The 104229-nt window shown below is 39.0% G+C and overlaps 7 protein-coding genes across 8 annotated transcripts; 5 read left to right on the top strand and 2 right to left on the bottom strand.

Annotated features, from left to right (window-relative positions):
• The first annotated feature begins 23791 nt into the window (after positions 1–23791).
• On the top strand, positions 23792–31263 carry spaca6 (sperm acrosome associated 6). The gene is made up of 9 exons (XM_065958189.1): positions 23792–24796; positions 24947–25033; positions 25240–25311; positions 25557–25580; positions 25671–25748; positions 26262–26365; positions 27494–27650; positions 28254–28437; positions 28571–31263. Exons 1-9 carry the CDS (start codon positions 24583–24585, stop codon positions 28662–28664), a joined length of 1014 nt encoding a protein of 337 aa, XP_065814261.1. The 5' UTR covers positions 23792–24582; the 3' UTR covers positions 28665–31263.
• An 8701-nt stretch (positions 31264–39964) lies between these two features.
• has1 (hyaluronan synthase 1) lies at positions 39965–44165 on the bottom strand. The gene is made up of 5 exons (XM_020637331.3): positions 44019–44165; positions 42505–43215; positions 42170–42395; positions 41919–42051; positions 39965–41545 (listed from the first exon to the last, which is right to left on the bottom strand). Exons 2-5 carry the CDS (start codon positions 43198–43200, stop codon positions 40870–40872), a joined length of 1731 nt encoding a protein of 576 aa, XP_020492987.1. The 5' UTR covers positions 43201–43215; positions 44019–44165; the 3' UTR covers positions 39965–40869.
• Positions 44166–48689: 4524 nt separating this feature from the next.
• LOC109986662 (trypsin-3) lies at positions 48690–50053 on the bottom strand. The gene is made up of 5 exons (XM_020637401.3): positions 49897–50053; positions 49614–49767; positions 49221–49483; positions 48992–49128; positions 48690–48904 (listed from the first exon to the last, which is right to left on the bottom strand). Exons 1-5 carry the CDS (start codon positions 49934–49936, stop codon positions 48755–48757), a joined length of 744 nt encoding a protein of 247 aa, XP_020493057.1. The 5' UTR covers positions 49937–50053; the 3' UTR covers positions 48690–48754.
• A 6750-nt stretch (positions 50054–56803) lies between these two features.
• fpr1 (formyl peptide receptor 1) lies at positions 56804–60257 on the top strand. Its single transcript, XM_020637400.3, has 2 exons — positions 56804–56922; positions 57555–60257. The coding sequence occupies exon 2, from the start codon at positions 57566–57568 to the stop codon at positions 58706–58708; it is 1143 nt and encodes a 380-aa protein (XP_020493056.1). The 5' UTR covers positions 56804–56922; positions 57555–57565; the 3' UTR covers positions 58709–60257.
• A 1622-nt stretch (positions 60258–61879) lies between these two features.
• On the top strand, positions 61880–65942 carry LOC109986664 (chemerin-like receptor 1). Of its 2 annotated transcripts, XM_020637405.3 has the most exons (3): positions 61880–61937; positions 63256–63328; positions 63668–65942. In XM_020637405.3, the coding sequence occupies exon 3, from the start codon at positions 63682–63684 to the stop codon at positions 64765–64767; it is 1086 nt and encodes a 361-aa protein (XP_020493061.2). In that variant the 5' UTR covers positions 61880–61937; positions 63256–63328; positions 63668–63681; the 3' UTR covers positions 64768–65942. The 2 variants fall into 2 exon arrangements, with proteins under 2 accessions (XP_020493061.2, XP_065814295.1); XM_065958223.1 differs by lacking the exon at positions 61880–61937 and having other exon boundaries at positions 61949–63328.
• A 1906-nt stretch (positions 65943–67848) lies between these two features.
• On the top strand, positions 67849–78297 carry si:dkeyp-84f3.5 (uncharacterized protein LOC334144 homolog). Its single transcript, XM_020637367.3, has 2 exons — positions 67849–67970; positions 75822–78297. The coding sequence occupies exon 2, from the start codon at positions 75944–75946 to the stop codon at positions 77852–77854; it is 1911 nt and encodes a 636-aa protein (XP_020493023.2). The 5' UTR covers positions 67849–67970; positions 75822–75943; the 3' UTR covers positions 77855–78297.
• A 4315-nt stretch (positions 78298–82612) lies between these two features.
• On the top strand, positions 82613–102927 carry znf1035 (zinc finger protein 1035). Its single transcript, XM_065957511.1, has 4 exons — positions 82613–82868; positions 87617–87672; positions 93795–93849; positions 93941–102927. Exon 4 carries the CDS (start codon positions 93976–93978, stop codon positions 102211–102213), a length of 8238 nt encoding a protein of 2745 aa, XP_065813583.1. The 5' UTR covers positions 82613–82868; positions 87617–87672; positions 93795–93849; positions 93941–93975; the 3' UTR covers positions 102214–102927.
• Positions 102928–104229: the final 1302 nt, after the last annotated feature.

The following is a 104229-nucleotide window of genomic DNA, read 5'->3' as shown; positions in this document are numbered from 1 at the left end:
ATCTGGCTAGTGCCCCTTGCGTCTGTTGCCCACAGGACAGGTTATCGTCCTCAGAGGAAAAGACCGTTACAACATCAACCGCCTCCACCGTCTCTATATCATTTATGCCGACCACCGGATAGGGTGAGGAAATGGGACAAAAATAAGGCTGAAGCACTGCGAGCCTCACAAAAGGGCAACCTGCTTTGCTCTTGTGGTGTCAGCCAATCCCGTCTTCTCCCCCTACAATAACACAGAAGAAGGGAATCTGCTTTATTAATTGCAATGGCGCAATAACGGGCTCCTCCAGTATGTGCTACTATTGAGAAACAATCCATACTTTACTGAGGGCCCTCCCTAGATAACATCAAAAATAGTGCATGTTGATTTTCCAAACACAGCACACCTTTATCACACATATCCTCCAAAGGTATGGAAACTCCACAAGCTACAACAAAATATCCCATTGGCTTGCTATACTTATCTTTTGGAGGGGACTGCCAACGTCCCATCTAACTGGCAACCTCCGGTGTTGAAAAATGAAGCCGATGTGGAAGTGCAAAATCCTGCAGTTTGTGCAGAAGCAACGAAAGTCACATCCATACCCATTCAAAAAAGGCTTTTTTTTTGGCAGAAATAAACACGTTTACTGGTTAAGAAAATGAAATTGGCCTGATGCACTCATGCCTCGATTGGCACACTTTGTACAGGGGGTGCATTTCTTGAGAACTCATGCGTTTGATTTTGTGAAGGATAAGCACGATTCAAAAGTCTGTCACGAAGCTTAAAACCCGCCTCAGCTCCAACACTTGGCCTGTCATGTTATGTAAACGGGTGGAGAGATAGTCTCGATATATGTGAATCCTGATTACTGATATTGTCCACATGAGGGCAGAAGAAACAGGCTGTAAATACTGACAATACCGTTTACTTTGGTTCGACTTAAAAGTAACTAAAAATAATAAACAACGTGAAAAGGATACGTCAATACTGGAACCCCTCATAGACATTTTCAACATGCTGATTAAAATAAAATTTAAAAAATCTTAATTAGACAACCACCAACTATTAATTTCTCAATAACTCTTAAAGAAGTCTTCCATCCTTTTAAAGACTGTTAGGGTTCAAGTGCTATATGTGCACTTCATTTTGACATTTTCCCCCAAACATTGTTTTCTCTGTAGACAGGACAGCCTTACATCAACCCTTATATCTTTTTGATCTAAGTCAGGACAGGATTTGGTCAGCAAGAAAGTAATTTCTCACTAGATTTAATTTGGAGGGTGACTTTTTAATTGCCTATATTTCAACCCTTTCTTTGGTTCTCAGGGTTACAGTCTAAACAAACATAGTGTAAATTAAATACATTAAAGCTCTAACTATCCTTTAAGTGCATTAGGAATAAACATTACTATACAGAAGGGACTAAAGAATAGTATAAGTAAACAATAAATCAATAATTGTCGTATAAACATTACATTAAACAAACATCAGGTACAATAGTCAAATGTGCCCATGAAATAGGCCTGCTGTTGAGTTTCAAAAGAAGCGGACTGAGTTGGGAATTGACGGCACTATCTTATGTAAAACATATCTAATGTAACTAATGTAAACTTAAAGATACATTTATTTTTCATTCTTACAATACATTATGTTGCAATACAATTCAATGTGATACAATAAAATATATTACACTTTACACATAAAGACTCTCCTGCTGATCTCAGTAACCATTGCTTTAAAAAATGTATCAAAGGAAAAATTAATCAAGTCTGTTAAATGATGCTTTCCTGAACAAAACATTCAATACAAAAAACAGCAATACAATACAATATGATGTGATACCATATACAGTAACATACCATACCATACATACCATTCAAAATCATACAAAAACATTTAAAGACTGTCTTGCTGACCTAAAAGCCTAAAGCTTAAAAAAGTAAGTTTAGTCCAAATATGATAAATGATGTGGTTCTCTATAAAACACAATATGATTCAACAAAATACAGCCTGATGCAATAAAATGTGATAACATTGCATTTCATACAGTACGATGTGATACGATACATAATCATACAATATGATGACGACACCAAGATATATTTCGATTTGATTCCATTCCATCTGTTAGGATAGACGTTCGGCCCAGACCCGACCGGACAGTACTGTATGGTACGATACAAGATGGTATGATATGATACTAAACACTTACATTTAAAAACTATCCAGTTAACCTCCTTCATCACCTTTGTACATGGAGAGCACAGTTTATCAAAGTCAAATCCCTTGAATGTGTAAGCATACCTGGCAAATAAAGCTGATTTACTGTAGCTTACATGGATTCATCAAAACGTGTGTCAGTCTTTTGCCATGATCAATCAAATATTGAATCAGAATCAGAATCAGAAATACTTTATTAATCCCAGGGGGAAATTCGGTTTGTCAAAGAATATTGTTAACCATAACAGCTTTGAGTGCTTACTTGTTGAGTTTACTATGTTTCGTGGGCTACTTAACTTTTTTTCTCTCCCTCTTTTTTCCCCCAAACTCTATTCTAAGTTAAAACATCTAACATCAAAGTGGCCTTCAGGTACTTTGATGGTGGATGTCTTAATGAACTTAAAGTCAACTGTGCGAACTCTGTAAATGCTTGGGGACTACTTGTACGTAGAACAACTTAACATATTCAAAGCTGTGCTGTGAGAGGCGTCGGGTGGTTCAGTTTACCACATGCCCCCGCTGGCCTGCAATCGAATCCTGCCGTAGCTGCTGCCTCCCCTCTGTCTCCCCCTCTGTCTCCCCCTCTGTCTCCCCCTCTGCTGTCTCAACAATTAAATCAGTCAAGGTGAGCGGACTGCCCACTCGCTTTCCTTTTGTATGAAAAATAGAGCAACAGTTAAAAGCACGAGCTCATATAATAGTCCACTTTATGACCCTCGATGCAAAAGACTTGTCTTATTATGAAACATTTCACCTGTATGTCAGCGGTTGCCATGGAGATTTTGTGCAGATATTTGCAGTTCTTCTTAATGGTCTGACCTTAACCTTGCACTTTCTCGGCTGTACGCTTTCATGATGTTTCAGGCACACAGGCATAATTTATATCGCAAATCAATATTTCAGCAGCAGTCTATTCTCTCACCTTCCCTACAAACACATTTTGTAATGAAGGTGAGAGCATTTCTTTAATAATGATTTAGTCTTCAGTAATAATGTGGAAACTTGTGCTCCGAATTCAATATTTAGCCTAACCACCATTATACATCTTATGTACTGCTTGAACTGATTTCCAAGTCTTTAAAAGCCTTGAAGCACCATTTACAAACATCTCCCCTCCCCCATCTGCATTTCTCTCTCTGCCCCTTTTTGCCCCTCTGTCCTGCTCTCTCTCTCTCTCTCTCTCTTTCTCTCTCTCTCTCTCTCCTACAAGCTGTGTCTCTTTCCTGTGTGCTGAGGGGCCAGCAGAGGGGAAGTACACAGAGAAGGAAAGCACTCTCTGAGTTCAAGTGCACTGGCTTAAAGACACAGCTGGCTTTAACAAAGGGGAATTTGACAAGGGGAAAACAGTCGTGGAAAAGCAGAATAATGACCTATTGACAAGGCAGATGTGTACACGGAGACAGTATGGGGATCATTTCACAAAAAGAGTGGGGGATTGAAAAAGATTTGAACAGGAAAACTGAGAAAAAATGTCTCCTCCCCTTTGCCTCTCTCCACGTATACTCCTCCTTTTCCCTCCCACCTTCCTTTTTTTCAATCTCTGTCCCTCCCTCTCCTCTCCTTCATTCCTACCCTGCTGCATGCATGCACACTAACACACACACACACACACACACATACGGTGACTGATGCCTCCACTTGCATTCTCCGTGTTCTCAGCTCTTCGTGTAGCGTAAGGTGGAACCGGTTCAGCACAGCTCCAGCACAACACTGAGAGGAAAAAAGTACTTATCCTGTACTATCACCCCATGCTGCTGATATCCTTTCGTCCATAAGGCATGTTTCCCTTCAAAGTCCTGAGCCTAGGGGGGTGAAGAAAAGAGAAATGGTGTCTGAGGAAGAGTAGAATGAGGCAACAGCGGATAAAGTGTGACGAGGCTGGAGTGAAATAGAGATGCAAGGCTTCAAGTCCAGAGGGGAGGCACTAACTTGAGAGTGAGGAAGAGGGGACACAGAGGAGGAATCAAGTTGGAAACGAGGAAGAAACGCGGGAAAAGGTAAAAAAAAAAAAAAAAAAAAGAGAGAGAGGCTGACCTCTGAAACATCCGCTTTATTGCTTTTGAATTATCTTACACTTTACTTAAACTGTTATTAAGGTAGAAAAGAAATGATGTATATACATGATTTTAGTGTTTTACACTTTTGTTGCCTGTGTGTTCTTGGTTTTACTGTTTGGCTCTGCTATGCTCTCTGTTGGTTTGTGTACCTAAAGTCATTTTCCTTCCTCCCACTCCCTCTGGAACATTTTCCCATGTATATCCGTTCTTCTCCTTTCATCTAGCTGTGTCTTTTATGTAGCCTACTGTATTTGCTTGACGGGGAATGTAATGTTTGCTGAACGAGCTGAGAGTTAGTCAAAAAAATCGGTGCTGCTATTTAGGCCCAGTTGTTGGGACGAAGGGGAAGGGAGAACAGGGCCGGGTCTCTCACTTTTGTGCCAATTGTAAGTGTGTATCACAGGTTTTTATTTTTTTACATTTTTACGATTACTGAATATTCAGTCAGGGAGTGAATGTTGGGGTTTTAGCTTTGGTTGCCACGAAAGTGTTAAAAAGATGACACAAAGTATTTGAAATATTTGACCATCATCCTCCCTGCTCTGGAATTGACACGTCCCACCCTCTTCTTCCCCTCACTATTTGTTAGTGCTTTCAGTATGTGTCCCTTGTACACTGTACATGACCAAACCTCATACGTGTATGTATGCATGCACTTACACTTAACCTATACAGCTTTGAATACCTTTCTGCTTTGTTCTTCATCATTGCTGTCCTGTTTGCTCTCAGCCTCGTCTCCATTGTTTAAAATCGACAAGTCACTGTTGTACCTCACATGTGCACTGGAGGACCTGTGAACCATCCTCATACTGTCCATGTTCTCAACAAGCCGCTCCAGATAGCTTCTTCCTGTCTCTGTAGCCCCAACATACAAACAAACCAACAGAGATACCCCAGTTTCCATAATACATCATTCGGCAGGGGATGTTGTTCACTATAGGTTTAACTCCAGGTTTGATACTGGAACCAAAGTCCAAGACAGGCGACCTTGATGATGGTTGGGTGATGGAGTTGAGGGTGTTGGGTCAAGCAGAGGCCTGCTGACAGAGAAGGTTGATTTGAAACTCATAATTTTTGTTAATTATTTGAGATCGAAGTTTTTGGTAACACAAATTTAAATGCAAGTGTTGTGATGATAGCAATTGTCAAATACGAAGATGTTGGGTTGCGTTTTGGTCCTCATTTTTTGGCACTAATTTTATCACAATTTGAGAATGGGGTCTTGAAGCTTAAAGATGAAATTGGATGATGAAGTCACCTTGAGCAGTTAAATCCAATACAACGAACTCATTAGACTCAGCTGTTTAAGATACATCCTCTCATCACAATGAAGAGATATGTATCAAACAGTAAATACACAAAATAATGATTATGCAAAATGTACTAAATTTTTACATGCACTGACCTTTTACATGACGAGTTAATCAGCAAATAGTTTTGGTGATAAAAATCGATTATTGTGTCAGAGCGTAGTGGAAACAATGCTCCAGTAACCCAAGGTGAAGTTGCTAAATATCTGAATTTTCTCCAAACACTATTTTAAAAGCCAAAATATTCAAATTACTACCATAGCACATGGGCAAACGTGCAAAATTGGATAAAGGACATGTTATGTTTTTGTCACTTGCGCTAAAGATCACTAATAACTAAACAATAGGCCTATATTAACCTTGATTGCTGAATCAATGATGTTATCCTGCTGGGGACATGTGCCATTCTTTAGCTTGAACAACAACACGTTTGCATCTACAGTGCTCATCAAATTTAGCTGAAGAATCTGTATTTATGTCTCGTGTGGCTCAAATTCCCCTGACAGATGACAGACTTTGTTCTGGTATCAAACCACTTCTTTCATTTTCAACTGATGTTCATTTTTGTGACGTTTAACTCAATATTGAACATGAAGTTTAACATGCAACAATTTGAATGTGTGGTTTATGCACATACAATATTGAGCTTCTTTCACGTTTTATTGAATTTTCCCAAACAAATGAAAATAGAGATTAAGAAACATTGAATGAATGAAGGCCACATACTGCAGTTGAAGCATGTGAGGCATTCAGCACATCTCAGAAGTGCTGCTTTGTATCTAAAGTAAGAAATGTTGGCTTACCATGGCTTATTGTAGTGACTAAGAATGTATCTGTTATTTAAATCCTTTTCAACCTGTCACCTGCTGATCTAAACTTTAAAGTGAAGAGAAAGCCAGTCATGTTTTTCACTTTGTCAAACCTACTTTGGCCTTGGCTATCAATTATTTAGCCCCGGTGTGAAAACAAAACGACAAAAAGGGCCACACATAACAGGCGGCGTCGCCCAGCGTGGGGAGAAATGGCTGCACCATGTGACCGCTTTGGATGTACTGGCGCTCTCTCACGGTCTGAGAGAGAGCGATTCCCATCGGACTCTCTGTTCCAGTTGCATCAGTGTTAGTCTGTCTTCACGAGGACAGGGAGCTGAAACTGGGTTGGAGCTGAGAGAGCGCTATCTGGATAATGCTGCACTGCATTACAGGCAAAGTGCTAAGAAGGTTTCGCCCTGTCACACAAAGTTTTGCCTATTTAGAAGCTTTTGTATTGTGCTCCACGTGCAGGAACGGGTCTTAAGACTATTCTCTGGGTGAAGGTGTTGCTGAATGTAAGATAGTTGATTAGTGCAGATGCTTTGTCTCTACCAAGTGTATAATGTTGAAAGAATGGATTTGATAAGGTTGAATGTTGTACCACATTTATATGAAGGTTTCTTTTTCCTTATTACTAACCAAACATAAATCACCTGTCAATTGCTTTGAAGTAATGGTTTTAAGGAAATACTTAAAATGTGCCACTCACAAAATGTCCATAACTGTTGTTTTTTCTTATCTGGGATGTTTTTGTTTTTTTATCTTAAACCTTTATATGGGTATCATTTTAAAACGAAACATTTTTTCAAGTGGATGCTGCAACTTCAAAATACTTCTTCCATCACTGGTGAAATATTTTTGTTCCAACTTGATATTACTCAGTATATAAAACACAGCCAATGGAAAACAGATAAGAGAAAGTAAAGATGCACAGATAAATCCACCAGACAGACAGATTAGCCTTTAGAACATCACACATATATTTGTATCAGCGTTCATTTCAGCCAGTAAATACAGAAACACTGAATAAGACATGTTAGTGATACACTGAAGGCATTCAAGTAATACTCAGCAAATAATGTTTCTGATAAAACAATACAAGAAAACCAACTCCAAGTACAATACTGATGAACCTTAAGTCCCTCTGCACACTCAACTGATGAGCGGGATTTAGAGGCAGAAGAAAAAGCTCCCTAACATTAGCTAACAAATTAGCCTTTTTAATTATTATATCTTTAGTCTAATGAAACGGTCAAACATGACGGGGCATTTTTCCTACATTTGTTACAGGATAGCTGTGAACAAATGACCACAGGTTCGCTTTTGGTGAAAACCTGGTGTAGATTTTAACTGTACCAGTATGAATTTATTAGTGTGTTTTTTTTTGTAGTTTTCCCTCTTCCACTGCAGATTTCCAATCTCTCCCAGTCACTGAGCTGATATCAATGAATGGTTTCCTCATGCAGGGGCCAGGTGGCTGCCTGGTGCATTCAGATGGAGGTCGAGGTGGTGAGGTGGGGGTTAATATTTGCAGGCTGCAGGAATGTGTTAGGAGTCAGCAGTGAGAATTCCTCAGTTCTGCATTAGTAGGTCTCAGCATTGCTTCTTACCTCGACAAACTATCTCAATTCCATGTTGTCTGTCTCGCTCTTGATGCACGTCTTTATCTTCTATGTGTTTCAAGTTTTGATCCTTGCTGTCTGCCTTCTCCTCTCTTTTCGTTAGATGTCTCGCAGACAGCTAAAGAGCTGCAGGAGTTGGGGGTTGGGTAGAAAGAGTTTGATAGTGAAACTGTGAGTGTGATGATTCTCGCACAGTGCTCTGCTGGCCCTGTGTCCTCGTCTGTATGTCGGTCATGTATGATTTATGAAGCAGGTTTCCGAAGAATGGGCTTTGTTGCTGTCTTCAGGCATTATCCATTTATATCCTCTCATGAGTTAGATCAAGTATGGACCAGGACACAGTCACCAGCTGCCCACACAATGACTGTTTTCAGTAACATATCAGAAATCAGGATTAGCATTCTTGTTGAGGTAAAACAAGGGCAGGAATCAGAGACATAGAAGACATCCTTTCGTAGACTAAATAATCAAAATTTGAATTTGATTTTTTCTTAATGTGAAGTCAAAGTTTAACATTGTATTTATTTCACACAGCTAGTCTTATAGGACCGGTTAAATGGAGTCTATGTGCATTAACAGAACATCATTTTTCACATTAGTGTTTCTTAAGTAATCGCCTGAAACTTCAGAATATTTGTGTTTTCTTCATATAAAAAATATGCCGGCGGAGACAGTTATGGTGGCAGTTTTAAAATAATTGCAATCTCTGACCTCATTGATGTGACTTAGTCCCATTAATATTCTCAGTAAAAATAAATCTGATTATTGGAAGATTCACTCATATGCGTTCTTTCTAGTGTTGAATAAAAATACCTAAAAGCTAATCCTATACATGTCCATTGAACATAACATAAAAGCCAGTATCCAGTGAGCGTAGTTTATCAAACAAACTAGAAACATATGGAAACTGCTAGCCTAGCCATATGTGCCGCAAGGTAAATGTAGTTCAATTTGAAATCATACTCCTTTTTTGCAGATTAAGTGCCAAGTTAGAGTTAGCTTGATATCTGGAGACATGAGAGTGTTATTGATCTATGTCACGGTACCTCATAGGGATTCAGGTGACATCAAAGACCAGCGACGTGTTCATTTTTAATGATTTAATCTATAACATCAATGATTGAATAAAGTTCAGATTATAATAGATTGAAACCTTGAAAACATCTTTGAGTTTCTGGACTAAGTGTTTTTAAGTGTCATTAGGTCTCTTCTGGCAATATATTGATGTCATTCACAAGTCTCATCAAGCTTTTTTGAGACAGTACACACGCTATGCAGAGGTGATGAAGGTGTACAGTGGAGTGTGCCAGCTCTCTGATGCCAGACAGAGGAGGAGAGTACAGGAGATGCAGGTAGGGAGTTAAGATGGAGGGGGAAAGAAAGGTGACAGCGTAGAAAAGAGAGAAGAGTGAATCATTAGGAAAAGAACCTTGTGGTTCAAGGCTCACACAGCTCCAGCTTGTAAAAACAAATTGTTCAGTCTAACGGCAGAGAATCAACTGGTTGATGGTCTATAAACATAAAGCACATCAGTGTTTAAAATATCAGAGCACGCAAACTTTTCAGTTCAAGATTCAGAAGACGATGGTGAAAGTAAAGTCTGTGGTTACCGGCTGTTCTCTGGTCAGTGCAAGTCGTCAGGGTCACATCTGTAAGATGAAAGGAGAGGCTGCGGTTGGTTGCTTCCACGGAGGGATAGAACGGTCAGGAAGTGGCCCCCAGCACAAACACCAGACTCATTGTTCAAGTTCAAGGTAACCCTGAATGGAGGTTTCATTCAGTTAGCTCAGCCGCCCGTCCTCTGACAAGTTGCTGTTTTTAAAAGGCTCGTAATTGGAGGAAAACACTGTCAACTGTTACGTCTGACATTAGTGTAAAATTATTTCATCGTTTTTCTTTATTGGATTAGATTTTGTGAGGATTGGTTTGTGAATTGCTTGCTTTTTGATTTATTGTAAAAGCTTCAGAGTCTCCTTTGAAATGTGTGTGTGTGTGTGTGTGCGTGTGTTTGTGCACGTGGCCAATGCTCAGATGTGTCCATCCCTTGCCCTCGCTGACAATGAACGAGGTCACAGTCGGAGGGTCAGATGTCAGGGCAGCATTTCCCCTCCTACATCACCAGCAGCCTCACTCCCCCTTCCTATTTCTCCCTCCCTCTCTGTTGTGTCTGTTCGGTCGTGAGTTCCTCATTAACTCCTCACTGGGGATTTCCTGTCTGCCTTCTATGCTCCCCTGTTCCTGTTCCAAAATGGAGCAGGGTATTAGCTCTTTAATGAAACACTGATAATTAATTTTTTGGTTTTGAATATGTAGATCAACACACCTGAAAGTTGTACTTACACGCAGAAACACTGAGAAATGAGAAAAGAAGTCAGAGCACGATTAATCCTGCTACTGTGCCAAACCTTTGGGAAGTGTAGGACTGTAATTGATGACTTTGTGCACCATACAATAAATACACCCACACGCACACACACGCACACCAACACACACACACACACACACACACACACGCACACACACAAATAGCACAAACACAAATAGCACAAACACATAATTCAGAGTCTGACTCACCCCCTGTAACAGAAAGTCAATAACAATACAGGAATGATTAATCAGACCCTCTGTGGCCCCTCCCTCTCCACTCACCACCTTCCACTCTACCCCCTCCACCCTGCTCACCCCGCTCTCAGCTTAATATTGATCTGAATGCATTTGCTTCCCATTTATCCTCCCCCCCACCCCCTCCATCACGTAAACGCTGCCACTGCATCGAGCGGTCACAAAGAACCTTTTGCACAAGAGTGTGTCCCGTGCACACCAACAACACACACTCACAAGCACTTGCACATGCCCAACATAGGCAGCGTGAATTCTGATTCTAATAGGTACGACACTTAACCGCAGTACATGCAGGGATTTGGCTTAATTACTCAGGAGTATAAATAAGGGGTGTGCCTTTCATAGTACAAGTGCATTATGTGTGTGTTTCTGTTTCTATGTTGCACACGCACTAGTCTAAACACAATCCAGCGTTCTTAGAGGTTTAGCTGACAGCTCATTCAACCCCCCTCCTTTCATTCTTACCCATTCTGGTTGGTGGCACACAGGTTGCCATGACACCAGACTGTTTTGTCTGCCCTTTGACCTCTTTAAGGGGTGCTGTGGTCAATCAGGCATTACATTTGAGGGGCAAATAGGAGGGAGGACAGGGAGGGGGGATGCATTTCCTCTGTAAAAATGGGGTCCAAAAGGTTTCCCTCATACATCCGCTCTGTACGCAGCAGAAGGTGGGGAGCCTCCAAGAGGCTAGCTGTGAAACAAAGACACATGTGCACATGCAGACATTGCAGTGCTTTGCAGGGGTAAATGAACTAGGCTTGAGCTCCCAGGGGGCGGGGAGTTATTATGCTCATTGTGCAGTCGGCCAGCTAAAGCTGTTTGGCTGCTTCTTTTGAAGTTATATTTATCAACCCAGAGCAGGAGGCTTAGCACTCCAAGCTGGTGCACTGCTTTGTCCATACTGCAGAACGCATGTGTGCATTGAGATCTCTTTCAGATATAAAGGTTTGAACAGCAACTCCAATGATTGTCTAAACAGAAGAAAATAGACATGAATAACATTTTGTATGTTGCTGGGTAACACCAGTAATATCTTCCCCTGATACCTACAGAAACACGTAAAAACATGCAAGCAGCAAGTGTTTACAGGGCTGAGTTCCATGCTGATCAATCTTCATGAATACGGTAAATAGTCGAACATGTAATATGGCAGAACTCAAGTAGCAAAGTAAAACATTTTAAACGAGTCAATTGTAATGCTGGCTATTTTCCTTATATGCTTTAAAATAGTTTTAACAAAATGCAGACATTAAAAAAATCATACAGAAAGAGCAGAAATACAAAAGCCCTCCTGTGTGTGAATAACTAATTATTATGTGCATTGTGCATAAGTTGCTGCCTCTGTGGCCTTGAGCTTCTACAAATAACATATAGTGATAAGAAATTCCATTTTTTTCCCAGTTATTTCAAAAGTATCACAAAGCCACCATGCGTGTTTCACTTTGTAGTTGATGCTGTTGTGCTGAGCAGCTCAGGACTAAGTCAGTAGCTTTCATGGACCCTTCCACTGACACTTCAGCTGTTACAGAGGATGAACCTGTGACCTCCAGGTTAAACAGTCTTTCTTTTCATGAGGTCTCCTTTTACCCACTGTGTGTGTTTATATGTGTGCTGCCTCTGCTGTATGTCTAAGAATTACCAGCTGCACTTTAATAAAGGACTAATCCAAAGGGAACAGCATTATTGGGTTTTAAATTTCACTCATCCATATATCTTCAATAATAAACGTACTCTCACAGACACACCTGTAAGTTAATACACATAAAAATAAAGTTTTGATAGGCACAGACACACGATCACAGGATCAATGACCTGTTTTATTAAAGTGTTTCAAACTCATTTTAAAAGCTTTACAATATCTAGATGGCCTTCACACAGTAATTAATGTTGCATTTCTATTGTTTGGAAAGTCCTTGTGTGTATATCCTAATTAGACAAATTACATTTAAGCAGATGATAAGATTAAAAGAAAATGTCAACCACTTCAGAGCTGTCAGCAAGTTGTGGAATCTTTGTCATTTTTATGGCTTCGGTTCATAAATGACATCAGAATGAACCACTGAGATTCACATTTTGTTTTTGGCTTCATTTCATACATGGCTTCATACATGAAAATACTAAAACAAAACCTCCACAGAAAAAAAATCAACACTTTTACTTTTTAATTTGATTTATTTTTATACCAGTCAATGGGCTCTCTTGGTTTGTTACATTTTGACAGCCAGAGTAGCTCTGTTTAGGTGTCCTTACTAACAAAATTAATTCATTACTTCCATCTCAAATGACTCAATGAAAAGATTGTAATGAGTAGCCATCGAAAAATACAGACACACACGCTCACACTCGTTGACTTATTTAGACCTTTGGGAGAAAGAGAACTATAGGGAGCTTTACTCATTTATCTGAAATGCATTAGTTACCATTGAATTATTTGATACAATGTCATCTAAGCAGGTAATTAAAAATGATCAAATCATGTTTATATTAAAAAAAAAAAACTGTTCTATAATGCTTGCACAAAGCTAAGCTGAAATATTACAAAGCCACTCTGTGTGTGTAGAAAAGATAACATCCAAAAATCAGCATGACTTTTCTAAAATTATTTTTTACGCCAAAATACAAAACACATTGGTGATATATTTGAAGATTGGGCTTCTTTTCAATAGGACTGTTTCTGTGTTTCTGTGTTGTTCTACAAAATATTACGTAGATTTTTTTTTCTCATCAGACATGGCCAACAACATCACAAACACACACATTTGCACACCTCATCTGCTTTAAAAACCCATGATAAAATTTCCATCGTGCATTTGATTGGAAATCAAAAAAGGGAGGCGCTACAAGAGGCCAGACACGACCAATCCCAGCATACGCAGATTGACAGCTGTGCCATAGCAACAGTTTGGCTAGTTGCCAGTCTGTTGGGGTTGCCAGGCAAAAGGTTCCCATGGCAACATTCATTTTGCCATCGTGGTATATGAGGCTGGCGTCGACCAAAGCAGATTAGTGTAGGATAGAGGAGTGCTCTCACCTGGGGAAAAACACATGCATATTTCAGCAGAGCAGTGTTGGTGTAAGACGACAAACATTATAAGGACGTTACCCTCATTCACAGAGTTTGAAGCATTACTCTTGAATAGAAAATGGACAGCTTTGTTGAAAATCCACTGTCTTTACAATCAGCCTTTAGGAGTGTTTTCCATTTCTATGTTTCAGTCGAGCTCCAAGGAGATATTGTCTTAAATTGCTGCCACTGAGTCTTCGTATTTCTTGCATGCCTTTAACCCAATATCTTCTTAATTTAGTACATAAAATAATATTATCAGATTTACCCTGAATCAAAGGACATGTTATTGAAATGTAAGCTGTTTTGAATCTAATGATACCAAGCATTTGATTTAACTCCTTTTAGTTTCTGAAAATTGTCCATTTCCTAACATACTGTTAAACTAAAGGGGTAGCTCATTTTATCAGTTTTCTTAATAAAACTTTTAGAAATATAGTTATCTGTGAGCACATATCCAAAAATTCTTCTCCACTTATAAGACCAGATTTATTTGAGAAATAATTGATTACAAATATTTTCAAATAGTTTTAAGGAAGGAATTTAGGGCTGCAATTACATGAAGTGTCACTGTATGCAGATGATGATTTAGTATTTAGAGGAACTTTGAAGCTGAATTGAGATGCAGCTTTCATGAATCACTCCAGACGTTCTTTATTGGTGAGTAGACTTGCAAAGCCTAGACACCCAGACAGTCCTGTTAAGGGTGGAGAGAGTTGGAGAGAGACAGAGAGAGAGAGAAGGATAGCTGACATTGGCACAATTACACTGCATTTCTGCGTGCTATGACTGCGAAAATAATGCAGACGCCGGGCATAACGTGGAGAGGAGGTTGTGGGTAAGGGAATAAAAGGACAGGCCGGCTTGTGAGGATAGAAAAAGGCAGAAGGGGGAAAGAAGACGGAGGATGGGTAAAAGGGTAAGAGATGGGAAATAGGGACCCATGAGGGCAGCAGTGGAGAAAAGGTTGAGTGTGGGGAAGGAGGGGCGGGGGGGGGGGGGGGCGCACTTCAGGACAGGAGAGTGAAAGGGACTGGAAGCAGCAGACAGCAGTGGGTTAGGACGCTTAACACAAACAGAAAAGGAAAGGAGGAGGAGAAAAGAGGAAAGAATTTCACCTGGCAAAATGTTCTGTTGCTTGATTGGCTGAAGGTTATTCACTCATTCAAGAAGGTTTTAGTATGTGATCTTAGTGTGATACATTTCAGTCTTGCAGTGCAATGGGAAAGGAGCTTCATTTGTCTCCACTGTACAGCAGAAGTCACCCAGATTTAGATGTCAGAGCTGACAGCAGACTTAATGCTGTTGACAGTGTTATGGCAGTTGGTATTAAACTCCCATGAAAACCTGTCAGCTTTTAAGTAGAATCAGACATCTGATTTGGATGAAATACTGCAGGATATGTGAGTGTGTTAAGTGCCAAACCAAACAAAAAAAGATTAGTAATGTGAAGAAGAGAATAATAAGTGGTGACAGTTACATATTTAAGAGAGAAGAAGATATTAGTTGTGATCTTTTCTTTCGATGAATATGAGGATATTAGTAGTAGTTGAGGTTGCGTACCTGGAACATCTTTTTTGAGACAATGCAGCCAAGCTTTGATAAGCATTGAGCATGTTTCATTGTTGCTCCGTTACAGAATCTATAGACATTGACTGCATGAAGAACAATTAGACATGAAATAGAATAAGGACAGAGGGAGTTCACACAGTCACCAGTAGAGGGCAACAACTCCTCAGAGATAGAGGGAAATATGAATGAGAGTAAATCCTTTGTAGTACTCACACCTGCATAAGAGGCTCCGATGTGTGGAAATGGATTTTCATACTTCTGTAACAATATTGCCATTTTTGTCAAAGGGACGGGCATTGGTGTCAGATTATGTTCCATTCAAGCTTACAACTTCTCACAGAATGTTTGATTAATTGAGCTGCCTCTTTTTTGTCCTCCATGAGGATTTGCATATTTGCAATCAAGAGTCTGTGTGCATGTATTCCTGCTCTAGATAACTTACTGGTAGGCTTTGTGCACACCTTAAACTGAAGTATCCCCCCCTGCATCTATTCCACTGGCAGTATTGTCATTGCAGTCAACATTAAAGGCTATAGTTTTCCCTGGAACCAGATATAGCAGTTCACACTGATTTTTACACTGCAGTCATTGTTATAGATTGGCTACCTGTTTTATACTGTAGAACTGTAATGTGCATCACTCAGGTAAAATTGTAAAAATCTTACCTAAATGAAATATGGTGATAATTTATAATCCATCCATACGGAGAATCTTTTTTTTTTTCATGCATGCAAGCCAAGGTGATATCAAAGAAAACACACAAAGTAAATTAAAAAGGGGGGGAAAAAATCCTCTTTCAATCTAAGACTAAAGTATTAAGTGAGGATCACTTTATACTTTATATATTGCTCACACAGAGAACAGGATAGTCTTGTTATAATAGCATTGTAGTAGGCTGACTTGTATTCAGAAAGCAGACAGGTGTACATGTAGAGTTCGAACATCTCCGTCCTGCTGGTGAAGACTTTGTTTGGAGAGTGGCTCTACAGTCTGTGCTCTGCAGTATGAGGTAGTTGGTTGTATGGTTTCGCATAATAAACAGCACGGAGATAACTGTACAACCTTCTAGCTTTCACTGCGGAGTCACTTCTCGCTACGACTAATGTGACCTCCAGCAGAGAGGTAAGTATGTAGTTACTCCTCCAGACATTGTTCCAGGGCTTAATGACACAACTCCTCCTTTACAACCACAATGCTTTTTAGACTCTCTCCCGTTGCGTCGAAAGTCATAACTGTCCTACAATCCTTTGTGTCATTTTCTGTGCAATATTTGTAACAACCAGACATGTTTGTAAGGAGGACCACCTGCTGTGTGACAGGTTGTTGGTTGTTCTTTGGCAATCAGAGGTTTTTACTGCAGCAGAAAAACTTCTAAAAGAGGACGCTGAACCTCTGCGTTTTATTGGAGAACTCAAAATGGTAAGATAAAAGACTGTAAGTTTGTACAGAACAGGGTTTGGTTTTATCCCAGTTTTATTTAAAATTTTATCCTCTTCCTTCCTTTAAATAGAAAATAATTTTTCAAAAATGGTCTCTTAAATCCAAAGAAATTATAAAAATGTTAATGATTGTTGAGAAATGGCTGATAAATCAAGTGATATTTGCAGTATTAACAAAAATCAGTGCTGAATGCAAAAGAAAATGCTTTTTTTTCATTAAATCTCCCAAGAATTTAATCATAAATACATTTAGGAAAAAGTTGAAAGACCCACCCCTGTTGTTCCAAAAGTTTATGATTTGTCTCTTTTCAATGAAATTTGACTACGCTCATTAATTTACTTACTCATCCTAATTATTATGTTACACAACACAACATAAAACATGTATCTAAAATGACTCACAAACATTGAATGCAGCCTGGCTTTTGAAATCTGGGACTCCCTGCCTGTCTTTAGTTCTAGCTTTTAAAATGCATGTAGGTCTATGTCGTAGTACCTCAAGCATCTTATACTTACTTTTTAGCACTTTATGCATCTCCCTGCATCCAGGCCAACACACACTATCACAATCATTTCTCCACTTTCATTACCTCTCAACCTCCTCCCTCCCCTGCACTGTGTGAGACTGCTGGTTGAGACAGCAGCCATCTGCAGTGCGTTGCAGCCGACTCTCCTCCCCTCCTAGTTTGGAGGGAAACAGGGGGCATATATCAGAATTGTGCTGATTCGGCATTGTCAGTAGTAGCGTTCTTTATCATCCAATACACGATCCTGCTCTCCTGCCAGAAGAAACAAGCCAGCGCCTGACAGTTTGCAAGATGCGTGGGGGGGGGGGGGGATAATGTACAATGAGCTATTTGCCCTCCTCTCTCTCAATCTAACTCAAATACACACAGTAAAGATTGTCCAAACCAAGGATGAGTTTTACTCGGCTCATTTTCCAACCTGACTGATGATGGATGCATGTGGGAGAATTTTTTTTCATTCGCAAAAGTTGACATCCACATATGATGCTCTTAAAAACCTATTTTAAGGTAGTTGGACAAGGCCATAGTATCTCCCAGTACAAAGGATCAAGGGTTACTAGAAGGGCAATAAAAACAACATTTGTCCTGTATAGCCTGTTGTGCCAATTTTTGCCTATGCACATAAACACATACACGTGTGTTGAGTAGGTGTGTACTGCAAAAAAAGGAGAAAACCATATCTCCAATCCCCTAAAACAGAGAACAGGAGCATCCCAAACCTGAGACAGACAAGGCAGACACCATCCCAGACTGATGATGTCATCCCTGTGCACTCCCTGTGCTTTGTCTCTCTGTGGCACTGCAGAGCCAGACTCTGGCACACACACACACACACACACACACACACACACACACACATACACGCAAACTTAAACATCAGGACACACACACTCACACTCATGCACACACCTGTCTAGCTGTGACATTCTGCGTTTGTCACTCAGGTATAGGCTCTGCTCAGGCTAGAGAGAGAGAGCTGCTCTCTCCTGATTTCTAAGCAAAATTGTGCTCCTGAAAGCCATTGTCTTAGATATCAGTGCTTTATTTTGTCTGCATAGAAGAGACTGACACAGGAGAACAGGGAGAGACTCCAGTACTCTAATCAATTCACAATCTATGTGCTGTAAATGTACAGGAATTTGTCTTGGTGACATTAATGCAGGATCAGATAGAATTTATGTGCAGCGCAAGCACAAACAGCACAGACACACACTCGGTGCAGCACCGATAGTGTAAACACATTCAGCATGTTGTTTCTATGCAAATGAAGGTGGCATGGCATTACAGTATTATGTTGGATACGGAGGAGTGTGTGGAGAGTTCTCTTGTGCTTTGGAGCTGTGAGTAAGACAGTTCAGAGAAAAAAAGGATCAGAGCAAGAAATAAATGCAGCTGTGTGTGCAGAGTGTGTGTCTGGAATACCTGCTGAAAGAGTGAGACAGGCTTGTCTATAGGCAGTGTGGGTATATAATGAATATTCATGAGGTTTTATGAATCTATAGTGTAGTGATTTTAGTCTAACCTACATTTCGAAGAGGTTGGATCCTCGTCTTGCATATTTATAAAACAGAAGCCTCATTGAAGAAGGTGAGGATGAGTTTGTGTCCAAAATATACCATCACATGTCTTTCCCAGTAAAAGCTTTCAAATTCTCACAAAACGACAGATCCATGACCTGTCCTTGTATTTTTTATTCATTTAATACATACATATTTGTAAGCCAGACTTTTAAGTAGCTGTACAATTTTTGGCAGCTATTTTTCTTCTCCCCATTTATTTTCTTACTTCCTCTATAGTCTGACAAATGTGTGATATTTTCCATAGTAAAACACAGTGGGAACACTTTGGGGCCATTAATGACGATCACACATCAAGTGTAGTGTTTATGCTCCATCCCGCTGAACAGGCAGCCAATCAGGAGCTTTAAATTAGATTTACTTTCATTTCTGAATTCCCCTCAGGGTGGTATGATTCTATTACCCAACAAACACAACATTGCCATCCTCTAATAGAGAACCACAAGTATAACAATCAACCTGCTTTTAGACATATGAACTGACTTAGCAACCCGACAGACATGAGAATTGAAATAATATTACAAAACATTGAATTTGCAAAAATGTTGCAACTTCTTTGTTTGTACATGCAACACAAAGCGTGGGTGTAGACGCAAGTTGTTTCTAAAGTCATTAGTTGTGTTTGAAGCTGCACTGGTTGAATTTGTTTTCACCGAACAGCAAACTGCACATCGTCCACCTCTGATGTGAAGCCATATAATCTAGACACGTTCTTGTAATTGGCAAAGTGTTCCACGATGGGTTTATTTGGTGTGTTTGATGTCAGTCCAAGTGCAATTTACACATGTATTGGAGCAACAGCAGCTGTAAATCGTGCAATCAGTGTGATGATGGTGTGATTGCTGCATAGAGGAGGCAGTAATGTCAGCCTCTCAGGTTCATGAGACTCCTGGGCTTCATATTTTCTCTCTATTCTCATCCTATTAGAGATTCTGACCCTCCCCCTCCATCCCCACTCTCTCTGCTAGCCCCTCTGCCCCTCCTCCCCCCCCTCTGTCTCCCCCTCTCACACACATACAGTGTGCCTCTCTTTTCTAGACACACACACACATACACACATATAGATACGTATATATATACAAACACACACACACACACGGGTGAACTCGCTGCACTCGTACTCACTCTCTTTCCATCCCTCACATGTTCACACACATACTCGCTCACAAACTGGAGTATGTGTGTGTGTGTGTGTGTGTGTGTGTGTGTGTGTGTGTGTGTGGAGGGGGTTACTGAGCTGGTAGAGATGTGAGGCTGGAAAAAGGCGTACGAGGAAATAGAGGGAGATGGAAGGATGACGAGTTGAGAGAGTAAAAGAGGGAGAGAGAAAGCAAGTTAAAATGAAAGCAAAGAGAGATGACTAGAGTCTGTGAATGCAGCACGAACGGTGAATGAATGTGTGTTTTTGTGTCTGTATGTTGGATTGCATGTGCACCCAGAGGTTTGGTGTGTAAGCAAGCTCTTTCCCTCTCCTTCTTTATTTTTCTCTTGTTTTCAGCTTTTTGCAATTGCAGCCTGGCGGAGACAAAAGCTGAGGAGCTACATGGAAGCAATTGTTAAGGCAGGCAGGTAGGTAGGTAGGTACAAAGCAGAATAATGGAATCAATACTATTGTCTGTAACCTACCTGCCGCTGGGCTCGCTGTCTGGCCCCAGCACAGACTATCAGAGAGAGAGAGAGAGAGAGGAACCACGGACTGACTTTGACTGGGGGAGAAAAGAAAAGAGGCTGGCTGGAAGGTGATTGTCTTTTTTCTTTTATTTACATTTTTCACTCACATGGTTGATTGTTGAGTAAGGATAGTATTTTTATTCTGTATGCAGAGCTGACGTGTTTTCATCTGAAAGTTTTTCATTCAGCTTTGGTTGTGTTTGCACTCGTCTGTATTTGCTGGATAAATGTGTCATTCTGTGTTTGCACTATGAAAAGTCTTATTTAGTGTCTGCGCTTAATGTCTAAGTTGTAATTCCTTCTTTCCTTTCTGACCTTCCTCATTTGTGAATCTGAGGAGGGAAAAGCACGTCTTAAATTTACTCTACTGTATTCAATTTTTTATTTTTTTTTACACCAGGCTGGTAGATTAGCAGAAATTAGCAGATGTCGAGGAATTTAGATGCAATGATAGGCAGTGTTAGACAATATGTATTCACACCTGCTGCAGTTATCATCAATCTGTTCAACACGGACCTTTCCATTTCTGTTCTTCTATATAATTTGGCACAGCAAATGTTATGTTTAATTAATATCAACATAAATGACAGTATTGTAAGACAAACTAAGAGTAGCCTCCGCAGACAAATCCATAATTCATCTCTAGTTAAAACGAAGACAAATGTCTGCTGTTCCCTCTGGTCCGATCCAGCTGCCATGTCTGTCACATTCATCCTTAATGGAGACAATCTAAAATCACACCTTTGACTTCAAAAAAAATCTTGAGGCCTGCAGATCATGAAACCTGCAGGTAACACATGACATGCATTATTGCAATTTGATGCAGGACGTGACTCAGGCACTTTTTCATCGTTGTGCACATTCACGTTTAGGTGTTTACGAGATGAAAACTTACATCTCCTTACAGACAGAGTCATAAAAAGTCGAAATTTCTCTTACCACAATATATAAACGTAATCAGCCTTTTCTAGTTAGCATGTGTCATTCTGTCTGTCTACCAGTGGGTGGCGTTGGCTAATGACATTTCTTCGCAATAGAAAAATGTAAAGGACATTTGACATTAACCACTGTATGGAAGAAAAACCCAGTTTGATATTGTTTTATTTCCGATAACCATGACAATGTCATTCTGTCAGTGATTCTTTGCTTCACTTACAGGTCAATGAATGTCTCAAACGCCCTCCTTGGGCTGCTGCTTTTCTTTCTTCTCATCATAATCATCAAGTTTTATTTTTCCTGGTAAGTTAACAGACAGATTAGGTTTTTTTGCATGACAGCACTGATAAAAAGTACTGTATTATTTATTAAATACTCAATTTGGATTGTACAACCCTGCATATTCATCTAGACTCTAACTCCAAACAGAATAAAATGAACAGGAAGCACAGTGAGGATAAACTACTCTGATAACTATCCCTCTCTCACGCAAAAGATTGCCATGTTTCTGAGTGAAGAGTAAGGGTTAGGAAGAGTACAACGAAGTTTAATAAATGTCCTTTTCTTTGACATGTAAGTTATGTTCTCCATTTTAATTCTGCGTCTAATGTTGCTTACAGACTCATGAAGCTGAAAGCCCTTTCAGTTCGCTGAGCTCTGAAAAGCTATTAGACTCTGTAATTTCAGTCAGTGCTCAATAAATCATGTTCAAGATGCCCATGACATTTAACAACAATTCAAAATTAATCGTTTCCACTAAATAAATACCGTCTGCTCCATAATGTGCTCCACTGCTGCATTACTGACATTAATTCGAGCCTTGCTGTGAAAAACACTACTTTGCTTTTTATTCCTGCACTGTATAGTAAGAAATTGAACGTGTTTGAAATGTGGACAAATATGTCACGCTTATGTGTTGATTCTTTTTTAATTTAAATGAACAGTTTTGCTACTCTGCAGCAGACAAGGGGACCAGTCGGTGCCGCAGAATCCAAATGTCAGATGAGGTCATGTCTTTGTCTGGGTGCAGCCACTCTGCAGTTCTGCTTTTTAACAAATGTAATCTCTGTATTTATTTATTTTTCTGTATCAACCTGGGCTGAAACGTCTTTTTAATAGTGTTTTTTTTATCTTGATGAAATTGTAAAAATACCCTCCCTGTGATTTTTTTATTTCCCAGTATGCCCCTCTGTCCCTGAGACCCTTAACCTGTGAGGTCAAAGCAGGTCACAGGTGAGGTCCTCGGGAACAGGGCTGCATTCAGTTTCAACGTCTAAAAAAACAATACTTTTTTTGGCAATAATATGGGGTTGAAGTTCTTAAGTTTAAGTTTCTCCCTCATCTCTCAAAACCCTCTTGAGGTTTTCTTTTGGCTCTAATGTATCTCAGTGTGTTTTTCTTCAGTACGTTAACTGGTTATATGGTTACCTGTCGTGTCAAGATAAAGACTTGTCGGACTGGACAAGAAGGAGACCCCCTCTCCTGCAGCAACAGACACTTTTAGGGGGCTAACCCTATCGGCTGGCTTTGTGTCTTTAAAACCCTCACTGGGGGGCAAACAGGAAGACAGCCCAGGGTTCTGACCCCGTCGCTAACATCAGCAGGAAAAGTTTCTGTACCTTGTGGTTCAACGGTTGCATACTTTTTTATTTTACCTCTGTGTGTTAATAATGTATGAAAATTATATAATATCTTAATAATATGGCATTAAGATTGATGTCTGACTTTATAATATAATGTATTACTTTTACTCAAAGTTCTAAAGGGATCATTTTCAGTCTCTTTCTTTTGACCTCATGTAAACTGTATCTTTAGCCAGACAGAGCCAAAAAAGGTACCAGCTCTTGAATATAAAGCTAATTCATTGCATTTTGTAAAGAGTTCTGCCTTTTCTTTATCTGCGTGTAAGGAGAGTGTGATCGTTCCCTTTACAAAAGGTGTCTTTTTTTCCTTACAGATTTAATAAAGACATAAATGATCAAGTTGTAATGCTTATAAATCTGAGACGAGTTTTATGGAAGTCCCTTGCTACAGCATATGCAGTACACAAAGCAGGCTTACTTAAATGCACTTCAACACAAATACACACAAACACACAAACACACACAAGCACACGCATGCATATTTGGGAATTTCCATGTCCGACCACCCGACTAGCTATCTGACTTTGGCAGTCCTGGAGCAGACTCTTGCCTAATATTGATTGGCTTGTCTGTGTGGAGACAGATGAATGCATTAGTACCCAGCTCACCCTGCCACTGAAAATATATTAAGTTCATGTATTAGGCACCCTGTCTGGTTGCCATGGAGATGCACTGGGAGTGAGGGACAAGGGAGGGTGTGGGGGGGGGGGGGGGGGGGGGGGGGGGTGTGAAGGAAGAGGAGGAGGATGGGAGACGAGTTAGGGATACAGGATGTGATGAGGCAGTCAACTTGATTTGTGGTCCCGCTCTTTCTCTGCCTCTTGTGTCACTTGTGTCCTCTCTTCTTTCATCTCTTATATTTGCTTTGATTTGTTTTGTTTCCTTTTTTTTTTTATCTTTCACTGATACTTTTTGGATTTTTTTTAAAACTCCTCAAGCAAGCGAAAACACTTTCTCTTCCTCTTAATCGATTTTGTTGCCCCTTTTGTTCCTTTTTTTTCACTTTCATTTACGCTCGTCATCTCCGCTCCTCAGCTAAATTTGATTATTAATTTGTATATTTCTCTTGGGGAACCTTTTCCCAACACGTTTACCACTACATCTCCCTCTGTACACAATCATTTAATTCCCTCTTCGTCTACCCCTCCCCACCACCACCACCGCCACCCACCCTCCACCATCGCCGTTGCCACCTCCCTCCTTGGCTCTCTCCATCTCTGTGCTCTGCAGTAAAACTGGTGCATTGAGGCAGCAGGAAATGGGGACTAGAAACAATAGAAAGGAGGGAAGTATGGAGGGGAGTCTGTGATGCTCTCTTCTTTAAACCAAGCATATCGACAAAACCAGCAGGATACTTAAAAATTATGAATTAGATGCTGGATATTGACATATTCTTTATTTTCAAAAGCTGCCTTTGGAATATAAAACTATGGAATTTCCACATTTGTTGTCCCTAAGAGACCAGGGTTTGAATAAAAATAGTACATACTGAAACCTTTGTTTGACTTTTTACTGCTCATGCTTAAAAATGTGCATGACTGTTTTGTGGCTGATGAGTGTAAGCTTGTTGCTTAGCCCGTCTCTGAGCTGCTTTCAGTGCTTCGTTGATCTACTAGACAGTGGTCGTCTGTGTTCAGGTCTCATTTTAACTCGGCACAATGTTAGAAATGTAGACGCCTGCTTCAGGATGCTGGACCGTATCTTCAACAACAACGAGAGGGTAATTGAGGCTGGAAGAGTAGGTGTGAAAAATGATCTTTGTTTTATTTTTTCAAAATCATGTTAAGGCCTAGGCAAAGCAGATATACATGTCATTTAGTTTAAAGAACAACAATCAGCAGAGCAATGGAGGGAAGAAGATGCTTTTTAGCGTGTCATGTTTTCTTTTACAGGTAAGGGCTATGACAAACAGCTGAAAGAACTCTTGGATTTAGAGATCCTGCCCATAGTGGAGGAGTTTGACAAAAAGGAGAATAAAGGTACCTGAACACTTACTCTCACAGACACATTAGAGCACAAGTGAATGAGTCTTTTTACTGCTTCAGAATTGTAAAGAAAGGTCAGAAGTGGAGGGAAGTTAGAAATGAGAAATTTTAAAATGATGCCCTGAAGCACATAATTCAGCAGCAGGATGTGTTGAGCCAAATATTTCTGTCTACCTCCTCCTTCTCCTCCCATCCATCAGACACAGTGTACGAGCAAAGGTTGCAGACAGCAGCAGACAATTTCATCGCCGCTGCCTCCAAACTGCCCAGAGGTGAGACGTGGTCTCGTCTCTTTTCCCTTCATCTTTTCATCTACACTGAGGCCTATATCACATCATTATGGATCCCTCTGATCTCTCCACTCTCTCGTTAATAAGCTTATTACAGCCTTTCCAACACTGTGGAAAATAAAGGAAGCTGTCAGGTTAAACTGACTCATACTTGTGGATGTTAGCACTAAATTATGGATGAAAATAAAATTATGTGATCAAAGTTAACTATCTAACTTTGTTTTCAGTCTCTGGGTGTTTCCCCCCATGTGGTGAGTGGCTTTTTATTAAATATTGTTTTGTCTCTTCAGTATCAGAATTTCTGTTAATCAGAAAAGTTATTTATGACTTCCATGCATCAGGTTTCCAGAGTGCAGGCGCAGTATATAACTGTGTTACCTGCAAGTATGACTCCTGTGAATTCCCTCTGGACTGTCCAGGTGAGTATTAAACATCAGTCACACATATTGGATTACTGATGCTGTTACATCACAATCTTCAAATATGAAAAAAAAAAAAAGTGTGCTAATCCAGACTGGACACATCCTTACATAACTATATTTTCACCTTCATAAGCATCCACTCTGGATCCTTGAAATGCTCTTAGCAGAGAGTCAGGATTTGAAAAAAAGAAAAAGAGACAAGGTTTTATTTCCACACATTATATCTTCTGCACAGAGCCCCCAAGGTACTCTTTAAGTCCTTGGCTTCTTTATGCAAGGTGACAGTTGACTCCCACACACGATGGTATTTGTATCAACCCTGTACAGCGCAGCCGCTGTTTAGCATATCATCACTTTTACTCCACTCCTCAGAGAATGGGCTTAAGTATTATCATTAAGAAGGGCTCAAACTGCAAGAGCTCCCCCCCAGCCACCCACCCACCCCCTTGTGTGTATGCTATATGTGTGTATGCACCTGGTTGGCTGTACTGTATGTTGTTTTTCTCTCAGTTAAAGATATTCAAGTAATGGAGAACAGCAGAAGCCAGGTGCAATGTGATGTGCCATTTCGCCTACCAAATGATATTGAGGTGATCTGGAGGTTTGCAGAGGAGGTACGCTGGGGATATGGTGAACAATTGAGGGTCACTGAAACACCTCTTAAAGAATTAGAAGAGTAATATCACTCTCATTTCTGCCATTCAAATATGAAGATGCAGAGAGGACAGCGATCTCACACTATTCAATCTACAGTATGGTCGTATATCAGTCACAGAACATTAATGTCATCACCCCCAGCTCACAAGGAACTTTCCTAAATACATATTACTGCATTCTCAAATCGTCCCACCCTGTCTTCACCCTGAAAGTTTTTGACAGGGCTGGCACTGAAAAAAAAAAAAGGAGAAAATTCTGCTGTTTGTGTTCGCATATGCAGCTCACCCAGAAACATTTAGGAAGTTCTCAGGAGTTTTGTGCATGTGGTAAAGCCCCAAGTAAGAGATTGAGTTATTAAAATGAACAGGTTGAGATTTTTTGTTCAAAAACACTACTTACTGTACACATATACAAGACAACATCAGCAAAGAAATAAGGTTTACAGCGTTGTCCACAAGGGGGCAACAAAATCACACAAACTTAAAAGTTCTTCTTGAGCTTAAAATGACTTTTTCATGTTCTGAGTTTTTGATGGCTTTGACTTGTTCACCTGACCGGTACATTTAAGCTGATTTTACACAGAAAATAAATGCGTGCACATAAAAAGACAAAGGGGAGGGCCCCGCATCAATCATTTTGGAACCAACCAATACAACATGACACGACACAGCTCAACACAACACAATGTTGATGGCTTGCTTATAGTAAAAAGTTAAAACAGAACCTCTGAAGTTGAATAATGAAGTTGTGGTTTAATGGGCAGGTTTATGTCTTGTTATATTCCAGTACATATACGCAGACTTTCTATTTTATGCATTTTTTTGTATAAGTTCAAGCATTTGGGGTGTTTGTCAGGGAACTTTTGAGGAACTTTAAGCCAAATTTTCTTCAAAGCCATGTTAACTGTTTATGGCATTTTGCTAAGCTAAGTTAAATAGCTAATATAAGATAGGCCTACTACTTAACCCAAATTGTTGAACTTTTCTTTTTGCACTACTTTTTCTTTCTCAAATTATCTCCATGGATGTTGCCATACATGATTGCTTATTACAGTATTTGAAGGATTATACATTTTTTTTGGACAGCTGAAAACCCGGCAGGTGGATCAGTTTAAAGAAGTGACCGCAGGGATGGACAAGCTCTACTCAATCCGTTCAACCAGCCTGCACCATCAGGGCACATACCAGTGTGAGATCTACTCCGGAGCACGCTCCATTGTCAGACTATACTACTACCTCACAGGTAACCTGACTCATCTCTTTTAGGAGAGGAAACACTCAAAGAAACATTTTGGTACCTGATATGAATATACTAAAAAGGGATTTAGATGTATGAATGAATGTTGAAATATTGAATGGGATAAAAAGTTAGAATCATATTGAGTTTTTAAAATAAAACTTTATTGATGTTTACTTTTCTTTAAGTACCAAATTGAGTAATAATCAGAGAAATATTGACAGTTTATGAAACAAAATGAGCTAAAGGCTTTGCTTTACAAGTTGATATCATGGAGGCTTGCATTCAAATAATTCGGTATGTATAATGTAGAAAGATGTCAATGAGATGTGTATTTATGTAAAGAAATATGGGCATGCATATTCATGTATCTTTGACTACCTATGTATGTATACATTTAATTCCTATATTTAATGCACATCCTGACTGGCTAGTTTTTCTTACCTTTTACTTTTTTGTTCTTTTTGATTTTATTTGTTATTTCTATCTTATTAGACTTTGCCTGCATACTGTTGATGATGATTTCTAAACTCAATAAAGTTGAGTCACAATTAGTCAGTGTGAGTTCTAACTTTCCCTGTATCCGTCTCTTCCTGTCTTCTTTGTCAGTGACCCCCCAGGTTGTGGTCGGCCACACAGAGCTACAAGAAATATTTGACATGTCTCTGCTCCCAGGAGGACGTTTAGTCCCTGCGCCCGATGGATCTCTCCACTCCCCCCTACTCCTCCCCTCACCCCTGCTTCTCACCGCATGCTTAACATTTGTGCTTCTGCTGCTCTTCCTTTCCCTGGGGTAAACTTATATGATCAACACAATATGAGACATTTAAATCCAAGAACAACTTTGCATTGAATTCAAGGTACTTCTAGTCACATAGGCCCTATTGCTTGGTATTTAACTCCAACTTGTTCTTTTGCTCTTGCAGGGCTCTTTATTTATCATCAAAAATAACCAATGACGCTGAACAAGAAATTGGAGATGAAGATTTAGGCTTCTTTAGTGAAAGCAAAGAGCAATAAAGGCATGTCATCAATCCTCTGGTTTTCAAAAGGCTCTTATGTCATGGCTGAAAGAGAGCCTGTTTTCAACACTTTTCACCACTAGATGGCAGGATGTACATCAGTATCTGTTGACCCCTCTCTACACTGAGCTGCAACATTTACTTGGACACTACCGAAGAAATGTTCTTTTTGCTCTAGTCCAACATTCATCTAAAAGTGATTCTTTGCATTGTCAAATTTCAGAAGATATACTTTTTAATATTCATGCATTTTAAATTATTTTAAACTAGAAAATAAATTAATCCAAAGGAATATAGCCCTTTAAAAAGTAAGATAATGAATGATCAAAATTTTGAAATGTTGACTATTTTGTCAAACACTTACAACTTCAACTGGCGTGAAATTTTGAATGATGTTCCTGAACTCGTAAAAGATTATTTTAATGTTGCTGCTTTCACTTAAGAAAATAAACAATTTTACTTTTGGTTTCAACAGCCTATCACAAGGTAACATAGTACATTATTTATTTGTATCAACTCAAAATAAATTTGCTTTTGTTTGGCGTGAAGCTACGGAAAAATATATACAGGCAAAACTGAAAAAAGTTGGGTATAATCATAATGGTCTTGGTTGCACTTTCAATGGCTGAAAAAGTCCAAGATGTAAAGTAGCAGGTGTTTGACTCAGGGACATCCATAGAGGTGCTGATAGAGCTGTAAAATGGAAATGTATTTGTAAAGAAAGTTTAGGCTTCTTTTGAGCTGCTGTTTTTTCGCTCGCGGGCTGTTAGGACACTCCAATAGGAAACAATAGAATTAGAATATTTACAGTCTATGAAATAGATTTTGACGCTGTTAGGACACGGTGTTACAGTCTGCCTAAACAGACAGGCCTTCAGGTGACCACAAGGTGACAGCAACGCAATTTTGCATGAGAAATACAGAATGATAAAAAGAATTGAACTTGTTATACATTAACAGTGTGTCAGATAATATATGGTTGCTAAAACAAAACAAAACATTGAGTGAATACAATCTGAATAATGTGGTGGGATGGGGAAGTACTTCTTTTGCAACAGATATTTACACAAAGTGTGACACTCTAGTCATATTTGCCAACATGTCATTTTTTTAAAAAGATTCTAGGACCTTTCAAGGTTGAATGCCTCACCCAAACTTCTCTGATGTCAAAGTCTGCCTTTGTGGTCTGTTGATAAGTGAATGGCTGAACTCCTCAATCATGACATAGCATATACAGTATATCTTAATATACTGAGGTCAGAGCTGGCTCTTTGACGTAAACTTATCAAGAGTTAGTATAAAGGGATGTCGCTAAAAATTTATTAGATAAGTAAAAAGAAATAGGGGATTAGTTAAATAACTACTTTAAAAAATGTTAAATACTGTTTTTTATCCATCACCTGAAAAATAACAGTAATTGTTGTTACTTTAACAAATTATTATTATAGTTTTTCTTACAATCTCCAAATTTTCATTTCATGTTGCACATTATTTTTTGACACATTTTTTCACGACAGTTTCCACAAAAAGCTAAACTGCTTTGACTGAGGAGAGATATCAGCTCATACTTTTGTCCTGACAACCCTTCTTAATTCTCCACACAAGGTTTCTTTAACCTTCTCCAAATCTTTCGACATTGTGAATCACTGCATTGCCTCAGGATTGCACATAACAACGGTATACACTCTTGACCCTGTTTCTGTTTATAAATGTATTACCTTTAATGAACTTCCACTACCTACCAGCTACACGGTCCAAAGACTGTAAAGTCATTCATTATTTACACTCCACTTTCATGGTGGTGGCTGTGGCTTTTCTGGTCTATCCAATCCATCCCGCCTTTTGATACCAACACCAATCAATTATGCATATATAATGTAATGCTTTTATAAATAATCATGTGTCCCCCTCAGTCTTGCTATGTAGAGGTACTCAGGGGTCTATCCTCGGACCATTCCATCTTTCATCTCTGCATTAAATCTCAGAAAAAGCTACATATTTTCACTTTTTACATGAATGGAAATTGTTTAATTCAGTACTAGTTATGCAAACGCAGATATGGTTGCTTGTTATAAAGAATTCAACTCACCCTTTGATTTACAAGTGTCAGTGACTCTGGAAGATACAGTTTGTAATGGACTCTAAATATAACACATGTACTTCCCTTTATCTGCCCATACTTAAAATGTACTGATAAGATGAACTGATAAAAACAAAGCAGAGATATCTAATTTTCCATCAGGTCAAAATTATCGAATGATTTGTGTGCAGGATTTACAAATTATCGATACATTACAGAAGCTGCACCAAATTAAATCCATACTGTTCAACTTTTAATAGTTATAATATTGATTACAACAGGAAACATATCTGAAACATATCTATCCTACATTGCACCTTTTGTACATTTTGTTTTTATTTTTTATATTTTATATCTTACATTTAATTATATTTTATATATTGTAATAGCTTCTTTTACTGTATTATTTAAGTTGTTGCTAGTTCTGTGTTATTTCCTTGTTAATTGTTTAGCACCAATACACCAAGTCAAATTCCTTGTATGTGTAAATGTACTTGGAAATAAACCCTGATTCTGATTCTGATGACTGGTTTCTTCTCCTATCAGTGTTGTTGCACAACATTGCCGTACATTTGAAGCCGCCGAGTAAAATTTGGTTTCATGTGTCCATTAGAGTGAGATCATGTCCAACAGTCAGTAGGTCCTGAAGGGACAACAGAACAGCATATTTCAAGCCTGAACACTTCAATACACACGTTATTAAAGGAATGCTCTGCTACAAATTGTTTTTAACTTTCTCTCAATAGTTACATAGTCGCTGAGAACCTCCTGTTTTGTTCTGATAGCTGCAGCCACTGTAACCGTTGTGAGTGGTTCCAAGTACAAGAAGGAGATAGCAGACAAATTAGGCATAACTTGAATCAATGCCTGCTGCCTGCATCTTGCTGAGAAGCATAGCGCCCATTCATAAAGAAAGAATAACCACCACTTCTTTTGTTTTTATTGCTCTCACCTCTTCCATTGTTTTTACCTTTTTTTTGTTGCTGTTTAGCTACTGTGAGTGAGTGTTCTTGACTAAATCTGCAGTGTACATGAGTTTCTGCATCAACAAACAATCTCACCATGCTTCATTATACGTGTAAAACAAGTCAATCAACATGAGTTCTTTCCATGAAGACTGTAATAATTTAGGATAATTTTATTATGGGCTATTTTTCGTGTCTTTTCTTTTGATTACTCATAGTCCTTGCTCTGTGGCTGAAGATGAATTTCCAGGTGAGTGGGCAATAACGTATTTGTTTTATTCTTTATGTCTGTTGCTTCTTTGATTAAGTTTGAAAACTTCCTGTACAGATTAAAACTTTATTCCTTAAGTTATTGTTTCTTAACTGTGGCCCTTTAAGTATTGATAGTTTTAAATACTTACTGTCAATGTTGCACCTCTCTTCTTCTCTCCAATAAAAACATGTTTAAAACAAAAAAAATTACTTAAGTTAAAATAATAATTAAAGAACTTACAACAAAGCGATTTCAACACAAAATTCAAGACAGGAAATACAACACAGATGTTTTGTCTAATCAGAAGATTAGCCTTTTCCACTGTGTGTTTTTTTTATTTACACTAGAATAAGATACATCCAAACATTACAAACATGTAAAAAAAAGCTTCCATTTCAGATGACCATTTTAAAAACCTGTAGTTTTCTGCTCACATGAACGATTTCTTACTGTTGGAGAAACACAATGTGAGGACTGACTGAGATCTGCGAGACTTATAAAGCACATGCTGAGTATCTAAATATAGTCAGACGTGACTCAACACTATATGTGTCATTTAACGGGCAGATTGCTTGTACTTTTTCCGATGAACCGCTCAGTTGCTCAGACAACCAATGATGCATTGTGACAAAACTTAAAACAGGAAATGTAAACTCTGAGGATGAAAAATCTTGTCTGAACTATTTTCGCTTGACTTCTCACTTACTTGAGCCCCTTTTGCTCTGTACTGTATGATGTTTCTTGAAATGCAGAAGGTTTTTTTTTTCCCAACTCAGCCTGTCTATATAAATGGGTAATAGGCAACAAAGAGGAGTGCCCTTCAGGTTTAAAAGCATCATATATACGTCACATTTCCTCAAGAAGATTGTTGTTGACAGAGTCATAAACCTTGACTTTCTTCAGAATAGCATGTGGATATAAGGCGTAAATCTTTACACCTTTCATTGCTGCTTACTGTACACCTATTCTAAAGAAAGCAATCATGGTCTATTTATTTCTTAGTTCAGATCCAATTTATCATGACTTGAAAAACACTTTCAGCACTGTGAGCTGACATATGGAAAATGCCGTTATGATATCAGTTGAAAGTTAAGTTGACCTTTGGCAAATATGAGTGACAACTTTAACAACACCCTGCGTATTACTGCCACGATTGCATATCTTATAGAACTGACCTGATTGTGACTGCATCATTAATCTCCTTCATCTATAAAATATTTCAGACTCTTACACCAATTTGGCAAAACTTTAGGGGAATTATCCTTATTGTTGTTGTTGTTTTTTTTTTGTATGTTCCAGCACGAGAAAATGTCTGTGGGGAGCCCAGCAGGAGGGCTGCAGCTTCAGCTCAGACACATGTGACATTCTGTGACACTGATTGCTCCACACAGAGACTTCAAAAAGTTTGGGAAAAATTGTGGCCTCTGATTGGTGTCCCCTGGTATGTAACTTCAAACTATGTGTTTTAACGCAACTTCCAGTAAATGATGGCAGCCCCACCAGTATGAGTGTGCATGTTTCAGCCGAGGTCGTCACTTGAAAGCCGTCTCTGCAGACTGGGGGAACACCCTTCATTTAATCTGTACAAACACACTGTGCCAGAAATAACTAAATGATCTAACTGAGGTCTTTATTTTTATTCTGAATCTTGGCTTATTTTCTCATCTCTTACCCATTGAAATAAAAAAAAGTTATATGACAAAAACACAGTGAAAAATACCATAATGGTCCAGATGACCACAAGGGGAAATATGTCAAAACCGGCTAGTAGGAAGTTGTTTTATTGAGTTGATGTGTGGAAAAGACGCACATCATGATGATATATTATACGCAGGGGGTGTGATTTCCTCATATCTGCTGCAGTGAATCATGACGCATGAAGTCCTAATCGTAACCATTGTTGAGGTTTTTACATGATCTGGAGGAGCAGTTGAAGTATTTGCCAAAGTTTACCCAATACTTCGTAAATTACAGCTTTCTACAAGAACACATGGTCTGCTTGACATGAATCTGACACTACACTCTGTGGTCCACACGTCTTCTTCCCGTTTGTAACAATTTTAACGTGAGACCCAGCATGTGTGCCAGCTGAGGTTGTTACTCGTTCTGATGTCAGTGAAGGAGGCCCAGACAGGGTGGAGGAGGACAAGTTAATTGAAAACAGACACGCGGGGAAGTGATGTTTGTCTGCGTCAGACTTGTGAAGTTTTTTGTTTCCTTTCTCTCCTTTCCCTGACTCACTAAATCTTTGTTGAATTTCTGTAGTAAATCATCTCCGAGGTCTGAGATCCACGTTGGCTGTGGATCCATGACGGAAATGTAATTAGGCGATCAAAGACGCTGTATCCATGTGGCGTCTGATTAGTAAGCCCAGTGTCTACTTTAGACTCTTTCAGGTTCCTGGGATCCACAATCTCCCAGGACCTGAAGTGGACCTTCCACATAGACACTATAAGATATCCAGTCGGTTGTCTGCACCTCCATCACTGTCTGGTTTGGATCTGCAACCAAACTGGACAGACACAGACTGCAACGGACAATCAGGACTGCAGAAAAAAATCATTGGTGTCGACCTGCCCCCCATCCAGGACTTATACCGGTCCGGGGCCAGGAAACGGGCAGGTAGCATCATTGCAGACTCCTCACACCCTGGACACAAACTCTCCGTTACAGATCACTGTACACCAAAAGAACCCGTCATAAGAACAGTTTCTTCCCCCAGGCTGTCACTCTGATGAACTCTTAACAGTCACAGCGTGTCAGACCCGTCACTATGAAATAAACCTGGACCCAAACTTGTCACTGTGAATGTAAATATAGGTATATTATTTAATTTAAATAATCAACCTATGCTCGCCTTGAATGTAAATACTGTAAAACTCTGTCACTCATGTCAATTAACACATCTGCCACATAATTACATGTTTACTTCAGCATCTTTTGCACTACTAACCACTGCTCTATTATCTCATTAATTCTAGTACATATTAGTCTTTGCTTATTTTGTGTTATTTTGTATTTATTGTTGATATTTAATCTTGTACTTTTGTGGCGAGCACAGTTCACATAAGTAAAATTCATTGAGTGTGTAAGCAGATCTGGCCAATAAAGCTGATTCTGATTCTAATGTTGATAATGGTCTGAGGAAATACAGTCACTTCGACTCATTTGGGAAAATGTTCATGTTTGCGAAACTACAGTTGTTTTAACAGCCACCAGAAGCCCTGACTCACAATGGCAGATCTTCACGCTGATAGCGTCTGCTCAATCACAAGTGTTTCTTGATGATGCCAGAGTGTGATCTTGTGATGATCACGTCAAAGTCTGCTGTCATATAACATCATTGGAAGACAAATGAGCTATGCTTGACAATGTGGCTATCCTCAGCTGCACTCAACAAAAAAACAAATCAAAGCCACAACTGATGTCTCCATTAACTATGATGTAGGAGCATGTTCTGCACGGTTGGATGAAATATTTAGGTTTTACCTAAGTTAAAGCACCAGTACTACAATGTAAAAAATACTCCATAATAGTTAGGTTTTCCAAATGTTACCCATACCAGGGAGTCCTAACCAGGGTTTTAAAGTTGAGTTAAATGGGGTGATCAATGGTCCTTACGTCTAAGACCTCTTTTCAACCATTGTTTAATCAGTTAAAATGTCATCAACATGTGACAAATCAAAAATCTGTTTGAACATTTGTTCATACTAGGGTACAAAGAGTGACTATAGGATTTTTGTAGGAGTCATTTTGTAGCAGCAGGAGAATAGTGGTCTACAAAAAGACTTATTTCAACTCATTTAATCTTACATGCATTGTTTTTTTGTATTACCCTTTATAGACTGTGTGTTGTTAACAAGAAGGTTCCAGGATTTAACGTGAACAGTTAACACTTCTGAAAAAGCGAAAGTTGTGCCCTAACATGCAGGCACACCAGAGTCTGGCAGTGAGGCAACAATTAAGATGGCATATTTACAGCTTCACAGCTTTGAAGACAGATTTAGAACATTCCCTGGCCTTACTGAAATCTGCAGATTGAGGTAAAGATTTTACAAACACACACAATACTTCACGTTGACATTATACTTTGTAAATTATACTGTTTTGCTCACTAATACATTAACTAATAAGTCTTGGCTAGCTAGGCTTCTCTTTCTAGCATGCTATAGCTTGTAGTGGTTGCATGTTAGCGTGTAGTGTGCAGAGGCGTGGCCTAACATTAAACTGACATGCTGCCTAAATACTGTCATTGCACCTGTCTGTGTTATATAGTTCATATTGCATTTGGCTTCGTCAGATGTCACTGATGCCCTTAAATTTCAATTTTATGCCAGACTTTAGAAACATAAATTGAAATCAACTTTTCCAACATTTTTTAATTTAGCGCATAAAATAAGGAAAAATTAGGAAAATTGTTATAATTTCAGATGTCTGATGATTGCTCAGAAAAACAGCTTGGACTTTTTAGATTCAATTCAAATTCCAAAGCATTAAAGTAATATGAAATGAAACACCACAGGTGTACCTTTTGCTGTTTGGTGTCTGAGAGAATGCAACAGTTAATTGTTAGCAATGCTAATGTCTCTGAACTTGATGACCCAAGCCTAATTAAAACACAGTCTTATTGTTTTATTGAGTCTTATGACCGAAGCACACCAGCTGACTATGAAAACTGATGATTTGGCAATAAAGCATCTGTTGGCAGACATTACAGAAGAGCCAGTGCAGACTGCAGAGTCTCATTCCGATGGCTGCAATCTGGATTTGAACATACTGTATGCCAGGTTTTATGTATTCAGAGTTTAAATTCTGCTGAAACACGTGATGAAAACCTTAGACAAAGACATCAAATGTAAGGCAACTTAACTTCACAAACTGAAATGTAATGACTTGAGTTCAGATATTATGAGAAAAATTAAAGTAGATAGGAAAAAATATCACACCTTAAAAAAGATTCTTGGATTCAGGATTATAATAGATCATAGACCATGTGCATGATTCTGGATGTTCCAGTTCCTCCCTCTCACCTACATGCAGGTGAAGGTTGACTTGTCAGTTATCAAATTTAAACACAAAATGAATGTCCTAATAATGTTTTTCCCGGACTGTTGAAGTGCCCTTTGTCATTAGAAATCACTACATTTTAAAAACCATCAAATTCACCTGCATTGACTAATTCAATACCTGTTATTTTTAACAGTTGTTCTCATATCTCGACTGCAGATCTGTGGACATTAAAGTAGTTCTAAACGTATTGATGATGACTGATGTTTTTTGTTTTTTTTTACTTTTTTAACTGAACTTACTTTGTCATTTTAAACATTTACATGTTTTTATTTCTTCATTTTTATTTTGCACAATGAGCTGCATTTATAAAGATTATACGTTTTATCATTAAAATTGTTCATTTCATGTTCATTCTGATTAAACAAATCACAATTTACGTTGAATGGCCACTTAAAAGACAAAAGCAAAGAGGATAAATCTCCTTTTTGATCAATAATGTTAAACTGTAAATAATGAAGTCTTGACTTCTCAAGATTTCACAATTTAAACACAGTATTGCCCTGAAGAATGACCCTTTAATTTTAAAGCAACCAACATTTACCAGATAAAATGGGAGTTCAGGGAATAGATATAATAATAATAATAATAATAATAATAATAATAATAATAATAATAATAATAATAATCTTTATTTATAGAGCACTTTTCAAAAACAAGTTACAAAGTGCTTTACAAGGACAGCCAATGAAAAAACAGGCAAGTCATAGAATAATAAACAAGGCAAGATTAAGAAATAAAAATCACTTTAAAAGAACTGTAAAATACATACAATTCTTTTAAAGGAATTTTAAAAAGTAAGATTCAAGTAACTATTTAAAATCAACTAAAATCAGGAAAGGCTCGCCGGTAAAAGTGTGTCTTAAGAAGGGACTTAAAAGAGATGACTGATTCGGCTGACCTGATCTCCTCGGGCAGGTCGTTCCATAGTCTTGGAGCCCTCACGAAAAATGCTCTTTTTAAAAAAGTTTTTAATTTTGCATTTGGAACTACCAGGAGCTTTAAAAGTAATCAGTAAAATCTTAAAATCAATTCTAAAACACACAAGGAGCCAGTGTAGAGATGCTAAAACAGGAGTGATGTTGGTCATGCTCTCTGGTTCTGGTTAAAAGCCTGGCAGCTGAGTTCTGTACCAACTGTAGTCGATTGATAGATTCTTGGTTCAGGCAAGTAAAAAGGCTGTTACAATAGTCAAGACGTGATGAGATAAATATATGTAGATATAGATATAATATGATATGATATGATATGATATATTACATATATAGTAACATAAAAAAGATTATTTCTCCTTTGTGGAAACCATTTCCAAAACTGAACTTTTTGTGTGCCAAGAAAAATGTCCCACGTTTCTCCTTGTTTTTTTATTGATTTATTCAGCTTGGACACAGATTGAATTCTTGTCCTTGCTGCCAATGAGTTTGTGTAAGGCAAGGTGAGTTTCAGCACAAAAAGGAGTAAAGATTTACCATCTTGTCCAAAGAGGCCCATATCAACACAAACTGAATGCTCCCTATACCTTTAATTTTATTTTAGGGATTTTATTTCAACCCACAACTAAGACTTTACTTTGTCCTTAACATGTAATGTACCAAATTTGAGTGAATCTTCCATGGCATATTTTTATTGTTGTCGAGCAGAAATTAACATTGTGTTTGACAACAAAACTGCCTTGATGTCATGGCAACAGCACTTATGCTGTTTATATTGACCTGAAATGTAGAGTACTGACAGTAATTTAGCGTTCACAAGGGACATATACAACCACATTTACCCAACCAAACAGCTTATTGTGTGAGGTTGGATCCTCACACCATCCAGGGATTGCACTTAATGTTTACTGTCAATGGGATTGCTTTACGGATTATCTCCACAATCACACATAGACAGAATCCTCCCTTTCTCTGGAAACACAGATAATTAGTTATCGAGTTGTGCATGGAAACCCTTGTCTTTTGTCTGATTTACCAGCCTGAATGAACTTTGTACCTGTGACACAAGATTTTACAGGGCTATCCCAACACACACATGACCTGTAATTTATGGAAGTTTCACATTTTACTTATCAGTCACAGCATTGTGAATGTATTTCAGGATAAAATGCATATCTGGTGCCACACTGACACCCCGGACATGGACTGTTTGAAACCCTCCATCAGGACCAAAACCTCTCGCCACAAGAGCAGCTTCTTCCCCTCTGCTGCCAGCCTCATGAACAATGTCATTAAAATGTTTTAAAACTCTGTAATCTGTAATCTATGTATTCAAAAGGATGCTTAGATAGAGCAGCGGTGTTGAGTTTGTAAAAACCTTGTTTCCTCGAGACAGAGATTATGATTCAAAATCAGAACCAGAATCCGGTTTTACAGTACATTTACACATTTACACAGGAATTTGACTTGGTGTATTGGTGCTAAACAATTAACAAGTAAATAACGCAGAACTAGCAACAACTTAAATAATACAGTATAAGAATTACAATACATAAAATAGAATTTAATAATGTAAAATATAAAACATAAAAAACATAAAAATGTACAAAAAGTGCAATGTAGGAGCTGTGTAGTGGACTATGAGAAAAAAATCTTACAGTGTATGTAACAGAGTGCATGTAAAGAAAATAAATTTAAATTCCAGTGGGTGTTAATGTAACAATAAAGAACAGTTTCAGCATTTGCATTACTTTCATGTTTTTCTGACTGTGGGGCTGATAAGAGTCTGGGTTATGGGGGTGGAGGGAGGAGGGCAGGGCATTCCTTTGACAAACTGCTATCTTGTGTTTTTAGCTTGTAACAGGTGTTATGTAAGTTCTGTAAGTTTTGATAAGCTACATTTTTGTATGACGAGATGCATTCTTTCTCTTTAGCACTAATTAACCAATGCAATGCAATGTCTGTTGTATTTGAAAAATAATGCAATTTTGATCCAAGGAAAACTGTTCACATTAGAAAAATATTTTATTTGTTTTTTTCATTTATATACAAGTTCCCAAAGCCATCTTTTTTTTCACATTTTCAGAAGAATATATATATAAACAGGCATGTTTCTGTCCATTGTCCTCTGTGATATGAAGTCAAACAAAATGCATCCTACACAGTACACCGACACAGAGAGAAGGTTTGCAGCACTTAGATAAAGATACATTTTAAGAAGCATCTGTAACAGATGTTTCAGGCTGCAATATGACAACTTGGTCGTCAGCGGCAGCATCATTATGATTGTTCAGATTTCTGTACATACTTCCCAATGTGCAGCAGTATACTAAAACTGAATTTTTTTTGTGTATTCAAGTAGGTCTGCAGAGCTGCAAAAAGTGCCATCCAGGATCCAGTGCAATAACAAGAGTGGTGTAGTAATGGTCACTAAACTGATACATTAAGGCACATGAAGTGAAGTTCATAATTACCATAAACCTAACAAAAGATCCACCCCCTTCACCCTATAATACAAAGTAATCAATGTTATCTAAAATGCATCTCTCAGGTCTTTAGGTATTATTAATAAATGTATTATTGAAGGTCAGTTCTTCCAGAAAGTCTGTTAATGTAAACCTGAGAAGTGCCTGGGCCTAATGCCCACAGTACTATTTAATTCCAATATGCAACAACATCTCCATATGAAGCATTTGCCATCAACACTCGTCCTCCCATGATCACTGACTTTTTTGTCATGTTTTCAAAATTGCTCAGTTCCTTTTCCTTTCTTTTCTTCTTTATATGTTTAGCAGCTACATGAAAATCTCCTCCGAAAGTAAATATAAAATTTGAAAAAATAAATAAATGAACTGAATAAAATAAGATATGTGCTTGAATTTAAATAAAGTATCTTCCTTCCACACCTACACATTCAGTGCGTAACTTTTGGTACGTATTCTTATTATCCTGCGAAACCACAACCAGTAAAGGCCCATCATAATCATCCAGTAAACCACGTAGGCCACGCAGCCAAAGACCAGAAACTCAATCTCTGCTTTCTTGGCTAGAGTTGACCAGTCCATTTGACTCTCCTCGTAGATGGTGTAACCCATCCCCGCTAACAAAATAGCGGTCCACACTGACAGAGGGAGGAGGGGAACATAGTTCCCTACAATCTTACGCCTGCCTGATGTCCCCCAGCTGCTTTTGTTCATGGTGAGAATGGCAAAATATTTAGCGGGCAGCAGACTGGTCATGTACAGAACTGAGTACAGGGACATGAACACCATCACAAAGTCCCTGCGCAGGATGCAGGCGTAGGCCGCTTTCACCAGCCCGATCAGCTGGATGCAGCACAGGATCCACAGGATGTCCCACAGTGTGCCGGTCCAGAACAGCTGGATGATGGTAGCGGTGACAAAGAAGGGGAAAATACCTGAAACAATTGACTCATAGGTCATCCAGAGGTGGTGCTTGTGCCACCACATCGCGTTGAAGAGCCACTCGCGGAAGTAAGATTTAGTCCAACGGGTCTGCTGGTTGAGCCAGCGCAGAAACTGAGCAGGTGTCTCTGTGTAGCATTTAGAGCGGGCTGTGTATCTTTAAAAAGAAAAAAAAAAGAAATGAGACTCATGAAATATGTATCATGACAGCAAAGATAACACCCTCAAGATAGTTGTGTCTGATGTCATTCTGTCGAGCAACGTTGATAAGCAGAATCGTAAATTGTAACATAACGAATCTGATACCATAACCTATTGGCCTAACTTAGCTGACAACAGCAGTAAGAATGTACTTTAGTCAAACCTTGAACAATGACAGCAGTGTTTGTCTACCAATATGGTATATCAATTTTTAACACACTGGTAACAGAGGGGTGTACTGTATCAGCCAGTGCTCATGTCTATGCATCAGAATCCCTAAAGGGAAGGTACAATTAGAATCTGAACATCTCTTCTAATAAGCTTCTTACTTTGTGGCGTAGCCCATGCTCAGCATGCGGTTGGTAAGATGTCTGTCATCCCCAAATGTGCAGTGAGTCCCCAAAAACATCTGATTGTACCAGGACTCCAGAAACTGCTGGAGGAGGTCGTTCCTGTACAGACCTGTAACAAAACATAGACACAAGAAAAACACAAGTTACAGTGAGTTAGAACCATGACAACTACTGCAATCATTACGCTGATGCACATCACCCAAAAAATAATTGTTTGTTGTTCTTACCAAGAGGTCCACTGATGCAGGACACACAGTCAAAGAAGGACTGGCAGGATCGCTCGATGTTGAAAGCCATCCAGTACCTGAGGCTGCTCATGAAGCTGATGAAAGAGTCTTTCTGGTTGAGGATCATCACATCTCCCCCCACAGCACCGTACTTATGGTTGCTTTCCAACACTTTGCACAGCTCTATGGTGGCCAGAGAGTCCAGCTTAGTGTCTGAGTCACACACCTGGTGAAGAATTGGCGAGACTTATGTAAGAGAGTGTGATTTCCTTTGAGCAGAGTTAGCTAAACTGAAAATTCCCCAAGATTGTAAAGTATAAAAGAAAACAAGATACCTGTATGTAGTCCACTGAGTCCCCAAGTGCTTTGAAGGCTGTGTACATCACCTCCCGTTTTCCGCCCCACTTTTGCATGATGCACACACACCTTGTGGTCTTGATCAGCCGCTCTACTTCTTGCCTCTGAGGGTCATCTACCATAATATAATCAGCCTCCTCCCCAGGACCAATTACTGAGCCAGTTTCTACATCCTGCTGGCCCTGGGTGGGGTCCCATGTATGGTAGTTGTTCTTCCACACGAAAAAGCCCGGGTCTTGGTCAGCAAACACTTCTCTGAACATGTCCATCATGTATCTGTCATCTTCTGAGTTGCCATCTATCACCATGATGATGCGCAGCATCTCCGGCGGGTACTTGAGGGCCCTGACAGAATTAAGGCACTCTCTCAGATAGACGGGGTCCTCCTGGAAAGCCGAAATAGTGAAGCCAATGGTTTTGGTGTTGGTGCAGTCCTCTGTGCGAGCTTTCATCCGCCGGTGCTCAATGAAGGCGAAAAAGCTCTGGACCAGCACGTGGAGAGTAAGGAGCAGTCCATAGAAGCCAAAGGAGATGATTCCGTACGGGGAGGTCGCTAGTTGGAAACCTGCCACATAGGCCCAAATCATCACACCCAAGACCACCAGAGCGAAAAGGAAGGTGAGGACGGCGCGGAGTATTGAACCCAGCTTCTTTAAATGCGGTTTCAGCTCCATTGTGTTTCTTGATCCCTAGGGGACACAAAGACAGCACATGTTAGAAAATGTAACATGCGTAAACTCAGTGTGGATTGAAGAACACATCTGTAATAAATTGAATTGTTTGTTTTATGTGGACTTCAACAAGACACATTTACTACACCCGGGCATACAAACAGCTTTAAAGTGAGTCAATTGTTTTTAAAATATTGTGTTACAAGAGTGTTAATCCAATAATGTACATCACTAAAATCTGTGTCCTGTTATTTTAGAACACATGTCAAATACAGGAGTTACAATTATATGTTTTTTTTATTCCTAATAGGCCTTTTTGTTTTTTTAATATATTTGATCAATATTACAAATTATCCTTTATAATATGATCATCACCTTTTTTAAAAATATGTTTATTGCAAAGTTTTAAAGTTACTTTTCTTTGCTAGGATACAACAATAGACTGTAAATATTCAGGGATACAACAAAGAAATCACCTTATTCTCAGGGATAAATGTAGCTGACCAAAAAAGTTGCAACTAAAGCAGAAATTCACACCTTAAAACCTACTCTATCCAAACACAATGTTAAATAACGCACAAGTTTAAAAACAATCATATGACTTCAAAATCTGACTTCATTGAAGTACCCTACTATTTGTAATAAATTATGTAAACTAACTTGCCGTGGTCCTAAAGAAATTGCTTGGATTTAAATGCCACCCTCAATTTGCTATAAATGTATGCTTTATCACTCCTGATCATTTAACAAATAATTTATCAGCAACTCAGCAATTAAGATTTAAAAAACTAAAAGGATAAAATAGTTAAATGTAATCCTACCTGATGTTCCAGTCCCCTTGATTGAAATTTGCGCTACATCCACTTGCTGTTCCTCTACTCTGGCGACTTGGAGTGAAGTTAGTTGACTTTATAACTTCAGGTGGGAGACGCGATGAAACCACGTGCGTGTGTTGGGAATTGCGCGCGCCCGCTGACTCAGCCCCTGAGTCAGGAGGCGGTGGTCCTGCCGGCGGAGGGCGGTGGTCCTGCCGGCGGAGGGCGTCAGTGTGAGCGGTGAGCACTTGGCTGCTTTGGGTTTTTTTTATATACAGTATATATTTTACCATGGAGATGATAGTAGCTGTAGTGTAGACAGTTGTTGTAGCCTACTGTTATGGACCTGTTCCTAGGGAGGGTTTGTGGGCGCTGCCATCTTGTCGTGGCAGCAGGTACTGCGGTGGCATCTAAGAGTCTGCTTCCTCCAGTTTAATGCGACAGCTCTCATTGTTAGACAGCTGATGATGAAGGAACATTCATGAGGAGATTTTAATAAAATCAATTTACTAGTTTTAGTGTGATATAGATATTCATTTTGCATGTTTGTCATTTTGATAAAGCAGCTCGACTGCAATGACATTTTACTAAAGAGGAACGTTAGCCTACTAGATTTCATTTCATTAATCACCTGGTGAGGGACTACTAAACACCACCTACAAGAGGTGTGGACTTGAGTCACATGTTGTGGACTGGACTCCAGTCACAGGTTTGATGACTTTAGACTCGACTTGAGAAAATTACGAAGGACTTACTCGAAAAAACTCAGACAGTGTCAAAACATTCACCATTGAAGGCCTGACTTTGCATGACGACAATGAAATAAACTCTGTGCAAACTGATGATGAAAATTACAAAAAGGAAGAACATTGTACAGTAAAGGTTAACAACAATCCCCTTTAACTAAAAGTGGACACTGGTGCTAAATGTAACGTAATTTCCCTCGACACATTCAAAGAGAAGAGGCACACGTAGAAAATGTACGCATAAGTAAGTTAAACTTGTGGCTTACGGAGGAGATATGATCAAACCGATTGGTGCAGTGACTTTACACTGCAGGGTGAAGGAGCAACCATATGACCTGCAATTTCAAGTTGTGGCAGAGAATCCATTTAAGGCCTGCAGGATAGCCTAAGGATTAAATTGGTCACCTTCAGCAAAGAGGTATTCTGCCAAAACACTGTCCCAGACCAGACCCTGCCACAGAAAATTCTCAAAGAATATGCAGAGAGATGAATTTGGTGACTTACCTGTGACTTACTCAATGACAATAAATCCATAACATAACACCAGTTGTCAACCCTCCACGTCGCATCCCGGTGGCAATGCCAAAAAAAGTGGGAAAAGAGCTCCAGAGAATGCAAGCTCTGAGAGTGATTGAACCTGTGGATGAGCCCTCAGAATGGGTCTCCATCATGGTTGCCACATATAGAAAAGAGACTGATGATGTTCGCATCCTGCATAGGTCCAAGAGACTTAAACAAGCCATTAATGCGCCCTCACCGTCCCATGTGCACAGTAGAAGTGGTTTCCACACAAATGTCAGGTGCCACTGTCTTCTTCATGCTAAACGCTCCTGGCAAATCAAACTGGATGACGCCTCATCTCTCATCTCCCAGATCCTGGGATTTTAAGCATGTGGCAAGCAGACCTGAATACCCAAAGTCCAACGGACTCAGTGAAAGAGCTGTGAGGAGTGTGAAAAAACTGTTAGAGACAACAAAAAGAGATGAAACAGACTTCTATCTGAACATGTAAACATATAGAACATGCCCCGAGACAAGATCATCCGCACAAAGACTGTTGTCTAGACAAACTTTAACAACAATCTGCAAACAGCTGTTAATACCAGCAGCTAAAGCCACAGCCAGCATTAAAGCCCAGCTCTCAAAGAAGCACAAATCACAAAAACAAAGCTATCTATGACAAGTCCAGCAAGCACCAACTTCTTCTTCTTCCATGTATTCGACAAGATCTGGTAGAGTTTCTAAGCCAAACAAAAATTACCTTAACTAGAAATAATACAAAGGATATATGAACCTGGATATGTGAAAAGGCGTCTGCTTTTTAAAAAGGTGTCATCCTTTTTCCTTTTTCCATACGATTGTATGTAAAAAAGGCGCTGGCAGTTGAATAAAAGAATTCAAGTGTGAACACGGCCTAAGTTATTATTTCACTTAATATTCATTTAAAATGCTTTGTTTACATTACTGATGGCTAATGACCAAAGCTAAAAAAAGTGGGGTTGTACACAGTTGTACTGCTATACTGTTGTGACCCTAGAGTGTTGCCATACTCAGTGTAAGTATCGCAAGACTTGAAACACAAACAGGACTGGGTACGTAACTGTTGTCATGGTCCCAGTATGTTTGTCTAGCACGCTAACATTCATGTGAATAAAAGATACGTCTGGAATTCATAATGACTCAATTAAACTACAGTTGCCTACACTTTCCATTGTTTTAAGCAATTTGTTAAATTATTCGTCTCCACCCAAGCTGCATTACCATTAAATGTGAACTCAACATATGTTCTTTAAACTGGAAGAATTTAAATCTTTGGTTTTTTCACTTGTTATAATCCTACATCTTGAAGGACTTTTCTCAACCTTTCTCAGAATTAACATCAACCTGGACTCATATCACAATCAACTTCCAAATTTAGCCAGTTAGTGCAAAATCATTTGAAAGTTACTGTCATTGTCATTCAAAACATAATTAATATAATAATTATATCAGAAACTGTGGTACATTGAACTTAATGTAGCTGTTCAATCAGATCAACCATTAGCGAGAAAAGAGACTTTCATTGCAAAAAACTGCAATAAACCTTTAGGCGAGGTTCAATGCTGCCCTCTGCTGGCTTCTGTGTGGCACTACAAGATGAAAAGATTTGAGAATAAACAAAGTCGAAGACAAGTAGTAGGAAGAAGGGGACAAAAGAGGTCTTAGTTTTAACAGGAGAAGAGTCAAAGCTGGTGTCAGAGAGTCAAAGGAAGTCAGTCCTTTGCACTATTTATTTCTGACTCCAGAGGATTAAAGCTGCCGCTTGTGATTCAATGTGTTGCTGCTGCCACTGTCCTGTCCTAACCATGATTACATCCCTGGAGAGTATCTTAGGGAAATTTGTTGACCGCTCATGAAGGTCCCCACCCTAAGCCACAAGAGCTGGCCGAGCAGTCAACATGCTTTATGTCGGACTAGAATAGAAGCCACCAGCAGCTGATGTCATGTACGGAGGCAGTGCCAGTCCATGTGTTTTGAGACAGGGATCTGGTTTGACTTAAAGAACATGTTATTATATGTTGGCTCTCTCTGAGAGATCTGTGTTGCATTGATTTGCTACCCAATACTGTGCTGTAGATACACTAGATGTGAGGCCTCGTATTTTGCATCCTGAAAGTATGTATGTTGATGATATCTGTGTCCATTTGTCATGTGAAACTCAAAATGTATCAGATAATTAAAAACACATCTCTAAAAAAAAGTATGTTTTTATTTTCTCTTCTTGCTCTATATTTTTGATGTATTTTTTTAAGATTATAGTGTCAAAGTGCTGTTTTTTCTTCTGATATGTCCCTGCTAATTTTCACTGAAATCACAGGGAAAAGCCGTGGCCAAATCAAGACCACGTTCTGTAAAAGACGTTCCAGAAGGAGGAGGAACCTTTAACCAATGTGCCATAACTTCTGAGTCGCTCATAAACATGGTTTGTGGATTTCTGTTTGATTCAAAACATGGACATCTGTGTTGCCAGAATAAACTTCCTCTCCAAGGCCAGAGAACCATGAAAAAATATTCAAGAAAGAAAATGCACCATGCAAAGCAATGAGAGCTATTTATTGTATGAGTCCTTAGAAACCTTGTTAGGTCTTTATTTGGTGGTCAAGAGAAACTCAGTGACTCACTCCTCTGCTCCGTGCCACACCCTGGCAAATAAAATCCACTGAAATCAATTTGGGATATTTTTGGATTCACAAGTGCACCTGATGCCTTTTCATCTGACTTTTTTTGATAATGAACACTTTCATTTCTAATTAACACAAACCTCACATTACCATCATGGACCTTGTATATATTGTAATTTTGAATATTTCAATAAACTTCAGCTGAATCGGTTAGTAAATAACAGAAGAGCCTGCTGTCTTAGTGCAGCAGTGCTCTACAAACAGTGATTCTGGTGAGTAACCAAAAGTGAGCAACATTTACACTTTCAGCCCACAGAGAGCAGTGTAGCCGTGTTTTTTTGCCTGTCTTGATTTACTGTTTGCTGGCTGCAAATGTCAGGTTTGTTCCTCAACTATTCTACGCTCTACAAGGCATATGAGCAAAGAACCCATCTGCACATAAATGGTAAAGTCATCCTGAGTCACTGAGACTAAGGAACTAGCAATGTCACACAGTTTGTTATGTCTTTGGCATTTTGACTCTCAGGCTAAACTAAGCTATGAATTATGGTACTGGGCACACCACACACATTAACAAGACAAGACGCATAACACCTCTCTGTAGGTTTACAGCTTTTTAAAGTGCATGTGTTGAGCTTTAGCTTATTGAAGCTTCAACTGAGGAGGCAGCTATGTATTTCTCTTAATACAGGGTTTTCAGTTTTAAATAAATAGCCTATCCTTTAAATGACACATTGATATACATGTATAAACCACACTGTTCACACAGATCATCATCATGTTCATTTTACTGTTGTTGCCAGATCAAATGTGAATTGTTTGACAGCTTTCCCGCTCAAAAAGACGCCATGATGTTCTTGATCCAGGAGATGTAGTTGCACACTTTAGTGTAGACCCCAGGCTTGTTGCTCTGGGCACAGCCCTTACCCCAGGACACGACACCTTGGAGCTCTCCATCACACATCATGGGTCCCCCAGAGTCACCCTGATAACAAAAAGACAAATGGGCTATCTTTGCTGGCAGAAGCTTTTTTTTATTTATTTATGCGGTAGCTACCTTTGTATACATTACCTGACAGGAGTCCTTTCCCCCCTCCAGGTAGCCAGCACAGATCATGTTCTCAGTGATTTGGAAAGGATATGCATTAAAGCATGTGTCATCACTCAAGAGAGGGACCTCCAGACATTGCAGCTTATGAGGAAACTTTGCTGGATGACACAAGAAAATGTGATGCATGTCCGTGTGCCATAAAGGGATTACAAATACTTTTGAAGAGAGTTTTCAGCCTGCTAGTACTCACAACCCTCGTCACTGGGACGAATATTTCCCCATCCAGAGATCCGGCACATTGTTTCATCACTGGCACACTTTGAAGGAAGTCTAGCTGGGCGTACGTAGCTGTTCAGGGTAGCTGGTCGATTTAGCTTGATCAGCATGATATCATTGTCCTTTGAGCGGGAGTTGTAGTCAGGGTGTTGGATAAACTTGGCAGACATGATGTGCTGTTCAGTCCCTTCAGGTTCCCAGATGTCATGCTCACCGAGTCGAATTTCTATATCTGACCTTGGAGAAGAAAATATTTAAGTCAGTTTGTACTTTCTCTGCTTCTCCAAATGAGAGTCATACAATCACAATATAAATGCATCAACATAAAGCAGATGCTACAGTTTTGGTTTTCTGGCTTCGTTCTTACTTGGATTTGCAGTGTGCAGCAGACAGCACCCACTCCTCAGACAGCAGGATCCCACCACAGTAGTTGTACCCCGTAAAGAGAGATACTTGGTGGGGTACAGAGTTTTTTGGACACTCATATCCTCCAACTATCTTGTCCTCATCCTTCAGAGCAACTGCAAAAGTTAAGGAAAACAGAGAAGAAACATGATTACGGTGATTAGGCACCTCAAATTAAAGTTTGTATGCAGCAATTAATGCCCGATCACAAGACTTTTTCAGTGTCTATAAACTCTGTACTGTACCTGCCCCTCCAAAGAGAGTCAGAAGAAGGAGCAGCTTCATTCCTGCAGATGAATGTGCTCTCACACTCTTACTTTCAGGTATTTTAGTCCTCTTATCTCATTTCTCTCAAGGTCTTCTATCGTCAGAGGTACACATTAAACACCAAACATGTGTTACATTTCCCCAGAACACTTAGTTTTATGTATGGGGGGAAAACAGACAAAAAAAATTCAATTCTATCCTGGGAAAAGAACCAGGAAAAAGAACTTGGATAGGGGAACCGATTTAATTGTATAAAGTGGTATTTGGAATTCCCCTTTGTTAGTCTGCGTTCAGTCAGCACACTTTGCATGTGTTTCTTTCTTTCTCATTGTTTTCTATGGGGTTTATTTCTGGTTGTGTGATTTTAAAAGGCAGATGTACTTTTTTTTTCAACAAAATATGTCACCATGACAATGTTTGTAACAAAAGACTTATTATGAAATCACATACTGGATGTTACGTGAGCACCGTGAACCCACATTTACCCTTGTGGACGTTGAGTAAGTCTTTGTACATTGGTACTATATGTGGTAAAAGACGCTCACCAGTGTGCTGAAAATAGCCATTTCTCAACCCTGAATGTTCTGCTCACTTTTTAAAAGACAGGCCTCCACTGTCCTGTCTCTCCATTAAAGGCACAAAAATCCCAAAAATAAATCTTAAAAAAACAAATAGTTGTATCTTATTGTTAGTTTAAGATAAAAGTATTACACTTTCAGCCCAAGTATTATCTTTAACGTAAACAGGAAACAACATTATAGCCGTTTACACATATGCACTCCGGATAATATCTAGATAATTACAGGAGGAGTGCTCCAGAGATTCTCCCGACCTAGCCGTTCACATATGCTCCTCACAGCGGGGGGGGTATCCCTGTCAGAGGGGGATCTCCTGAGGTAAGACGTGACGTAAAAAAACAACACGGAAGTAGCGGACGTAGCAACAGAGTCCGCTACACAACTCTATAATGACAATATTTGCCTTTATGTCAATGCTATGTGTAGTCTAACAGAATGACAACATCCACAAAAGAGCGGAGAACAACATACTGGCAAACAGAAAATATAACGCAGCTGTTATGTGCACAGAGATCGTAGTGGTCGTGTGTAAACACTTGCACTGTGCAGCAGTTACAGTATAGAAACATAACCCCCCCTCCTATTGGCTCGAGCTGAATACTCCGGAGAATATCCTGCTGCGTTCTCACATCTGCCCACTCAGACTTGCAGCAGACAAAATACTAGGGGTCTAGCAGGAGAAACTCTGGGTTAAGTCCAAGTGAAAAATGTGGCCTTTTGCGTTCACACATACAGCTCCTCCTGGAAATATCCAGAGTTTTTCAGGAAATTTCTGTTAGTGTGAAAACAGCATATGAAAACATTTGGTGTGTCACACCTACCAACATATCTGATCAAATGTTCCCATTTGGTGTGTCATAGCTACCAACATATCTGATCAAATATTCCCTGCATTTGATCAGATATGTTGGTAGCTATGACACACCAAATGTTTTCATAATGTTGTTTCCTGTTAATGTCAGTAGCTAAAAAAAAAACCAACTAAACAGAAATGCTGTGCTACAGACCAACAACAATCAAAGATAACTCAACATTACTCAAGAAAAAGTTTACCGGTAAATGAATTAATATTGATGAAAAAGTAAAAAATGTGCAAAATACTGATTTGTCTTTGACTATGAAACATCAGAAAACATGCCGATTTAACATTTACTACAGACACCCTGCATCTCCCAGAAAGTTAGAAAGTTTTTTGTCTTACAGACACACTTACAGAGCTGCGTCAGTAGCTGCGAAGGAGCTTTATTAACTGTTAATAAGTGCATAATAAAGGATTTATTAATCTTTTTAAGGCATTAATATGAACCTAATTAAGTCTTATTCATCTTTTGGACGTTGATAAGTGGTCTATAAACAAGTTTCTTTGTGATAATGAATATCTTACAAGCCAATTATGAATGAATTTATAGTATAATTAACACTCTTATTAATGTTAATAAACATCTTATTATGATGGTATATAAACTGTAAATAAGTTTCGAATAAGAGCCTATAAGTGTCTTATGATGAATAATAAATATGTTAATTATGCCTCTATTAATACTTATATAGACCTTTTTTGTTAGTAAGAATCTAATAAGCTCTTATAAGTGACTTATTACCTATTAATTAATGCTTATTACAAGCACCGTAATATAAAGTGTTATCAAGGAAATGACCACTTCGCTGTTTGGAAATTACCAAACTGCTTGTCACTGCTGAGAGGTACAGGACTCTATTACTCATGTGTGAGCAAAGGTGTTTTCATCAGAAGCAGACAGGAAAACATCTAAATGTGAGGCTACATTTAAGCAAACCCTGTGATTATACACTTAAGGTTAAGATATAACGCATTCCCATCCAGCACAGGCAGGTTCTCCCCTCCTCATTATATGTGGCATACACAGCGTCTGCCCCAGTCGCCCTGTGCTGAGTTGTGTGACAACTTGGCATGTTATTCTGAGAGACTTCAACCCTTAAAAAAACATTGCAGGTTCACTGTTGGGGTACATTTTCATTAAGTTTTCACTAGGAAAACAAGGCTACAGGATATTTATTAGAGAAAACTAAATTGCCAAAATGGTTGAAGTGTGCCACATGTGCAAAGAGTCAGATAATTGGGCAGAAATTACTTTGATAAACACACATGTGACACACAGATGCCTGTTGGGTTGCACATCTGCAAAACAGCATCCAGGATGTGATCAGCTGGATTTAGAAAAAATATAAATACTTCTCTCCCTGCAATCTAAAACTACATTTGGCCTTCACTAATTAAAAGCACCATTGCCTTTATTTAACCCTTTGTTACACATTAAAAAAGGCTCAGATCGTCCATTGAGTTCACCATCTGTTTGCCCTGTTTAACATGTACCCCTAACCCCATTTCACTGTCCCTCAAAGTACCCTCAGACATAGAGAGAGCACTGTGTCACACATCTGCATGGGTTATGCTCTGCCAGGCTTGTTTGCTGTCAGACAGAGCCCAGGCTTATTATTCATATCCCTCAGGCCTGCTGAGGGGGACCGGGCGCTGTGGTCCAAAGTAAGAACGAATGTAAGGAAGTGGTTGTGGTTATTGAGGTTCAGCTTTTTTCCTCTGTGTGTGTTTTTTTTTTTCATGGAAAAAACTGTCAGTGAGCTATCAGGCTAGAGCAGTTGGCACCGGGGGTTTGCCCTGAAAAACAAAATTCCTGACCTCTCCACAGCCGTGTGACAAGGGTTTGATTTCCAGTCAGCACCGCAACAAGATCAACAAACCTTTGAGGTTTCAGGACGAAGCAGTATCCCACATTTTGTGTCTTTGTGACTGCACAGCTCACGTCTTGAAGTTTCAACACACAACAGTCAGTATGCCACACATTTCATAAAAATGAACTTGTGGATTTAGAAATGTTGTGAGCTCAGTGTTTTGCACACAGCAGAGGAGAAAAATACTGGGTGTGTATAAGTGATGCAGGGAGTCAGAGTGTGTCATTAGTGATGCACTGTCTCACACATACAGATACAAAACTTAGATGCAGTTAGTTGTGCAATTCTGGTTGTCCCCCCCAACCCCCACTCTCCCAGGTGTATAAGTGAAAAATAAACCCCCAAACTCTAACTGCATATATCACCCTCTGCTAAAACTAAACTCCTTTTAAACCTCCAGTAGTTGTTTTACACACCCAAATTGGTATTTGTGCGGCATACACATAATTGCAGGTTTGGTTGGTAAATCAAGAACTCTGGCAAGCCCGAGCCTCTGAAGGCTTCCCTCAAACTATAGCCCTGCGATGACTATTAATATCCCCTACAGACAGCAGCAACACGCTCTGCCTTCACTGCTCTGTTACAAAACTTTGCAGCAAACAATTCAAAAAACCCATTTAAGCACAGAAAAGAAAAGTGGAGGATGTGTTGCTCAAGAGGGTTGTGACTGGATTAAAGAGAGTAACTGTACGGTTTAGACTTAAGATAAAATGGAAATGTAATTTGTGCAACAAATGGAGCTAAAAATGTAGTTGGGAAGCAATGAGAAAAGTTAACTGCATGGGTCAGCTTATTTCAAAGTATTTCCTGTAGTTAGAGGGAATTGTTTTTGGTGCCGGTGTAGAATATCGCTCAGTGGGGAGAAACATTCAGATTGTGAATATTTATGTATCCGAAGAAAAAAGGCAATGATAACAGACGTGTGTCCTCCTACACACAGAAATGAGGGTGTTGCTGTGAACCCATGCAGGGACTAAAGGAGTCTATACACGGACACGCTCACACAGATGTACAGTCTCTCTCACTCTCTCTCTCTCTTTCCTTCCTCCCCCTCACATCTGGAGTATTGGCAGAACACAGTTCCTGTGTGGGGTGTGTGTACATTAGCAAGGGGGTTCAGCATTTTAGGGTTGGGCAGCTTTTAGCAGATCACACCACGCAAGTCTGATCACTTTAAGATTTTGAGGCTCGTTGTTTAAACTCAGCTCATGAAAGCCACTAAGATGTTTCTTTGTCTGGTTGATCGGATCGTTAATATCAAACATTTAAGACATCGGATTGAGATTTCAAGCTTTTATCATCCATTTTTTAAGTGGTGCAAATATTTTATTCAAAAAAGTAATATATAGCTGTGAGTTTTAATTTTGCATAATATTATTTTAAGAGAAATGTAAAAAAAAGTTGAAATTATTTAAATGTAACTCACAATGAACTGCAGTTTCCAAATGTATACCAGTTATCAGTTATTTGAAGGGAACTGTTGGTTGGGGTTGATTTCTGCACCCCAAGCATACAAGGGAGAACCACTTAGCCTCTTTGCTTATCTCACCGTGTACATGCATGAGTGTTGTTTTCTGGTGAAAAGTATTGCAGTGATCCTATGTAAAAAAAATACTCATTCTGAACGGGGAAGTAACTATCTTTGTCTGACACCTAGGTGGTTATAGATTAGAAAAGTTATGTTGCAAACATGTTCAGTCATCTAGCAAATGTTCTTATTTGCCTTTCAGAGGTCAAACATTTTGACTGTTTTTTTACGGTATATTTTACTTCTTCTTTAGTCTGAAAATGTTGAATATGAACACACAAGTAATAGGGTTCTGGATAAAATGACTTTTGTAATTTTCCACTAATTTTTAATGCTTAAAAAAAGGAACAACTCCCAACCTCATCATACAGATGAACAAATGTGTGGGTAGTGCAATGGGGCAGCAGAGTAAAGAAGAGCCATATGGGAGGAAATATGACCATGAAGTCAAACTCAGATGAGACATTATTTTCTCAAAATGAAAGGTAGGGCTGTACTCTGGAGACATAAGCCTAACTTTCAGTCTCTGCAGCCAATACACCCACATGTTCATGCCTGCATCTTGTTCTTATTAATATATGTCCAATGTTATTTGTCTCTTCCTGTTGTGTCTGTATGACTGATAGGATATTGTGCATATAGACACATTCTTCATGCAAGCATGGAGCAGTAATCAGGAAGGTCTTTTAAATATTTTCCTCTTGCATTTGTTCTTTAGTTTTGAACTCTGTTAATCATGCAGCTGATCTTTAGTTTCATGTTATTTCAAGGATAGATTTCAGTTCCAATTTTCAGGCCCAGAGATCTGTACTGGGATATCTTTTAAGTATAACATTAACAGGAATGTGCCAGGCAGGTTTAAAAGATGAAATTGCCGGCAATTACAGCTTGAATTCGCTCCAGGGTGTGTGTATGAATTCTCTTTTGTTTTAAGCTAGCAATCAGGGTTGCGGTTGTTTGCTAACAGCGTTCTGTAGTAAAACTTGTTCACCTTTTAGCGTATATTTTAGATGTCACATTCTTCAGGAATGCAGGGTGTAGTTTAATGAGTGACAAGTATTCTCCAGTGACCAAATCCCATCCTGTACCAAGATGTTTCCTTTTTAACTTTGGAGCTCATGTTAAGTTTGTGTCACAATTAACACAAAATTAGCTGCAAAAGGAAAATTAAAAAAGAAAACTGTGGCACTGTTTAGTAGTGTTTGCTTGCAAAAATGTCCATGTTCAAATACAGATAGATGTTTAATGTCAAGAAGGGATGCTGCCTAAGAAGACCACTCTGTTTAGTAACATACACTTTTGTATAAGCACAACAATAATGTGAAAAAAGTAATTATTTCTGAAGTGTGAGTGGCTCCACAGTTGTTTGTCCAGTTTTAAATGGACATGGGCACAGTGGGAGTAGCTTGTATTTAATTTACAAAAAACAGAAAGGTGCAACACAGTGCAGGGTGAAGCAAGGGGACATCAAAAATATGACAATCATGTAACCCCCAGATAACCAGTCACTAGACAAACACAGAGCCATCACACTTAAAACCGCAACAAAACATGACCTCAGTCGACTTGGTGAAAAACACATTACACAGCAGGATCCCTGGTGCACATGATAAGTCACAACTAACTCCATCTCAGGTCATCTCAACAAACCCACAACTTGTGCATATGCAGGCATAATTGTTTGGTTTCTAGGTGTTTTTGCTTTTGGAGTTTCCCAGCTAAATCATGCTGCTTTCCGAGGCAGACGAGTCTTGGCAAGATTTTGCGTCAGACTTCAGGTTAACACACACAGAGCTTTGTTTGTTTGTGTGTTTTACTCTGTCAGTAAATGGGGATAATTGCGTGTCTGTGAATTCAGTCTAGATATAGCCTACTGTGTGCATTAATGTAGCCCGTCTATCAATGAAGCTGCAGTTAAGTTTCTTTGAACAAATTTTCAAAAAATGTTCTACAATCGTATGGCCCAACAGATACAGCCTACAGCGCAAAACTTTATGGTCTCCTAATGAGAGTGAGAGCGCCTGATGTCCCGCCTCGATGTGGGTGATGACGTCATATATTTAAGGAGCCAGGGAACAGAACTCCAATAATCCTGCAGACTGAGCAAACTGCGTTCAGATTTGCTTTTGCAGCGGATACATCCTCATCGGACTGGCGCTTTGAGAGAGGTACTGTAGCCTACCTTTGTTATCCCACGGAACTAAAAAGGGGGGACCTTTAAATTAGGGAAAAACTTCCACTGTAAAATTGTATGGATTTGAACTGCTTCGTTGCAGTGAGGTTTCTTTTTTTATTTTTTTTTTAACGTATTCTTGATCTTTCAGGACGACCTGTAAATTAATCACAGCTGGTTCCAGTGCGTAAAAATAGTTTTGTTGATGCAACAGATTGGTTTTGACACTAGTGGTGAGGTGTGGCTTTTAGATATCTTTCCAAAAACACATGTTCATCAATTTTGGTTCCCCATTTTACGTGCCACTTCAGCAGTAGAATTGTTGCACAATTTGCGCGCATGTTTGGCAGGACTAAAACATTTTAATTGAGAAGTTTAAGGGGTTTTTTCTTGCATTATTAGATCTTATCTAATAAGCATTATTAGATATTCTCTAAAAGGCATTCATTCATTTTTAAATTGTCTTCAAAAATTGCAAGAGTTGTCTCGGTTGTCATGAAAAGATTGTACACTGTAAATGGTTGTTTGTAATGGGATGGACATAGTAATCTAAATCTTTAATCTCAAGAATGATAAGAGACTTGGTCAAATCTGAAAGGGTTAACTTTTGTTTCGTTCTTACTGCAGCTCTCAAAACAATGATGGATCTATTGACCACCACCCCTTTCTACCACATCAACACAACAGATGCCACTGGAAGAAATGGCTCAATGTATGACGATGATGAAGAGTATGACTATAAGGACGAGCATGCTGAGCTGAGACAGTCTCTTAACATCATGTCTCTCATTGTTTACTGCCTGGCCTTTGTTCTTGGTGTGCTCGGTAACGGAGTGGTTATCTGGGTGACGGGGTTTAAGATGAAGAAAACAGTTAACACAATTTGGTTCCTCAACCTCGCTGTGGCCGACTTCCTCTTCACTGCATTCCTGCCCCTGAGTGTGACATACACAGCCATGGATTTCCACTGGCCTTTTGGCAAGTTCATGTGTAAATTGAACAGTACAATAAGCTTCTTGAACATGTTTGCCAGTGTCTACATTCTGGTGGTGATCAGTGTGGACAGATGTGTGTCTGTGGTGTGGCCCGTCTGGGCCCAGAACCACAGGAGTGTACGTAAGGCGTCCTGTGTGAGTCTGGGTGTTTGGGTGCTGGCTCTGACTCTCAGTGCACCATACTTCATCTTTAGAGATATTGGATCATCATATAATAATGACGACATCATCAACTGCTTCAACAACTTTGCATTTTCTGATGACTATGAAACTCCGTCTGTGAATCAGCTGCGACAGTTTCGTCACCAGGCCATGACCATCACCCGCTTCCTCCTGGGATTTGTTGTCCCCTTCACTGTCATTGTGTCCTGTTATACTGTGATTATCCATCGTCTCAGAAGAAACCGCACCCTGGCCAGCAAGTCGAGCAGGCCCTTTAAGATCATCGCTGCAGTAATCACTATTTTTTTCCTGTGTTGGGCTCCTTATCACATCATGGCTCTAATTGAGTTGGTGAATCACATGGCTAATCATGCAAGTGAAACACTGGACCATGTCACCACTATCGGAGTCCCTATAGCCACTAGCCTGGCCTTCCTCAACAGCTGCTTAAACCCACTGCTCTATGTGTTCATGGGCCAAGATTTCAAAGATAAAGTCCGCAAATCCATTCTGAATGTTCTGGAGACTGCCTTTCAGGAAGAGGTTTCTCGATCTTACACCTGCACAAACTCAATGATCACTAGTCGGAGCAAAGAAAAGTCTGTTTCTGATGCTGAAGTATAAGGTTTGTCCATGACATGAAAACACAAATACTTTAACTGTAACATAAAACATATTTTGAAGTTTTTGTTACTTTTCTAATAAGGAACCAAAACAGCAGATGTATAGGCTATATGAGTTGGAACATTTGACCTGTTACAGTTTTACTGAAATAGGTTTTATGATTGGCTAACTATTGAGGTCTAGAAAATAATTCAGTTTCTCAGCACCACCTTCAGTTCTTCTAATATGCTGGATGAGAAGGATGGCAATACTGTAAAATGACTTGTGGTCCATCAGCAGTGCATAGTGATGGAACGTATGAATGTTTAAAATGATGAAAATAATTATTTCTATGCAGTGTTTACCAGAAGCAAAGGCTTGAGTGCTTTACATCAGTTGAAATGAAAGGAAACATAAACAAATCAACACATATGAATTCACACGTGCAGGCACATTTACCCCCATTGAATTACAGAAAAGCAAGAGGCTGGATGTGTCTGTTATATATTGTATCAATGGTTATTCTTTGCTATACAGTCCTGTTTTTGGCTGCACTTTGACCCACAATGGTATCTTCATTACTCCTCTGAATGGAGGTTCCCAGATGAGGTACCCCAATGATGTCCTGGCTCTTGTTGACCATTAGCCTACACAGTTGAGTTGTTGAAGGGGCCAAGTGGGAGGCATTAACACAGCTTGGGTTTGAAGGTGGCAATGCTGTTTTGGACAAAGTGGCAACTAAGGGCCATAGGGTAGGTTATGTAACTTATCAGTAGGGCATAGGGGCATAATTGAGATAAGGGATGTCTTCACTGAGCTCTTATCCTTTCATTAGGGCACAAGTACCTTGTGTTTATTTCAAAATCATGCCTTTTATTGCAAAAACAAGTTTTCAGCAAATTAGTTACCCAACTTCTCCCTCACACTGGACTCCACCCAGCCACCAACCAGCAGCCACACAGGTCATAACTGCATGCATACAAGTTGAAGTGAAATAAAATGTTTTTTCTGTATATTAGTCTGTATTAATTAACCCAATATGTAATGTTTATTTCTTGCACAGCTTTATGTATGACTAAAACAAAGAAATGTATTTAACAGACTGTTGCATGCTTGATAAACAAGCTATTTACATCTGTCATTCAACGCAAGCACAGGCCAGTGTAAGCTTTATGTAAGCTTTTTGATACTTATGAAAATCAATATGGGATTACTTTGCTTAGAAAGTTATTTGCATAGTATACTTGGCTAAGTGTGATATTTTTTATCATTGTTGGAGGTTTTAGGGTATGTCTGTGATCCCATCCAACAGTGAATGCATCTTATGTAAATAAACTGACAGCTTTAATTTATCTCTTTTTTTTGTGTTTCATTTCATTGTTTTATTTAAAAGCTGAAACCAGGTTTTTTTTTCATTATCAATCAAACTGGCTTTTGTTTGGAACAGCAGAAAACAGGAAACATTTCCAGTTTAATGAAGAAAAAAAACATGGTTAAACCATAACATAAAACCATTTAAAAAGCTGTAAACAATGGATTAATAAACAACTATTGTGTTTATCTACCAAAACATTGTGTCACACTTACAGTATGACTTCAGTACATAGCTTGTTGATATAAAATATACTTATTCTCATAAAATGTAATAAAAAAAAGAAAAAATTAAGGATTTTGTTGCTGTTTCTGTACTTTTTAAGTTGTAGTGGGAGTCAATAAATGATGATAATGATGATGATTGTTTTTGTGGTTGTAGTAACCATCAGCCCCATAATTTCAATATTATCTGAATTTAAGCCTTTTAGTCTTATGTCAAATAACTTTTCAAAACATGGAGCAGTCACCCTTAGTGTACCAATCCTCAGTACAAGGCAACTCAGCATCATATACTAATATATCATAAATAACTAGTTGAATCAGAGGACTTTTAATAGTTGCTTTATCCTTGTTAGTACTTATATGGCCAGTAGAAGGCGCTGTTTCCCAATTTGCTTCTGAGATTAGGGTTTGGTTTAAATGTACTTTGTGACGAGTGCGATTGACACCACAATTATCTGGCCTTTTGATCTCTTTGGATTTTTTTATTTTTTTATTTTCGATGCACTTAAGAAGTCATTTAAGAACAAACAATAGTAGTAGAAAACATGCTTTAGCAGTGACTGATTTTCAGCTTTTAGTTGTGGAAACAGTGCTACAAATCTGTTTGCACTATTAATTGCTGCATGAATCACTGTGTTGCAGTTATTTTTTGCATGCGAGTCAGGTGGTGTAGTCAGGAAATCACAAGTCTATACATTTTCTGAGTACTCATTTTGCTAGAATAGGCTACGTTAATATGAATTGTTTGTGCCGAACAAAGTGTGCTGATAAGAAACGAGATTGGTCAACCAGTACCTAAAGTCACAGCCAAGCTCATCCATAAAAGTGGATTCCATTATACCTTAGATGAAATGTAAAAAGTCCAAAGTTAACAGGCCTCCGTAGTGAATTAATGTTGTGTTGCTTGTTGGTAAACAGTTTTTAAACAGAAACGATGCACTTCTTCTATCAGCTTCGAAAAAACTATCAAAGTGGAGAATACATGAAATTATACAGTGTTTGTCTTACTGCATGGTGCTATTTGATGTGACTGAGCTGCTGAGTGTTGCCAGCACTCTTTGTGGAAAAATGTGTGCTTGCATAAACTTATTTCTTAATTTAGAGGTTAAAAAAATTTGGCAATATGTGTTGACAGTGGCATAGGTGTCAAAATGTTCTTACCAAATCTTCAGGACAGTTGACAGGATGAAATGGGATGCAGAAATACTAAACTTGCATAGTTCCCCCTACAATGTCCAAATAACGTGTTAGAAAAATACATATTTTCATTTTAAATATATTTTGCTTACAGGGATGAATACACAGAGGCAGCATAGTTTTTGTGCATAGCAGCACAGTGTCACAGAGGGAGCTGGTTGCTTTAAAAAAAAAAAAAGAAGGCAATCCTCAGTTTTTGTACAATCCTGCTAGAACTTACATGTTTATTTAAGTGCAGTAAATGGCAATTCACTTCCAAATACAGAGCATGAACTAGTCTATTCACAAGTAAGATTCAATACATTTTAGTATTGTCTTTTTTTGCATGCTGATGTGGTACCGCCTCTAAGTGGCGATGACGCAATTCACACATAACAGCCCAGGCCTATATTTATCTGACAGCTTGATAACTTCATCCACTGATTTGTCCAGAGAAGACTTGAAAACTTTTGGAAAGGTAGGCTACGTCATACTTTTTTAAACAATGTAAAATACGTTTACACACAAAACAAATCATTCAGGGTTGTTAAAAAAAAGGAAATAGTCCGTAATTTATACGCTGAATTTTAAAATAGCCTAAAGCAATTAATTATGTGGGCCTAAAACTTTTTTTTTTAAAGTTGTTTCAGAGATTTTGCTGATTTTCCGGGGCAATAATGTTTTTTTAAATGAAAAAGTTTGGCGACTTTAAAACACTGCAAAAAGTTTTGATCATAATATCGAGTTCCTCCTTTTTCATACTTCCCTCTAAAGTTGTGAATTTCAGTCAGAGGCTATGCCCTGTTAATAGTTTAGTTGGAAAGAGGATAGAATGCCATATGTTGTTGCAATAAAAAGAAAATTTTATCCGGACATCCTGGCATCACTTAGATTCAAAAGGTGGAAATAATTAATCACATTGGTTATTAGTGTTTTCTCTTTTAAAGTCTTTTTCTTTAACAATATTCATCTTCCTTTTCTGCACGCGTTCGTTTTTGTCTGTGCGCATCTTTCATATTCATTATGAAATATAAATAGGCCAAACTACTGCCACCGCCCGGATGAACCGATAAATGGTTAAACTGGTAGATAGGCTATTTAAAAACACCTATAAGCCTATTTAGCCAACCATCCATTCCACCAATATACCGACCATATAGGCTCTGTTTTGTGATAGGCTAATGCAGGTTTTTAAGGTGATGACAAAAGTTTCTGAAATATGTCAATTGTTGGATGATAACGCATTCAGGGGCACTTGTAGGCCTATAACCTTAATAAACGCGTTATGAGCGCTTGCAAAAACAAAAACAAATAACACTTAGCTTAACCAAGCTTTTGTAAAGCTTTTATAATCTCCATATACAACTGTTTTTATTAGCCGTAAAGACCTAGTTATTGTCAGTAGGCTCAAATATGCGTGTTGCTGTTCTATTGTAGCCTATCTACAACGAGAAAAATTGTTATTAAGATTTATAATCAGAACACATTTTAAACTTTTAATATAGCCTACTGTTATTTTGATTAAAGCCTAATTATGCGTTTTTTCCACAGGTTTTATGCTCTATGAAAAATTCTCCTGAGGTCTCATTTATAAAACAGTTCGTAGAATCCATACTAAAAGTGTATGTGCGCCCAAACAAATAATGGTTGCAGGTTTTTGCCATTGTTGTGAAGCTAATGTTTGTCGTGTCTAGTTCATTTTCTTTACTCTTCTGTGTAACTCTATTGCTAATTAGGCCTCCTCTCCTTTGTGGTAAAGCCCTGTTATGTTGTGATTTTTCCCATTTGTTTCCCAGACCTGCCTTCCTACCTGCCTGTTTGTTGTAACCAGTCTTCCTGCCTACATACAGTATCTACAAAAACCTGCCAGTAAGTAACCATCTTCGCTGGGGTCCTATCCCTTCCTGCCTTCACAGCACTTGTTGGCTATTATTAGATTCCTATAGACAAATTATAAACCTGAATACAGTTATTTTACTTAAGCTCGGGAATTCTGCTTTTATAAATGCATAGAAGTATTGAACTGAATGTAGCATTATTAGATCATTAAATATTAAGCAAAGTAAAGTAAGTAATACAATTAAAGTTTACATTTATACAAATGTGCATATTTATAAGGCCAATGTCTAATTTAATCATTGTCATCTGTATCGGGAAAATAATAGAAAAAGAAAGCAATTCATATTGTTTCTTCCATTGTCATTGCAGGGCTCTGAACAACAATGGCGATGACCACAATCTCTTCATATAACATCAATACGACAAATATGCCTGGAACAAATGAAACATATACAAACCCGTATGCTGAGCTGACACAGTCTCTTAACATCATGTCTCTCATTATTTACTGCCTGGCTTTTGTTCTTGGTGTGCTCGGTAACGGAATGGTTATCTGGGTGACGGGGTTTAAGATGAAGAAAACAGTTAACTCAGTTTGGTTCCTCAACCTCGCTGTGGCCGACTTCCTCTTACTTATATCTCTGCCGCTGTCTGTGACATACCTGGCGTTAGGTTTCCACTGGCCTTTTGGCAAGTTCATGTGCAAACTCAACAGCACATTGAATTCCCTTAACATTTTTGCCAGTGTCTACATTCTGGTGGTGATCAGTGTGGACAGATATGTTTCTGTTGTGTGGCCCATCTGGGCACAGAACCATCGTAATGTACGCAAGGCATCCCTTGTGAGTCTGGGTGTTTGGGTTCTGGCTCTGATTCTCAGCATACCGACCTTTGTTTTTAGGGACACTGTGTCAGCCTTTAATAATGTAGAGATCATCGTCTGCTATAACAATTTTGCCCACAATTTGGCTCTGGCACAGTTTCGTCAACAGGCCATGACCATCACTCGCCTCATCCTGGCATTTGTTTTCCCCTTCACTGTCATTGTGTCCTGTTACGCTGTGATAATCCATCGTCTCAGAAGAAACCGCACCCTGGCCAGCAAGTCAAATCGCCCATTTAAGATCATCGCTGCAGTCATTACCACTTTTTTCTTCTGCTGGGCCCCCTTTCACATCTTAAGTCTGATTGACCTGGTTCATCATCTAAATAATTTTGCTTATGAAGCACTAGACTATGTCATTACCATTGGGATCCCAATAGCAACCAGCCTGGCCTTTTTAAACAGCTGCCTGAACCCACTGCTTTATGTTTTTGTGGGCCAAGATTTCAGGGACAAAATCCGTAAATCCATCCTTACAGTACTGGAGACTGCCTTCCAGGAGGATGATTCTGGCTCTCACACCAACTCAACTGCAGTGAACACCAGTCACAGCAAAGAAATGCAAATCCGTAATACTGAGTTGTAAGACTTTTCATAACATAAACATTACAAAAATCTAAATTAATCGATAACTTGTTTTTATAGTTGCTTGTCTCTTACAAATTTGAGTCTAACTGTAAACATTTTTCAACTTAGTAGTAGTAGTAGTAGTTTATTCAATGAGTATTTACAATGTATCCCCATTAAGACATATGTAGATGGAATATTCAAATTACAAATAAAATATATTCAGGGATACGGTTTATAGAATTATTTCATCCCAACAGGGTTTGATGTGCCATTTCTTAAAATAGCCCTTGTGCTAGATATTTTTGGGGCCCTGTATATAATCTTAAAATGTTTATTTCTTGTGCTATAGAGACCACCCGGCTGTCATCTTATATGTATATTTATAGTCATGCTACACAATTTAGAAGTTCATTCTAATTTATTTGATCTGATTTTTTTTGTAAATAACAAAACAATAGCTTGACTTAATTATAGCTGTTGAAATTATGAAATTATTTGTTAAGTAAATAAATAAAATACTGTCCATTTAATCACATTGAAACATCAACTTCACTGCATGTTTTCCTTTTAGACAAATAAAAAGACCATTGAACTTATTTAAATAAGTGAACAAAAAATAAAGTCAATAAATAATGTTTCATTCAGTATGTATGACGTCATCTTTCTATATGCCTTGTTCTGTTCCCATTGTATTGATTGTTGCTGCTTCAATATGAATGTAGAAAAAGTGAAAATGATCAAATGAGGCATAAACTAAAGCTGGTAAATGGTCAAAGAAATGTGTTTCTTCTATACAAAGGACGAGCACATCGGAATCACTCTTAAAAAGAAATAATTTTGATCAACATCTATCTGTCTACCTGTCTGTCCCATAGACACATTTTAAGATTTGTGGTGATCATGCGTTTGAGGACATTGCACAGTCCTCAAACGTTGAGTCTTTTAAAAAGCAGCTGAAACGTTGATGTTTAAACAGGCCTATGGGTAACCATGTCCACCCAGTCTACCTATTGATGTTTTACTGTGCCAATTATTGTTCCTGGTCATAGCAGGACTTGATAATGTGAGTCCATGAAGTATTCGTTTGTTCCTGTTTTTATTATATGTGCATTGTATTTTTTTGATGTAAAGCACTTTGTAACCTTTGTCTGTGAAAAGTGCTATATAAATAAACTTTACTTAATTACTTTACTATCATTAATTTCCATAAAGGATGCTTCACCTATTTGTCAAATTTGTGAATACAAATTGACACATATCTACAAATGGAAGTAGCTCCAATTTTTTTCTTTTTTTAAGGGTGGATTTATAGTTTAAGTATTATACATTCTAGCCCTTCCAGGACCAATATTAAACTATTACCTTCTAATCAAAGGTCAGTTTATTTTAATGTTGGGCTCTGACACTATCATTAAAACAGTGAAAACTATGTCAGAGTAAAGAGAGGTCAGCTTTTAATTCTGCATAAGACTGTCCATGATAAGAAAGACAATGATTAAGATTTAAGAGATTAAGATTAAGATTTACTTTAATTGATCCCCGCAAGGGGATATTTCAGTTTTTACACTGTAAGTCATGAACACACACATAGGCTGAAATACACACAAATGCAGAAACAGGATCCTATGGACATGCACTAATGGAGAGAAGCCAGAGTGATGGAGCGGCCCACAGCGGGCGCTCCTGAGCTGATGGTGGGGAGGGGGACTTGGGTCCGGTTCCCAACCCAAGTCCCTATGAGATGAGAATGTACAACTATTTTGAGAAATACGACTGATCCAAAGAAAGTTTTTTTCAGAATTAGCCTTCATTCAAGAGGCTGACAAAAGTAATGATGTACTATAAGTGATAACTTTCTGTCTTTGAATACAGAAGACTAAGTAACACAAATGAGATCATGAAATCTTAATCAGCAGTGTTTTTGTTCTCCCCTGAACCCCCACACAAACAGGCTTTTGATACTTTACTTTCTTCTTTATCAAATTCTTATACCTACCTTTCCCCAAAGTCAAGTCTTAAAGAAAAATGCACTTTTGACAGTCCAACCAACCACCATCTCTTGGTTGACCATGACTACTTCATTTATATGTCTAGTGTTGAAATTTCCTGTTTTGGTCTGTAGCAGTTTTCACATGGTAATTCATGAAATTATTTCTTCTCATGGTGCCCATGGGTGTCTTTGATTTAAACTGATTTACATTGTTTGTTTACATACTTAAATAAACTCAACTCTAAAACAATTTGTACATAACACATTCGTTAATGGATGTGTTAATTTTTTATTTTTTATTCTTACTTGAACTTTTCTATTGAAGCCAAATAATACATGGACATTTTTGTTTGTAAATATTTGATGTGACCTACTTGTTTTATCATTATTGACTTTCTTCGTAATATCACACCAGAGGGCACTGTTTAGCAAGTTAAAGTATACTTCTAGTGAACGAAACACTTTTGATAATTATAATACAAATATATTTTTATTTTATTCTGATTATTTTGACAGCATGAATGATTAACAGTGTATCATTTATTTGAAATAAAGCTTGGATAGAAATGTTTGACAAACTTTGAACATTTGTTTTACAATTTGTTTTGCTTTCCTTTATGTCTTCATTAGCTAATACATTTTTTTTCAATTATTAATTTTCCTAAATCAATGAGTTCTGAGACCAAAGCAATGCTGTATTGAGTAAAATAATAATATTAGTTTATATATTATGTTTAGTATTTTTTGGAAACGTCTTTTATTTATTTAACATATACAAAAAGTACCTGACAAGTTTTCTTATGGAAAACAATTAATTTATATAATGTTCGATTGATTCCATATTTGGGGTTAAATAGTAAAGTTACTCTTATTTTTCTTAGTGGTATAACACTTATAACACAAAAATAAACAAGCCCACGAGCTTTAAAAAAATGTAAATGGGTATTCTGCTCTTATCAAAACCTTTATAAAAGTCCAGAAATAAATATGCAGTGTGACTCCACTTTTTCAGAATAATAAAATAAATCCAGAAAACATTACCTGTTGTGTTATTTTATTACTGTCGGAATTGTCGAAAAGCGTCGTGTACGTTTGAAGCGTGCGTCATGATGTCATAGTCTGGGCTCGGCCTGCAGCAGCAAGGCTAGCTAGTTAAGTAGCATGGAGTCTTCAAAGCGAGACTCGAGTTACTAAATTCACTGTATTCTGAGATTCACCAGCCTTTAGCGGTAAGTTATGCCACAACTGACTTAAAGCACGTAACGACTGATTCATAAATGATTGGTTATATAGGCTATGTAATTGACGTTTCTTTCCCACAATGGAAAGTAATAACGATAGTCTAAGCTAGAAGAAGCTAACGTAAGGTTTCTTCCGATCACAAGATTTGAACACAACTTTACATTTAGCTTATAAAGTTTGTCGTCTGTGCATACATTATACGTGTGCTTAGGTCTAAATCCTTCAAAGAGACATCCCCAGGGCGTTTTCTTAAATTTACTTTAGCTTTAAGTAAGCTAATGCTAAACAGCTGGGTAACTACAATAGACATTTATTGAGTAGGTTTTCAGTCGCCCACTGTCTACAAACATGCTTTTTCAAAACATAAAAGGATGTCTGTGATAATCATCAAATCGTGAATGCAGACTTCGATCTTTGTAGTCTACATGGTCAACGTTGGGGTTTTCCTGTCAAAGCTATTTTGTTGGCATTATTTCTCCAGAGCAATAGTCATTTACACCTGTGGTAATGTTTTGTATTTAACATATTTTGATTGTAATAACTACACTAACATCACATCCCGTGTGGTCATGTTAAAAACGTTACTGTTTTGTTGTACGTGTACTGTACAGTAAAACAGCTCTTATGAAAGGTTGATTTTCTGCATTAAGAAAACAGGCTGCATCACAGTTGTTTTTCTGAAAGGACACTGATATTTTGTAGTTGTTTTTTGATTGATTGATTGATTGATTGATTGATTGATTGATTGATTGATTGATTGATTGATTTGATTTACTGTTTTTCTTCCTATTTGTAGAGCGATGCATCAGACTTGTTGTATTATGAATGGGCAGGTTTAGACAGGTTTGCTCATGATGGCATGGCGTTCTGATGTTGGATAGTTTCTAGTTTCTGTAAAAGCTGCAAATGTATTTCATAAAAAATGTCAAGCAACTGTGATAGTGTCATACCACTTCTGTACCCTCATCATTTGTGTGCACTTGGCAGACAGTTTGCATATAGAACTATGCAGTTGTCATGTCAGTTTATTCTTTTTTAAATTCAACAATTTGTATTGAGTTTTAAAGCAGTTGTAAACAAAGACCCCATTTCCAATAATCAAAGTCTTTATCATAATTGAAATTTCTGAGATGTAAGACAAGAAGGGATAAACAAACAAACAAACAAACAGAGGAAGACCTGTAAACAGTCCAGCAAAAACATGTCATAGAAATGCTTTGATGTTTAACTACATTAACCACATGAGCTTTAAGCACAAGTAGAAACCAGCTGAGACAGACAACAGGCAGTCACACTTCACAACATTTGTTAACCTTCTTAGCACACATTGCTGTGATGATACCTAAGGCTGTTTTGTAGCCACAAAAAATGAATTACCACGATATTAACAACAAGCCAACCGCGGAGAATGCTAGGCCACCATCACAACCGCACATAGCATCACCTAAACCCAACCTCATGTTCAGACGGAAACAATGGCAGCTGTAGTGGTATTTAAACTGCCTTTAATATGAATGTTGCGGACGCGTAATGTGGGGACGAAGTGATCCCCCCCATGTACGGTCAGAGTTGTTACATGGGTGAGACACAGGAACAGCTGAGCCAACAGGGAAGTACAGCGCTGTGTGTTGGTGCATGTCTAATTGTGTGTGTATGTGGAGCTGAAACGCAATGTAAATTCACATATTACTGGGACAAGAAATGAACGTCATTGCGGAATCAATGTCTGCTGAGCTTAGTGACTGTGCTTTTGCGGAAACTCAGTCTGAAAAGAGCTTCTCTCTCTCCTTCACACTCTCTAATCACGTCATGTATTTTATAGCCAAATTGTACTATACAGGTTTAAATAAAACACACTGTCTTGCACTTCATATGTGGGCAAAAAGATAAATACAGGGTGATTTTGGCGATAACTGCTGCTGCCATAGCTGTGCTTTTTTTTCAGCATCAGGCGCTGTCCACTGTCTGCAGTGCTGCTTGCACTCTGATCCGTGGTGTGAATGTGTCTGTCACTGATTGTCATGGTGTTGTTGTTAAAAAAAATTAAATGATAAAATTCACAATAAAGAAGAATGTGCAGGCCAGATATATTCTAACTGTTGGCTTGCCGGCTTTGGCCTGGATGATATGACTGAAAATGTCAGTCGATATCCATAATTGTCAACATAAATGTCTAATCATTGTCTGAAACAAGATGGTTAATTGTGGTTTAACCTTCCTTACTGTAAAATATGACAAACTACTTGAACAGAGGAATATGTCACAATAAGCACAGTGCACAGAGCTGGAAAACGTTGATACTACAGTTTGCTGCTGGGCAGTAACATTTACTACTGCGCCACTGCTTGCTGATAGTCCACTAACACTCAGTTGAGACAGTCATTTCTTGATTTAGCTGTGTTCTAGCAGGTGATATTGTTTCAAATGGGGGTAAAGGTCTGTGTGGTTTTGCCCATTTGTGCTGCACTTGTCTTCGGCACAGTTTACAGAGCACGATAATCTGTTTTTTGTTGTTGGACTGTAAATAGCCAAAATATCTCAAAACTCCTGCAGCTGAGCATCCTTTCTTGTTGACGATGTTTTCGCTTGGTAGGCTCAGTGTTTTCTTCTGTGTTGCTGTCGCTAATTTCAATTGTGTTTCCATTCCGCTCCAAACGTCTTTGAGCTTGCCTACTAGGGATGTTAACGATTTTAATCAATTAATCACTTTAACAGATTAAGTCATGATTAAAAATGTATTAACTGACTGCTAGTAATAATTTAGTAACTAGTAAATGAAGGAGGCGTTTTGAGAAAAGTATCTAAAAAATGAAGCGGTCAGGTGAGAGTGTTTTCTGCACCTGGACTTACCGTAAATAGACTGTGCACAAGACTCAGCCCTGATCATGTAGATATTCAAATTTTTCAAAAATAAGTGTTTAGTGAAGAGGCTGAAATGGTTTTATTTCAGTTTTATACAGAACTTTATGATGATTTAAAAAAATAATTACATTTGGTCAGCCTTGTTAGTCTAGACACATCAGTGGCGCCTGATTGACATTGTTTTGTTAGCAGCGCCGTTAAATAAGGACAGTCATATGTTTAAAAGAACACTGTTTTCAAGCCAGAGCCTTGTTGTTTTATTAGTTTGTATTTTGGATCTGTTTGTATTTGATTAATTAATCTTTCAAGTAACTAATTTGCTGCTAAAATGGTTTCAATAATACCTAAACTGAGAAAAAAGACGTGCATTTTGTAGCTCATTAATAATTAAAGGTTAATCGGTTATTAGTTAAGAAAAATGACTGAAATTTGAAACCCTACCCCCATATCCCTGCAACATGATTGGCTGTTTGTCGTCTTTCTATTTAAAGTCGCGTAAGCTAGAGGGATAACTTGAATTGGATTACCAAATCCAATAGTGTAGAGTATATGAAATGTACTGTGAAATGTTTGCTATGCTAACTTGTTAGCAAGATCAACAGAAAGCCAGTCCAATGGTAACTGGCTGAAAGAGGGTATGTTGCCGCCTACCATAGCAGAGTGGAAAATACTTCATTACATCATAAATCAATTCTCCCCCTGATTCAATTTGTATTGCGATAAGAAAAGTCTTGGGATTTGCCATTCCTCTTAAAGAAAAGTTGAATCTTTCAATAGGAGACTAGAGTACAATATCATGAGTATTGCTTCCAAAATCAATGCACATCCTGTAAGTCAGTCCTTACTTTTATTATCTTTTTATCATGTATTTGTTTGTTTTTTGCTATCTATCAAACCCTCAGATGCAATTTCCAGGTGGTCTGTTCCCACAAATTCACTTCATTTGTGATGATAATCTGGCAAGCATCTATTTATTTTGTTACCTTGGTGACAAGTCCCGCCCCATATGAATGGTTACACCAGTTACATGGTCACTCCATGGTTACCCGTTCAGTCAATTTAAACACTGCTAAAAACGCACAAAAGATCATGATGAACAAATTATTCACTTTGAAATCTAAAGTAACTGTTTATTCTATGATTTGTTTTACAAAATGATGTAGATGGAAACTAAAATCTTTGATTGACTGAGGCCTAGATTCAAAATCTCATTGAAAAATTATTTTATCACAAAAAATTTAATGCTGATCCAACTTGTGCAAATTTTATCACAGCAAAACACAATGTGACTGAGGAGAGTGTATGGCCCCCGCATGTCTATACATCTTTTCGACAGTCTGGCGGTACTTGACGTTGGATTCACAGATACCTTACCAATGGTTCTCAATTTGATTCTGACCCACTGCCAAACCGGTCATGCTGGATGATGTTACAAGCTGCATAATGTTCACTATGGCATTTCCTGTATGTCTGTCACACAGTGTGAACCTGCTCTCATCTGTGAAGAGAATGAGGCACCAATGGCGGCTCTGTTAACTTTTGTGAGCTTCACAGTGTTGGGCTGTGAGCAGAGGACATCGGGCCTTCATGCGTCTGTTTCCAAGAATTTTGTCAAAAACTGTACGCATGGGGCTGCTGTGGAACAGTGGTAGAGTGGGTCTTACCTTAACTCCCCACATGTCGAACTGTCTACAATTCTACAATTCAGTTAGCAGACGCTTTTATCCAAAGCGACGTACATCAGAGAGTAATTACAATACTAATCCATTTATACAGCGTCACTGAAGCAGCAGGAGCAATGCAGGGTTAAGTGTGTGGCCCAAGGACACATCGGACATGTTGCTCAGCTGGGGATCGAATCCTCAACCTTACGTTTGAGAGGCGACGACTCTACCAACTGAGCCACAGCCGCCTGTCTCCAGGCAAAACTCTGAACCCCAAATTGCTCGTGTGAATGTGATATGTTACTACTGATTACACTTAACATAGCAGCAGTTGCCGTCACTGTGTGAATGGGTAAGTGTGATCTGCGGTGTAAAAAGCAAATTGTGTAGACAAAAGACTAGAAAGTGCAAGTCCATACCATTTACCACCACTAACCTGCAGGTCATTTTGTAGAGCAATGGCAGTGCTATTCGTGTTCCAGCTAGCTCATAGGAGCGGATACTGGCTTTGCTGATGGGTTGATGACCTGTCCAATTCTCCTCATGTTACTGCTGGACTCCTGGTAAAGCTATCCTGGAGGAGCTGGACAACCTGTACAACTTGATTGGGCTGCTTAAGGAAAGAACTACGGTCTGCTGCCAACATATGCAAGGCCATTCCCCTTTTGGGGAATCTCGAGACTGGGAGACACAGCAAACCTTCTTGTGTGTGCACGGATGTGCCATCCTGGAGGTGCTGGTCTGCCTGTGCAACCTGATAGGGCTGTATTGCTTTTGCTAACAGTAGTGACAAGTACACTAGCTGTTAGGTGGGGGTTGTTTCTATATTAGATGAACAATGACGAAATCGTGAAACAGACTGTGGATCATCTTAGATTTATTCATCCATGGTCAACAACACAGAAACACAACACATATGGCTGACAAAGTGCAGACCATCGCTGACCCATGCTGACCAAGATCTCACAATCGCTTGCAATCATTGACAAACATTGGCAAAGTCTTTACCTTCACAGTGTTGCTTATATTCTGCTAGAAGGTACAGCCTACAAATTCCTGGCTGCTTTGTTTCATCTCTAAAAGGCTAGAAAGACTCTTGCCTCTTGCCACCCGACATTAAAGAGAAGAATAATAAGATGACGAACAGCCAATCATGTTGCAGGGATATGGATAGGCAGGCTTACAGACGTTTGAATTAAAACACAGCTGAAATGAGCGATAGCGACACTGAAGAAAACGATGATCTTACCCGCTCAAAGCACGGAGAAAACATCGTCGACAAGAAAGGCCACTCAACATCCGGAGTTTAGAGACAGTTTATTTACAGTCAGACAAAAACGAGTAACATGCTCTGTTAACTGTGCGGACAAGTGCAGCTAAAACGTGCAACACAACAAACCTTTTCCACCGTTTGAAACAATATGACCTGTTAAAACACACTGAAGGAAATAAATGTCTGGGAAAGTAGGCTTAATGTTACTGCCCAGCAGCAAACTGTCATATTAGCGTTATCCAGCTCCATGCACTGAGCTTTGATGGGGAAATGTTCCTATTTAATTATAGTTTTTCATGTTCTGATAATAAAGTATAACCATTAACCATTCGGTCTCTTCAACTTTCTCTCAGGAGCAAAAATCTGCCCTTAAATTTGAAAGAAATAATGATTTAACATTTATTGTGATAATTATCAGTTTCGACTGATATTAATTTTTTGTCATATTGCCCCGGCCTACTGGGAACCACTGGTTTCAAAAACATTTTGCCATTCTAGTTTGAGCGAAAACCCTAACTACCATCCGTATCCAATTGGCTTGGGCGGTATTACGGTACACCACGGTATTTAAAAATCCTGACGGTATGACTTTTAATACCGGCGAAAACACAAACGCTACTTTTTCTGTTAAACTCACTAAAATATTATGTATTGAGGTGAGAGGTTGTAGTGCACAGCATGTGCCAGCATGGTCAGCTCATATGTAGACCCCCGTTACCGTGGCCTCTATTACTGCAGAGCTGATAGCCCTGCTGGAAAGCTAACCGGCTAACATCAGAGTGGAGGAGGGAGACTTTTTCACATCTTTTCTTCCTCAAGAGGTCATATTCGTGCAGTTACAGAAAACGGGGGCATAGTGTTCCGTAAATAAACCTTGTTGAGTGCTCTTTTAATTGAAAGATTCCTATATTAAAGAGTATGTGCCTCTGCTTCACAACTTTCACTGCAGGCTGAGAGCTCAACTATCGTACTGTAGGTAGTAGGAGTGCAAACTCCCAAAAACCAACGGAACCAAAAGAGCGATGCAACTGCACACAAACTGCTTGTTGTTGTTGACGTTACTGAACACAATAGAAATCGACACGCAGGAAGACAGACTCTTTTTTTTTCTCCATAAAAGACCTTCAAAAACAAGGTGCGCCTTATACCGGTGCAACTTATATTTCGGATTTTACGGTAAATGAAACAGATGGGTTTTTTTCTGCATAAAAGACCTTAAAAAAACAAGGTGCGCCTTATACTGTTGCGACTTATATTCCGGATTTTACGGTAAATGAAACTCACCTGCTATTGTTGTGATATGTGGACTGTAAAAACCTCTGCATCTGTGTTTAAGTGCAGCATCAGAGCACAGCTGGAAACACAGTCACACCACAACGCTCCTAACTAAAAACAATGTAGATGTGCTTATCTCCTTGGCAATAAACCTCGATGATTAGAGTGTGCAATTTCGTTATGTTATTTGAAACAGAAGTTGTAAGCTACCTGTGTCCTTATTTGATGTAAAAGCAAAATAGAAAATGACATTAATTTATGAGAACAGGAAAGTTAGCTAAAGGAAAACCTAGGTCTGCAACCAGGTTATGAACTGTGAATGTGATTGCTACAACAACAGATGTTTTTTTAAAGTGCACTTCCCCCCCCCCCCCCCGTATACTGCATGCCGCGGTAAAATGGCAAGACGGTATGGTATTATGAAAAAACGGATACCGCCCAAGCCTAGTATCCAAGTGCACAATCGGAGTGTAGTGAGCTGGCTAAGGGGACTGTTGCTTTCAGCTTTCAACTATGACAAACATTTGTGGCACTTAGAAATGCAGATAGTTTATTGATCTTATATCGCAAACTTTTATGATGTCGTGACACCTGTCTTTAACTGATCATGACCATATTTAAGCTGAAACCCCTTTCCAACCTTTCAGGTGACCAGATCTGATTTGTTTACTTTTGTCCTGAGACCTGACTTGGTTCTTTGATATTAATGTGAAATACTCTGAATATTGTAAAATGATTGTATTTCTCCTTTTTTGTCCCCTCAGGTGCTGACACAACATGGAAACCTGGAACATCTCAGCAAAAAGGTGAAAATTCAGCTTGCAAGGACGATAAACTATTCCCACATCTGGCTAGAGCTGAGCTCATAATTGCAGATTGAAAAGGGATGCCATCAGCATATGGACAAATTAATTGCATCATGGAAAAGCAGAAATCTGCTGTTGCTTCAGCACAGTTGGTTGGAGAATCAAGTACTTTTATCTGCACTGAGTGTGGTGATGGATTCCGCCAGTACTCTAGTTTGCTGGTGCACATGGCTATTCATGGACCTTTGGAATCATTTTCCTTTGATGGCTCATCCAATGGATTTGAAATTCCTCGAGAATATGTGTTACAAGAAAATGGGACACTGACAGTTGTGAATGGCTTTGTGCAGTCACAATCACCTATAAAACCTTCATCTCCTGGAGTTCTGCCATCGCATTTTCCCTACCCCCCCAAACCAGTGTCACCAACTCTAAGGCCACAGCCTATTGCTCAAAGAGATGTGATCCGACCAAGACCACCAGACTTGAACATGGACAAATCTCGTCAGGGCCATTACCGCTGTGAAATATGTAGTAGATCATTTAACAGCCTGCAAAGTTTACATCGTCACCAGCAGTATCGAAATACAGAGCTGGGTTACAAGTGTACTTTGTGCTGTAAGATTTTTGAAGGTAGGCAGGACCTAAAGAAACATCTCCACGACCACACCAATGACAGGTTTCACTGCTGTGGTCATTGTGGTAAGCGATTCCTCAAAGTGGATGCATTGAATACTCATCACAAAGAAAAACATGCCAATACCAAAGCTTCAGCATTAGGTAAATCTGAGAGCAAACAAGGAAACAAGTTGGAGAAATCTTATCCTTGTAGGAAGTGCAAGTTAAGTTTTTTCTGGATGTCAGATTATCAGGCACATTCTCTGTACCACTGCAAAGGAAAAGAGCCTACAGCTACTTTTTCATCTGAAATTGAAGTTCATTCTAAGAACAGAGACACACCACTTGAAAACTGCTACAATGGCAAGTCCATCAACATAAAAAATGGGGATGTTAAAATCTTTAGGGATACTAGTGAAAAAAATGCCCTTGATCACTCTATCACACCATACAGATGTGGTTTATGTGGGGATCGTTTCCAAAGGTTAACAGCTCTTAAGGAACATCATCGCACACATCAAACACAGGAGGAAATAGATCAACTGAGTCAAGAATCACAAAGAACTTTCAAACGGAAAATACCAACAAAAGGCAGGCGTAGAAGATCAAGTAATCCAAATGGAAAATTGCACCCTTGCAAACACTGTCACCGTGTTTTTAATCATTCTAGTAGTCTCTCTCGGCACATGAGATACCACAAGGGTACAATGCACACATGCGTATTTTGTGGTAGACACTTTCCACAGCGCTGTGATTTGAGGCGACATATAGCCATGTACCACAAAGCTGAATTGGAAAAGAAACCTGGTTTGAAACAGCTTTATACAAATCCACAAAATGGACCTGAGCCAAATTCTCTTAATGGTGAGAAAATTACAAGATCCCCTCAACAGAAAACTAAGAGTCCCTCTGCTAATGAACAAACTGCATCACAAGAGCAGCATCCATTGGGCAAACCATCTGGCAAAGCAGGTCGTGGTAACTACAAGTGTGAGGAATGTGGAAAGAGGTTTGGGCTGTTATGCGTGTACCAACGTCACTTGCGCTACCACAAAAAGGAACCTTGTAAGTGCCCCAGGTGTCCAGCTCAATTCATGAATTCTTCATCCCTTGAACTTCACCTTCAAAATCACCCAAACACTGGGGAAGCAAATGCTGTTGGTGAAACATGTCATGGCACTGATTCCAGAGGGGTCCATGCTGTTCTAAAGGGTAACCAAGAGGACATTGAGGATGATATGGATACTACACAAAATGATAAAGCTAATTCATCTGAGGCCCTTTATGAATGCACTGAGTGCACTGAGACATTCTTATGCTTGGAGACATTCCTTCAGCACCAAACTTCTCATGGCTCTGAAAACAATGGGTAACTATCGTATCTAACCTGTTACTGCTTTTGCCAACAATCATGTTGAAGATGGCCTTTGATTGTTTTGATTGTGAAGATTTTTGTACAACTTCGAAGATTATGATACCATTTGTGATTATGTTGATTCACTCCTCACATTCTTTTCATTTATTTTATTGCATGAGTAAATATTAAGTCGATATAAGAGGAATGATGGCTAGGTGGGTAGGTATTTTAAAATGGAAAAAAACAAAAGAAAACAACATACAAATGACAGGAAATCCTATTCTTCTCACACAGGCTACAGTTGGATCTCAAATTTAATGCTTTGCATTGTTTTTTTGTATGTTTTTACATTGTTTTACATGCTAATGTGATTTTGAATGTGTATATCTTACTTTTTGAAGAGACAGTATTGTAACTGACATGTTTTGTAATTGTGCCATTAAAAGTAAGTAGAATTTCCATTATTTTCCATCAGTTTTGCTTTAATTAACTTTCTGCTATTTGGCAGCAAAAAAACCTTTTAATTGAATTGAATTGGGTACTTAAAATGTTTCTTGGGATATTGTTTTTAGTACAATTATGAAACCATATCTGTGATGTTTCAATATTAGTTCTTAAAGCCTTTATTAAAAAGTTCTGTCTGTGGAGACTTTGTATCAGTGAGACAGTGTGACACTCCACAATGTACTGCTATCTAATGCTTTAGGGTGAAAATACTGTTGAATTGAAGCCAACGTATCCTACATGGATGGCTTTGTATGTGTACTCAATGACATGGACATTAATTTTATTTATTTATTTTTCATACAGGAAAATATTAAAAGTAACATTTCAAAAGTGAGAGTTATACAGTTAAAAGTGGTTTACAAGTGTTCATGTTCACCGTTCATGTTCTGCAGCACATAAAAAACACATCACGTCAGAAAAAAGTATAATGAGACCTCATTCCAGATTTTATATGAAAGCACAGTCTCGGACCATAGCTCTTTTTTTAAACCAGTACTGGGATTAACGCTTGCGAGAGTGTTTTAATAATGCGTTCCTGACTTGTTTTGGATGTTTGTATAATTCTGAAAAGTCATGGGGTTATAGCAAGAATTAAGCTGGTAAAACAAATTGGTAGAAAAAATGTTAATGCATTAATTGGTGATATTGAAGAGCCGTCCTCTCTTGTGGCTGTATGGGTTTTCAATCAAAAATGATTCTTGGAAAACCAAAGAAATGTACTGCACTTGCTGCCTTACTGATGCAGACACAGTCATGGTATTTTAGATAGAAAGGATTTTGTTAGCTTAATTCATTCTAGACATGGTTAAGTAGCTGGTAAAGGTATGGTCTTGGGGCCATAGCTGCGTTACTTTAATAATGGATTACTTGACATAGCGGTTCAAGGGACACATAGGCATACAATTTTTAAATGCTTAGCATTGTAAGTCAGTAAGCCTTTAATGGTGCAGTGTGGGGACTCTAACAGGAAATGTGGGCATTTGAGCCTAGGACCTTGCTAAACCCTAGGGTAGTGTATTCTCCTGACTAAGATTTGTCATGTTGGTGGTAATAGGTGAAAATTCAAGTGGTTACCAACAAATCAACAGATTTTTTTTTTTTTACCAGAGCAGTGGAGATCCCAGTTGATCTTTATACAAATTACATTTTATATATTCTGATATCCCCCTTTATCATTCATCCTGTGTCTGATGATTTGTGAAGGTCAGTTGAGTAACTTGCCAACATGGGTTCCAAAACAATCAAGAAGTTATTTTTGGCTGTGCTGCTTATGCAGGCAGTTGCACACACTTTCACTTCAGTTAACTACTAGTTCAAATGCCCTGACTGAAACCAGTAACACTGGTTAACTGCTTACTTAAGTTGGTGTAGAAGATCACGTGCCTCCCTTAATGCAACTGTTACTACTGGATGGTTAAAACTAACCAAGGGACCTTTCTTATGATCTGTCAATCGCATCCAATCACTGTCGTCCAATCACCCCACAACCAAAACACACAACTTGCCAACAAAACGATAAAGATCCCTCTGGTCAGTTGAAAGCAGAGAATATAATGTTGGTCTGAAGCAAACACTCATGGTAAGAGAAACTCAACTCTTTTGTTAGCATTCGTTCCCCTTTCCTCTAGTCACTCCTCTACACTGTTAATCAATTTTTTTCTTTTTCTTTTTGCATTAAATAACTAATTCATGGGAAACTTTCAGAAATATAAAAACTTGGACATAAATTAGCATGGTAAGAGCTCACTTTAAAGGCTGAAACCAGGTTTAGGGAAATGTTACATGTTTTTTTAGCAGTTGCCTCTTTCATTGGCTAATTTTCCCCTGGGATCAGTATTAACTGTCAACAAGGTCCTCAGCTGAATATTCAAGGGTTCATTTGACAAGAGCACTTGGTTTGGTCATGAAAACAATGAAGCAGCACCATTATATGCTTAATAGGTTGCATTACTGATTAAACACAAGTTGATGAAATTGGTGAACCATGTTCCAAGATGTTGAACCGTTCATTCCATTGAAAATTGCCACATCACTCCTCAATCTAGTGCTGTAATAAATCTACATAAAAAAATGATCATATGGTAACCAATTGGTCCTTGACTGCTGTCAAAGGCAAACTCAGCAAATATCTCCTAACTGTGATTTGTGTGGGCCTTAAAGCAGTCTGGTGTTTGTACACTCCCTGGCTCTGTTTACTGGCATGAATTGATTAGCCTTTTGCTCAAATGCAAGTCCGAAAATGTAAAGGAACTTTCAGGGCAGGATGCCCCTAAGGTCATCCTGTCTTGCCTGGTCACACATACAACTGCACATGCACACATCGCTAGACTTTCAACATCCAATGGGGGGGCTCAGGAGGCAGGACATGACTTAAAATGGATGGTGTGGAAATGTTTGATGAAGCAAAACAGTATGGTAGTTGTAGTTGGACTTATTTATGTACAAAGGTGCACAATGATTGTGACGGTCAGTTGCAAACCATTCCCTGATATACGCATCACACACTTACACACGCTTGCTTGTGTTGAATACTTGAGTATTTCCTGCTGCATCAGCTCACTCTGACTTCACATGTACAAGGGAGCTGGCAGGAAAAATTACCGGTAAAATCAGGGTAAAAATTTGGCCAGTTGCATTCACACATGCAGCACACCAGGACAATTTTCGAAGTATTTTACATGTGTGAAAATACCAAGCCGCACAGCACAATTCAAGCAACATGTAATACTCAGATTTCTGTCTTGGAAAGCTTCTCTGAATATGAAACTTTCATAATTAAAATCTGAAAATGCTTCTCCTATGGGACTTATTAACCCATGGACATGTAAACTCCCTTTTCCGTAATTGTGCTAGCTATCAATGCGGTTTTACCCTATAGCAATAATCATTTCAGGAATTTGGGGGTGGAGCTTCTGAAGGGAGGGGAGTTATTGGATGTATTTTTGGGAATGTCTGAATATAGCCAAAATTTCTTAAGAATCACATGCCCAACCTTCACGGTGTTAGAATGTTTGTCAGAGCTGTTAGGACGACCCCAGCCCAACCTCTATCCCACATTTTAATTTGGTAGAACTATGAGCATCATCCCCTGAACTGAACTCTTTATCCCATCAAAACTATCAATATGAAACCAATGTCAGCCCTAAAGCAGCAATTGTCAGACATAGGGAGGGAAGAAAGGCAGGTTTTGAGTTTCTTTCCAAATTCTCTTTTTTCACATTCCACATGAACACATCCACTACCTTCTGTCTGCACTAAGTGCGTTACCACAAAGGTCTTTCTGGAGTTTCAAAAGTGTATCCTTATACTTCCACTTAGCATATCACAGTGCCATAGGACAGCAAGGTTTTTGTGTTGCCCAGAAGTGTGGCTGCTAAGAACATGGTCTAATGGCACATCCTCAAAAAGTCTTTCAGTCATAACCTGGCCATTGATATGTGAACTTGCAGGGACAACATCCTTTAAGTACATCCTATATCTGGGAAGTGCCCCAATGAAGCAAACTTGGGAGTTATTTGCTTATTATTCTTATTATTATTTAGTTTTTTTAAGCCAGTAATGCATGAAAGTGGGGGGGAGGGGGGGTATAAGAAGTAAGATAATAATTTAGATTGAATAACTTAAGTAAAGTCAGTAGGTCCTTTGTGCTCATTATGTCCACATTTATGTTTTTTCCTTATGGAACTATGTCTGTGATTTTTTTCCCATAAGAACTGGTTTCTCCTAGCCTAAGGGGCTTGCAGTGGGTCTGCACAAAAAGGGAGGGCGCCATTTTGTAGCAAATACTGTCCACAAAATGGTTGTGAGAAACCTATTAACCCTTTAAGGACCAAATACATTGAGTCCACTTTGTCTTGCAGGTTTTGACTGAGTTCTCCAGTAATGTTGATTGTGCAGATCAGCACAGTTGTACTGAATCTGCATATGGGAGCACTTCCCCACTGAGAACTGTCATGATCAACCTGGTTTCTGTCGGCACAAGTAGTGCACCTGACTACCACTGCACACAGGGAGGGCAGGAGCAGCTGCAGCAGCAAGGAGGCAACCGCGGTGCAGTCGGCCGGAAGCAGTCGTCCTACCGCCCCGCCAAGCTCGACTCTGACAGGAACAGGGCTCACAAAGCGCGAAGGGGCGGGCTCTCTCGGATTCACGGCTCCTTGTTATTGGTTGTAATTATTACACCGCTGTATAACGGACGTACAATTCAGGGCACATTGTGTGAAAATGCGCAAAGTAATATTAGCGTGATGGGGAGGGGACAAAACCTAGCGCCAGTATCCGGAGTACAACAACACGCTTTGTAGCTTGTAGGATAAAACCAGGACTACTTAAGACTAGGAGTCCAGACTCCAGAAAGAAAGGAGGTCTCTCAGGGAAGGCGGAAGCCATCGTGAAGACTACTGTAGAGAAACCCGAGGCTTCAGTCTGCTACGTGATTAATACAACCAAGACCATGTAGCTGATAACCCGTAAAGCCCAATCTTGCGGGGAAGGACGGAAGGGAAACACGGAGCACTGAACTGGTAAGAAATCCTCCTTAACACCGGCTGAAGGGAAGCCATTAGCTGTCGGGTTTAAGTGCTAGCTAGCATTGTGATAGTGAGTGAGGTAGCCAGCTAGCTAGTTTAATACAAAATAACGATCCACGTCAGGGTAAAATTGTCACACGTGGTTCAAGTCAGTAACCACACAAAGTTCCGCAGGGTTATGTTTGTTATTTGTTAAGCTGATCCTGGCGTTTCCCATTTGTCCTCTGTGCAGGCTGCAACATCTTATAAACACACAATGAAGACCAGACAAACAAGCATCATCCAGGTGGTCACATAGTGTATGCAATAATGATCATTATTATCCTCGTCCTGTGTGAAACATCTGGAAGTGACCATGTCTATTGATGTGGAGCCTATCCTGTAGATAGAGGGGCAAAAAAACATTTTAATTCCTAAGAACCCCCCTCCTCCATATCAATCATTCAATTTTTATTTGTATAGCATCAACTCATAACAAGTGTTATCTCAAGACACTTCACAAAAAGCAGGTAAAATACCTTACTCTTTGTCTTTTAACATTACAAAAGAGCAGGTAAAAAGACCATACTCATTGTTATGTTGCAAAAGAGCAGGTAAAGGACCTTACTTATTGCTATGTTACAAAGACCCGGCCTATCCATCATGAGCACTTGAGCGAAGCAGCAAAAGTTACAGTGGTAAGAAAAAACTGCATATCGTGGACAGTCTCTCTCATTAGTGATGTCACAAAATCTTGTCATAATAATCCATAAAACCTTTAAAATCTTTTCTCTGTACATAAATTCTTCTCAACAGTATGGAGCCAAATTTCATCAGTGCCTGCATGCATTTACCTTCTCTTACACAGCTTGTTCAAAGCTTGACTGTTACTATTCCACCGTTTTGAAATATTACATTTAAAGTGAGCATGCAGAATTGTAACAGCTGCAAAGTTAAGAACAGATAAGAGTCAAAATGTCTGCATAAATTGGGTGACAACAAATTGGGAAAGCATTGTGTGTTTCGATGTGTTTGTATGGTAGGGCTGCCGTTGTAACCACGAAAATGAGTTCCAGCAGTATTAACAAGCCAACCGTGGAGCATGAGGGCAACTGCACTGATGCCTACACTGAATATAACTTACCTCTTACCTCTTCATTTTTGGCTAAATTTAGAACATTTAGATGATGCAAATTGTCAAATCTGTGCCAAAAAGAGTAAACACGTCCAATTTGAGGTCTCACCTAACAAACAGTAACTGGCCTGCAAGTTTATTTTGACTGTACATTTTATTTCTTAACAACAATTCTGTGACAATCAGTGACAGACACAAACACTCTCACCATGGAAATGTTCAAGCAGCGCTGCAGACAGGTCTGGTGCTGAAACAAAGCACCGTCACTGGCATCCTTATGTAAAATCATACACTAGGCTGGGACATATATACAGCTGTTTGATTCTGTGGTGGAGCTTCTTTACAGTGCTAATGTGGAATCTATTAAAGTGATACTCACCAATGCTAAACATAACTTCTTTAACATTTGTAATAGAGCCTCGACCTTAGACAACTTTTTTGATACTAAAAGTGTCTGAAGTGTATGGATTTTGCACCTGGCACTTTCTTGGCACCAGTCATTTCACACACCCCCATGTACGAAGACTATTAGATTAGCCCTCATCGCAGTGGCCGCGAGTTTCAAATCTAGCCTCGGGACTTTGTTGAGAGGAGAGAGCAGAATTTCCTGTCTGTCTCTGGCTGTCCTATACTTACTTATACTTTTTATTTCCCTGTATTATTGTTTTTAAATGCACCACACTGCTAATAAGTTTAGTCTATTTAATAAATGTCTTTATTGGGTGGAGGTCTCCCCCAGAACATTTTTAGCACCAGAAATGTCTTCCACTACATTCTGATCAATGCTTTATGGACAATTTGAGGGTTTTCTGCAACGCTTTGTATCTTCCAATCTAAATTTATTTTGGTTTTTGTCATGTACATGTTTAAACAGTGATGAGTTAATTTGGCGGGCGGGCCGCCCCCTAATATAATGGTAGGGGAAACACTGATGTAGCTATGATCTAATGTGTTTTTTTTTTTAAATGAGCACATAGTGATCAGGACTAAGTCATGTGCACAGTGTAAGTCCAGCTGCAGAAAACACTCTCTCTGCTGACTGCTTCATTTTCTCCTCACTTTCCTCTGTATGGCTTCTTCCTTCAGTAGTAATAATAGTCAGATTTTAATATTACGTTTGTATCAAATATGTTTTTTCCCTCTTCATTAATTCAGCAGGCTGTGAGATGATGTTGCTATTGTTAAGTTAGCAGCAGACACAGTGAGAGGGAACAGAGTAAAGTTGAACCGACCTAATATGTACGGTCTATGGTCAACTTTGTGCTGTTGCACTAAAAGGGAAAGTGTGTGTGTATGTGTGTACACTGTATGTGTACTGTATGTTGGTGTAGCTCAGCGTGCCCCGCGATGCTCACAGTCATGACAGCAGAGAGAGGAGCAGGAAAAGGTACAAAGTCTAGTTAATTAATGGGAAACACTGAGTTGGTAACTGTGGAATAATTTACTCACAAATATACAAAATAAGAAGGTGCTGCCTGGTTTAAAGGCTCAGATGACAGAAGGAGGTTGCTAGGTGTACAGATACAGTTCTGCTACATCATAGCTTTTCACATACTATTGCTGTTCTGAATGAAGTACAGTCCATCTTGTTTTTCTTTTTTCAATATAGCAATGAAACCTTGGTTTTTAAAAAGTAGTTCATGCTAGGAGAGTCAGGGGCATAGATTGGCCTTCTTATAAGTACTCCTGATCACTCTTGGGATGTTAGTCTTGGGCTAATATTATGTGTACGTTTCTAACTATTTTTTTATACCTTCCCTAGCATGATTTTACTGCTTCATGTACTGCTTTGGACTTTGGAGGAAAAAACTAACCCGAAACCTGTGTTCTGTTAAGCAAATACACGAGAGGTGGCTTCTAAAAGCTGCTCTATCATAGAAAATGACAATGGTCAATATACTATAATTCAATTCAATTTATTTTGTATAGCGTCAACTCATAACAAGTGTTATCTCAAGACACTTTACAAAAAGCAGGTAAAAGACCTTACTTATTGCTATATTACAAATACTGGCCTATCCATCATGAGCATTTTAGCAAAGCAGCAAAAGTTACAGTGGTAAGAAAAAATATATATATATATATATATATATATATATATATAACAGCCATTCAGTTTCACAGCAAATAACCAGAGTATAAAAAATATTTAAAGTTTTGTTCTAGGCCTGGAAGATATGACATAAAATGTTATCATGATAAAAAATGTAATATCGATAATAATTGTCAATCATTATTTCTTTCATTATTCATTATTCATTATCAGAACATGACAAACTATAATTAAACAGGGACATTTCACCATCATAAGTTCAGTGCACGGAGCTGGAGAACGCTATGACAGTTTGCTGCTGTGGAGGCACACTTACTGGCCCGGTGCTTACTGAGGTTTTACGCCATAGACTGTTTATAATAATGCAGTCGGCATACTCGTTTGGGACGTTTGGTAATTTCTTTCCTTCGATGTGTTCTAACAGGTCATATTGTTTCAAACGGGGGTAAATGTTTGTGGTGTTGCCCGTTTTCGCTGTCTTCAGCACAGTTAACAGAGCACTTTACTCTGTTTTTTGTCGGACTGTAAATAGCCAAAATGTCTCTAAACTCCGGTAGTGGAGTGTCCTTTCTTGTCATCTTGTCGACAATGTTTTCTCCCGCTTCGAGCAACGTTTCCTTCAGTGTCGCTATCGCAAATTTTGGCTGTGTTTCCATTCTGCTCCAAACGTCTGTAAGCCTGCCTACTCATATCCCTGCGACATGATTGGCTGTTGTTCGTCTTTTTCTTCTTCTCTTTAAAGAGGACATTATACCCCTTTTCTACCTTTTTTAAAACAGTCTCCTGTGGTCTAAATGAAACATTGTGCTTTGGTCAAAATATAACATGAATCGAGCTACAGAGGTTTGTGACCCTGTAAACCAGCTGTAACGCCTGCAGAGTCAGAATCATCTTTGTACACACCTCCATTCATTGCGTCCTCCGTCATCCACCCACATTCATCTCACACTCCAATGAAAAACAGCCACAGTGCCCGCGAAGTCTGAATCCGTCCTCCAGGAAGGGCATTTGTATAGGTGCAAGTCACCGGTGATCGGCGCAGACAGTCATTGGAAGAAAGTCAGTGAATGAGAAGTGTTACCTCGGCATAGAGCGTGTTTGAAAGTCCGTGTTATAGCCGTTTGTTAAAATCTTCGTTGCTGTCAGGCTCGATTACCTGTTGGAATTGTTATTTCCCTGTTTCTGGCAGAATTTTTTTTGTTTGCATTTAAATATTATTTGTCAGACTTGACTCTGACTGGCACCCCAAAATTAAAACCTTGTCAAACCCGCTACATAGCTCTGACAGAAAGCTCCGTTTTGGTATGTGTGTCTCTTTAAATGCAGTGTTTGCATTAAACTAAATTACCAATACCATAATGTGCATTAACGTAATGATTTTTACGTGCAGATTGTCAAGATCTAAAGACCATGCTTGAATGGGTTTACTTGTGTTGCAAGTATTTAATGGGCGTACATCTTGATTTCTGTGTAGGCTGATGCAATATCTTCTGATGCTTTAAAAAATATATAGTGCGGGGAAAACCCCAAAATAAGTTCCTGTTGTACTAATAAGAATTTCTGTCCATTTTAAAGGTAACCTGAACTGATGTCTTTGAAGATTTAGCTACCAGCAGACATTTGAACACCAGGTAATTATTTTAAATATGACTTAATTGTTGTGTATTCTCTGGTTTTCCTTCTTAAGCAATGCTTGTTTAAAAGGAAAATAGAGAAATGTATGAAGGATTCATCCAGTAAAATTAAAATCTGGAGCTAATTTTTTTCACTGCTAGTTATTTAACTACTCAGAAACCATTCTACTGTAAAGCCACTGAATCAAATGATGACGAAATACAGGGGCTCCAAAATTATTGCACATTTCTCAATTTTAAATAATTGCCACTATCTATACTAGCTTGGAGTTTAAATAGGTTTGCCTTTGCTGAGTGAGCCTGTTTTTACAAAATAGATCCAAGCAATTATGGCCATAAGTAACGATTTAAATTATTAGGATTCCTGCATTGGTAAGGATTTGTTTTTGATACTGGTGAGGCCCAAAATATAATCCAGTCAGTCCAATGAGTAAAATATCTTTTGAAAATCCTTGCAATTTGAAGGCTTGAGATGCCAGACTGGCCCCATGGCTTTGAATTATGTACTGCTCAAAAAAAATCAAAGGATCACTAAGGAAGTGTTCACACTTGACTTATTATTTCAAGAAAAAAGAGCTGCCTTTAGCACCCTTTGAGCGCTTCTACGCGAGTGTTCTGTAACCTTAACAGCGGGATCTAGCCTACGGCGCAACCGTGCCAGAGCAGACGCTTCAATTTAGCACGGAAAAGAACCAGCGGGATGAGAAGTCAGACACCGATACAAAATGAAAACATCCGGTTTATTTTCAGAATAAACCACTTTGATGGTTCAGAAAAACGACCGTATGTGTGTTTGTTTATAGTGTTAATATGGTTTAGAGTTTTATACCACGTACATCGTGTTATCTCACGTTGTTGTGAGTGAATCTGTAAAATTACAGCAGGTCTCCATACTCCAGTTGTCTGGCTGTGCTCTCCGTGCTGCGGACTGAGAACGCAGCCGGTGGATGTTGACGGATGAGGGTGCACGGACCAGAGCGGACACGCAATGCATATATATCTCGTGGAAGTTTGGGTCGTCTATCAGATAGCTTTCTACCGATGACATTGGCTGGTAAAATGGCAAATACAGTGTAACCATTTGCATTGGCGTTTGAGGAGGATGCCCCTGAACAGCCAATGCGCTGTTTATGGGTGCATTCATCTTTTTGGGCACCGGTAACTAGGGACGTAGGTTACTAGGGAAGGTACATGCACACCTACTCGACTTGTTCTGATTGGTCAGCTGTCAGAAAGGCGCTTTATGCCACATGGCGCCATTCTGAAAAGTTAAAACAATTCAACTGAAAAAGGCGTCGGGCGCAGTGCTTTTTGAAAAGGCTCCAGCTTTTCAAACAGTCGTTGTCATTTCTCCTTTTTCCATAGGGTTGTATGTAAAAAAAAAAAAAAAAAAAAAAAAGGCGCTGGCAGTTGAAAAAAAGAAGTCAATTGTGAACACTGCCTAAATCATCGTTGTATAACACCAAGTCAGGTAAACCTTAAAAGTAAATTTGTCCATTCAGAGAGTACAAGTTGATGTGAATCAAATTCACCTGCTTTGATTCAAGGGTCAATGACGTGATGCTCATTTTTTTGTGTCGATAAGGTTTAGTTAACTTTTAAAGGCTTAAAATCTAAAAAATAAATGCACAGATGACATGCTTTCATCCTTTGTTTTAAGGACCTAGTCTAAAATTTATATTTATTACACATTTTTAGAGAATATTTGGGGTATTTAGGCCAAAATGTCAAAGTGGTGTAACCGTTGAAACTTTGTACCAAAGAATTAAACTTGATTTAAAAAGGTTAAATTTTCATATAACACCCTATGAACTAGCCTGGCATAATCTTACAATAGAACTGTTCAATAGTAAATAAAAGTAGTGGAACATCATTGTTCTTATTATTATAATTATTTTAGGGAAATCGTGTCACCCAGTCAAGTACGAAATTGTCAACATGGTGTAACCACCATTGAAGGAGCCATTTTGTTAATATATTCATCAGATCATGTGACAAGAAATTATATCACAAAGAAGAACCCCTGATGGTCCTAACTGCTGCACGCCATGTTTAGCAACTCTCTTTTAAACATGAGATAATTTGACATTTTAAGGGCGTGGTCAGGTATGTCAAATGGTATGACCTCAGAAAAACATTAAGAATTTATGATAATTATAAAAATTTGTATTCACTTTGAAAATTAGATTTGAAATGTTCACACCAGGAAATGGGCTTACATAGGTCTCAATGATAATGTCTGTCAAATTTGATTTGAAGTGGAAATGTCAAATGGTGTAACTGGTTACACTATTTGACATTTATGACAAGCCTTTCTGTTAGAGGCCACTTTTGTCAAATATCAGTATTTTTTAATGTTGATTAAAGTGGTTATCCATCCACAACCTTTTTATCAAGGGTCTAGGACAAAATACCCTGGCATTTTGTAAATGTTTAGCTTCAAATTGCATATTTGTGTTCCATTTACTTACATTTATAAAGGTGCACTATGTAGTTTTGGTAGAGAAGTGTGAAAGTTGGAGAAATTTACAGTTTATGTGGTATATGTCCATCATAACTCTAAACACAAACTGTCCTCAGATGAAAATTTGGTCCCTGTGACACTGTTTGAAGATAAAATGCTACTGGAGAAGTTATGGTGGTGGGCCCGCAACAGTGAAAGCGTAACTCTCCTGGTAGCTTTATATCTCCAAACAGAGTTCCAGGGACCCATTTTATACTTTGAATAAAGTTTGTGTATTCAGTTTAAAAAATATATCAAAGAATTGTTTCACTTCTCCAACTTTCAAATTTCACCACCAAATCTACATAGTGCACCTTTAAACATGTATGATCTAATATGTGTATGTATGCTGTAATATTGGCACAAGTAGTTGCATTTTAGATGTGTCGGCTATTAGGGGCCATGTGGTAGGGTAGGTAGTATCAGCATGTCACTACCTGGAGCTTGCTTGCCAAAGTCTGGTACTATAGAAGGTGGCAGTGCTGTTTGTGCTGTGATGGCCATGATGTAAAGTGTTGCCTGTGGGTATGTTATCCTTTGATTAGGGCACAGGTACCTTGAGTTTATTCCAAATACTGAAGAAATGAATTCCCCCTGATGATTTTGGTCAGATGTTGTAATTTACTTAAGATATGAATTTATTAAGGGTGCACCGATCCTGGCTAAGACAGCCAGATCAGGTATCAGTAAGAATTTGCTGATCTATGAGACCTATCCAAAAGGCCCATCTATTCACTTCACTTTTATGCTATTCTGTGTTTAAGACAAATGTGCTACATTACTGTCTTCAGTGTACTGGTATTCTGTGCACTTTGGAAGGTGGAGCAAACATTAAATGGAGGAAGCTAACAACAATTTCTTCAAGAAACAATGGCCTTTGACTGTAGAAGCAGTATGGTCAGTTGGTGTAACTAGTTTGCGTTAATTGGTGTAACCAGTATTTCTTGTAAAAAATATAATAAAATACAGGACAATTAAATTTGAATAAAAGTAGTCCTTTATTGCAGTGAAATAACATGTTTTTTTTAAACAATTTTCACATAATTTGCCAAAAATTAATTAGAAAACAGAGGTGGTTTCAGCTTTGTGTCCCGCTCAGTATTGAAAAAAGGCATAACTTATAAATTTAGGGATAGTCCTAATAAAATCTATTTTCTTGTGCTATTTTAAAATGAAGTAATTACAATCATGAGTACACTTACATATACTCTAGATGTATAAAATATTCAATATTCTTAATTGTTCAGTGGTTACACCACTTGACATTTTTAGGTCCATTTAGTCTTACCTTTTGAAAAAAAAAGTTTAAATGTCATTTTAAAAAACACAAACCCAACATGAATACAAATCTTACATTTTAATGAACCTGATGCATGCTTTCAAATTAAGTTTTTAAAAGATTTTGAATTGGTCATCTGAACAACCCTTATTTGTCACTGAACCTCAAATGAAAGTGGCAACAGGTGCAATGGATAGTCAAAAGAAAGACAAACCCCCATCCCCCAAAAGGTTTTTCATGTAGTGGCCACATACAATTGGTCTCTCCTTATACTTTATGACTGATTCTTCTCTAGTTTTGTGATCTGCTAGTGTCCTCATTGTTACTGGTTGCACAAGGCAATGAAGTTGCACAGGTATTCCAGCTCCTCAAGAATGACACATTGGTATGTGTGGTTGCAAGAATCCTTACTGTGTCTCACAGCCAGTCTCAAGAGAATAAAGGAGAAACAAGGGCAAATGAAAAGTGGCAACAGGTGCAATGGATAGTCAAAAGAAAGACAAACCCCCATCCCCCAAAAGGTTTTTCATGTAGTGGCCACATACAATTGGTCTCTCCTTATACTTTATGACTGATTCTTCTCTAGTTTTGTGATCTGCTAGTGTCCTCATTGTTACTGGTTGCACAAGGCAATGAAGTTGCACAGGTATTCCAGCTCCTCAAGAATGACACATTGGTATGTGTGGTTGCAAGAATCCTTACTGTGTCTCACAGCCAGTCTCAAGAGAATAAAGGAGAAACAAGGGGATCAGCAGCTATACAAAGAGAGTTAGTATGGACGTAAAAGGGCATCAACCAAGCAGTAGGGCCAATATCTGCTTGGCCCTACTGCAAGGAAGAACAGGAAAGCACTACCAGAGCCCTAACAAATGAAATCTTGCAGGCTACTGGTGTGCATGTTTCAGACCAAACTGTCAGAAACCGACTCTGGGTGTATGATGGCCTTCATCCTGTTGCGGGACCTGTGCTCACAGCCCCGCACCATTCAGCTCAATTGGCATTTGCCAGAGAACACCAGAATTTGCTTGTCTGCCATTGGTGCCTGTTCTCTTCACAGATTATGATGCCTGTAGCATCATCCAACATGACCGTTGCTGGGCTTTATGTCTTTGTTTGACAGGACAGTGGATAGTGTAGGATATGAACTTTGCAGTAGGTAGTCCACGCCACACTGCCACTACTGCCTAGCAAAAATTACCTAAGACCAATGCCTCATAAGTGCATATTTTGCCACAAAGTGTCTTAAGCCTGTTTCCACCAAGCGGTCCAGTATCGATCAGTACGGTTTGGTTTGGTTTGGTTTGGTTTGGTAAAGCCTGATCCTGTTTGCTTTTCCATACCCAACCGTAGTTACCGTACTCTTTTTTTGGTAGGCGGCGTGTAAGCTGGATGCCGGAAGCTCCAGTTTTTAGGATTGGATCGGTAGACTTGGCACCCAACAAAAGGGTAGCTAAAAGTAGGATGGTACAGGACTGTAATTTGGGGACCTTTCCCGACTTTTGATAGTGGAAACGCCACAAAATGCGTGCCATACCGTGACGAACCAAACTGAACAGCTTGGTGGAAACGGGGCTTCAGTAGGTTCGCAGTCATCCAGGTCATGGTAAATTAGAATCTTGATCCAAAGGCAATTAGACTGGTTGTAGATCTGTACATCTGTTGTGCCGAGCTAGAAATTTAAGCCTCGTTGGTCCTCAAGGATGACTCACATCAGAGTTCTTAGCTGAGTTGTTAACCTAGTTTTGCCTAGTGTCGTTAACACCCCAGTCGTCTGTGGGTTGTTGGACTCACATGTTCCAAGGTGGGACTGGGGCTTCAGTTGTTTTGGGAGAGAATTCAAAACAGCATTGTAGTGTGGTGAAATATGGTGTCTCAGACTACCACCTTGGTTAAGGGATGGTTTTTCGACCTTTACATAGATGGCTTATTTAACACCCCTTTCAAAAGAACAGTCTTCCCTGGCCAGCTCCATCCACCAAATATTTTAGAACTGAAGCAGCTTTTCGGAGGAGAGGTGAAGCATCTTCAAGATCTTCATCCAGTCCAATTGCCTTTGGATCAAGCTTCAAATTTGCCACAAAGTGCTCACCTGCATGCTCCTTTGCAATGACTTGATCCAAGATTGTTTTACCCTTTTTCTGGAATCAATTGGTGCTTGGTAAACCTATCAAGAACTGGTGAATCTGACACCATGGCTTTGAGATTTTTAGGGACAAACTTTCCACATAAATACAACAGAATGATAAATTTATGGCAAATAAATATTGGAAATAATTGCTTTAAAATAGATATTTTTGCCGCATAACAATAATACAACTAATCCATATTTTTCTCTAGGTTTCCTTTCCGATGTAACCCACATAATCCTGGAAAGATTTTGCACAAAGAAAAGGTCAGATTATTTTTGCAATTTCTGTATAATTTTTTGTTTGATAATGTGGACAGTATATTTCATATAATTCTGTGCTTTTATTTGTTTTCAGGATCGTGTAAAATAAGATCTAGCTTTGAGCAAAAAATGGCTAATGGGTGGGATTCATACTTCCATAATCCTCCACCTTTAGCATCAGATCCAACCACTTTGAAGAGGACAGAGTCTGAAAGAAGTCCTTCAGAGGCTATAGAAAACTTCCTTGGACACCATGACTTCTCTAAAACAGTGGCTTTACATGAAGCCCCTGCAACAAACTCGAACTTCAACACAAACTGTTATTCAAATTCTGGTTCAGACTGTGTTTTTCAAAGATACTACAAAGAACCTCAGTGGAAAGCTGATGTCGGACAAATGGAGAAAGATTACTTGCCAAATAGTGACATCTCAGATTTTGCCACAGATGGACTGTCAACATCTGGATCTTTTCCTTCATCCGTGGCAACAGACATACAAGGAATAAATCAGGACTGTGGAATGCTAGCTACACCATTTTTTGAGAACTTTTCAGATGTTAGTAGCTGCTCAGATGCAGATAACATTGAAACAAAGCCCTCTTGTAAATTTGTGACAAGTAGTTCAGTTCCAAAACCTAAAATTGGCAAGGCTGGTAAACACCGCTCATCCGAATGGCTTTTCCCTCATACTGAAAATATGACTATCCCGGATGACAGTCAGTTTCCTCATATGTCTGGAGCTAATAACAATGGGAAAAGCCCTTCAAACATGAAGACAGTAGAACAAACAGTTCAGAATGCACATGACGAGATCAGTAGTTTAGACAAAATAAAAAATAATGCATCAAAAGATAAGCCCTCTCCTTTGGACATGTCAAATACAGGAGGTGAGCCTGTAGAGGATGGAAATGATAATGATTGTTGTCAAAAACTAATCGGTGAAATTGAGAAAAAACAAGAGGAAACGGCACACATCCGGATGAGTGCCATTGAAAACACAACTCATGGAAATAAGGATTACCCAGATGGCAAAATTGAAGAGCAGATCCCAGCAAGTTCTTTAAGTAGCATGACTGCTTCTGAAAATGAAAATGGAACAAAGCAATCACTCCGCCAAGAAAATGTGGGAATGGACAATTCCCACCTCACAAGGGGACAAGATAGAGACATGGCAGAGAAGCAGCTACATGAAAGTGAAGTCCTAAGGGAGGAAAGGAAAAAACCTGTTACATTGGAAACTGGGATTTTTGAGGAGCAGACATGCTCAAATCCTAACTCCAAGGATGGTCAAGATGAAAACCAGGAGACCAACTGTGAGGACAAAGACATGAAGTCAAATACCTCCCAATCTTTAGATCTAGCAGACATGGAGGTGCCTGATTCTCAAGATTTTACTCATGAAGTGAGGGAATGCACCAGTTCTTTGAAAAGCAATACCGAATCCTGTTTGCAGCATTCTGAGCATGAGTCTTACAACAGTAGAGCCGAGGAAAATGATTGTGGGAGCTGTACTGTAATGACAGATAATCAGTTTAGCCATGTAAGTGAAAAGGTTGAGAAATCAATTGCAAGTCACACAGAATTCTGCTCACAGTCAAGTAGCGCCAGCACAGAGGAAAATTCCTGTCAAAATGAAGAGTGGACAAGTGCTGCAGTGAGGACAAATACTAATACTCCTCTGGATCCAGATGACAATAATGCTGGTGTCACTTGTGACAGCCTATCGGTTGAAATTGGTGACAAATTAAGAAAAGGTGATTCTAATAGCATAGATTTAGGTGTACAGAAAAATAACTCAAAAACAGACATTGCTCCCTGTCTTGAAGAGGAAAGGACAAGTGCAACAGAGAAAACAATTACAGCTGCTTGTCTTCATGAGCATCAGTCTCTAGATCACATGCCAGTGGCACCTGCACCAGAAAGTCTCATTGGAGATGTTGCTGAAACCTTTCAAGGGTTGGATACATCTACAAAAGAACCACCAGTGCTTGGAATGTTGTATGGTGAACCCCTGTCAAGAGAGGACTCATCATGTGACACTGATGAAACAAAACTTGACATCAGTCAGTATGGAGACAAAGCTTTGGCCAGACTTGACGGTAACAGCATGAATCATTTTGAAGGACAAGTGCTTCAACTTAAATCCTCTTCACAAAAGAAAAAACTGCAGCCTGTTGTAATATTGAAGACGTCAGAGTCACCCAATGGAATGGTTAACTCCTTTCATTGTGCAAATTGCCAGCACACAACCTACAATGTGGATCATCTAATAGAACACCACCATTGTTGCCATTCAGGGCAAGATTTTCAGTTTTGCCAGACTTGCAACCTCTACCTGATGACAAATGAACAAGTGGAAAAGCACTCGTGTGGTGAAACTAAAAGCACAAGTGTTTCAGATAACCCTGGGCTCTCCTCTGATTCAAGTTTACAGAAGGACAGAAAAAAAGGCATTCACAAATGCAATAGGTGCCAACTAAAGTTTTCAAAACGACTTCATTACATTTCACACATGCGCTCTCACACTGGAAAAACACCTTATAAGTGTAATGAATGTGGAACATATTTTTCACAGTCATGTACCCTACAAAGACACAGGCGTAGAAACTGCAGATACAGGATGCCACAATTGCCAGTGAAAAGTTCAGATGCAGTTATCGGCACAACTATATCATCACCATCAAAGACTTTGGCACAGGAGGAGCCTTCTGCAAAACTGCGCAAATGTTTTGTAAAGCTTGTTGACATTTACAAACACAATCTGTGTAGATTATGTGGTAAAGCATTCTCGACTCCACAGCAGGTCAGAAAACACTTTTTAAGCAAACACAGGAAGCAGAAATCTGAAGTTTTGTCAAGTCTTTGTACTACAAAACTCAACGTTGAGAAAAGCCAAACACCGAAGAATGAGACTAGCGTGGACTTCAAATGTCCTCTTTGCCCACGGCTTTTCAAGTATACATACAACAGGAATCGACATTTACGTCAATGTGTCAAAGATTCTGTATTTGGTGGCAAGGGTAAAATTGATGGTAAATTCCGATGTCCCTTGTGCCACGCTACCTTCACTTTATCATCAAACCGGTGCAGACATATAAATTCATTTTGCCTCAGAGACTATCTCAGTCAGCTTTCAAAAGAGACTATGTCAAGGCAAAAGGAGACTGAGCAGGCGAGACAGTCCAATGCAAAAGAGACAAAAACACTGTCAACGGAAACTGAACAGAAGCCTGGTTACAAATGTAGCCTTTGTCCAGCATTTTTTTTCCATCCTTCTGGAAAGTACAAGCACATGAAGAAACATGAATTGTCTAAACTCACAGGCAAAGTTACCAAGTACAGAAAATCTGTGTTTTCTACCATGTCTAAACCAGCAAATTCAAGTAGTCCAAAGAACGAAGACAATAAAAATGACTTGAAATCAACTGAAACCATTAGCAGTCTTGCCCTGAGCTGTAATTTTTGTGGAAAATCTTTCGGCTCATTGCAGTCACTAAAGAATCATGAGCGCATTCACAGAGGTGAAAGACCATACCACTGTCTTGAATGTGGAAAAAAATTCAAAAAGCATGCCTATCTGATCGGTCACAAAGCTGTTCACCAGAGAAGGATACAGTGCACTGTCTGCAGAAAGATTCTACCAACCATTGGGGAACTGATCCAACACAGAAGCACACATATTAAAAGAGGAATGCTTAAATGTCCAGACTGCGCTATGGAGTTCCAGTATCCTGCACATCTCCTGAAACATCTACGCACCCACAAAAAACAAGAAGGAAAGACAACTCAGCTTGAAGAAAGATTGCTGATAAAACCACAGCTGTCCCAGGACTCCATGAAAGAGAAGAGTCTTCCAAAACGGCTACAGTGCTCCTTATGCAGAGAACTATTTAATGATGCCAACCTGCTAAGAAAACATTTCTTAATACACATGTCCTCTTCAACCCAGTGTCCATTGTGCAAGCGTAATTTCAATCATCGCCGCTATTTGCTGCGCCATATGGTCATACATACTGGTGACAAACCCTTTTCCTGCACAAACTGTGGGAAAGAGTTTTTCCATAAATTCACCCTTACAGTTCACCATAAAACGTGTTTGCATGCTCCAACCAGACTTCGTGTCTCAATGGACCCTTGCAGTAAAACAAAGGTATCTCTTCAGTGTGACTATTGTCCACGGGTGTTAAAAGACAATTCCCGCCTGATAAAACATCACAGTGGCCACAAGACAGACTCTCTTGCTCCATGCTCTAGATGTGGGAAATACTTTGAATCAAGAAAGTTAACACGACATAAGAACAATTGTGAGAATACTACAAAGACCAGTGCTGTCTTTTCCTTTCCAAGTAAAAGCATCACACAGACAGTCCAGAAAAGGCCTTCGCAGACCAGTGCAAACAAGATGCTTCCGTTTAAGTGCTCCCACTGTGCACAGATGTTCAGGTACAGATCTTTACTCTTAAGACACCTTTACTCACATACCGGTGTGCAACCCTTTTTATGTTCACTCTGCGGCAAAGGATTTCGAGGTCGTAAACCGTGCTCACTGCATGAAGCTCTGTGTGATGGCACTCGAGATAAGGTGCGGTCTGAGACGATAAGTGTTGCTGCAACAAAATCATCAAGCATTCCTACTCTCAGAGAGACAGCACAGAAGCCCCAAGCAGAAGCTGAAACTGAATTGAAGTGCAAATTCTGCACAAAGACCTTCATGAAACCACGAAACCTGAGACGTCACATTTTGACACACAATGACGTGAAACCATATCGCTGTAGAGCCTGCGACAGTTGCTATTCAAGGTACGATCATCTGAAAGTGCATCAGACTCGTTGCAGAGGGAAAAAGCAGCGATTGGAAGTCCGTATTCCCAAAGTCAGCTTAAATGATATTGGCAAGGGTTGGCAAAATAAGTTTGGCATTGATTTGGCTAAAAAGCAGGAGACATTTGATTGCACAGTCTGTTCAAGGAGCTTCCCAACTCAGTCTAAACTTTCCCGACATAACACTATGTACCATATCACAAAATTATTCAAGTGCCCAAACTGTTGCACAGCTTTTTCTCATGCAAAAACTTTGAAAAAGCATCTGAAGATGAGAAAATGCAGAAAAGTCTCCAGAGCAAAACAAGTCTTATTTTCACTAGGCACTAATTCATCCACTGAAAACTTGACAATCCCCCCACTCGAGGTGCAGACTAGAGTTCTTAAGAGGTTCCAACCATATTTTGACAAAAGGAACAGACATATGTGTAGTTACTGTCCCCGTGCGTTTGCATGCATTTCGCAGTTAGACATGCACACTCGCCTGCACACAGGAGAGAAGCCATATGCCTGTCTTTATTGTGGTGAGAGATTTATAAGGAAGGATTATGTGAAGCGTCATTACCCAAAGTGCAGCAAGAAACATGGCCAAAATAAAGTGCTTTGTGATGGATGTGGAGGGTTTTTCTCTCATGTTAAACTTGAAAATCACAAAAAACATTGCTCTCTAAAGCCAAACTTTTCAGAGTCAACAGTTGGCCAAAGCAAACAGTCAACCTCTCACAGCCAACCAAAAGGCTTTTCCTGTGCATATTGTAGTTCCCGTTTTCTGCTATTTTCACAGCTCCAAGAACATTTTTTAAATGCACACAAGATGGAAACAATAGTACCCCCAGTGTCTACTGCTCCCCTACAACATCATCTGTCAAATATTCCAAACATCAAAGAAGAGCCTTTGGATGATAGTTATGACAAAGGGTTAAGTGATGGTGCTAATGTTATCTGTAAACTAGATGCAGCTCTTGATTTGGAGGTGTCCAACCAATATTCATGCTCTGAGTGTGACATGTCATTTTCATGTAAAAATGGACTAAGTGCTCATCAGCGTGTGCATAAGACAGAGCTTCCTTTTAACTGTAAAATATGTAAAAGAGGGTTCTGGAATAAAAACCTTCATCGCAATCACTACAGGAAATGTAGAATTGCACATATTTCAGGGAGTAATTCCATAAGGCAGTTGGAAGTCCCCGTGAAAGCAAAGATGGATTTTGCACCTGATGACTCTGTTCTAGTGTTTAAAGATTTCTCCAAATCACCTGGCACTGGTGTTTTACAGACCCACTCCTCCTGTCAAGAAGATTTGATAGATGACTCCCAGAAAAAATCAGAAGAAAACCAGGTTGAAGGCAACTCGGGTAAAGATAAGAAAACTGTGCAGTACCAATGTTCAGAGTGTGATCAGAGCTTCTCAGATGGCTTAATGCTTATCAGTCACCTCGAAGACCACGGAAGACAGGAACAAGAGAAAAAGCGCAATGCATGTACTAAATGTGGGAAGATGTGCTCTAGTCAAGGAAATCTCCAAAAACACATGAGGATCCATCTTGGCACTGCTAAGAATTATTCTTGCCCTGACTGCTCCATGGCTGTTAACTCCCAATCTGAGCTTGAAATCCACAGAAAATGTCACGACCCCAATAGACGTTATTCTTGCAAATTATGTAGTCAAAGGTTTTTGACAAGACCATCTTTGTGTAATCATTACAAAGACGACCATCCAGAGGATGCATACACTTGTCGTTTCTGTAACAAGGCCTATGCAGCCAAAAAATCATTGGCAAGACATTACAAAGCATGGCATCAAAAAGAGCTGATGGATCATCAGAGTAATGTACAGAACAAAAGCTGTAATGAAAAACAACCCAGCAACCAACTTAGCACACCTGCCGGAAGTGATTTGGATGAAAATAACAGCTGTGAAGATGGTGACTCAGACTCGGCGCCGTACTTTCCGTGCCATGTGTGCGGAAAGACTTTCCCAACATCAGAAAGTCTTGAGGATCATCAGCGTTGTCACCTGGGTGAAAAACCACATGAATGTGCAGAGTGTGGTAGATGTTTTTTTCAGGCATCCCAGTTGCAGCAACATCAACGAATGCACAAGTCTGAATTTCAATGTCAGTTATGCGGCAGGGGTTTTGTATCTCTCTTTGCATTGCGTAAACACAAGCATACCCATGGAAAGAGCCGACCATACCGTTGTTCCAAGTGTCACCTCAGCTTCACAGGACCTTCACAGTTGGCTGAACACATGACCACCCATCGTGAAGAAAGTTTCCCATGTGACATATGCAATCGTGTGTTTCCCTCCAAGAGCAGTAGAGCTGAGCATCGAAAAAGCCATTCTAAGTCAAGAGCGCTTCAAGTACCTTCAGTCTCAAGGGATGAAAAAGAAAAGTCTGTGTCACTTGCTGAACTCAAATACCGCTGTGGTGTCTGCAGTGAGCGTTTCAGAGACCCAGAGGAGCTTTCAGAGCATGGTTGCATTGCAGCCAAAGAACGACAATACTCTTGTTCAGAATGCGACAGACATTTTCTCCATGCATCACACCTGAAAAAGCATAGGGCCACCCATAAAATATCATGGTCTAGTTGTGAATATCCATGTAATCAATGCAACAGCAGTTTTTCTTCATCAAAGGACTTCCTTAGCCATGCTAAGAGCCATGTTAATACTGCAGCAGAAAGTGATCACAACATTGAAGTGAAAGATGGAGGTCCACATGGTTTCATTTGTCCTGTGTGTCACCAGTGTTTTGCCAGTGCCACTGAATTGATTAATCATTTTCCCATGCATCCTGATGGTACATTTGAATGCAAAATTTGTAAAATGTCTTTTACCTCTGAGAGTAAGCTAAAAGAGCATGAGAGCAGTCATCGGACATCAGCCACTGGATTTGAATGCACAAAATGTGGCAAGAGCTTTTTGGAAAGCAATGCTTTCCTCCAGCACCAATGTTCCCATCAGCAACAAAGAGAGAAGCAGACTAATGACTCAAATCCATCAGCTATGACATCCACTATGAACTACCATCAAGCAGCAGGAGAGGAAGAGGAGGTTGATGTCACCGGAGAGGATGTACATGATTGCGTTGTTTGCTCAATGCAATTCTCCTCAAAGAGAAGTCTTTTGGGGCATCAAAATGAACAACACACAGAAAACAAGCCGTTCAAATGTGAGCTTTGTGGAAAAAGGTTTGCCCTGAGAAGGTACCTTAAACAGCACGAGCGAAGGCACAGTGAAAAGTTTACCACTCAAAGTAGCGATCAGTGGGCAGAAAACAAACTCAAATGTACCCAGTGCCGGATTGAGTTCGATTCAGCGGAGAAGCTATCTTTGCATATGAGACTGCATGCTGAAAAAGAAGGTGGAGAGTACCGCTGTGATATGTGCTACAAGTCTTTCAGCCAGGGTTCTTTACTTAAGCAGCACCAAGAGAGTCATGTTGGCGAAGTTGTATACGAATGCACAGAATGTGACAAAGCCTTTGCTTTCCCTCACTTATTGGAGGAACATCAACAGACTCATGCTGGGTCTTCTCAGTAGAAAACGGGTTATTATATATACCATCTATCTTGTGTTTCCTTTGAATTACTGAAACTAAAGTTACTTGAATTATTTTTTCATGCCTTACATCTGATTGTGTAACTGGGCTGGTAATCACTACCCTTATCCAATTTGTATTTTTGGCCCTTATATACTTACAAGCTCTTAGCTCATGTCATTTTGACAGGGTATATTCTCCTAAGTTCCCTTTTACATTGTGTATAGTCGTAAGTTTTAATAAGTTACTTTGTATACATTTAAGTAACCACATGTTTTCTTGACATTGTTTGTAAATTGTGTAAAGTTGATTGATATTCTGAATCAAAGATATATACAAACATGATTGGATTTAATGTTTATAGAATGTCTTTGATAAAGACTCAAGTTTTTGATCAAGCATGGTCATCTTTATGTTTTACTGTTTTTTTTAATAGTTTTTAGTCCTTATTTTTGACAAATGTAAAATTTCAAATGTCAGTTTTATCTTCGTATTTTCTATGACTGTCATGGATGGACTAAAGATACTTGAGAAATGTTCTGTTATATTTTCCTCTGTTTTTTTTTTTTCTGTATGAGTTGTGTTTTTGATATGATCATCTTGTACAGAGGTTTGAGACATTCATACGGGATTATCCTTTCATAAACTAACGGTGTAACTTTTTAGAGAAATTTGGGTTGATTGATTCAAATATCAAGTAAAGTCTACAGAAAATATTTTTTTGATGGTCTTGTTTAAAAAAATTTGGGGCACTTCAGGAAAAGCTAGAAAGCAAGCTAAGCATCCATTGGCTTGGTATGAAAAGGCCATTTATTTATATATTAGAATTGGCACCGTCCCAGGTTAGAGATAACAAGTTTGAAAGTTGGTTGTGAGAATCAAGATAGCTAAAGAAACCTCACAGACCTGAGGACTGGGGCCTTTCTCTGTGTCTATTGGATTCCTCCCCATTTGTCTAAGGACTAAAGTAATTTAATGAAATGTAAATGTATGTCAGTCAAATTTATAGCTAGGTCTTGTTTTTAAAGTGTGAAACAGATTTCTGTTTAGTAGTGGGTTTAATTGGGGAAATTCCCAAAGCACATGGTCTAGGATTGTTTAGATTGGGTCTTTTTTCTTTCCAAAATGAATTAAAATTATTTAAGGAAGACAACCATAATACATTTAGAACTACATCTAAAGTTACTGGCAAGTTTGTGATAAGAAACACATTTAGACTTTATCTGATAAGGGGAAATCTAATTTCATAAGAAAAAGTAAAAAAAAAAAAATATTTATGTGTTCTGACGTACAAAAAAATGCACAATAAGAGGGAGTGCATGAGCAGAAAACACTTTCTCTAAATGGGGTTATGTCGACTGCATTTCTAATTTTCAGGACAGTATATGACATAAAGATAAATAAATGATGGTTGTCTACACAGGAGATATTTCTATTAACCAGAATGTATTATCAAGAAAATCTAAAACAACTGGATCTGCATTTACATGTTTTTTAACAGGCTGAGCCTTCTTTCAGGACTTACCTTGGGTATGCAGTTTAATCACTAGCCAGCCCAACACTGTTCTAATAAACTAAGTACTCAATTACATAACAAATACTAAACTGGTGACAGATCTATTATTTAAATTAATAAGTTAGACCCAAGATCAGACACTTAGTGTGCTGGTGACAGAATCAACCAAGTGTTAGTTCAGGCTACAGACAGCAAAGTCATAGTGCTCTGGACTATGGAAAATCCTAGATTTGGTAATAAATTAACTTCAGATGAAGTGATCCACTTTTTCTTAAAATTAAACAGGGGTATAGTAACATTAAGATTAGGTAGTTCTAGGGTTGTCGTTTGCTCTACTGAACATGAGTGGTCAAACACAAGACATGAGACTTCAATATTGTAAATGGAAACTGCAGAAGACCCTTCAATTCTTAGATGACCTCAAAACTGACATGCGAAAAATCTTGGGAGACAGATTCAGTGACGTGGGCCTGGCTGCACCACAGAAAAGATTCAAGTCTTT

This window comes from Labrus bergylta, chromosome 8, assembly GCF_963930695.1.
Source record: "Labrus bergylta chromosome 8, fLabBer1.1, whole genome shotgun sequence".
Classification (NCBI taxonomy): domain Eukaryota; kingdom Metazoa; phylum Chordata; class Actinopteri; order Labriformes; family Labridae; genus Labrus; species Labrus bergylta.
This window is presented reverse-complemented; position numbering and strand designations above follow the sequence as displayed.

Excerpts from the sequence above, each read along its gene's own strand:
- spaca6 (XM_065958189.1), top strand. The coding sequence starts at position 24,583 with ATGTGCATGACTGTTTTGTGGCTGATGAGTGTAAGCTTGTTGCTTAGC. Across the intron at positions 24,797-24,946 it reads AATTGAGGCTGGAAGAGTAG|GTAAGGGCTATGACAAACAG; the intron begins GTGTGAAAAATG and ends TTTCTTTTACAG. Across the intron at positions 26,366-27,493 it reads TCTGGAGGTTTGCAGAGGAG|CTGAAAACCCGGCAGGTGGA; the intron begins GTACGCTGGGGA and ends TTTTTTGGACAG.
- has1 (XM_020637331.3), bottom strand. The coding sequence starts at position 43,200 with ATGGAGCTGAAACCGCATTTAAAGAAGCTGGGTTCAATACTCCGCGCC. Across the intron at positions 42,396-42,504 it reads ACTCAGTGGACTACATACAG|GTGTGTGACTCAGACACTAA; the intron begins GTATCTTGTTTT and ends ATTCTTCACCAG. Across the intron at positions 42,052-42,169 it reads CTGCATCAGTGGACCTCTTG|GTCTGTACAGGAACGACCTC; the intron begins GTAAGAACAACA and ends GTTTTGTTACAG.
- LOC109986662 (XM_020637401.3), bottom strand. The coding sequence starts at position 49,936 with ATGAAGCTGCTCCTTCTTCTGACTCTCTTTGGAGGGGCAG. Across the intron at positions 49,768-49,896 it reads GACTCTCTTTGGAGGGGCAG|TTGCTCTGAAGGATGAGGAC; the intron begins GTACAGTACAGA and ends TAACTTTTGCAG. Across the intron at positions 49,484-49,613 it reads GCTGCACACTGCAAATCCAA|GTCAGATATAGAAATTCGAC; the intron begins GTAAGAACGAAG and ends TTCTTCTCCAAG.
- fpr1 (XM_020637400.3), top strand. The coding sequence starts at position 57,566 with ATGATGGATCTATTGACCACCACCCCTTTCTACCACATCAACACAACA.
- LOC109986664 (XM_020637405.3), top strand. The coding sequence starts at position 63,682 with ATGGCGATGACCACAATCTCTTCATATAACATCAATACGACAAATATG.
- si:dkeyp-84f3.5 (XM_020637367.3), top strand. The coding sequence starts at position 75,944 with ATGCCATCAGCATATGGACAAATTAATTGCATCATGGAAAAGCAGAAA.
- znf1035 (XM_065957511.1), top strand. The coding sequence starts at position 93,976 with ATGGCTAATGGGTGGGATTCATACTTCCATAATCCTCCACCTTTAGCA.